Here is a 139,324-nt window from a genome sequence, read left to right as displayed (position 1 = left end):
GGGGCCCTGGAGTCACTCAAGGGATGGACTTGGCTGCTGGTCTCCCACCTGCCCCAAGGACCTGCTGTATATTGCAGCCTCCTAGTGCCTGCATGTGCCTCTGGGCTCTCTCTAACCTGGAGAAACTCTGAGCAGAGATCCCTGCAAATCAGACTCCTCTGCTGCAGCTGCCACCTCTCTCCGGAGAGAGACTGGCAGGGTCCTGCCAGGGAACAATTAACAAGACAAAGAACAGGTAAAGTTGCTGAGGCCCCAAAGCAAGAGGGAATCAACTCACCAGCTCTAGTTATACACGAGTGTCTGAAGCTTTGTGGCCAGCTCGTTCTGGTTGATTCCTTTGAGGACGCCCATGGCCACCTGAAGAGCCCCCGCCGTGGTGTAATAATTTACGATCAGGTCACACACAGCGAGGCGGTTTGCCTCCTCCAGCTTCCCCTTGGGGATTCTGTTACAGCCCTGGGGCACCTCCGGAAGGTTGTTTAGTTTTGCCTTGAATCGCTCGAAATCCTCTTTCCCCAGCTCATCCAGAACCTCCTGCAGGGCATCTTTCAAGGTCTTAGGCATCTTGGCTTGGCTGTTTGCTGAAAGTGGAACTGAGTTCTTCACTGAGTCTCTCTTTTTATCTCGTTCTCTTGCCCCTCCCCCTTGTCCTCTTTCCTGTATCTTTTCTCTTCACTCCTCCGTGTCCTTGCCCTCCCCACTCTGGAGTTTCCCCTCTGGTTCCCCCTCCTCCCCCCGCCCCATGTCCTCCCTGCCTCTCCTATGATCTCAGACTCCTGGGACACAGAGTTGAGTAGGGGAATGAGAGCTGTGGCCACAGATGTCAAGCAGTTTCCTAAAATCAGGGAACTGATTGGGACAGGTCAGGTCTGTGGGTGCATCAATGTACTTTAATAAGATTCAGCTTTAGCAAACTTTCAAATTATTGTAGGAAACCCTCTCATCTCCTTTCATTCCTTCTCTCTCTCCCCTACAAATCTCTGACACATACCTGCACACGACCCTCTCTTCCCCCCAAATCATACCCAGCATGTACATACGTGCGCACACACACCCATCTGACTTCCTCCCTGTTTCATTGATTTATTTCAATTTAGATGAGCACTAATGAAAGAGAGGCCCATGCAGCATCCTTGGCACCTCTGCCAGTTAATTAAAAATACACTAACATACCCAATTCCCTAATGCCAACTCTAATACAGAGTGACAATATAAACGGCCAAAATTAATCAACCACACACACAACCCCAGAGTCCCACACCCAACAAAGGAATACGTGCTTGCCTTCATTTGCGTTTAATCAGTAAACAGAGTAATCAAGCAGGAAGGGAAAACAAAGGCAGTTCATATGGGTGAAAAAAACAGCAGGGAACATCCTTCCAAATAAATTCTTTGTCTCCTGGCAATGTTTTCAAAACACAGACCAAAACTATAAAAAGGAGGGACAAACACTCCAAGACCCCCTCCGCCCATCCCATTCTCTGCATCTGAGAAGACAAAAGGAAACAGCTGTTGGACTTGGGGGTAGAGGTTCTACCCTGAAGAATTTGGTCAATAACCTTGCTAGAAGTTTATGGTGATAAATTTTGCTTTAATCTAATATAGTTTGTTGTTAGGCACTAGTAATCATTTTATCTTTATTTTTCTTGCAAACATTTCTGAATTCTATGCTTCATTACTTGCACTCACTTAAAATCCATCTCTTTGTAGTTAATAAACTTGTTTTAATGTTTTACCTAATCCAGTGTGTTTAAGTTAAGTGTCTTGCTAACTCTATTTAAAATAATAAGTTGGTTTGTTATTCCCCTAAAGGAATAATAGACTTAAAATATTTGTAGTGTCCAGGAGAGGGCGAGGCAGTAGGGGACATACATTTCTGGGGGGAAATCCAGGACTGGGGGTATGTTGGGGTCACCCTGCAGTGTAACCCAGGCTGGTGAGAGTCAGAATGTAGCTGGCAGGCTGCAGTTAAACACAGAAACTCATAATGTGGGTTAAGAACATAAGAATGGCCATACTGGGTCAGACCACAGGTCCATCCAGCCCAATATTCTGTCTTCCGACAGTGGCCAATGCCAGGTGACTCAGAGGGAATGAATAGAACAAGTAATCACAAACTGATCTATTCCCTGTTGCTCATTCCCAGTTTCTGACACACAGAGGCTAGGGACACCATCCCTGCCCATCCAGGCTAATAGCCATTGATGTACCTATCCTCCATGAATTTATCTAGTTCTTTTTTGAACCCTGTTATAGTCTTGGCCTTCACAACATCTTCTGGCAAGGAGTTCCACAGGTTGACTGTGCACTGTATGAAGAAATACATCCCTTTGTTTGTTTTAAACCTGCTGCCTATTAATTTCATTTAGTAGCCCTAGTTCTTATGTTATGAGAAGGAGTAAATAACACTTCCTTATTTACTTTCTCCACACCAGTCATGATTTTATAGACTTCTATCATATCCTCCCTTAGTCTTCTCTTTTCCAAAGTGAAAAGTCTAAGTCTTATTAATCTCTCCTCATACGGAAGCTGCTCCATACCCCTCAACATTTTTGTTGCCCTTTTCTAAACCTTTTCCAATTCCTATATATATATATTTTGATATGGGGCGACCACATCCGTACGCAATATTCAAGATGTGGGCATACCACGGATTTATATAGAGGCAATATGATATTTTCTGTCCTATTATCTATCCCTCTCTTAATGATTCCCAACATTCTGTTCACTTTTTTGACTGCCGCTGCACATTGAGTGGATGTTATCAGAGAATGACTCCAAGTATAGTTGGGATTATGCTTTCCAATGTGCATTACTTTTCATTTATCAACATTGAATTTCATCTGCCATTTTGTTGCCCAGTCACCTAGTTTTGAGAGATCCTTTTGTAGCTCTTGGCAGTCTGTTTTGGACTTAACTATCTTGAGTAATTTTGTATCACCTGAAATTTTGCCACCTCACTGTTTACTCCTTTTTCCAAATCATTTATGAATATGTTGAATAGGACTGGTCCCAGTACAGACCCCTGGGGGACACCACTATTTACCTCTCTCCATTCTGAAAATTGACCATTTATATCTACCCTTTGTTTCCTATCTTTTAACCAATTACAAATCCATGAGATGACCTTCCCTCTTATCCCAAGGCAGCTTACTTTGCTTAAGACCGTTTGGTGAAGGATCTTGTCAAAGGCTTTCTGAAAATCTGAGTACACTATATCCACTGGATCCCCTTTGTCCACATGCTTTTTGACTCCCTCAAATAATTCTAGTAGATTGGTGAGGCATGATTTCCCTTTACAGAAACCATGTTGACTCTTCACCAACAAATTATGTTCATCTATGTGTCTGACAATTTTGTTCTTTACTATACTTCCAAGCAGTTTGCCCAATACTGAAGACAGGCTTACTGGCCTGTAATTTCTGGGAGCACCTCTGGAGCCCGTTTTAAAAATTGGCATCACATTAGCTATCCTCCAGTCATTTGGTACAGAAGCTGATTTAAATGATAGGTTACAGACGACAGTTAGTAGTTCTGCAATTTCACATTTGAGATCCTTCAGAACTCTTGGGTAAACGCCATCTGGTCCTGGTGACTTTTTACTGTTTAGTTTAACAATTTGTTGGAAAACCTCCTCCAATGACACTTCAATCTGGGACAGTTGCTTAGATTTGTCACCTAAAAGGAATGGTTCAGGTTTGGGAATCTCCCTCACAACCTCAGCCGTGAAGACTGATGCAAATAATTCACTTAGTTGCTCCCAAATGTCTTTAATGTCCTTGAGTGTTCATTTAACATTTCGATCGTCCATTGGCCCCAGTGGTTGTTTAGCAGGCTTCCTGCTTCTGACGTACTTTTAAAAAAATTGCTATTACTTTTTGAATGCTGGAAGGCTGTTTGTGAGTGGCCCAGGTGGGAGCTACTTCAGCAAGGCATTGTAAGGCACCCAAGGTTGCTGGGCAGGATGACACAGCCCAACCCCCCCCCCCCCGCCCGCCCACTCCCACTAGTCTGGATTGTACCTTGCTATGTCACACCCATCACCTCCCTGTCCACTGAAATCACACAACAGTCTGGCCAGGCTCTTGCACATTCAGTGAACAACAGCCACAGAAATCTCTCTCTGGTCTCTGGGACTCACCAAAAGTCTGCGAACCTGTCTGATCAGGCACAGAACTAGTCCCAATAAGTCAGGCATTTGTAGCCTCCAGGCTGGGCAGCTGAGCCATCTAACGTTAACAGACACTCAGTCTTGCCCACACAGCCAGGCATGGAAGGAGCAGGCCCTTCGACAGAGGTTTCTTGAGGTGTGTGCAGAAGGGTCAGCTTCATATCAAACTTGCCGAGGGGCATTAAACATGAAAGAGAAAGCAGAGAGTTACCAGCACAAAGAACGTGAGTGAAATACAGATTAGAGAAAGAGAGAGATTTAGATAACCATATCGGGCTGGAGAGTGACCTGACATGTCCCATGGTTCACTACTTGTGATACCATGTGCTAATCTCTAGATACCTGTGAAAACAAAGAGAAAGAGCGATCACACTAGTTATTGTTTCATTTTCTGCTAGTTTATTGCCGTGCTATTGCTTTGACAGTCGCTGTGTGCTGGTTCAGCAATGACATTTCCCGTGTGAAACCCGTTTAGCTTTTATCCTGATCTGATAACTAGGTTCCTTGAACCCAGAAATTTAGCTATTTCAGTAAAACCATCTCTGATTAGCTCAGTGGGGTCAGGCATAAAGACCTCCCTTGGCACTAAGAATCTGCCATGGAGAACTCATCTAATCAAAGACTAGGTACAGATCCATCCTGAGGGCCCCCTAACACCCTGTGGGACTACAGACCACCTTGGAGATGTGGGAGAAGTTGCCCATCACAGCTGTCTCTCTCTCTCCTCATCTGACCTAGAGAAATCTGCCAGGCTAACACACTATGAGACCCCCCCTACATCATGTGTAACACGCTGTGTGTCCATGTACAAAAGTGCCCCCAATGGTTCACGGGCATTAAACGAACTCCTTGCATTAGACTTGTTTTGAAAAGCCAGTCACTGTGCAGTCCTGCAACATGGTGCAGTGCCAGGGCAGAGGGAGGTTCTAGTGTAATAACCCTAATATTGCAAACAGCCCTCCCACGACCATCGCAGCATACCCTGGGCATTGCTTAGGTAGCCTGTCTGGCTTATTCTCTGCACTCCACTGCACATGCCGCCAAGCTCATCTGTTGCTAGTTTCACAGCAAATGACCTCTTCTCGCACTGGGGTGATGGTCTTCATCTTATTGTATTGGCGGCATGTCTGAGAGGCACTTTCTGAATCAGACAGTGTGGCGATTTTAGTGCTGTGTCTACATCAGATTAATTCTGATTGACATTAGGAAGTTGGATCATGAAATTGCTGTATCATGGACAACCTCTGTATGTGCATCCACCATGAGCTGGCAAGGTTGTGCCATATCTTCCCCAGATCAGGGACAATGGGTAATACTTAATGGTAGCAATGGTGATTTGAATGGACCATAGCTAAGAACATGAGAGTGCCCATCCCGAGTCAGACCGTGTTCATCTTGCCCAGTATCCTGTCCTCTGACAGTGGCCCATACCAGAGCTTCAGGGGAGTGTACAGAACAGGACAATTATAGAGTGAGCCACCCCTGTCTTCCGCTCCTGGATTCCGGAAGTCAGGGTTGCATCCCTGACCATCTTGGCTAATAGACATTGATGGACCAATATGATGGGATGTCCTTCCCACATTTGCCCAGAAGGGGTTAAGGCAGGCAAGAAGGGGCAATTAACATATTAGATGGCAAGTGGATGGACCTATCCTCCATGAACTTATCCTGTTCTTTTGTGAACCACTTTTTGCCATCACAATATCCCATGGAAATGAATTCCACAGGTTAGTAGTGCATTATTTCCTCTTGTTTCTATTAAACCTGCTGCAGATTAATTTCATTGGGTGACCCCTGTTTTTTGTATTGAGTGAAAGGGTAAATAGCACTTATCTATTCACTTTTTCCACACCATTCATGCTTTTATTGACCTCTATCATCTCCCCCAGTTGCCTCTTTTCTAAGCAGAACAGCCCTAATGTTTTCAGTCTCTCCTCAGCGGGAAGTTTTTCCATACCTTTGATCATCGTTGTTGTCCTTCTCTAAACCTTTTCCAGTTCCATTATATCCTTTTTGAGATAGGGCAACCAGAACTGCACACAGCATTCGCGGTGTGGGCATACCCATGGATTTATATAGTGGCATTGTGATATAGTTTGTCTTATTTTCTGTCCCTTTCCTAATAATTCCTAACATACTGTTAGCCTTTTTGACCACTCCTGCATATTGAGCAGAAGTTTTCAGAGAACTATCCACAGTGACCCCAACATCTCTCTCTTGGATGATAACAGCTAATTTAGAACCCATCCTTGTATATGTGTAGTTGGGATTATTTTTTCCATTGTGCATTACTTTGTACATATCAACATTAAATTTCATCTCTGTGACTGGGTGGACTAGGCCCAGAGGCCACGTCTGGTCTCTGGCAGCGCCCAGCACTGAAGGAAGGTGGGACAAGGACAGGATTTAGGCTCCTAGTCACTTAGGTGCTTCTGAACATTTCACCCAGTGTCTCCAGTGCGTGGGTGGAGGAAAGACATAGGAGGGTCACCACCCGACAATGTAGGGTGGGACCGTCACCCTTTTTCACATACTATTTGCATACAGTGAACCAACTAAAAGCAGGGAAAGACACAGATTGGGAGTCAGGACTCCTGGGTTCTATACCCAGCTCTGCCCTCAGGCCCTGGGTACGTCTCTGTACGGCCGTTTGCCATCTTCGAATAGGGAAAAAATCCTTCCTACATCACCGGGGGGCTCATGTCATTGTGTGCGAGATGGTCGGAAAACATGGGGATAAGCCCCCAAAGTAATTCCTGTGCGTGTGGCAGGTTTCTGCTCTGGATTTAGTGCTGCTGTGGCAGGGAGCAGGGCTGTGCTGGGAATAGACAATTTCTGCTTCCTCAGTGACTCCTGCTGCTCTAATCTCAGCCCCGTGAGGCAGGGAAAAGCTCCCACACCCACTGCAGCGGGTCCCATGGGCTCCTTGATGTCTCCCCTCGGTAGCTTGCTGAAAAAAGAGCCAAGTCCACCACTAAGTCTCTGCTTTTGTCATGTTCTCCTGACCTTTATCCTCGATGGGCCGTAATGGGGCGGCTTCATCTCTGCTGGGGAACAGATGGTCGGGGACAATCCTGCCCCGGGTGGGGACGGGCGAGATGGGCCCTGCTGAGGTAGTCTTGCCCATCATTCTCCAAGCCTGTCTCTGACCATGTCACCCCTCGCTTTGCATCTCTCCATGCGCCCCCCCATTCTGTATCGCATCAAACATAAACTGCTTGTCTTTACTTTTAAGGCCCTTCCCGGCCTATCCCCACCTGACCTATCATTTCTTATTCACTCTCCCAATGTTGAGTTCTTCTGCCAACGATGCCAGCCTCCATCTCCCACTTCTTGAATCCTCAAACAAGCCCCCTTCATGCTTTCTCCCCTGCTGCCTCTCACTCCTGAGAGATACTCCCTGTAACCATCTGCAAAGCCACTTCAGTGTCTTCTTCAAATCCCGCCTTAAAACTCTCCAAAAAACCTAGAAATCCATGAGGCTGCTGGTGTGCTGACACCACTGCCCGTCATGCTGACCGGATGGCCTCATTGTTTCCTTGAGCTCCCACATCTGTCTCTTCTCTTGTATTTACACTGGGGGTCCTGGCTCATGACTGGATCTCCTAGGTGCTATGTAATACACCTAATAAATAATGTACAGCACCTGGCACAATGGGGTCCTCCTCCATGACTGGGAGTTATTATTGCCAGGTTTGGGATTCCTAAAATAGCAAGGACTGACAATGGACCACCGTTTGTTAGTAAGGACGCTGCAGTGTACTCTAACTCTTTATTTACTGGTTTCCAAAGTTTTGTTTGTCTTACTGTAACCCTGTATTCCCTGGTTTTCAGAGGCTGAAGCATAGGTGCGCTTGATGATCTGGAAGGACACAAGTCAGAACAGGCCAACCTTAACTCTGCAGTAGTGAAGTTTTATGGGCAGTGACTATATACCCCCATGTGTACATACAGGCACATCAAGGCAGATTTAAAAACTCAATCACACTTTATATGAAGGTGCCGTGTAGAAATAGCTTAATCAGTTATTAACAGATGTTCTAAGCACGTTAGACATGAGCAGTGTGTGTTATAGATGACAATAAGGCCATCAATGGACAGTACTGTAGATGGTTATAAGCTACCTATTGAGCTATTGGACTCTTTAATAATCTATCACAATTGGTTAGCTAAAACATCTGCTGATTACTTGTTAGCCCGCTGTAAGGTATTGATCAATGAATATTTGTATGACCAGAACTCTTTGCAGATTAAGAGGTTTTCAAAAGACTTGAACGTTCCCATGTTGGGAGCTACTTACTGAGAGACGCTCTTGGGTGGATGGAAGAGGAAAGAGGAAGAGGAGCTTTAGGGGGCTGCACAATATCCATTGCATGAACGTTACATTGGAGCATTCATCATAACCTGGCAGTTCTTCAGCCAAAGAACACATGAAACAAGAGTGAAAGCTGCACAGAGGCACTTGGGGCCGGGAGCGACCCAGACAGAACGTGTTTGTTCATTTCTTATCAACATAGATAAGCTTTTATGGGGAGCTATATAGAGCATTCAAGTGTGAGACAATGACACGCTATATTCATAAAATGAGCTGCTGTACAAACAAAATCTCAACAAAGCCCATGGGAGAGGGAAGGAAACAAAGGGAGACGGGGAAACCAGACAAGAATAGGCCCAGCAACTTTGGCTAAAACACAGCTCCTTGGGGAAGGTTTTCCTGAGAGCAGAGCTCTTTAGTGTTTAAGAGCTGATACACCTCTACCCCAATATAACGTGACCCGATATAACACGAATTCGGATATAACGCGGTAAAGCAATGCTCCGGCGGAGCGGGACTGCGCACTCCGGCGGATCAAAGCAAGTTCGATATAACGCAGTTTCACCTATAACACGGTAAGATTTTTTGGCTCCCGAGGACAGAGTTATATCGGGGTAGAGGTGTATTTCAGAGCTCTCTAAGCACACATACTCAGACTGGTTGAAAACTGATATGCCTTCTGAGGCTAGTGGAGTAGGCGGTGCATGTCTGGGCTCATCAGCTCAATGGTTACCACATATGCCACTCTCCCAATGAAGAGATGATGCTCTAAAATCCACTTGCGTGGGGAGATTGTCTTGTAAATTGGTATTCTGCAATGGCAGCTAAGATAAAGGTTGTGGAGCAAATTTGGAGGCGTTTGTTTAAGGGCTTCCAAACGTCCAGACTCCCCCACCCCTACCCAGTCACCACTGAGCTGATCATAATTTTCAAAGTCCCATACAATCTATGTGCATAATGATATGATCTTGAACATTGACATGCCATAATAGAGGCAGGGATAGAGTTACTGATACAAGTTTAGGGGCATTTGTTTAAGAGGTTTGTTCCTACTCACACTAAGGAGTTGGTTTTAAATGTTCAGATTGCCCTCAGATCAGTGTGCATAATGATACAGAAACAAGATGTGTGTGTGAGGGGGTTACATCTGATCTTAGACTGATGGAATTTAAATAAGTACATCCAGAAATTCTGGATTTAAATACTAATGTTCGTGTCTACAATTTCCTCGCTTACACTTATGGATTGGTTTGCCACTCTCAACTTAAAGAACACACATTGTCACATTCCTATCCAGGGCAGTCATCACAAGTACCTGTGGTTCATGGTGGCAGAGTGCCATTTCCAATGCCAGGTGCTCCCATTTGGTCTGTCTACAGCACCTAGAAAATTTCAAAGTGCTTTCTGTGGTAGCAGCATTGCTGAGAAAGCAAGATATTTTTGTTTGCCCATACTTGGCTGATTGGCGGCTGAAAGCTGCTATGCTCTGAGTCTCACTGAAGTTACAATCACCCTCTTCTCAGACTAGGGGCTACTTGTGAATAGCAAAAGATCAAATCCTTGCCCAGCTCAGAGGGTTCCCTTTATAGGTTCCATACTGCACCACGGGGCAGACAGAGCTTTTATTCAGGATGATAAGTTTCTAAAGTACAAGTGATTTCCCAAATTCAAGCCTGTCAACACCAGAAGATGATCCTCTTCTTCAGACTCAAGGGGTTGCTGGTAGCTACCACTTTCATAACCCCTTTTGCTCATCTCAGAATGCAGCCAATGCAGCATTGGATGTCACGGCAGTGTTCAAATTCACGAGTGGTCCCTGAAGGGTTGAGTAGTTCAAGATGTTGTTTCTCACCGGGGTCAACCTGAGGTAGACCTATTTGTGACAGAAATCAGCAAACAATGTCCCGTCTTCTTTTCAAGAGCAGGGAGGGACAGTCAGTCCTTTTTGGATGCCTTTCTTCTGCCTTGAGAAAAGGGCCTGCTGTATGCTTCCCCCGCCCCCTCCTTTCCATTGAGTCGAAGTGCTGAAGAAGATTCAGCAGGACAGGGCAAAAATTATTTTGATTGCTCCAGCTTGGCCGAGACACCAATGGTACCCAGACCTGCTTCAGCTGTCACATGGGTAGCACATGTGTCTTCCACCATCTCTGGATATTTTGTCATAGCACCAAGGGACGAGTCTCCATCCAGAGCTGCAATCTCTTCATCTGACAGCATGGACCTTGACTAGTCTCAAGCAGTCGTGTTCTTTCTTGGTACAGAACATACTGCTCAATACTAGAAAACTATCAATGAGAAAGAGTTACTAATTATAATGGACTACACGGGCTGCTTGGATGGAGGGAAAGTCTGATTCTCCAGTGGGAGCATCTATCCCCTGTATTCTGGAGTATTTAATGCACTTAAAGTCTGAACTCTTCTTTAAGGGTTCACCTGGCTGCTATTTCACCTTGCCATGCTTTGGTTGAGGGAAGATAATTATTTGTACATGATTCTGTCAAAAAATTTAGGAAGGGGTTATCTAATATATACCCTCCTTTAAGGGCTCGTTGATTTTGTTCCAGATGTTGTGTCTTGTTCCACTGTCTTGGGCAGCACCATCAGCCAGGATGGTGGAACAAGCCAGGACATCTGGAACAAAATCAATAAAGCCAGGAACACCTTCAGGAGCTTAAATACAGTCCAGAAATCATCAAAATACACCACCAAAACCAAACTCAAGATTCATCAGCGCTGTGTACTTTCAACATTACTTTATAGTGCAGAATGCTGGGGAATGACAACGTACGACATGTCCAAACTGTCTTTATTCCATACAACCTGCCTCAGAAAAATCCTCCGTATCTTTTGGCCCAGAACAATCTCAAACCAAGATCTATTGACACAGTGCAGTCAAGAGGATATGAGCATCATCATTGCTAGGAGGTGCTGGAGATGGATTGGCCATGTGCTTCGGAAGGAAACTGATTCCATCACCAGAGTGGCAATAAGATGGACACCTGAAGACAAGTGAAAATGAGGCCGCCCAAAAACAACATGGCGAAGAGCTGTGGAAGCCGAGCTGAAAAACCTGGGGCACAGCTGGGGAACCATTGAGTGCAGTACTATAAGTGGGACTATGCAGAGCCACCTCGAACAACTCTGGTTACAGGTAAGTAACCTTTGTTGTTAAGTGCTGTGGAGAGTTGTTGCTGCTGCAGTGTTGTTACTGTTCGTGGAGCATCTGTTACCCTGGGTTTTCAGAACCCAAAGCTGTGGTAACTTAACTGTTTCACCCCAGGCAATGTCAGGAATAAACCAATGGGAACACAGCAATTCTGTCTGATGAAAGATTAGTACAAATAAGTGTGCTTTTATTTAAAACTACAATTTATTAGATTTAAGCACACACAGACATAAGCAACAGGTTTAGAACATTTTAAAAAATTACCTAGAATCTGAGATGGTATTGAGTAATTTACAGCAGGTCTGCGATCGCCGGTTGCTTGTCCACTGGGAAGTAAGGTGTCAGGAAAAAATCTTTTAGGATAGTTTTAGAAAACTGCTCCAAAATACACTTTATAATTAAGATTTGTTTATAACTAACTTCTAATAAACACATAGATTATAGTGACCCCTATCGGGTCATTACTTTAAATTTTTTTAATAAACTACTTATTAAGAAAATATTGTTGACAATTTTAGTTATAATAAGCGTTTATATTAAAGGCGCTTAAATTGAGGGTTCTTATTTGTGGGGGGGGTTTGATTTAATTTTTTAACTTTTTAAAAATTTTAATTAGCAGAAACTGCCAGTGTATAGCTAGCACTTGACATTGCCTTCAGAAACCTGCTTGTTTAAAGTAACCCTTAATTATATGGTGTTTTATTTGATTAATTTATGGTGGCTAAAAGCACATAATATGGTTGCAATTAGCTTAATTAAATTCTGGGGTACACACCCCCTTCAAATTCCATCTACATAGGGACACTCCTCCTTAGGTGCCCCTTGCTCCCACGACCATAACACCTTTGGGGTTGGGCCTCTGGCCTCCTAGTCCCAGAGCACCTTGCCCATTCCTGGCCCTTCTGCCTTCTCCTACTTCTTTCTTGGAGGATTTTATACAAATGCTGCTGTTGACCAGCTACCCTCACCAAATAGTCTTGTAGGTACACTTGGGCTTCCCACAGTCTCGGCTGGTTCTCCAATATCTGTGCCCACATGGCAGGGACCCACGCCTGTTGCTTCTCAGCTCCCCTCTGTGGGAGTGACAACTCTGGCATCCACCCTGGTAGGGGACAACTTCCTTCCGTATAAAATGCTTGCACTGTAGGCATCTCCATTCCAGTTTTCCCGCAGGGGTCCCTTCCTTGCTACACCCCGTTTGCCAAAGCCTGGTCTCTCTCTGACCCCCTTTCATAGTCTATCTCTGACCGTTGTATCGGGGCGACTTATTGCCCACATTCTCCACCACATTGTGACAGTGTCCTCTACTCACCGCAGGTATGGCACCACCTTTTGGCTGTTCTGGGGAATAGTTCACCAGGTCAACACCCCTTCTTGCACTTGCATGCTTTCCCTCTGCTTCTGTCTCTTTGTCTGCAGCCCCTCTCTCGCCCCAGGTGCTACTGAGCCTCTTTGTGACTTAATGCTCTGGCCAGGTCACTAAGTAGGTTCCCCTTCCAGGGTAGGAAAGTCTCTTGTCACAGACAGGCTCAGGCAGTCTTCCTGTTCACTTTCCCTCTAGTACCACTTCCCCAGTGGCCGGTTGGGGAACCCAGGCCTGCACTCTACTCCAGATTCCAGCTCAGGGACCCTCTAGTCAGCAGTCAACCTCTGTTCCATCCCACTCCCTTGCTGCATTTCCTTGAGCCATTTTGTAATTTTCTGTCTCTCCTTCCTTCTCTGGGCCTGCCAGCCTCACCACTCCCTCCTTCCAGAAAGCAACCAGAGGCTACACGTCTCTGCAACCTCAAAACACTCCTGCATCCTCCCAGAGAGCGACTGCAGCCTTTCCCAGCAGCCCCCTTCTGCTGTCTGCTTCCTGGCTTTATGGGAGCCCTGCCTGTTCCTGCCCAGGTGACCTTCGTCTAATTAGAGCTTTTCTCTCAGCCTTAATTTCTCCCAGCTTGCTGCCTAACAGGTTAATTAGCTACTCTGGCCTGCCTTAACTCCTTCTTGGCAAATGTGGGGAGGATAGCCCATCATATAGGCCCATCAATGGCCATTAGCCAAGATGGTTGGGGAGGAAACAACATGCTCAGGGTGACCCTAAACCTTTGACTATCAGAATCCAGGAGTGGAAGACAGGGGTGGCTCAATCTATAATTGCCCTGTTCTGTACACTCCCCTGAAGCTCCACTGTTGGAGACAGGACATTGGTCAAGATGGACCATGGTCTGACCCAGGATGGCAGCTCTTATATTCTTACCTGTGGTCCATTCAAATCACCATTACTACTGTTAAAGATTCCACGTTGTCCCTGGTCTGGGGAAGATATGATACAACCTTCCCAGCTCATGGTGGATGCACACACAGAGTCTTTCCGTGGTGCAGTAATTTCAAGCTACAACTTCCTAATGGTGATCAGAATTAATCCGATGTAGACACAGCACTAAAATTGCCACACTGGCTGATTCAGACACTTCCTCTCAGACATGCTTCCAATACAATAAGATCGTCACCCCAATGCTAGAAGAAGAGGAAATTGGCTGTAAAAAATTGCACACAGATGAGCTTGGTGGCATGTACAGCTCTGTTTGCACCGCTAAATGGCTTGTGGCCATCTTGTCCCTATGCAGTGGAGTGCAGAGCGTAAGCCAGACAGGCAACCTAAGCAATGCCCAGCACGCGCTGTGATGGTCGTGGGAGGGCTGTTTGCAATGTTAGGGTTATTACACTAGAACCTCTCTCCTCACTGGCACTGCACCATGTTGCAGGACTGCACAGTGACTGGCTTGTCAAAACAAGTCTAATCCAAGGAATGGGTTTAATGCCTGTGAACCATTAGGGGCACTTTTGTACATGGACACACAGCATGTTACAAGTGCTGTAGGGGGACAACATAGCAGTTTAGCCTGGCAGATTTCTGTAGCTCAGATGAGGAGAGAGAGAGAACTGTGATGGGCAGCTTCTCCCACATCTCCAGGGTGGTCTGGAGTCCCACAGGGTGTTAGGGGGCCCACAGGATGGATCTGTACCTAGCCTTTGATTAGATGAGTTCTCCGTGGCAGATTCTTAGAGCCAAGTGAGGCCTTTAAGCCTGACCCCATTGGGCTAATCAGAGATAGTTTCACTGAAATAACTAAATTGCTGGGTTCAAGGAACCTGGTTATCAAATCAGGATAAAAGCTAAACGGGTCTCACACGGGAAATGTAGCTGCTGACCCAGCACACAACAATCAAGAAAGGAATAACAATGCAATAAACTAGCAGAAAATGAAAGCAATAACCAGTGTGACCGTTCTTTTTCTTTGTTATCTAGAGTATCTAGAGATTAGTGCATCGTGTCACAAGTGGTGATCTGGAGTTCAGCCTGATATGGTAATCTAAATCTCTCTCTTTCTCTAATCTGTATTTCACTCACGTTCTTTGTGCTGGTAATTCTTGGCTTTCTCTTTCATGTTTAGTGCGCCTGGGCAAGTTTGATATGAATCTGACCCTTCTGCACACACCTCCAAGGAACCTCTGTCTAAGGGCCTGCTCCTTCCATGCCTGGCTGTGTGGGCAAGACTGAGTCTCTTTTAATGCTGTATGGCTCAACTATCCAATCATTGTGGCCAGGTCTGTGCCTGGTTAGATGGGCGCATGGACTTTTGGTGAGTCCCAGAGACCAGAGAGAAATATCGGTGGCTGTTGCTCCCTGAATGCGCAAGAGCCTGGCCAGGCTGTTGAGTGACTTCAGTGAATAGTGAGGTGATGGGTGTGAGATAGTGAGGTACAATCCAGATTAGTGGGGGGAGGGGGCTTTGTCACCCTGCCCAACAACCTTGGGTGCCTTACACTGCCTCACTGAAGTAGCTCCCACCTGGGCCGCTCAGTCTTCCAGCATGCCAGCCACACCCTGAGTCTCTGTTTGTAACTGCAGCCTGCCAGCTACATTTTGACTCTCACCAGCCTGAGTTATACTGCAGGGTGACCCCAACACACCCCAGTCCCAGATTCCCCCCCCCCCCCCCCCGAAATGTACATCCTTGTACTGCCCAGCCCTCTCCTGGACAGGACAAATATTTTAAGTCCATTATTCCTTTAAGGGAATACCCACAAGGCAGGTATTCATACATGCTGCATTCAGTGCAATAAACTGGATAGCCCCCCTCTGCCGCTGGACTTCTACCTGCATTCTTTTTACACCTGAAGCTTTTGTTGTTGTTGTTTTGTGGGGGTTTTTGGGGTAGCAGAGTTTATTGGCCTAAGTTTAGAGAACGTTAATCAGATGCATTTGGCTCTCTAAACTCCCTTGCAAAGCTCTGTATTTACTTGCTCCTCTGGTTGCTTAAGAGCTGGTTTCTTAAACCCCTCTTCTCCCTGAGTAGCCCTGCCTCCTGGTTAAGGGTTAATGGGTGCTTGTAATGGTCAGACTCAGAGAGAGGCCTTGCTGTTTCTTCACAGCTGATAGCAATCATCCACCCTCTGGGCAGAAAGAACAGCAAGCAGCCATTAGTCCAGACAGCCTCCTGGCTTGGGCAGACAGCAATCAACAGTCTGGACTCTGACCCTCTGGGCGGGGCAAAGCAACAAGCAGTCTTTAGCCCAAAGCCTTTGGGCGGGGCAGTTTGGCCACCTCTGCTATAAACATCAGTCAAGCAGCAAGCACAGGACAAACTCACCCCCATTTATCGGCTCCTCCACCTGGAGAACTCCTTTGCAAAACCCCCGTTTGCTAGCCAATGCTATACAAGAAACCTAGGCTTGTGTACTGCCCAGCATCCAGTTGGTTCAGGATTCTCTTTTGTACAGTGTTAACTGTATGGCTCTTAACCAGCTGCCCCACCTCAGAAGTAGCTGCATTTCAATGCTGTCTAGCATTGCTGTGTGTTTGCTAAGCAGCTGCTTTGCCCCACCAATCTAGGGCAGGAGGAAGTGGGAGCCAGATGGGCCTAATGGGCTGATCTGTGGGAGAAGGACGGGGCAGGATACTGGGCTAGATGAGCCCACTGGTTGATGCTGTCTTTCTCGGTTAGACTGTCCCATAGTCCAAGGCTCCATAGCCATAGTGTGTGGTGGCCTCACACCAAGCTGGTGATGGTATTGGGGTAGCACGGTGCATCTGGAAAGAAGCAGTTGGGCATCTTCAGCCATATGGTTCCCACAGTGGGACCTTCTTAGGCTGGGCAGGGAGGGAGCAGGATACTGGGCTAGATTGTCCCATTGGTCTGGTTGGGCCCACTATTTGATACTTTTTCTGGGCCCCGCCACAGTTCCAGAGAGCTGTATGTCACCCTGTGGAGGAGGAGAACCAGGAGGTGGTCGGCAATATAAACAATAAATAATACTATTGGTAGTGGAAGAGAAGGAAGTGATGGAGAATCTTTTGTGGATCCAAACATCCTCTATTAGCTCTGACTAACATGCCTCACCCCCTTACCCAGCCCTGCTTGCTCAGGAGGGGGTCATTCCTCATATGCCCTTTGTTTTCCCTGTGGGAACTGCCATGTCTGAATAGACATGCAGAAGCTCCTTGGCCAGTCACAGAAACCCACACCAAGGATGTCGAGGAGGAGCTGGAGCTCAGCCTGGTGGAGCAAAATGACAGGAAGCCGATCTGGGAGGCTGTCGTCAGACCTGGTAAGAGTTTCTCTGCCGCTGAGGTGAAAATGGTCAATTAAACCTTGCAAAAGGGTGATTCTGGTATCCTGCACGACTGATCCAGATGGTGCTCGATCCGTGGGGAGGCTGCGTCCCTTTAGGAGTTGTCATGATGATGATGATGATGTCAGAGCCGACTCAGCCTGGCGAAGGGAGATGTTTGTGCATGCAGCCCCGAGCCAGCACCTGTCATGAGGCAGGAACCATGTGAGGGGTCTGGCAATTAGGTGGGAGAGGAGAGGAGCAGAGGAGCAAGATTGAAAATATCCTCCAAGACCATGGAACTCAAGATTATTGCCCTAAAGCTGTGGCCAACCACAACATCCCTGCTAGCCTTCTGCTTCGAACTGCACAATGCCCACAGGGATAGAGCTCACGTCCTCCTGCTACAAAAACCCAGGCCCTGAACCCCTGGAGGAAAGCCCTCCCTCAGTAGCTGTAAAGTGTATAGGGCCTATGATACACATTTGAGCAGCTCTGATTCCTACCAGCAGAGGGCATGAGAGCACAGACACAGTGTGTTATAAATAGGCTTGGCAGACTTCAATTTTTATTTTTTTATAATTTCAACAGATGTTGGTTTTCTTTTAAACGTTTTTTTAGATTTTTATTGACTTAAATTTTCAGTTGCATTAAATTATGGGGGAGGGCTCAGACAATTATTTAGTGACGATAGACATGGAGATTCAAAAAGTGAAAACTTTTTACACTGTTAAAACACAAATTGTCAATATCACATGTCAAAAGATACAAAGTAAATATCCTGACATCCCTGTTTTTCCTGTTCATTTGCTAGTCCGTTTGTGACAAGGCCCATTCAAAAGTCGGAATCAGTGGATTTGGACTCTAATAAGCTCCCAAGCAGCATTTTTCTTACTTTCCCTATCTGTAGGTTTCTATTATCATCAATGGAAACATGGTTTTGACGGTTTGTGTGTGTGCGATGAAATCCACTTTTAATGAATGAAAATCTATTCCTTCCAAGTCTAATTATAAGACTTGGAAGGATGGGAACAGGCACCATTGATAACTAAAGGCCACCTCAGTGTGGAGTGAATTCTTCCACTTCAGCAGCTTTGACACTTCCTTTTCTCTTAAAACTGGGGGCTCTGTCTGAGACGCCAGTTTTTAAATCCCATTCTTCTGTCACACAGGCCAGTTTCTCCTCTCAAAAGCAAAGAAATCATATGGAGACATCCCTATTAATGTCTTCTCTAGTCCACATGTTGTATAGCACTGCTGCCATGCCTCACCCCAGAGGTGGCTGCATTTTGACACTGGATGAGCAATCTCTCAATATCCAGACTGCAACGTGCTGTGGTGAAACTCATTAGGGAAGATTTTATATTAGCAAACAGGGTAACAAACCCCAGTTCATTCTCTCTCTTCTCCTCAGACGTGCATTTTGTTCACAGGCACTGAGAACAGCTGAGCCAGCGGGTGACTGCAGTGAGCAGCATTCTGAATCAATTATACGGCACCACTCTAGGTGACTAGCAATACTCAAACGTTAAATCTGGGAGTACCAATCCAGAGAAGATGCGGAAGCTGTGTGAACTCGTCCTGAGCTGGAACAGGGACTGCAGGGTGGCTCTACCAGGCGCTGGAGGACAGCTACAAACACCATGTGAAAGAGTTTTAGGGGAAGATAGATGCAGGCTCTCAGAGGGGCTGCATCCAGGCAGCTCAGAACTCCAGTTCTGATCCTTCCCTCCTCACCAGGCTGCACTAGAGCTCAGACAACCCCACCAATTCCTCACCAAGGCCTTGCCCCAACACCTCACTTACTCATGGAGCTCCTGCTTCCCCGATGGCCTCACATGCACTGGCCTTTGGGGGAAGAGGCAGGACCCAGGGGAGAGGCGGGGCAGGGGGCGGAGCCTCAGGGGAACAGGTGGGGCAGGGGGAGGTTCCAGCACTCCTGCTGTAGTGTCCGGTTTTCAGAAATTTGAAAGTACGCAACCCTACACCCAAGTACAGACAGCTCCATTCACCCCCACCGCTCCCACGCTGATCTCCGTGTGTCCACCAAAGCTCACACACCAGGCACGGTCAGCAGCTGCCATGACTCTCTGCAATATCTTGGCTGGGGAATCCGATCGTGGCAGCTGGCTGGGCCGAGCTGGGCTGCTAGATCCTCCCCACCCCAAATCACAGTTGATCCATGCCCCCAGAGCGAGAAGGCATGAGGGTCCCCAGGTGTCTGGAACAGCAGTGCAGGGTGCTCCCCCATAGGGGGATCCCATAGCCCCTGGTTCCCCGGGGGAAGGGAATAGGATGGGGAATGGAACCCAGGCATCCTGGATGACAATGCTGCACACCCAGACCCTGGGGTGCAGGGGAAGTCCGGGATGCAGAATGGGACCCAGGCATCCGGGAGGGCAGTGCAGGTCACTCGCCCTTATCAGAGAGACTGTGCTGTGGAATGAGAGCCATGTCTCCCCATGCCAACAGCTGCCTGAGCAAGTCGCCTGTCACCCTTCCCTCCCCCTCCTGCTCTGCAGACAAAAAACTGGTCGGTGTCCTGTGCTTCCCAGAACCGCAGCGCGTTATTGATCTATATATAGAGGCGGGGAGGGGCCGCGGAGCAGTCGCACTGAGGCTGAGCCCATCCCAGCAGTCAGCTGCTCCTCGGTGCCCATCCGATCTCTGCACCTCATCGCCCTCCAGCCGGACCCTGCTTCCCAATCCGTCTCCTCCGATCTCAGTAAGACGCTGCTTCTTTCTCTCCCGCCCGGAGCGGTGGCTGTGGGTATATTTCGTTGCCCCTTGGGCTGTATGCAGCCTATTGTGACCGGGGTGCCGGGGTCCAGGCTTAGAGGGTGGTTGGGAAAACATGAAGGGAGGCATCATCTTTCTGAACAGCAAAGAACGGGGTAGGCTGCGTGGGCAAGGTCAAAGGATCTGACGGGGACGTGGGCTCAGCTGCTGCCCTCTAGGACGGCACCAGGGGTTAGCTGGTGCAAGCTGGAGTTACTTAGCTCTGGGCAGGGATCAGAAATACTCAGAGTGAGGCCTCTGTCTGTGTCAGTCGGTCTGTGTCCGTCCGTCGTGAGTCTGTCTCCATTTCTCATGTCTTTTTTTCTCCTCTCTCCTGCGTGTCATTTTAACCCTCTAGTGCTGACATTGAGCCTGGATGGTAGCAGCGGGACAGCTTGTATGCGGGAAGAGCATGTGGCAGGGAAAGGGGGGGGCAGAGAAGGGAGCTGGCTGTGGGGGGGCTGGTTTGGGTTAAATAATCTCTCTAGACAGAGGCTAAAAATGTTCCTCGGTGTCTCTCTCTCTGTTCGTATCTGTTCTCTTCTGTTTGTGCGTCTGTCTCCCTCCATCCATCCCTCTCCCTTCCCCCCAGCCCAACTCTGTGTCTGACGCATAGAGAAGCCATCCAGGCCCCCTTTGCTGCATGTCAGGCCCCTCCGGAATGGGTCTCACCCATCTCTACCTATTGGGGATCAGTCTATTCCCTCCCTTCTGCTTTCACCCCCTCCCAGCGCCCCTCTAGCCCCTTATTCCCAGCTGCAATGTGGACAAGTGGGGCAGGACATGGGGAAAGCCAGGCTGGCTTAACCCCCTCATCCCACTCGGGAAATGGCCTTTATTGGTCCTCAGACGTGGTCCTGACATTGGCATGCAGCATAGTCTGGGGAGGGTTCAGCCCTGCAGACCGCTCCCCATCATGCAGGGGGGAGGGATAGCTCAGTGGTTTGAGCATTGGCCTGCTAAACCCAGGGTTGTGAGTTCAATCCTTGAGGGGGCCATTTAGGGATCTGGGGCAAAAATCTGTCTGGCGCTTGGTCCTGCTTTGAGCAGGGGGTTGGACTAGATAACCTCCTGAGGTCCCTTTCAACCCTGATATTCTATGCAAAAGCACAGCATAGCATGAAATTCATAGATTCCAGACGGGACCATTATGATCATCGAGTCTGAACCCCCCTGGATAACACAGGCCCATCTGTAACCCACACATGCTGCAGATTAAGCCAAATACCTCTTGTCCTACCTGCACTACAGTACAATGACTGCAACACAATGCACCTCCCGGCACCAAAACCCCATGCAACGCAATGCCAATCGAGGCATGTGGAATTCCCTGCGATGAATACTTTGTGCTTAACGAGACTACAGGGTATGCACAGCACACTGCCGCAGAGGGAACCGAACGCAAGACGTATTCGCTGTCAAACAGCACACAACGGCAAAGCCATAAATCCCGTGCAATTCACTGCAATGCCTGGGTGCCGTGGAATACACTGTAGCAAAATAGCATCGGGACAAAAAAGCAGGGCTGTGCAACCCAGTCAGACACAACTCCCAGGGAGAGGCCGTGAGCCACAGATGGAGACTCTGCCGGCCCCAGAGCTCGGCTCCCATTGCCATGTCCGTTCCAAGCCAGCTATTTATAGGTATTTGTCACCTTGCAGCCATGGGCCCAGCAGATACCACGCAGGGTTAACATTCCTCCAGTAGGTCAGGCTGCAGAGGCCAGACACATGAGGAGGCAGCACAGGGGGCAGGGAAATGACTAATTTATCCCAAGCAGGGGTGGGGAGGGCAGGGCAGGGAATGGGACTTGGCGCCGTTCCCCTCTAGGGGGCTTTGGCTCCAGGACTGGCTGGCTCAGGGGGTGGGAATGGGGGTACATGAGTCACCTTCTGTCCCCTCTCTGCTAGCGCGCCCCACCGCCCAGCCATGTCGAACTCCAAGCAGCGCCTGATGCAGGGCATGCACCAGGACCTGAGCTGCCCCAGCTGCCTGAAGCTGTTCAAGGCCCCCGTGACGGCTGAGTGTGGCCACACCTTCTGCCTGGAGTGCCTGTCCCAGGCCGCGGCCTGCCCCACCTGCCAGGCCCCCACCAAGGTGGAGCAGCTGCACATCAACCAGCAGATGGAGCACCTGGTGCAGTGCTTCCGACAGGTGCCCCACGACCACTGCGAGGAGCACATGGACCCCCTGAGCGTCTACTGCGAGCAGGACCAGCAGGTCATCTGCGGGGTGTGCGCCTCGCTGGGCAAGCACAAGGGCCACAACATCATCACGGCCACCGAGGCCCACCAGAGGATGAAGGTAACAGACCCATGGGCCCATCTAGCCCGGTATCCTGCCCCCTTGTTCCCCCCATGGATCAGACCCATGGGCCCATCTAACCCGGTATCCTGCCTCCTTGTTCCCCCCATGGATCAGACCCATGGGCCCATCTAACCCGGTATCCTGCCTCCTTGTTCCCCCCATGGATCAGACCCATGGGCCCATGTAACCCGGTATCCCGCCCCCTCCCTGCCACCCTGGATCAGACCATTCGATTCATCTTTTTCTCTTGCTCTCTCAGAAACAACTTCCCCAGCAGCAAATTCAACTGCAGGAGGCACAAGTGCGTAAGGAGAAAATGATCACTCTGCTGAACAGACAGATAGCAGAAGTGGAGGTGAGAGAGCAGGGGCTGTGTGTGTGTGTGTGTGTGTGTGTGTGTGTGTGTGTGCACGCGTTCAGGAGATTCGGATGTGTGCTGTGGGAGGGGATCTGTGATGCGATTGAAACAGTGGGTGAAGGCACTGTTAGTTCAAAGGGATCCCACTGGCCTACCTGCCAGCACCCAGAAGTTACACACTCTTCTCCTTTCAGTGAATGTCAGACAAGTGACTTCCAATAGTTAAGTCCTCACTAGAGACCCTACAATACAAAGCAGTCTGTGCAACCCCAGTGTCCATGAGAAATTCACAGCAACAAACGATGTGTAGATCTAGCAATGTCAGGAGACCCTACGATAACAAGCCACGTGTAGCCCTAGTAATGTCAGGAGACCCTACAGTAACAAAGCAATCTGTGCATCCTCCATATTCATGAAGACAAATGTGGGGAGGAGGTTGCTGGGGGGCTCCCACACCAGGGATTGGAGCAGATCAGGGAGGGGAGGTGCTATTGGGGGTAATTACAGGGGGCTCTGACCCCAGGGGGATCGGGGAAGTGGGGGGGGAGTGGCAAGGCAGTGACCATCCATCCCTCCCCGGCTGCAGGATACGGTGGTGCGATTCAAGCAGCAGGTGTCGGAGCAGCTGGGGGTGATGCGCGCCTTCCTGGAGGTGCTGGAGGCCTCGCTGGGCCGGGAGGCAGAGCGGGTGCAGCAGCAGGCCACGGCCGTGCTGCGGGATGAGCACAAGACCATGGGCCACTACCTAGACCAGCTCAAGCAGATGGAGGCCGTGCTGGGTGAGGTGCAGGAGGAGAGCCAGACCGAGTTCCTGAGGGTGAGGAGAGACCCCCTCCCCTACCTGCCTCTGTCTGTCTGGGACCCCACCCCCTGCCTCTGTCTGTGACTCCATCCCTGGTGTCTGTCAGTCTGTGACCCCCTGACCCCTGTCTCTGGCTGTCTCTGTGACCCCACCCCTGCCTTCTTCTGTCTGTCTGGGACCGCACATCCTGTGTCTGTGTGTCTGTGATCCCACCCCTCCCTCTATTTGTCTGTAACCCCGCCCCCTGTGTCTGTCTGTGACCCCTGTCTCTGGCTGTCTCTGTGACCCCACCCCTGCCTTCCTCTGTCTGTCTGTGACCCCACCTCCTGTGTCTCTGTCTCTGTGATCCCACCCCTCCCTCTATTTGTCTATGACCCTGCCCCCTGTGTCTGTCTGTCTGTGACCCCGCCCCCAGTGTCTGTCTGTGACCCCATCCCCTGTGTCTGTGTCTCTGGGCTGGTCTACACGGGGGGGGGGGGGGATCGATCTAAGATATGCAACTTCAGCTACGAGAATAGCGTAGCTGAAGTCGACGTATCTTAGATCGACTTACCTCGCGTCCTCGTGGTGCAGGATCGACGGCCGCGGCTCCCCCGTCAACTCTGCTTCCGCCTCTCACCCTGGTGGAGTTCCAGAGTCAACGGGGAGCGCGTTTGGGGATCAATTTATCGCGTCTAGACGAGACGCGGTAAATTGATCCCTGATAGATCGATTATTACCCGCCGATCCGGCGGGTAGTGAAGACGTACCCTCTGTGATCCCACCCCTCCCTCTATTTGTCTATGACCCCGCCCCCTGTGTCTGTCTGTCTGTGACCATCTGACTAAGGTGGAGGAAGGAAAAAGCCCCACAAGGGAGGTGGGTGACCGCTGGCACCTTAGTCTCACATCCCAGCTGGTGTTCAGGATTTAGCCAGCGGAGGTGACAATGTCATCTGGGTCCCTCTCTCTGGCCAGAACATCCCTCAGGATCAGGACAAGATGGTGATACAGTGGACCCCTGGGTCCCAGCAGATGACGTAGGTGGCAACCATGATGGGGAAACTTGGTCCTTCCTTCTAGGCCATCCATCCCCTGTTTTGACACCACCACCACCCCACCAGACAGGAGTGGTGGGTGGGACAGCTACTCCCTTCATTATTCTGGCCTCCATTTAGACCTAATTTCCAAGCCACCAATTTTGGTTCATTGATTTCCAGTTCCTTTCTCCTCTTGTTTACCAGGTGTGACCTGAACCACGCCCTTGGGGGCGTGGTCAGCAGAATTGAATGCAATCTGTCTTTTGTGTTTTCGAAACTATTTTCTATCCCCCTTTGCGCTGGACTGCTGTTACCTTGGAAAATTCAGGCTTGGTCCACGCTAGCAACTTATGCGGATGTAACTGTGTCCCTCAGCGGTGTGGAAAATCCACATCCTGAGCCACGCAGTTATACCGCGCAAACTCCCTGGTGTAGACAGCGCTCTGCTGACGGGAGAGCTTCTCCCACCGAGATAGCTACACCACTCGGGGGGGGGGGGGGGGAGGGGATTGCCTACGCCGGGATGCAGAATGGGTAGATAGCGTCGTCACTCAAGCACTACAGCGGCGGAGCCTTTTAAGTGTAGACAAGCCCTTAGAGTCCAGGGCTCTGCAACACACTCCTTGTGTCTGTCTGTGACCCTGTCCTCCCCCCAACATCCCTTTGTCTATCTGTCTGTCTGTGACCTCTCCCGTCTGTGTCTGTCTGCCACCCCCAACCCCAACATCCCTGTGTCTGTCTGTCTTTTGTGACCCCAAACATCCCTGTGTCTCTGTCCCCTTTACGTACGTACCAGGTCCCTGTGTCCATTCCCCTCCCCAACACACGCATGCTCCTCTGGGTGACCCCCACCCACACATGCACTTCCCCCACCCCGGCTCTCTGTGTCTGTCAGACCCACCCCCGACTCTGTCTTTTTAACGTCATGCTCTTGCCTCTGTGGTTCACGGGGGCTGGGTTAGAGGTGGGCTGGGTGGGCTGGGAATGGGGAGATGCTGTGGGCCAGGTGCTAATCTTCACCCTCGTCTTCCTCTCCACAGAAATACTGCCTGGTGGCCAGCAGGTGAGCACTCCCACTCCTGTGCCGCTCTCCTTCAGCTCCCCCACGACCCCGCCCCCCAGTCCGCCCCATAGGGCTGGAGACATCAGACCGGAAGGGCCCTACTGGGTCACCGAGTCCAGTCGCTGCTCTCACAGCCCCTCCTTCCCCCCTTGTCAGCTCAGCCCGGTCCAAAATGGATCAAGCTCCATCCTCAAACCAGCTCAGTTCCTGGCCCGCACTGCTGCTGCTGGGAGGCCAATCCAGACCCTCCCTTCTCTGATGGCCAGAAACCTCCTCCTGTCCAGCCTCCCTTGCTTCCTGCCCGGTTTGTCCCCACCTCCTCTGGTGCCAGCATCGCTTACAGCTCTGCTCCCTACCCCAATGTGTCAGTAGGGAGCGATCAGAGCCCCTCAGCCAGCGTTTCACCAGGCTAACCCAGCCAAGCACATCCAGTCTCCTCTCCTCCGATCGGCCCTGCAGGCCCCTGATTGCCCATGGCTGCACCTGGTCCACTCTGGCTTCATCTTGCTTGAACATGGGTGCCCGGAACTGGAAACTGCATTCTAGACACGCTTGCCCACAGCCGTCTCCTTGGGAGCCTCTGCCCCAGACCTTGCTCGCTCACCGGCTTCCTCTCACACGCGTGTGCTCTGGCTCGCTCTTCTTACACACCCCTCTGCCCTTGCACACGCATCCCTGACCATACTCAGGCCTTCTTGCACACTCACCCTTTTCACTGCCTTCGTTTTGCACACTAGCTCATCCCTTGCCCCCTACAGTGTCAGTATTCCTGGCACACTCCTTCCCGCCACACGTTCCCCAGTGCCTCTCTTACTGTGTGCTCCACCCAGGTCTGCTCACACCCCTCCCCTTGCACACGAACCTCACACACTCAGGTCTCGGGAAGACAACATTCCCTGCTGGATGAATGGATCCAAGAACTGAGTCACACAGTCTTGACCTCCCCATCGCCCCTTATCCTCTCCCTCTGACCTCCCTACACCCCCACCACCCTGGTTCCCCTCCCTGGGCACATGGCCCCCTGACTGGCTCTTCCTTCCCCACAGGCTGCAGAAGATCCTGGGAGAGTCCCCGCCAGTCGCCCGGATGGACATCCAGCTGCCAATCATCACAGATGACTTCAAATTCCAGGTGTGGAGGAAGATGTTCCGTGCACTGATGCCAGGTAGGGCATCTGCAGGAGATGGATCAGTAGGGATGCTCTGTCACTGCTGGCCCCACTGTCCCAGTGCAGCGCTAGGGGGCGCTGTGCTGCAGAGAGCAGGTTGGTGGCTCAGTAGGGGGCGCTCTCCCCTCGCAGTCAGTGCTGGCCCCAGGGCCCCAGCACAGTGCATGGGGGAGCTCTGCTGCATTTCAAATGAGATTCATACCAACGCTCTGGCCGTTCATGGTTTTTAAATATCCCTGGCATTTTTCCAAGAGTCAGTGAGTTAACCACAATGTCCTGGCAAAATCCCAGCTGTGGTGACTCCATTCTAGTCTCTAAATTCTACCTTCACTTTCAGTGCAGGAGTGCAGTACGACTGCTAAACAAACCCTGCACCCCACCCCATGAGCAGCCTCATCTCAGCACCAGGCAAGGGATCCACATATAAACAGCCCCTGCGCCCCTCCCCAGAGGTAGCTGCATCTCAGCACCAGGCGAGGGATCCCTGTATAAACAGCCCTCCCACCCCAGAAGTGGCTGCATCTCCGCATCGGGCGAGGGATCCCTGTATATATCCAAGGACATATTTTATTCTCATTTACCTTGCACAGCAATCACCGGTTGTGCCGGGTGCTAAACAGACCCTGAGTGAAGTGATCAGCTCAACAGACCCGTGGCAGAGCCGGGAATAGAACCCAGGAGTCCTGGGCCCAGTGCAGTACTCTATTCACTAGGCCCCAGTGTGCTGGGCACCCTCTGGCCCCACCCGAGATCCTGGCCTCCCTTGAAGGGGACGGTTGGGGTGCTGCGTGGGAACGAAGAATTAGGAAAAATGGGGATGGTGGGAGGTGACAAGGGGTGGAATTTTGGGCCAACTTTCCAGGATTCCACATGATGCCCCATTCCTTTCTCCCCCTCCCCTCCCACCAGCTCTGGAGAACCTGACCTTTGACCCGGACACGGCCCACCCCAACCTGGTGGTGTCGGAGGACGGCAAGCGGGTGGAGTGCGTAGAGCACAAGCAGCCGGTGAGCTCGGACGACCCGGGCCGCTTCGACAAGTCCAACTGCGTGGTGAGCCGCCAGAGCTTCTCCAGCGGCGAGCACTACTGGGAGGTGACGGTGGGCGACAAGCCGCGCTGGGCGCTGGGTGTTATCTCGGCCGAGGCGGGGCGAAAGGGTCGGCTCCAGGCCCTGCCCTCCAACGGCTTCTGGCTGGTGGGTTGCAAGGAAGGCAAGAACTACGAGGCCCATGTGGAGCACAAGGAGCCGCGGCTGCTGCGGGTGGAGACCAAGCCCAGCCGGATCGGGCTGTATCTCAGCTTCGAGGACGGGTTGCTGGGGTTCTACGACGCCAGCGATGAGGACAACCTGGTGCCACTCTTTGCCTTCCACTCGCGCGTCACCACCACCGTCTACCCCTTCTTCGACGTCTGCTGGCACGACAAGGGCAAGAACAGCCAGCCGCTGGTCATCTACACGCCAGAGCCGGAGGCCTCCTAATGGTGCCCCGCAGAGCCAGAGGTGCCGTAGCCACGCCCAACCTCGCCCCACGGAGCTGTGAGTGCTATAACCATGTTGCCAAAGGCGCTGTAGACTCGCTCAGCCATGCTCTATGCTGCCAGATGTGCCCCAGCCATGCCCAACCTTGACCCAAGATGCCAGAGCGGAAGGTGCCACAACCACGCCCAACCATACCCCATGTCACCAGAAGAGCCATGACCATGCCCAGCCGGCCCTACGTCACCAGCTGTGCCTTAACCTCACCCCACATCCTCACGGCCATACCCAACCATGCCACATCGCCAAGTGAGCCACAGGCACTCCCAACCACGTCACCTGGGCTGGCGGTGCTGAAACCACGCCAAGCCACACCCCACATCCGTGCCCTGCCATGCCTCGCTATGCCTGACATCACAAGACCAGGAGGTGCCTCAACCATGGCCAACAGGCTGGAAGTTCCATAACTATGTTGTCAGATGCTCTGTAACCACAGCTAACCACATCCTACATCGCCAGAAGCTCCGTAACGATGCCTTGTCATGCTACCATCAACAGAAGTGCCATTATCATGGCCCCCCATCACCAGAGGTTCATGCCCCCATTACCAAAGGCATCTCAATCATGCCCAGGCATGTGTCCATTACCAGAGACTCCCCGACCATGCCCACATAGCTGGAAGTACCACAGCCACACCCCATGCCATCACTGCTCCTCCACACATTCGGATCCCGTGTGGCCCAGCTCCAAGCTCCCTGGGACGGGCAGTGACCCGACGTGGTTCCAAGCCTCCGGGATCTGTACAGCCACTGCTGGGCTCTGAGCATGTTCGCATCCACCCAGATACGGTCTCCAATAAAACATGGTCATGTCCACTCTGCCTCCGGTGTGCACGTGTGTGTCTGGGCTTCTATCTGCCGTACGGCCCCCAATCAATCTGTGAGGGACCAGCTACAGCTTTATAGTGGCCCGAACGCCTTATTTACTGGGCACTGTGCCAGCATTAGTGGATTTATCTTTCTGGTACACACCCATGTGAGTGCATTACAGGCATCTTGTCATTATTGCTTGTTATGGTAGCAGTTGGAGGTTGCAACTAAGATCAGGTCCCCATTGTGCCTGGGACTGCGCAGACCCCGACCGAGATCAGGGCCCCGTTGTTCCTGGCACTGTGCAGACCCCGACCGAGATCAGGGCCCCGTTGTTCCTGGCGCTGCGCAGACCCCGACCGAGATCAGGGCTCTCAGTGGGTCAGATGTTGCACAGAGCCACAGTGAGAGTCAGTCCCTGCCCTGAAGAGTTTACGGACTGAACAAACAAAGGGTATGAGGGGAAACAGAGAATTATTATTAGGGATCATCACTCACAGCCGAGCAAGGAGAGGTGGGATACTGGCCTAGATGGGCCATGAGTCTGGTCCAGGGTAGCAGGGAGATGTGTAAGTGTGAATGGGGGGTGTGTGTGTGTCAATTTTGTGAATTTGCCAAAGTGCCAGTTAGATTTCATCTGAAAATCTAACAAACTAGATTTTCCTATTGGAGAAACATAGCCAGTTTGGGGCTGGAATTTAATTCAGCTGGAATTTAATTTACTGCATCCCGGGAGTGCTGGCTTTCTGATTTTAAAGTTGGGTCCTTCTCAGATCTAGTTTAACCTCGGTCAGAATGTCTCAAATGAGGACACTGGGTTATTCTTAACCAGCCAACCAGTATATTAATTCACCATGAATGACCCAGCTCTATAATCAACAGTTATCAGTTCTTCAGTATTTCTAACACACTTACCGCACGGAAGTAATTCTCCAAGGAGTAAAGTTACGTCTCACAGGCTGCACCTTGAGGAATCTGGTCTTTGCTGTTTCTCATGTTGGCTTTGAAAGGGACTTGTTTAAAGCAGCAAAAGCAGGCGCTTAAACATTTTCTGTGAGATTCTCTTAGTTCAATTGACTTGGGTGTTCCAAGGAGGAACATCCACGTAGCATTACTTAGAAGCCAAAATGCCGTTCCTCGAGGTCTCACTAGAGAAAGTTCAGCTGCACCAAGAGAACTAGCAATTACACTCACTACACAGATGGGAGGGATTAATCCACACACACACATTCCCGAGAGGCAGTAGCTACCTAGTGCTTTCTACACTAGGAGTCAGATCAATTTAACTACATGGCTCAGGGATATGGATTTTTCAAACCCCTCAGTGACGTAGCTGAGTCGACCTAACTTTTTAGTGTAGACCTCGCCTGAGCCATAAAAAGAAAGAACAATCTCTGAAATTAAATCTCACTGTTTCCCCTCACTGCTGGTCACCCTGGGATAGGAGGAGTGTGTCCACGTCACGGCAGCTTCTTTGTTGGAGTCAGCAACTTCTGATGTTTTTTAGACCCTGTTTCGGGGTTCGGTGGAGGTATTTTCTGCTTGGCTGTTGGCTCTCAGATTTTGGATTGCTTAGTGCCTTCAATATCCAGTAGATGGCACCAGTGTATAACAAATTTCTTTGCTCCTTTTCTTAGCAGAGGCTTTGTATGTTTCATCGAGGATTAGGAGTCCCTGTGGCACCTTAGGCCTGGTCTACACTGGGGGGGGGGGGGAAATGTAAGATACGCAACTTCAGCTACGGGAATACCGTAGCTGAAGTCGACATATCTTATTCCGACTTACCTCCCGTTCTCATGGCGTGGGATCGACGGCCGCGGCTCCCCCGTCGACTCCGCTACCACCACTCGCTCCGGTGGAGTTCCAGAGTCGACGCGGAGCGCGTTCGGGGATCAATATATCGCGACTTAACGAGACGCGATATATCGATCCCCGATAAATCGATCGCTACCCGCCGATACGGCGGGTAGTCTGGACGTACCCTTAGAGACCAACAAATTTATTTGGACATAAGCTTTCACGGGCTAAAACCCACTTCATCAGATGCATGGAGTGAAAAATACAGTAAGCAGGTATAAATACACAGCACATGAAAAGATGGGAGTTGCCGTACCAAGTGGGGGGTCAGTGCTAACGAAGCCAATTCAATTAGGGTAGATGAGGCCTATTCCCAACAGTTGACAAGACGATGTGATTATGCCCAAATAAATCTGTTAGTCTTGTTAGCACTACAAAAAGTAATTTTCCCTCTGTTGATATTCACCCCTTCTTGTCAACTGTAGGGAATAGGCCACATCCAACCTTACGTAAGTGACTAAGACTAGCTTCCAGATTTTATTTGCACACCCCATTTCCTGTTGCTGGAGGAATGGGATATTCCACTTTCTTCTGATCTGAAAATGGGGATTCGGGGGAGGGGATGTATCAGTCAGTGTGTATCTGTGTCGGTATTTGGGTGTGTCTGTGCATAACTGTGCATGCAAGTCTTTGTGTGTGTGTTTGTGTCACAGTGTCTGTGGCAAGTGTCTGCGTATGGTGTGTGTATCTGTCAGTGATTGTCAGTGTGTGTGCGTGTGTCAGGCTGCATGTGTGTCTCTGTGTGCGGTATGTCTGTGGTGTAACTGTGTATGTGTCCCTGTGTGTAGTGTTTGGGTGTAACTGAGTGTGGTGTGGTGTGTCTGTGTGTTCTTCTGTGTATGCAACTGTCTCTGGGGGGAGGGGTGTGTTTGTGTGTAACTGTGTCTCTGCATGGTGTGTGTGTGTGTGTGCATCGCTCTTGCCACTCTTCCTGCCATTTCCCCCCCTGACACCAACTCCACTTTCCTTCCCAGCCAGGGCACAGATGCCCTTTGCCCTCCCAATCTCCGTGCCCATGAGTGTTTGAATAACACAAGACAACAGGAGTGAATCTGAGGCTGAGCCCCCATAGCGGCAAACCCCCCGACCCCACAAAAGGGCCACAAAAATCGTGAGCCAGATCAAAACTGCTAATCTTCCAACTGAGCACAGCCCAGTGTCACAGAAGAGAAGAGGGTGGGACTTGTGAAAGTTTGTTTCGCTTTCCTTCTGGGCAGGGCCGGCTCTGGCTTTTTTGCCGCCACATGCTTGGTGGGCTGGTGCCTGGAGCCGGCCCTGCTTCTCAGAAACAAAGGAAAGGAAACTCCCTGCCCATTGTCTCAGGGCAAAAAGCCAGCATGGCAAAGACCCTGGAAAAGATGCCGAGAGACCATCTGTTCGACACCATTAGAGAGCTGGGCGAGTCGGACTTGAAGACATTTAAAGACAAGCTGAACAATTTCCAGCCCAAGCCAGGTTATAACCGTATCAAATGGGGAGAGCTGGAAAAAGCAGACGCTGTAGAAATCACTCGCCTGCTAGTCAGCTACTACGAGGAGGATTACGCGGTGGAAGTGGCTGGGAAGGTGCTGGAGGACATGGACAAGAAGAACCTGGCACGCAACCTGTTCCAGGCCACAGGGAAGGGTGAGTGAGGGGCTCTCAAGGGGAGATCATCCCCTCCCTAACGGGATCTCATCTCAGTGGGTCTCTTTGTACAGGAACTGCCTGCTTGTCGGCCTGCCAGGCAGAGAAATCAGCAATGCTGCTGGCTTCCTTTGTACAGTCCCCGAAGGGCAGAATTGTGCAGTCCCTTCTCAGGCAAGACTGCCACTGGGTATCACAGATCCAAAGGGGTTTAGACCAGAGGTGAAAGGGGGCCGGTACGGTGTACCGGTAAAAAGTGGCCGCCAGTACAGGCCCATAGACAGTGGATGTTAAAGCCGTCAAGGGATGTTAAAGCACTGCCCCAGCAGCAGGGCCGTAGCAACAAAGAACGTGGCCCCCTCCGAACACATGTCCGGGCGGGGCCCCTTACAATGCAGAAACTGGAATGCGGTATTTATTTTGCCACTTTTAGGGGCCCCCTTCCTTGCGGGGCCCCCTCCGGTCGGAGGGTACGGAGGGCGCTCGCTACGCCTCTGCACAGCAGCACTTTAAGTACCCTACCGGCAGGGCCGCCGACAGGGGCGGGGGCAAACAGGATAGTTTCCTTGGGCCCCGCAATTTAAAAGGGCCCAGGGCTCCTGGCCACCACCGCTGCTACCACCATAGGCGGCGAGTTCTATGGGCCCGTGGTGCCCGGCACCAGGAATATTCCTGGCCCGGGGCCTGGCTCCATCAATGTCTGAGGCTAAGTCTCTCCCTTGGCCCTGCCTTCCGCCCCAGGGCGCTCCCCTGCGCATGTCCCCTGGGTGATTTAAAACGGCCCGGGGCCCCCACCCACCACCAGCAGTGCAGCGGAGCTGAGTGACTTCCTGCCTGCTCGCTCCACGTGGCTGCTGGCCCCTCCCTGAGGCCTGTGGGCGGGGCGGGGGGGGTCTGTGTTCCACCCCAAGTGCCTCTGCGGCCAATAGGAAGCTGCGGGGGCAGTACCTGGGGGTAGCAGCACACGGAGGCCCCCCGGCCCGCCCTGCCTAGGAGCCCCAGGTAAGCACCGCACCTCCCCAGCCCCTCCCAGAGCCTGCACCCCCACCCCTTTCCCACACACCCCTCCTGACACCAAACTCCCTCCCAGAGCTTGCACCCCCTCCATCCGCACCTCCTCCTGACCCCAATCTCCCGCCGAGAGCCTGCACCCCTCAACCCTGCCTCCTGCACCCCCACCCCCTGCCCCAGCCCAGAGCCTGCACCCAAACTCTGTCCCAGAGCCTGGACCCCCACCCCCTTCCCATATACCCCCTCCTGCCCCCAAACGCTATCCCAGAGCCTGCACCCTAGACCCTCTCCCCCACCCAAACTCCCTCCCAGAGCCTGCACCCAATCCCCTGCCCCAGCCCAAGGCCTGCACCCCAGACCTCTCCCCCTCCCCCAAACTCCCTCCCAGAGCCTTAGGCAGGTGGGGGGGGGCAGAGTTTGGAGGGGCGGGTTCTGGGCACCACCAAAATTTCTACAAGCCTGCTGCCCCTGGCTACCATGGCAGCGACCGGGGCCCCGGGCCCTTTAAATACCCACCGGAGCCCCAGGCAGCACCAGCCAGGCAGCATTGAAGAGCTGGCTGGGGGAGGCTGACCCCCAGTCCCGCCCCTTCTGCCCAAGGCCCTGCCCCTTCCAAGAGCCCAGAGCCAGGCCCTCATACCAGTAATACCTTTAAGTTACTTTCACTCCTGGTTTAGACACCTAACTTCCTGTTCTAGGTCCAAAAAGGGAGTTAGGGTCTTCCACTGTATCACCAAGGCAACTCCGTCCAGACAGGGCCAGGCCAGTAGTTGATAGTTCGCTTGTACCAGCCCAACCCACATCTCTTCCTTCTCCTTTCCCAAACGGGATATGAACCCCTCCACACCCAGAGGGGATCACAGCTCCACACTGGGGAATTATGTATGGGAGAGAGACACCCATCAGAGATACATCAAGTTGTTGTTGGGGGGTGAGGGATGAGAGACACAGAGGGAAAGATCTATTCATATACAGATAGGAAAAGATAGGGGTGTTGGAAAGGGAGAGAAGGAGGAATGGGGATGGGGGATAAATAGATGGATGTGGAGTTGTCTCACACCCCGTGGGAGGAGTCCTGGATCCAAGATCTTACTTCATCAGTCCAACAGTGAACCAAACAGTCTCCTTTCTGGGGGAGGGGGGGGTTCTGTTCCTCTTCCCCGCCATTGATTCCTCATTGGAACATTCCCCAACTCAGTTATGGGTCACCCCAAACCTTCTCCTGCTGGCTCCTAAATCCCCGTCCCTGTGGGGGAGCGGCTAGCTCGGGTTGAGCCCCTGAGAGCTGAACCTCTCTCCTTCTCTCCTGCAACTACAGGTGGCGCCCAGCAGACGCCAGCACCGACCAGCAGCACCCGGACCAGAGTCACAGGTGGGTGGACATTTGTCCAGCTGTGTCGGGGATGGGACAGTAACACGGGTTTTGGGTGATGTTCAAGACCCCCGTCCACCCCAGTGCATTATGTAATTTATGGAGCGCCCTAAAATTACTCTGGGTTAACTGCACCCATGGGCTGGCTCCACGAGCTCCCTGCTGCCGTAGAAAGCTGAGATTGTGCTATGGGGAATTGGCCAAAGACTGAGGGGTTTCTCCTGGGGAAGGGAGGGATCCCGGCAGTGGGGGAGGCGGGAGGTGTGGGGAGGGCAGGCCGGGATGGGAGGATGGGGGAGGGATCCGGGCAGAGGGGGAGGGAGGTGGCATGGGGAGTGCAGGCTGGAGGTGGTGGGGGGATCCAACAGATAGCTGGGCAATGTGGAAAGTGTCAGGCGGGATCCCAGCAGGGGCAGAGGCTGCTCCGGTTCCTTTCTGAGTGAGCTCCCTGTTGTCTCCCAGCAGGTGTAGCCGCCCCCATGCCCAGGGAACACAGGCCAGGCTCGTCCAGGGCTGGAGACTCAGGTAGGGTGACCAGACGTCCGGGTTTTCCTGCACATTGCCTATGAGCCTTCTTCCTCTGTCTGGGCAGATTTTTCAGATAACAGGAAATGTCCAGGTGTTTTGCAGAGCAGACGCTGGAGCTCAGCAAGAGTCCCAATTGTTCAGCTTCCTGGTTGGTCCCACCCCTGCATCTGCAGCTGATTGGTGCAACCACAGCTGCCCGATCCTGCCCACCCAGGCCCCGGCTCCCAGCCCCGGGGAATGGGGTCCCGCAGGGAGTTGCTAACTGGTGGCTGTCGCTGCATTCTGGACTTGCGCCAGCTGTCCTGCCCCCATGACAGGGAGTGACACCCCCCACCCTCCAGTGAGTACCCCCGCCGTAGGTGCCCCCTCCAGTATCCCCAATTGTACCCCACTCCACCTTCCTCCCTCAGTTCCCCTTTTTGAAAACTTGAAATACGGTAACCCTTGACTCAGGTCAGCCCTGAGGCCAGACACAGCAGAGAGGGGAAACTGTGGCACACATCGGCTTCATAAAAAATATTACCAAAACTTCCCACTTCATCACAACCCATACTTAACAGCAAGATTTGGCTGAAGAGCAGAGAGGTCAATCGACTGGCATCCTGGTCTCTAGGGGTTAGCAATACAATAGGCTAGTGTGGCCTAGTGGATCATGCAGAGGATGAGGGCTCAGGCTCTATTCTCAGCTTTGCCGCTGTCCTGAGGGGTCACCTTGGGAAAATCACTTTTGCCCTCTGTGCCACAATCACCGCATCTTTAGATGGGGATGAAGACACCGACCTCCTTTTTAATCATTGTGATGTCTGCTGATGGGAAGCTCAAGGGATGGAGATCCAAAGGTAGATGGGGACCCCTAGGGTTAGTCACTTTGAGATCCTTGGGAAAGACACCAGAGAACTTCCAGATCAAGTAGCATAAAAGCCACCCCAAGCCCTGTTCCTTTATGCAGCTGTCTCTGACTCACTCCCCTGTCCCCAGGAGACGAGATAGACCTACGATAACATCAAGTTCTGCGCTGAAGCCTTCGCAGCCGACGTGACACAGTGAAAGAGACGACTAACACTGGAATGAAGACCGTGGCCTGCTGCTCTACCAGCTCCCGCTGGCCAAGGAAACCCAGAGCCTTTTCAGTCGTACCAACTGGCCAGGATATTGCATTCCATATTTTTGGTCAATAAAACAATTGCCTCTTTTTAATACAGAGAACTCGTCCATCAGCTGCGAGGGTGTTTTCCTTGATCTTTTCAGCTAGCAAGTTCAATGATGTGTCGGAGATTTGGTTGGGCTCCGGTGAAGCCCCAGCTGTGGTGCTCTCCTCTTACAGCACCTAGGATGGTGGGTCTGTCTCATAAGCTAAATGGCTGCAAGACTTGGATGAGTGACCCTAAGGAACATTTGGATCGTTAGAAGTACGGGGAGCTGAGCCTAATGCTGCACTAGAGGTTGGTGTAGGGGGAGGCTCTCCCACATAGTGCTCTACCGCGTGAGGTAAAGGAGCAACTTCATTAGCTAGCAGCAGTAGCAGGCTCGTATTCTCTCTTTGACGCAGCATCTAGAGAGAGACATAGCACAATCAGCCAGCAGGTTATTTTCTTAACCTTAATACAGTTTTTTGGGGGGAAGAATTTACTTTTTTTATAGTGCCCCCAAATGAGCCAGGCACTTTGCAGAAGATACAGCAGGGCCTGACTTCATCATCTTTACGCTGAGTAGTGCCACTGATGTCAATGGGAAAGACAGGTGCGTGAGGAATGTATTATTCTAGTTGAAAAAAGGAGAAGAAGAATGGTCAATAGGGTGCTAGGTGGAGACTTGGTAGACCTGTGTTCAATCCATTGCTCTGCCACAAACTGACCTTGGGCTAGTCACTTAGTCTCGCCATGCCTCAGTTTCCCCTTTGTACAATGAACCTCACAGGGGTGTCATGGCTACTGGGGTCCTAAAACTACCTAAATCAAAGAGAACAACTCCCCAGGTGGATTCTCCATGAACTGGAACCTTTCAGTCGAGCTTGGGAAGTCTTCTAGTCTGTTAAGGGCTGTTATAAAGATGAAGGTGATCAATTGTTCCCCATGTCCACTGAAGGTAAGACAAGGAGTAATGGGCATAATCTGCAGCAAAGGAGATTTAGGTTAGATAGTAGGAAAATCTAACTCTGCTCCAGCAGCTGCCGTGCAGGGAGGGGGCCTGGCGGCACCATGTGACCGAGCACAGGGCTGACTCTGAGTCAACAGGAAACCCACGCATGGGAGTGGGGCAGCCCTAGCTCTCCCACCCGAAGCCCCTGAAAGCTGGGTGGTTTCCAGCTGTGGCTTCCAAGGCCCCCTCCCCAAGCTCAGGGCTCCTGCACTTTAGCCACTCCATGGCCCTGGTTAACTCCTCCCTGGGTCCCTGTGAGAGACCCAAAGAAACCCTGACGCAGCACCTGGCCCCACAGGCCAGCGGTGACCCCTCAGCAGGCCCAGCCCTGCAAGCCTCAGGCAGGAGTGGAATTTGCCTGCCACATGCAGCCTTGTTGGCCTGGCTGGAGCTGCTGCCCCAAATATAGGAGTCAAACTACACCTATGCTAAGTACAATCAAATGTCATAAGCGTTTAATACCCTCAAAATTCCAGAGGGGTAACCATGTTAGTCTGTATGAGCAAAAACAACAAGGAGTCCTTGTGGCACCTTAGAGACTAACAAATGTATTTGGGCATAAGCTTTCGTGGGCCAGAACCCACTTCATCAGATGCATGGAGTGAAAAATACAGGAGCAGGTATAAATACATGAAAGGATGGGAGTTGCCTTACCAATTGTGAGGTCAGTCTAACGAGATAAACCAATTAACAGCAGGATACCAAGGGAGGAAAAATAACTTTTGAAGTGGTAATGAGAGTGGCCCATTACAGACAGTTGACAAGAAGGTGTGAGTAACAGTAGGGAGAAATTACTATACAATACTAATGTAATGCACAAGATAAGGAAGTAAAAATAAACGTCTTTGCAAAAACTGCAAAAGCAGGTCTACTTGTGCTAAAGAATTGGGAAAAAACAGAACAAAAGCATAGATTGTGTTATAAGTAACTTGGTGACTATTACATGGTAAAAACATACGTTAAAAACACATTAACCATTTGGACCACCAGACAGCGGAAACCGTCTCTGAACCATGGCATTGAGGGCCTGGCTATTGAGAAACGATAGACCATGTACAGTATGCATGATGTTGCTAAACTGTTTAATCAAACACAAGTAAAAATCAGTTACAGTAAACAGCCTAAAGACAAGGGGAAATTGTATTGGTAGAGAACTTACCTGTACCACTTATTATGGATGTTAAGTGCTAACCACCAGAACCGGTTCATTAGAAAATACTGAAAAAGGAAAACTGCCTGACCTTAGTAGAGATAAACAGCTAATTGAATGGTGTTGTCCCCAGTGCTCAGCAATACTGCAGTAGATCAACAATGTGTTAAATTATGTAGGCAAGTTCCTTTTAGCACAATGCATAATTTGGGATCAGTGACACGGATCCTAATCCAGTCACGTGTTGTTCAAAACAATCTTGTTCAGTGTCTGATTCCATGTACATTTCTTGTACAATATCACCACCAATACTGGATCCGGACACAGATATAGGTTGATATCTACAAAGAACGACTGGATCTATTGCAACGATTGGAGTTCCACACAGTAACACAAACCCGGAAGGAGCCTCACATGTCTTGTTGTTCCATTAAGGGATATTGCTACATGTGCTGATGGGATGGTTTTGACATTGCCACTCCAATGTGTGGTCACAGTGGCTCAGCTCAGTACAATGAGACAGAGAAGCTAACCGCTGCTGTCTCCTGCCCAGTAAAGCTTCCCAAATGGAGACAACCAGCTTTTAAGGGTAACTTATAAAATGGATGGACAGTACTGAGTAGTAACTAATTACAAAAAATGTATATCTGGAGGCCTCTTTTGTCATGTCACTACTCCACATTTTTGTTTTACTCTTCATGTATGTAGCACTGTGGAACCCACTGCAATAATGCCTCTCCCAGTTTTTCAAAAAGAATCTATCCTCCAGAGTGAGCTCCAATACCAGGATGTTGAAACCAGTTTTTAATGGGCATATTAACCCACTTGACTTACATTTAAGAACGCTACTAAAACAGAAAAGATACACAGATTGTTCAGATTGGCAATGGCAGGCACAAGGTAGAACTAACCCTTGAACGACCCTGTGATGTTCCACTCCATACTGTGACAGACCCAGACCAGTGGGGTACAGGAGTCTGGTAGAGGGCAAATATACTGGTCACTGGATGAGTAGTTTTCTGTTCCCTGAGTGACCAGAGAAGGGGCTGCACTAGAGTAATCAGGAACCTGCTAGAACCAGTTAAGGCAGGCAGGCTAATTAGGACACCTGAAGCAATTAAGAAGAAGCTGCTAGAATCAATTAAGGCAGGCTAATCAGGGCACCTGGGTTTTAAAAGGAGCTCACTTCAGTTTGTGGTGTGAGTGTGAGGAGCTGGGAGCAAGGAGCTGAGAGTGAGCTGCTGGAGGACTGAGGAGCACAAGCGTTATCAGACACCAGGAGGAAGGTCCTGTGGTGAGAATAAGGAAGGTGTTTGGAGGAGGCCATGGGGAAGTAGCCCAGGGAGTTGTAGCTGTCATGCAGCTGTTACAGGAGGCACTATAGACAGCTGCAATCCACAGGGCCCTGGGCTGGAACCCGGAGTAGAGGGCGGGCCTGGGTTCCCCCCAATCCTCCCAATTGACCTGGACTGTGGGTTCTTCCAGAGGGGAAGGTCTCTGGGCTGTTCCCCAACCCACATGGTGAATCTCTGAGGCAAGAAAATCTGCCAATAAGCGCAGGACCCTCCAAGATAGAGGAGGAACTTTGTCACAATATGCTTATGAACATGACATGACTGGAGAATGCTTTATGCTAAATGCCCTGTGTAACTTATCATTAGAAAGGTTATAATCTACTAAGTGTGTTCATCCTATTTGCATGTATTATTTCTATGTCTGGAGTTAGGAGAAGAAGGTATAAACTTGTATTACTGATGTAGACCTATTAAGTGGAAGCCATTAAGGGTGCTTCAGAAACAATGAACTGTGAAGGGCTCTGTTTACCTGCAAGCCTTCCTGTGTACATGTGGGCCAGCCCAAGGAGACTGGGGTCTTACAGAGACCTGTGACCATGTCACCTGATATTGGAATCCATCTTGAATTTGTCAAGTACTTGCATCTGAAGAAGTGAGGTACTTACCCAAGAAAGCTTATGCTCCCAATACTTCTGTTAGTCTTAAAGGTGCCACAGGACCCTCTGTTGCTTCATCTTGAATTTGTTACTTAACCAAACAAAGGTTTCCCGCCTTAGGGAAATTCTATGTAAGGCGGGGGAAGTAAACAAGGATTGTCTTCAACTGGCTTAAGAGACAGCTCCCCACCCCAAAGAGATACCTGAAAGCTCCTGGAAACAAAAGGACTGTAACCACAGGGGTGGGAGAGAACTACTGGACCCAGGTCAGAAAAGGCAACTGACCTGAGAAGGATTTTACAGAGATGCAAAGGGGCATCTGATGAAGGGGGCTTTTTGGCTACAAAAGCTTATGCCCAAATAAATCTGTTAGTCTTTAAGGTGCCACCGGACTCCTCGTTGTTTTTGTGGATATAGACTAACACGGCTACCCCTCTGATATTTGTTCTGTCTGTTATTACTTAAAACAACTTTAATCCTACTTTTTATACTTAATAAAATCAATTTGCCAAAGTGCCAGTTAGATTTCATCAGAAATAAGGATGGCAATGGGGTGCTAAGTCTGCTGTGAAATGTGATATTGGCAACGTTTCTTCATGACCCTCCCAGTACTAAACAGGAACGATTTAAAAAAAAAATAACTTTTCTGCTTATAACAAAATTTGATCAAACGTGTTTTAGTCTTAATTTAAAAGCAGTGAGAAAAGGTCAATTCATTTTAAACAATAGGGTTAAATTTAGCATTCGATATAACGTTCAATATAAGAAAATGTTTTTAATTTATATGGGAGGGTTGCACTGAGAGGTTTGCTGTGTGAAAGGGGTCACCAATCTAAAAAGTTTGAGAACCACTGTGGATATAGACCATACTTATATTTAATACCATTTGCTTTGTGTCGTCCTTCCTTAGGCAAAAGTATCATAGTTTACATAAGTGACTAAGACTAGCTTCAAGATTTTATTGGCACAACCCATTTCCTGTTGCTGGAGAAACGGGATATTCCACATTCCTCTGATCTGTAAATGGGGATTTGGGGGAGGGGGTGTATCTGTGTCGGTATTTGGGTGTGTCTGCGCATAAGTGTGCATGCAAGTCTTTGTGTGTGTGTGTGTGTGTGGCAAGTGTCTGTGTATGGTGTGAGTGATTGTCAGTGTGTGTGCGTGCATGTGTCAGGATGCATGTGTGTCTCTGTGCGCAGTATGTCTGCGGTGTAACTGTGTACGTGTCCCTGTGTGAAGTGTTTGTGTGTAACTGAGTGTAGTGTGGAGTGTCTGTGTGTTGTTCTGTGTATGAAACTGTCTCTGGGGGGAGGGGTGTGTGTGTGTGTTTGTATCGCTCTTGCCACTCTTCCTGCCTATTTCTCCCCCCTCACTCCAACTCCACTTTCCTTCCCAGCCAGGGCACAGATGCCCTTTCCCCTCCCAATCTCCATGCCCATGAGTGTTTAAATAACACAAGGCAACAGGAATGAATCTGAGGCTGAGCCCGCTGGTGCCCCTCTGTAGTGAGGCCTTATTGGAAAAACCTGGGAGGTGGGCGCAAGCCCACCCACTTCTAAAAGCTCCTCCCCCAGCCCAGCGGGAGGGACCACTGGACCCAGGAACCAAATTAATACGGGGGACAACTAATGAAAAACAGGGATCAGAGCGATGGTCACAGGTTCAAAACAAGGGTACCAGATGGGGACACCAAGCAGAGGACTCCGGACAGTGCCCACTGCTCCTCAAAGGTGTCTAGGGAGCCAGCGAATGATGCCCAGTGGAATTCTGCCTGGAGGCGTGAGACCAGGGAGGAACAGAAATAGGCCCCACAGTCGCAGAGCACCCCCTCGTCCAGCATCCTCCTCCAGTTGTTATAGATGGTGACTTTTGCCAGAGCCAGGAGGAGGTTGATGAGGAGGTCTTGCAACTTTGTGGGGCCACGGATCGGGTGTGTGAAAATGAACAGATGAGGGGGGAAAGTGCAGCCAGAACCTCAACAAGAGGTCCTGGAGGAGCCGGAACAGGGGCTGCAGCCTGGCGCACTCGAGGTAGGCGTGGGCCAAGTTCTCCCTCACGCCGCAGAATGGTCAGGCCTCAGGTATGGGGGTGAACTGCGCCAGATACACGCCTGTGCTCACGGCTCCATGAAGGAGCCGCCAACCGATGTCCCCGGTGGGCCGTGGAAACAAGGTGGAATAAAGGCTGGCCCACTGGGGCTCCTCACCCTCCACAGGCGGTAAATTGTCCCGCCACTTGGTGTCAGGGCGGGACGAGAAGGTGAGGAAATGCAACGTGTGAAGCACGAGCATGTACAGTTGCTCCCTGGGTGCGGTTCGGAAGCGTGCCGGCTGCAGGGTGCGCAGCCGGCTCAGAGTATGGGAGTGGGGAAGCCGGGGGGGCTCGCGGAACAGGGGCCCGATAAAAAGATCCAGAGGGCCCGGGGTGAGGAGGGAGCTCCCTCTCGCAGGGCCCGCCACAGGAAGCCGAGAGAAAGGGGCGACAAAGCAGCACCCACCTCCTGGAGTATGCGCAGGGGGGTCGGAAGGGTGGAGATCCCCATGCGCCAACCGAGCGCACAGGGATCCACCCAGTCCCCCCTGTCGTAGTCCAGGAGGTCTCCGACCCCGGCGGTTTCTGCCAGGACCAACCTCCGGCACACCGAGGGAGACTCTGCCACTTGCACACGTAGCATGGGCTCCGCGACGAGGTCCGCCCCCTCGGTGACCACAATGGACCTGGTCGCCAAAAAAAGCTTCCAGGTCCGGAGGAGGTCCCGGTAGAAGACCGGCAGCCTGGAGAGGTCTCGTGGAAGACCCCTCGGGTGAAGAAAAAAGAGCTTCCAGTTGTATCGGAGCCCTCGGAGGCGGCGGAGGAAGGCGTGTGCCAACCTGCTCCATGCTGGACTACCTGCACCATAAAGGAGTCTCTGCAGGGCCTGGAGGTGGAAGACATGGACCTGGTTTCGAAGGCAGACCAGGCCCTGTCTTCCCTCCTCCAGGTGAAGAGTCAGGATCCCTGCAGAGACCCAGTGCAGCCCCGGCCAGAAAAACTCCAGGGCTGTCCTCTGGAGCCTGGCCAGGATCCCCGGGGCCGGGCTCAGGGTGTTGAGCTGGTGCCAGAGCATGGACAGGACAAGCTGGTTCAGCACCAGCGCCGTCCCTCGCAGGGAGAGACACCGGAGCAGTCCTTCCATCTCCGCAGTCGCTCGCCCACCCTGGCCTCCATATCCTGCCAGTTCTCCGGCGGAGAAGGATGCGTGGCGGATAGATAAACGCTGAGATAGAGCAACGGACCGGATGGCTTGAAGCGCGGGTGGGAGGGAGCTCGCCTGCCACCCATCCCCGATCACCAGGCCAGAGCTCTTGACCCAGTTGACCTGGGCAGCGGAGGCCACCGAGTAAACAGCTTGGTAGGCCTCCACCCGCACCAAGTCGCCCGGGTCCTGGACCACAAGGAGCATGTCGGCAGCCTACGCTGACAGGACCAGCCGCAGCTCCGGCTCCCGAAGCACCAACCCCATCAACCTCCGGCGGAGGAGACAGAGGAAGGGCTCGATCGCCAGAGCGTACAGCTGGCCCGAGAGGGGGCACCCCTGCCATACTCCCCGCCCGAAGCTGACTGGCTCGGTCAGGGTCCAGTTGAGCCTGACCAGACACTCTGCCTGAGCATACAGCACTTGGAGAAAGCCCACAAACTGGGGCCCGAAGCCAAATGCCCGCAGAGTGCCCAGGAGATACTTGTGGTCCATCCTATCAAATGCCTTCTCCTGGTCCAGGGACAGGAGAGCGAATGACAGACCATCCCTACGCCCCAGCTCCAAGAGGTCCCGGACCAAGTACAAGTTATCAAAGATGGTCCGGCGTGGGATGGTGTAGGTCTGGTCGGGATGGACCACGTCTGCCAGCACGGACCCCAGCCGCAGCGAGATGGCCTTTGCTACGACCCTGTAGTCCGTGCTGAGGAACGAGATGGGATGCCAGTTCCATTGGTCGTGGAGGTCCCCCTTCTTGTGCAATAAGGCGAGCACAGTTCACCTGCACGAAGGGAGGGAGGACCCCGCTTTTCAAGGACTCGGCCCAGACAGTGATGGGGCCTGGTCTGCCTTCACAGTGACGAGGTCTGGGCCAAGGACATCCCAGAACACGCGGTAGAACTCTACGGTCAGCCCGTCCATGCCCGGGCATTTATTGGTGGGCATCAGACGGAGGGCTTCCCAGAACTCGGCCAGAGAGAGAGGCGGCTCCAGCCGGTCTCGGTCGCCCACGCTGACCATCAGGAGTTCAGTCCAGAGCACCCTGCAGGCTTTGGCATCGGTCAGATCCAGGGAGAAAAGCCCTGCGTAGAAGGCCCTGGCCCTTCCACGCATCTCCTCCAGATCCATGAGGGGGACGCCATCCTATGCCAGGAGGCAGGTGACATGCTTTTTGGCCCCCCTCTTTTTCTCCAGGGCATAGAAGTAGGAGCCACGATCCATCTCCTGAAGGAGACGGATGCGGGATCGAACAAAGGCACCCCAGGCCCGATGGTCCTCCAGGGCCCGGAGCTCCTCCCGCTTCTCCTGGTATGCTGTGCAGAAGGCTGGATCCTTGGGGCCGGAGGCCAGATACCTCTCTATCTCTAAGACCTCTGGCTCCAACTGCCCTATCACCACATCCCTCTGCCGGCTGGCGCCCCAAGTGTAGTCTCAGGAGAAGAGCTGTGCGCGTACCTTCCCCACATCCCCCCCACCGCCGTGCCGAGGGAAAGGTGCGTCGTTGCCCCCACCAGGCCAGCCAGAACTCCCAGAAGGATGCCACGAAGCCCACATCCTCCAGCAAGCTGTTATTAAAATGACAATAGCCCGGACCCTGTCCTCTCTGAACTGGGAGAGGCCGTCATGGTCACCAAGTGGTGATCCGAGAACAGGGCCGGCTGGATGCCGGAGGCGTGGGCCCATGCCAGATGGAAGCGTGATAAATAAAGTTGGTCCAACCGGGAGTGGCGTGACTGTTCATCCTCCACCCGGACACAGGTGAAGTTGGTATCGTCGTCTGGGTGGTGGCCATGCCAGATGTCCACCAGGGAGTGATGGTCCACGATCTCCCGGAGGACGCCCGCAGAGGTCTGGGAACTCTCGACTCCTGAGCGGTCCCAGTCTTTGAGGGTGGTGTTGAAGTCCCTGCCCAGAACCAGGAACTCGGGAGGATCCAGGGTGCCAAGGAAGTCTGACGCCTGCCAGTAAAAACGCACTTGTTCCGGGCCTGCGTTTGGGGCATAGATGTTGACTAGGTTTAATGTCAGTCCCTCCACACAGGCCTGGATGTGCAGCAGGCTGCCTGCCACGACCTCAGCGACCCCCAGCACCTTGGGCTGTAGTTCAGGGGAGAACAGGGTGGCCACCCCAGCCAAATGGGCGCTGATGTGGCTGAAATAAAGCCCATCCCCCCCACTCCAGCTGAAAGCTAACCTCGACGGCTGGACCCGTGTGGGTCTCCTGCTGGAAGATCAGAGTACCCCCGCTCCCGAAGGAAGAAGAGCACCTGGCTCCTGTGGAGACCCACCCTACAGCCCCGGGTGTTTAATGTAGCAAAGATGGTAACTGTCATAGGGAGGGCAGGGGTGGATCCTCCCGGGCAGGGTGATCAACAGCCTCCAGCAGGCCCCGCAACAACCCGGTCTCGACCCCAAAGGTCAATAGGGAGTTGCAGAAGTTGCGGGCCTACCGGTAGGCCGCGATGTCCCACCTCCCGGTCCCTCTCCCCTCCCCCAAAAGGGCCTTCAGGGCCAGAAGGATGTGATGGAAGTCCGCCCAGTGCTGGAGGGTGAGCTGCACCTTGCCCTTCGAGCCATGGGTGTCCGTTAGGAAGCGGCGCAGTTCATCCCTCAGCGCAGAGGGGGACGTGGCAGCGAACCCGAAGCTGTCCTCCAGTGGGGCCCCTGAGAGATCCTTGCGGCCTGTGGAAACGGGCAAACAAGGGGCCGAGCCCCGGTGCAACTGCACCGGGCAGCCCGTCCCCATCCCCGGCAAGGAAGAGGTCGGTGGAGGGAATAGTGCAGTCCCTACAGTATCGGGAAGGGGAGACATGAAAACCGCCTCCTGAGGGTTGTCCGTAGGTAGCGGGAATGAGACAACCTCGGGGGCAGCAGCAACATGGGAAGAGGAGGGGAGAGGGGCAGGCGATGCGTTGGGGGCAGGAGCGGGATTAGGAGCAGGAGCAGGGGCAGGGACTGAAGCGGGAGCGGGGACTGAGGCTGGGGCTCGGGCAGGAACGGGGTGGGAGCAGGATCAGTGGTAGAGATGGGGCGGGAGTGAGAACAAAGATGGGTTTTCGGTCCCCAGCAGCTCAGCGGCTCCTCTTGATCAGGGCCAAGGGGATGGGGGCAGGGGGGACCTTCGCTGACACCGGGCACAGAAGTTGTTATAAGCGCGTCACCCGCAGCCACGGTGTTAGGAATGGTGGAGTTGTCAGTGGGGCCCCCCTCCGGAGGGGATGCTAGCTGCTTTGTCCAGGTGGTGGAGGGTGCGCCCACAGGCTTAGGGCCCGGCCACTCAGCATCGGCTGTCACCCCAGGAGGCTCGGCGGCCTCAGATGGGGTGCCATCTGTGGCCGGGCAGACAGGTAGGGCCAGGGGCGCCCCAAGGACTAGAGCGGGGGCGACAGCTTGGGGTGAGGGGCAGGGAGGAGGAGGGGGCAGCAGGACTAAGCCTCCGCCAGGATTGAAGCCTGCTGGTGGGGGGGTCGTCCTCCTCCTGGGTGACCGGGGTCAGACCCAGGGCCTTGATCTCCTCAAATATGGACGTAAAATCAGTCCCCGCGGCCCCAGAGTCCTCCCCGCAAGTAACCGGGGCAACAATTGTCTCGGCGGCGGGGGGTACAGGTGGCAAAGGGACCGGGGGAACTCCTGCAGAGGCCTCCTCGGGGGGCACTTGACAAGGGGGGCAGTATTGCCTCCGTCCGCTGCCATGGCTTCCATGGCCAGCGCCTCCTGCTGGGATCCTTCCGGGGGCACGTCAGAAGATTTAGCAGCATCAGCCCCCCGCAGCATCTTTCGGGGGGGCCTCCTCGTCAGAAGGGAGAGATCGAGCCCGCGATTTGCGGGTGCCGCGCTTCCCCCGGAGGAGCACCCAGCCCTCCAAGGTGGAGGTGAAGGGCCAGGGGGCAAGGGCGATGGTTCCGGGCTTGGGGCGGCAAGGGTGGGACAGCGTGGGGAAGGGAAACCTCCCACTAGGGCGGGCCCTCTCCCTTGGCCAGCAAGGGTCTTGCCGCCCTCTCCTCCGCGGGCCCCACCGAACTGCAGGTGATGGAGGCGAGGCCGCCAGCTCGTCTGGGCACGACGGGGGGGGGGCTGTCCCTGTGGGCTGAGGGGGGGCTACAACAGTAGGAGGAGAGGCAGTGGCAGCAGTAGCCGGGCCACCAGGGTCACCGGCGATGACAGGGCCGGTGCCCTCCTGCACCTCGGGGGTCCCGGATGCCCCTCTGTGCTGGACCAGGGGACAGTCCCTCTGGACATGTTCCATCACCTGGCAGAGGAAGCACCTGGCCTCCCCTGTTGTATAGTGGACCAGGTAGTGGGCCCCCTGGTAAAGCACCAGGAAGGACCCCTCGAGCGCCGTCATGTGCCGCCGGTGGCAGTTGGATTTGGACCTGCTGGTGGAAGGAAAAACGTGACGGAAGGTGGGGTCCTTACAGCCCAGCGGGAGAGGGCTGATGACCGAAATGGGCTTCCTCAGGGTGGAGAGGGCAGGTAACGGCAGCGTGGGGGAGGAAGGGTGGGACGGAAGTCAACACCACCCATAGGCCCAGGTTCTCCTGGGCTTCTAGGGGGACAAATATCCTGCCCCCCCACTGCCAGGCCCTTTCCCACCACCTCCTGAGTGGCAGCCTCCGACGCCAGGAAGAACACGACTTTTCCATACATTTTGAAGGCTGCCACGACGGCTGTGGGACCCACCACCAACGCCCGCAAGTATGTTTCGACGTGGGACGAGGTGGGCACCAGGAGGCAGCAGACGCCTTGCCTCCTGATCAGCGAGGGGAAGGTGCCCCGGCCGCCAGGGATGGTAGCGGAGGCGGTGGTTGGGGCAGATGGCCCGGTGGCACCTGGAGGGGTGGTGGCCACCTGGGCGTACGCTCTGGGAGCCTGAGATGGAACACCCCCAGAGCTGGTGGAAGGAATGGCAGGGGAAGGACGGGCTGTGGCAGGTGTCGGGGCCGCGGCAAGGAGGGCAGCCCCACCCTCAGGAGGTTTTGCTTTCCGGGTTTTACCCTTCTTATTACCCTAGCCCTTTTTGCCGGTGCAAGGGGGGGGGGGGGGCAGGGTAGCAGCAGCCCAGGGAGGGAAAGCTCCAGCCAGCAGGGTAGCCAGAGCAGACTGACCAGTCCCTGTAGTGCGGCAAGGGGGCTCCCTCTGTGTGGGAAAGCGAGGGACCATTACACTCCCTTTGGAGGGCAGAGCCTAGGTCACCCCGCCCCCCTCACTGGAAGTACCGGGGCGTGGCCGGAAGTATAAAAGGTAGGCACTGCAGCACAGTTGGGGCAGATCCTGAGGAGAAGAAAGACGTTCTGCCTGTTCTGCAGCATCCCAGAGGGGAACCCACGTCTGGCAGTTCCCGATCCCTAGACACTGACGAGGACTGGCCAGGAGTGCCTGCCGCCCTGTACCCTAAGGAGCCAGAAAAGGCCTGGAGGCTACCGGTACAAACCCCAGGGAGGCAGGAAGTGGCCCCGGAGCAGCTGGCTGCAGAGCCAGGCGTGGCTCAGTCGGTGTGTTGCGGCTGGATCCCCGCCGACACAGGGGCAGCGAATCCTGTCCCTGCCAGGGCCCTGGGCTGGGATGCAGTGGAGTAGGGTGGCCCTGCGTCCCCCTGCCACCCCACCCTGGGGTGGCTGACTCCCTACATTGTGCAGGGAAGCTCTAGCTCTGAAGAAGGAGCCTCCCTTACCATCTCACCCATAGACAGTTGGTTTTCTGGCTGCCTAAGCCCCGCCCAGACCCAAGTCAGCACTGGAAGACTGTTTGTTTGCTGGCTGAAGCCAGCCCTGAGACAGTTTTGCATGCTGGCTGCCTGAGCCTCCTCAAGCCCAGGCCCGTCTCCCCTAGAGACTGTTTGCTTGCTGGTTGTCTCAGCTCCGCCCAGACCTCAGCCAGCCCAGATAGACTCTGTTTAAGGCAGGCCTGCACAACTCGTAAAGCGGCGAGGGCCATATTACTCCAAAGAAAACAGCTGAGGGCCGAAACCCCCTGGCCCCGCCGAACCCCCCCCAGGACTGCCAACCCCCCCCCCCCAGCACCCCCGAAACACAACACTCCCCCCAGCGCCGCCCACCCCTCAGAAACAGCCCCCCCAGTGCTGCCGAAACACCCCCCAGCGCCGCCCAGCCCCCCCAAAACAAGCCCCGCCCCCCAGCGCCGCCTGCCCCGTGGGGGAAAAACCCTCCTTCCCCAGCGCCGCGCTGCTGAAACAGCAGTATTGAACCTTGGTAATATGTTATAGCTGGCCCCTAAGGTAGTATAATTAAGGTAAAAGAAAAATGTCTTTTTGCTAGAAGTAGAATAAGATCTTCCCCCCCCCCCCCCCCGCCCTACACACACACTTTGTAATCAATTGCCCTGTTGAATGAATGAGGTGTGAATGAGGAAGGCGTGGAAGGCAGCACCTGCGGACAGCTGCAACCCTTGGAGAGGGGATGGGAGCCAGACCAGATCAGTAGAACAGGTCAGCCACCGACTCGCCACTCGCCTCCTCAGCCCCCCACCCCCAGCTCACGTCCTCAGCCCCCCCCCGCCACTGCCGCCAGCTCACCTGCCCCCCCCGGCAATGCCCGCCCGCTCACCTCCTCAGCCCCCCCCCCTGCTGCCGGCTCACCTGCCCCCCCGCCACTGCCTGCCCGCTCGCCTCCTCAGCCCCCTACCCCCTGCCGGCTCACCTACTCACCCCCCGCCACTGCCCGCCCGCTCGCCTCCTCAGCTGCCTCCTCCCCCGCCGCCGGCTCACCTGCCCCCCTGCCACTGCCCCGCTCACCTCCTCAGCCCTCCCCCCCCCCCACGGCTTGTCTACTCACCCCCCGCCACTGCCCGCCTGCTCGCCTCTTCAGCTGCCTCCTTCCCTGCCACCGGCTCACCTGCCCCCCTGCCACTGCCCGCTTGCCTCCTCAGCCCCCCGGCTCGCCTACTCACCCCCCACCACTGCCTGCCCGCTCGCCTCCTCAGCCCCCCTCCCTCACCCGCCGCTTGCCTACTCACACCCCGTGGGCCGCACAGTGAGCCCACGCGGGCTGCATGTTGTGCAGGCCTGGTTTAAGGGCTGACAGCTTGAAGCATCCAAAACCAGGCTAAAGCCTGACAGTACTATTGATCACTCAGCCCTATTGCGGGCTCTTAGCTGTCCTGCGGACTCTAGTCCTGGCCAGAAAAGACAAGCCCGAGTGGCCTCCCTCTGAATGGGAGAGCGAGGGACCATTACACCCCCATAGTGGCAAAACCCCTGACTCCATAAAAGGGCCACAAAAATTGGGAGACAGATCAAAACTTAATCTTCCAAAAGAGCACAGCCCAGTGTTGCAGAAGGGAAGAGGGCAGGACTCAGCTGGATGAAGTGTGAATGTGGCAAAAGTTTGTTTCACTTCCTTCTCAGGATACTTTGCTCCCTGCCCGTAGCCTCAGGGCAAAACGCCAACCTGGAAAAGACGCCGAGAGACCGTCTGATCGACACCATTAGTGAGCTGGGCGAATTGGACTTGAAGATGTTTAAAGACAAGCCGAACAATTTAAAGCCAAAGGAAGGTTATAACCACATAAAATGGAGCCATCTGGAAAAAGCAGAAGCTGTAGCGATCACTTGCCTGCATGTCAGCTACTACGAGAAGGATTACACAGTGGAAGTGGCCGGGAAGGTGCTGGAGGACATGGACAAGAAGAACCTGGCACGCAAGCTGTCAGAGGCTGCAGGGAAGGGTGAGTGAGGGGCTCTCATAGGGAGATTGACCCCTCCCTAAGGGGGATCTTGTCTCGATGGGTCTCCATGTACAGGACCTGACTGCTTGTCAGCCTGCCAAGCAGCAAATCAGCAATGCCCCTGGTTTCCTTTGCACATCCCCCAAGGGCAGAATTGTGCAGCTCTTTCTCAGGCAAGCCTGCCACTGGGTCTCAGGGATCCAAAGGGGTTTAGACCAGAGGTGAAATTGGGCCGGTACGGTGTATCGGTAAAAATTGACCACCAGTATGGGCTAACTAATGAAAAACGGGGATCGGAGTGATGGTCACAGGTTCAAAACAAGGGCTCCGGATGGGGACACCAAGCGGAGGATCCCAGACAGGGCCCGCTGCTCCTCAGAGGGATCTAGGGAGCCAGCGGACGTTGCCCAGTGGAACTCTGCCTGGAGGAATGAGACCAGGGAGGACTGGAAATAGGCCTCAAAGTCGCAGAGGCAGCATCCTCCTCCTGGTGTTAGAGATGGTGACCTTGGCCAGGAGGAGGTTGATTAGGAGGTCTCGCGACTTCGTGGGGCCATGGATAGGGTGTGCGAAAATGAACAGATGAGGGGGAAAAGTGGATCCAGAACCTCAACAAGAGGTTCTGTAGGAGCCGGAATAGGGGCTGCAACATGGCGCACTCGTAGTAGGCATGTGCCAGGTTCTCCCTTACACTGCAGAAAGGGCAGGCCTCGGGAATGGGGGTGAACCGCGCCAGGTACATATCCATGCTCACAGCTCCGTGAAGGAGCCGCCAACCGATGTCCCTGGTGGGCCGTGGCACCAAGATAGAATAGAGACTGGCCCACCATGGCTCCTCACCCTCTACAGCTGGAAGGTAGTCCCGCCATTTGGTGTCAGGGCAGGACACGAGGGTGAGGAAATGCAGTGTGTGGAGCACAAGCATGTACAGTTGGTCCATGGGGGTGGTCCAGAAGCGAACCGGCTGCAGGCTACGCAGCTGGCTAGGATTGTGAAAGGGCGGGTGCTGGGGGGGCTCGCGGAACAGGGGCCCTCTAAAATGGTCCAAAGGGCCCAGGGTGAGGGGTGGCCAGGGAGCACCCTCTCGCAGGGCCCACCGCAGGAAGACCAGAGAAGGGGGCTGTCAGGATTCTCTCCCTACTCTGAACTCTGGGCTACAGATCTGGGGACCCACATGAAAGACCCCCTAAGCTTATTTCTACCAGATTAGGTTAAAATCTTCCCCAAGGTACACATCCCTTCCTTGTCCTTGGACGGTATTACTGCCACCACAAAATGATTTAGAAAAAGATTCAGGAAAAGGACCACTCGGAGTTCCTATTTCCCCAAAATGTCCCTCCAAGCCCCTTCACCCCCTTACCTGGGAAGGCTTGAGAATAATATACCAACCAATAGGTTAACAAAGTGAGCACAGACCAGACCCTTTGGTTTTTAGGAAACTAAAAACCAATCAGGTTCTTAAAAAGAAGAATTTTATTATAAAGAAAAAAGTAAAGGAAGCAGATCTGTAAAATCAGGATGGAAGGTAATTTCACAGGGTAATAAAAATATTTAAAACACAGAGTATTCCCCTCTAGGCTCAACTTCAAAGTTACAAAAAAAGGAATAAACCTCCTTCTTAGCATAGGGAAAATCCACAAGCTAAAACAAAAGATAATCTAACACATTTCCTTGCCTTTACTTACAATTTCTGTAATGTTAGATGGATCATTTCAGTAGGAGCTGGATTACCTGCTTGGTCTCCCTCTTTGTCCTGAGAGGGAACAACAAAAAGAGCAGGAAACAAAACACCCCCACCCCCAAACCCAGATTTGAAAAGTATCTTTCCTTATTGGTCCTTTTGGTCAGGTGCCAACCAGGTTATTTGAGCTTCTTAACCCCTTACAGGTAAAGGAGGGATTTTATGCTACCCTTAGCTGCATGTTTATGACAGGGGTGACAAGGCAGCCCCCACCTCCTGGAGTACGCGCAGGGGGGTCGGAAGGGTGGAGAGCCCCATGCGGCGCCCGAGCGCCCGGGTATCCACCCAGTCCTCCCTGTCATAGTCCAGGAGGTCTCCGACCCTTGTGGTTTCTGCCAGGCCCAACCTCCGGTACACCGAGGGAAACTCCACCACCTGCATGCGTAGATTAGGGTTGTGTGGCAGGGGCTCTGCAAGGAGGCCCTCCCCCTCGGTGGCCACAAAAGAGCTTCCAGGTCTGGAGGAGGTCCTGGTAGAAGACCAGCAGCTCTGAGAGGTCTTGACTGCCTCGGCCCCATCGGCAGGAGGTTTTGCCTTCCGGGCGGGCCTTTGCCCTTGTTCCCCTGGCGCTTATTGCTGGTGGAAGGGGGGGACATGGCAGCGGCGGATCTGGACCAGTGACAGTCGAGAGGTCAGCCGCAGGGATGGGCAGGGGTGATGGCAACGGGGGGACCATGGGGTCAGCAGGGGCAGGGTCCTCCTCCATGTTAGCAAGGGGCAGGAGAAGGCATTGATATGGGGGTGGGGTGAGAGGCAGCCACTCCTCCCCACTAAGCCACACGCAGGGGAGGAGGGTCCAGTGGGAGGGGCGGGGGGATGGGGAAGAGGGAACGGCGCCAAGCATGCCTCCCCGCTAGGCTGCAGGCAGGGAAGGAGGGTGCCAGCGGTGGGGGATGCAGGGGCGAAATGGGAGGCACAGTTATGGGGTAGGGATACCGGCTCCTCCAGCTGCACTGGGAAGGGTAGGAACTACAATATCATCAGGAGAGCTGTGAACAGTGGAGGGGACAACTGAAAGGGGGCACAAGCGCTTGGGGGGGCACAAGCGCACAGGTAAGAAGGGCTGAGGTGGGTGGGCAAGGGAAGGTAGGGGAAAGGGGGGGGCAGGCAAATCACAGGAGGGAGCTGCAAGTGTAAGGACGGGGCGGGAAACCAAACCAAAACCCCAACATTTGGGGCGGTGCAGGTAGCAAACACGAAACGGCTGGGGCGGGGCAGGCAAATTAACAGAAAGGAAAACTCCCAGAGGGTCAAAGTGAAAATTTGGGGGGTGGGTGGGAACAAAGGGACAGCAAGAGGTGGGCGGGGCAGGCTGCAGGGGGGAGGGGCAAACTAAGGCAGGGAGGCTGGGGGTCACAGGAGGGAGAGGGCCCCACCAGTCAAACACAGCTGGGGGTGGGAGGGTAAGTCCAAGGTGGGGAGGCACATGTGCCCACGTGCACCTGTGTTGCTCAGTCCTTGCTGCTCACTGCTGCAAACAGTCCCAGGTGGTGAAAGCGGGGAAACAGACAGCCATGTCGAGGGGCAAAGAGCATGTCCAGTTGGTAATTGGGATGGTGGAGGGGGCAGCGGCGGTGGTGGTGGTGAGCAGATGGGCGAGGGGGAGGGCTCCACACTTCTCCCCCTTGCTCCCCACAAGAGCAATAGAAGTTACCACCACCCCAGGAGCAGAGATGTTCAAAGTCACTCAGTTTGTGAACAAACTCCCTCCACAATGTCCCTCAGCAGGAATCCTCCTCTTCCTCCTCCTTGACGGCAGCAGTGACTCCAACATAGCAGCAGCAAGCAGCAGTCAGCCAGGCAGGAGGGACCCATAGGTGGTGGTGGGGTCCTTGTTTCTCCCTCCAGAGGAGAGGGGGGGCAGGCCGGCAATGGCCCCCCACACCCAGCAGCAGCGGTCCAGGAAGGGAGCTCTAGCCAGCAGCAGTCCTCCAGTGAAGAAGGGAGCTTCAGCCCGCAGCACAGCCAGGGCAGACTAACCAGTCCCTGTAATGAGGTGAGTGGGCTCCCTCCGAGCCGGAGAGCGAGGGACCATTACACCCCCATAGTGGCAAAACCCCTGACTCCACAAAGGGGCCACAAAAATCGGGAGACAGATCAAAACTGTTAATCTTCCAAGTGAGCACAGCCCAGTGTCGCAGAAGGGAAGAGGGCAGGACTCAGCTGGATGAAGGGTGAAGGTGGCAAAAGTTTGTTTCACTTCCTTCTCGGGACACTTTGCTCTCTGCCCGTAGCCTCGGGGCAAAGAGCCAGCCTGGAAAAGACGCCGAGAGACCGTCTGATCGACACCATTAGTGAGCTGGGCGAATCGGACTTGAAGATGTTTAAAGACAAGCTGAACAATTTCAAGCCCAAGGAAGGTTATAACCCCATCAAATGGAGCCAGCTGGAAAAAGCAGAAGCTGTAGAAATCACTCGCCTGCTGGTCAGCTACTACGATGACGATTACGCGGTGGAAGTGGCCGGGAAGGTGCTGGACGCCATGGACAAGAAGAACCTGGCGTGCAAGCTGTCAGAGGCCGCAGGGAAGGGTAAGTGAGGGGCTCTCATAGGGAGATTGCCCCCTCCCTAAGGGGGATCTTGTCTTGATGGGTCTCCATGTACAGGACCTGACTGCTTGTCAGCCTGCCAAGCAGCAAATCAGCAATGCCCCTGGTTTCCTTTGCACATCCCCCAAGGGCAGAATTGTGCAGCCCCTTCTCAGGCAAGCCTGCCACTGGGTATCAGGGATCCAAAGGGGTTTAGACCAGAGGTGAAACTGGGCCGGTACGGTGTACCGGTAAGAAATGACCGCCAGTACGGGCCAACTAATGAAAAACAGGGATTGGAGTGATAGTCACAGGTTCAAAACAGGGGCACCGGATGGGGACACCGAGCGGAGGATCCCAGACAGGGCCCGCTGCTCCTCAGAGGCATAGGGAGCCAGCGGACGCTGCCCAGTGGAACTCTGCCTGGAGGCGTGAGACCAGGGAGGACTGGAAATAGGCCCCAGTCGCAGAGCACCCCCTCGTCCAGCATCCTCCTCCTGGTTTTAGAGATGGTGACCATGGCCAGGAGGAGGTTGACGAGGAGGTCTCGCGACTTCATGGGGCCACGGATCGGGTGTGCGAAAATGAACAGATGAGAGGGAAAAGTGCAGCAGAACCTCAACAAGAGGTCCTGGAGGAGCCGGAACAGGGGCTGCAACCTGGCGCACTGAAGGTTGTCGTGTGCCAGGTTCTCCCTCACGCCGCAGAAGGGGCAGGCCTCGGGAATGGGGGTGAACCGCGCCAGATACACGCCCATGCTTACGGCTCCGTGAAGGAGCCGTGGGACCAAGGAAGAATAGAGACTGGCCCACCGGGGCTCCTCACCCTCCACAGGTGGAAGGTAGTCCCGCCATTTGGTGTCGGGGCGGGACACGAGGGTGAGGAAATGCAGTGTGTGGAGCACCCCCACTGAATGTTAGTAAGGGGACAACAGTCCCCTTACATAAGATACCGGCTCCTCCGGCTGCACTGGGAAAGGTAGGAACTACAATATCATCAGGAGGGCTGTGAACAGTGTGGGGGGGGGGACAATTGAAGGGGGGCACAAGCGCTTAGGGGGTGCAACGGGCGCACAGGTAAGAGGGGATGAGCTGGGGGGGCAAGGGAAGGTAGGAGAAAGGGGGGGCAGGCAAATCACAGGAGGGAGCTGCAAGTGTAAGGATGGGGCGGGCAACCAAACCAAAACCCCAATGTTTAGGGCGGGGCAGGTGGTGGGGGGGGGGGAGCAGATGGGCGAGGGGGAGGGCTCCACGCTTCTCCCTCTCGCTCCCCACAAGAGCAATAGAAGTTACCACCACTCCAGGAGCAGAGATGTTCAAAGTCACTCAGTTTGTGAACAAACTCCCTCCACAATGTCCCTCAGCAGGAATCCTCCTCTTCCTCCTCCTTGACGGCAGCAGTGGCTCCAACGCAGCAGCAGCAAGCAGCAGTCAGCCAGCCAGGCAGGAGAGACCCATAGGTGGTGGTGGGGTCCTTGTTTCTCCCTCCAGAGGAGAGGGGGGGCAGGCCGGCAATGGCCCCCCACACCCAGCAGCAGCGGTCCAGGAAGGGAGCTCTAGCCAGCAGCAGTCCTCCAGTGAAGAAGGGAGCTTCAGCCCGCAGCACAGCCAGGGCAGACTAACCAGTCCCTGTAATGAGGTGAGTGGGCTCCCTCCGAGCCGGAGAGCGAGGGACCATTACACCCCCATAGTGGCAAAACCCCTGACTCCACAAAGGGGCCACAAAAATCAGGAGACAGATCAAAACTGTTAATCTTCCAAGTGAGCACAGCCCAGTGTCGCAGAAGGGAAGAGGGCGGGACTCAGCTGGATGAAGGGTGAAGGTGGCAAAAGTTTGTTTCACTTCCTTCTCGGGACACTTTGCTCTCTGCCCGTAGCCTCGGGGCAAAGAGCCAGCCTGGAAAAGACGCCGAGAGACCGTCTGATCGACACCATTAGTGAGCTGGGCGAATCGGACTTGAAGATGTTTAAAGACAAGCTGAACAATTTCAAGCCCAAGGAAGGTTATAACCCCATCAAATGGAGCCAGCTGGAAAAAGCAGAAGCTGTAGAAATCACTCGCCTGCTGGTCAGCTACTACGATGAGGATTACGCGGTGGAAGTGGCCGGGAAGGTGCTGGACGCCATGGACAAGAAGAACCTGGCGCGCAAGCTGTCAGAGGCCACAGGAAAGGGTAAGTGAGGGGCTCTCATAGGGAGATTGCCCCCTCCCTAAGGGGGATGGATCTTGTCTTGATGGGTCTCCATGTACAGGAACTGACTGCTTGTCAGCCTGCCAAGCAGAAAATCAGCAATGCCCCTGGTTTCTTTTGCACATCCCCCAAGGGCAGAATTGTGCAGCCCCTTCTCAGGCAAGACTGCCACTGGGTATCAGGGATCCAAAGGGGTTTAGACCAGAGGTGAAACTGGGCCGGTACGGCGTACCGGTAAAAAGTGCCCACCAGTATAGGCCCATACACAGCGGACATTAAAGCCCAAGGCCGCCGGGGGGGGGCAAAGGGGGCAGCAATATTAAAGCACTGCCGCGGCAGCGCTTTAAGGACCCTACTGGCAGGGCCGACCCCAATGGGGGGGGGGGGCATGGGCGGGCAAACAGGGAAGTTTCCGCAGGGCCTGGGAATTTAAAAGGGCCTAGGGCTCCTGGCCACCACCGCCTCTCCCACCATGGGTGGCAAGTACTATGGGCCCGTGGTGCCCGGCACCAGGAATATTCCTGGCCCAGGGCCCGGCTCCAGCAATATTTGAGGCCGGATCTCTCCCTTTGCCCCACCTTCTGCCCCCAGGTGCTCCCCCCCACCCATTCCCTGGGCCATTTAAAGCAGCCCAGGGCCTCCACCCACCACTGGCAGCACAGCGGAGCTGAGCGGCTTCCTGCCTGCTCGCTCCACGTGACTGCTGGCCCCTCCCTGAGGCCCCTGGCTGGGGTGGGTCTGTGTCCCGCCCCAAACACCCCTGCAGCCAATAAGACACTGCGGGGGCAGTGCCTGGGGGTAGTAGCACACGGACGCCCCCAGAGGCCCCCTGGCCCGCCCTGCCTCGGCGTCGCAGTTAAGTGCCGCACCCTCCCACCACCTCCCAGAGCATGCACCCCACCCCTTACCCCAGCCTACACCCGAACTCCGTCCCAGATCCTGCACCCCTCACTCCCTCCCCCACTCAAACTCCCTCCCAGAGCCCAACCTCTCACCCCTTCTGCACCCAAACTCCCTCCCAAAGCCTGCACCCCAATCCCCTGCCCCAGCCCAGGGCCTGCACCCCAGAACTCCTCCCCCCACCCAAACTCCCTTCCAGAGTCTTAGGCAGGTCCGGGGGGGTAGTTTGGGGGCGGATTCTGTGCACCACCAAAATGTCTACAAACCTGCCGCCCCGGCTACAACGGCAGCCGCTGAAGCCCCGGGCCCTTTAAATCCCTGCCAGAGCCCCAGGCAGCACAGGCCGGGCAGTGCTGAAGGGTTGGCTGGGGGAGGCTGACCCCCCAGTCCCACCCCTTCTGCCTGAGACCCCACCCCTTCCAGGGGCCCAGAGCCAGGCCCCCGTACCAGTAAGACTTTTAAGTTACTTTCACCCTTGGTTTAGACACCTAACTTCCTGTTCTAGGTCCACAAAGGAAGTTAGGGTCTTCCACTGTATCACACAGACAGGGCCGGGCCAGTAGTTGATAGTTCGCTTGTACCAGCCCAATCCCCATCTCTTCCTTCTCCTTTCCCAGTGGGGATCACGGCTCCACGCTGGGGAATTGTGTATGGGAGAGAGACACCCATCAGAGATACATCAAGTTGTTGTTGGGGGGATGAGAGACACAGAGGGAAAGATCTATTCATATACAGATAGGAAAAGATAGGGGTGTTGGAAAGGGAGAGAAGGAGGAATGGGGATGGGGGATAAATAGATGGATGTGGAGTTGTCTCACACCCAGTGGGAGGAGTCCTGGATCCAAGATCTTACTTCATCAGTCCAACAAGGAACCAAACATTCTCCTTTCTATGGGGGAGTTTTTTCTGTTCCTCTTCCCCGCCATTGATTCCTCATTGGAACATTCCCCAACTCAGCTATGGGTCACCCCAAACCTTCTCCTGCTGGTTCCTAAATCCCCGTCCCTGTGGGGGAGCGGCTAGCTCGGGGTGAGCCCCTGAGAGCTGAACCTCTCTCCTCCTTCTCTCCTGCAACTACAGGTGGCACCCAGCAGACCCCAGCACCGACCAGCAGCACCCGGACCAGAGTCACAGGTGGGTGGACATTTGTCCAGCTGTGTCGGGGATGGGACAGTAACACGGGTTTTGGGTGATGTTCAAGACCCCCGTCCACCCCAGTGCATTATGTAATTTATGGAGCGCCCTAAAATTACTCTGGGTTAACTGCACCCATGGGCTGGCTCCACGAGCTCCCTGCTGCCGTAGAAAGCTGAGATTGTGCTATGGGGAATTGGCCAAAGACTGAGGGGTTTCTCCTGGGGAAGGGAGGGATCCCGGCAGTGGGGGAGGCGGGAGGTGTGGGGAGGGCAGGCCGGGATGGGAGGATGGGGGAGGGATCCGGGCAGAGGGGGAGGGAGGTGGCATGGGGAGTGCAGGCTGGAGGTGGTGGGGGGATCCAACAGATAGCTGGGCAATGTGGAAAGTGTCAGGTGGGATCCCAGCAGGGGCAGAGGCTGCTCCGGTCCCTTTCTGAGTGAGCTCCCTGTTGTCCCCCAGCAGGTGTAGCCACCCCCATGCCCAGGGAACACAGGCCAGGCTCGTCCAGGGCTGGAGACTCAGGTAGGGTGACCAGACGTCCGGATTTTCCTGCACATTGCCTATGAGCCTCCTTCCTCCGTCCGGGCAGATTTTTCAGATAACAGGAAATGTCCAGGTGTTTTGCAGAGCAGACGCTGGAGCTCAGCAAGAGTCCCAATTGTTCAGCTTCCTGGTTGGTCCCACCCCTGCATCTGCAGCTGATTGGTGCAACCACAGCTGCGCGATCCTGCCCACCCAGGCCCCGGCTCCCAGCCCCGGGGAACGGGGTCCCGCAGGGAGGTGTTAACTGGTGGCTGTCGCTGCATTCTGGACTTGCGCCAGCTGTCCTGCCCCCATGACAGGGAGTGACACCCCCCACCCTCCAGTGAGTACCCCCGCCGTAGGTGCCCCCTCCAGTATCCCCAATTGTACCCCACTCCACCTTCCTCCCTCAGTTCCCCTTTTTGAAAACTTGAAATACGGTAACCCTTGACTCAGGTCAGCCCTGAGGCCAGACACAGGCCCCCCGACCACACTCAGCGCATTGGCCCTCCAGCTGCTGATGTCAGGGGAGCTGCTGCCACTCAGCGCAGCCTTCCACAGCCGGCGGGTGGCGGCTGTTTTAATGCTGCTTATTCAGCTCACTCATTGTAGGCTCACTCTTGTTGTCGGGCCACAGCTGGGTTAACTCTGGCCTCTGCTGTGTAGATGGCCGAATGGTTCCTACTAACCCCGTTAGCTTGTGCTCCAGCTCCCAGGGTTGTCGGGCTACCCAGCATGGTTACACTACTGTCCACATACCGACCGGAACTGAGTTGGAGCAAGTTCCAGCTTACATTGCGTTTCTCTTTACAACTGAAATCAGAATCCGGCCCTGACGCCATTGGCCTCAGCGGGGTCACTGCGGATTTACCCGGGGTCACTGAGATCAAAATCAATTTTCTGGGAGTGTCTCATAATAACAGTAATAACAACTTACATTTTATCTTATAATAATAGTTGTGCATGTAATAGATTGTGTATATGTCTATATAAATACCCAAACGAATGTGTCACCCCAACACAGCTAGACAGAGAGAGGGGTGTGTATGGGGATAGACAGGTGGATAGATAGTTGTGTAGGAGGATAGAGGGAGGGATGTGTATGGAGATGGATGGGTGGGTAGATGGGTGTTTTTGAAAATACTGGAGTGATTTAGGAATCCCATTGATTTTTCAACAGAATTTTTACTCAGAAGTCTTTTTCATGCTTTAAAAAAATGACATCCCATCACGGATCCACAGGATCGGTGCTATGGCCCCCACTTTGGAACAGTCTCTGGGAGGACCCATTCAGTGAGCCAGACCCCCTAGAGGTCTCACTCTTTCTCCAGGGTAAGCCACCATGTGCCTCTGTAGACTGGACCTCTGGTCGTTCAGCACCACGAGCTCCATTCAGTCAGTCCCACTGAGACGGACCCCTGCGGGAGACTTGTACAGTATTAGGGAGCAATGCACCCCACCCCAGCACCTGCAGTGACACTCAGCCAGCCTTGTCAGTGTTGGGTTTACTAATCAGCTGAGGTACAGCCTAGGAAGTCCTTGGTTAGCGCAGAGAAATGAAGGTCGAAGCATAGGCCATTCTGGATAGCCAGAGCCCAGCCAAGCTGTAGTGAACTCTCATTGTTCAAAAAGAACGAGGAGTACTTGTGGCACCTTAGAGACTAACAAATTTATTTGAGCATAAGCTTTCATGGGCTAAAGCCCACTTCCTCAGAGGAATGCAGTGGAAAACACAGTAGGAAGAGATATATACAGAGAACATTAAAAAATTGGGGTTGCCATACCAACTCTAACGAGACTAATCGATTAAGGTGGACTATTATCAGCAGGAATAAAAAACATTGGTAGTGATAATCAGGATGGCCTGTTTCAAACAGTTGACAAGAAGGTGTAAGTAACAGTAGGGGGAAAATTAGCATGGGGAAATAGTTTTTAGTTTGTGTAATGACCCATCCACTCCCAGTCTTTATTCAAGCCTAATTTAATGGTGTCCAGTTTGCAAATTAATTCCAGTTCTGCAGTTTCTCATTGGAGTCTGTTTTTGAAGTTGTTTTTTTGTTGAATAATTGCAACTTTTAGGTCTGTAATTGAGTGTCCAGGGAGGTTGAAGTGTTTTCCGACTGGTTTTTGAATGTTATAATTCTTGACGTCTGATTTGTGTCCATTTATTCTTTTGCATAGAGACTGTCCGGTTTGGCCAATGGAAGATCACCAATGGACTTCCTGGTGATCTTCCAGAAAACACCATCCTGGCCACTATGGATGTAGAAGCCCTCTACACCAACATTCCACAGAAAGATGGACTACAAGCCGTCAGGAACAGTATCCCCGATAATGTCATGGCAAACCTGGTGGCTGAACTTTGTGACTTTGTCCTCAACCACAACTATTTCACATTTGGGGACAATGTATACCTTCAAGTCAGCGACACTGCTATGGGTACCCGCATGGCTCCACAGTATGCCATCATTTTTATGGCTGACTTAGAACAATGCTTCCTCAGCTCTCGTCCCCTAACGCCCCTACTCTACTTGCGCTACATTGATAACATATTCATCATCTGGACCCATGGAAAAGAAGCCCTTGAGGAATTCCACCATGATTTCAACAATTTCCATCCCACCATCAACCTCAGCCTGGACCAGTCCACACAAGAGATCCACTTCCTGGATACTACAGTGCTAATAAGCAATGGTCACATAAACACCACCCTATACCAGAAACCTACTGACCACTATACTTACCTACATGCTTCCAGCTTTCATCCAAACCAAACCACACGATCCGAGATTGACCTACGATAACATCAAGTTCTACGCTGAAGCCTTCGCAGCTGACGGGACCCAGTGAAAGAGATGGCTAACACTAACTACCCCTAGCTCTCAATGGCCAAGGAAACCTGAAGCTTTTTCAGAGTCATACCAGCTGGCCAGGATATTGCATTCTGTATTTTCGGTCAATAAAACAATTGCCTGTTTTTCATACAGAGAACTCGTCCATCAGCTGTGTGGGTGTTTTCCTTGATCTTTTCAGCCGGCAGGTTCAATGGTGTGTCGGAGATTTGGTTGGGCTCCGGTGAAAGTCCCAGCTGCGGTGCTCTCCTCTTACAGCACCTAGGACGGTGGGTCTGTCTCATAAGCTAAATAGCTGGAAGACTTGGATAAGTGACCCTAAGGAACATTTGGATCCTGGCAGAAGTATGGGGAGCTCAACCTAATGCTCACTAGGGGGTGCTGTGGGGAAGGCTCAGTAGGAGATGCTCTCCCACACAGTCAGTGCTGGTCAGTGGCGTAGCCAGGTCCTAAGTGCAGGGGGAGCAAACCTAAAAAAGGTGCCCCCCCCTTGGCTCCTCCTCTGGCCACGCCCCCTTGGCTCCTCCTCCGGCCGTGCCGCGCCCCCCCCCCTTGGCTCCTCCAGCTGCGCTGCGCCCCCCCGCCCCTTGGTTCCTCCAGCCAAGCTGCGGCCATGCTGCGCCCCCCCCTCGGAGGGGCTCAGTCGGGGGGAGGGGGTCGGGGTCGGGCTGGCGGTGAGGGCTAGCTGGGGCTGGCGGCTCCCCCTGGTGGAGCTGCAGGCACAGCCTTTGGGGAGGCCGGAGGGCGCCTCATGGCAGAGGTGGGGGGACAGCCGCACGGCTCCGGCCGCGTTCCGGGAACCGAGGCCGCCGCCCAGGGGCCCGAGCCGGACTGGAGCCGCTGAGGCCGGGGGTGCTCGGCTGGTGCTGCTCGGCCAGGGCCAGGACCGAGCCGGCGCACTCGGCCGGAACCGGGGCCAGTGCCCCGGGGCCCGAGCCGGGCCGGAGCCACTGGGGCTGAAGCAGCCGGGGCCGGGGGTGCTCGGCCGGCGCCGCTCAGCCAGGGCTGGGAGCGGGCCGGTGCACTCGGCCGGAGCCGCTGGGGCCGGGGCCGGCGCCGAGCCGGGCTGGAGCCGCCAGGGCCGGGACTGGGCCAGCGCACTCGGCTCGAGCCGCCGGGGCCGGTGCCCCGGGGCCCGAGCCAAGCTGGGCCGGAGCCGCTGGGGCCGGTGGCCTGTGCCCTGGGGCCCGAGCCGAGCTGGAGCAGCTGGGGCCGGCCGGGGCCGGAGCCGCTTGGCCGGGGCCGGAGGGAGCCGCTCAGCCAGGGCCGGACTGGGCCGCGCCGCGCCTCCCCGGAGCCCTCCTCCTCGCGTCCATCCCCCCCCCGCCCCAGCTTACCTGCTGCTGCTGGCCTGCCCCTGCTTGTTTTCAGACTTCCCGCGAACATCTGATTCGCGGGAAGCAGGGGAGGGGGAGGAGCAGGGGGGCGGAGCGTTCAGGGGATGGGAGGAGGGGGAAGTGAGCTAGGGGAGGGGTGGACAGCTGCGGGACCCTTTTAGGCACGGCCGGCCCTGCTCAGGCGCCGCTTTTGAAAAATGTGATGAAGGGAAGCGGCTGCTTCCCCTGCACCCCACTAGCTACGCTACTGGTGCTGGCCCCTCGGGCATGCTGTGCTGTGGGAGGCTCAGTAGGGATTACTCTTTCTTCCCCTCTCAGTCAGTGCTGACCTGGGGGTGCTGTGCTGCAGGGAGGGTGGCTCAGTAGTGGTTTTCCTTTTAACAACTGCTAACATGGCTCATCCATCAGCTTTTGAACTCAAGGCCTTTGCATCCACAGCACAGTGCTCTACCGCGTGAGGTAAAGGAGCGACTTCATTAGGTAGCAGCAGTAGCGGGTTGGTATTCTCTCTTTGACCCAGCATCTAGAGAGAGACGTAGCACAATCAGCCAGCAGGATATTTTCTGAACCTTAATACAGTTTTTTGGAGGGAGAATTTACTTTTTTTATAGTGCCCCCAAATGAGCCAGGCACTTTGCAAAAGATATAGCAGGGCCTGAGTTCATCACCTTTACGCTGAGTAGTGCCACTGATGTCACTGGGAAGACTGGTGTGTGAGGAATGTATTATTCTAGTTGAAAAAAGGGGAAGAAGGATGGTATAGTCATTAGGGTGCTAGGTGGAGACATGGTGGACCTGCGTTCAATCCATTGCTCTGTCACAAACTGACCTTGGGCTAGTCACTTAAACTCTCCATGCCTCAGTTTCCCCTTTGTACAATGAACCTCACAGAGGTGTTATGGCTACTGGGGTCCTAAAACTACCAAAATCAAAGAGAACAACTCCCCAGGTGGATTCTCCATGAACTGGAACCTTTCAGTCGAGCTTGGGAAGTCTCTTTCTAAAAGAATTGCTCCGGCTTAGTCACAGGTTAGCGGGCTCAAGGCAGGAGTTATGTGTGACATTTTCAAGCCTGTGTTACACAGGAGATCAGATGAGATGGTCCCTCCCAGCCTTGGACTCAACTAAAGACTAATGGCAGGATGGAGCCCAGAATGACTGAAAGACGAACAGGATTACCTTAAATAATTTAAACAGAAGAGCTTAAATACCTACCCTGATTTTTCTTCGCAATGCACTGAAGCTTTATTTCACTAAGAGGATACCTCTCGGTCAATGGATAGACAGACAGATATTCCTTTTAGCAAATAGGCCTAATTTATAGGAGTCAAAGCAGTGTTTTAACCTGATTTCACAACCGCAGCTGCTTTCTTGAGAAAAGGAGACTGAGGGGGGACCTGATAACGGTCTTCTAGTCTGTTAAGGGCTGTTATAAAGATGAAGGTGATCAATTGTTCCTCATGTCCACTGAAGGTAAGACAAGGAGTAATGGGCATAATCTGCAGCAAAGGAGATTTAGGTTAGATAGTAGGAAAATCTAACTCTGCTCCAGCAGCTGCCGTGCAGGGAGGGGGCCTGGCGGCACCATGTGACCGAGCACAGGGCTGACTCTGAGTCAACAGGAAACCCACGCATGGGAGTGGGGCAGCCCTAGCCCTCCCACCCGAAGCCCCTGAAAGCTGGGTGGTTTCCAGCTGTGGCTTCCAAGGCCCCCTCCCCAAGCTCAGGGCTCCTGCACTTTAGCCACTCCATGGTCCTGGTTAACTCCTCCCTGGGTCCCTGTGAGAGACCCAAAGAAACCCTGATGCAGCGCCTGGCCCCACAGGCCAGCGGTGACCCCACAGCAGGCCCAGCCCTGCAAGCCTCAGGCAGGAGTGGAATTTGCCTGCCATCATAGGCGTGCGCAGCACATTTAATTAGGGTGTGCACCCAGGGAGCCCCGCCGTAGCCCCGCCCCCACCCTGCCCCCATCCAGTCCCTCCTACTTCCCGCCCCCTGACTGCCCCCCTCAGAACCTCCAATCCCCTCACTCCTTGTCCCTTGACCACCCCTCCTGGGACCCCTGCCCATAACTGCCCCCCAGGACCCCACCCCCTATCTAAGCCTCCCTGCTCCTTGTCCCCTGACTGCCCCCCTAGGACCCTACCTGTCCCCTGACTGCCCCTGACCCTTATACACACCCCTGCCCCCAGCAGACCCCCAGAACTCCCGACCCATACAACCCCCCCATTCCCTCTCCAACCCCACCCCTCTCCACACCCCTGCCTCCTGACAGCCCCCTCCAGAACTCCTGACTCATCCAACCCCCCCAGCTCCTTGTCCCCTGACCACCCCCTCCAGAGACCACCCCCACCCTAACTGCCCCCCCAGGACCTTCGTTGCTCCCTGTCCCCTGACTGCCCTGACCCCTATCCACCCCCCCGTCCCCTGACAGACCCCCGGACTCCCATGCCCCATCTAACCCCCCCCTGCTCCCTAACTGCCCCCTCCAGAGACCCCCCGCCCCTATCCAAACCACCCTGCTCCCTGTCCCCTGACTGCCCCCACCCCTTATCCAACCTGTCCGGCCTCGGACCCCTTACCATGAGGCTTCTAGCAGCATGTTCTGCTCCGCGCAGAGCCAGACACGCTGCCCTGCGGGAGCGGCCAGCCCCTCCCCTCAGAATGCTGCGCGCGCGGTGGCATGGCTCCAGATGAGTGGGGAGCGTGTCTGCCTCCCCGCGGAGCCAAACACTGCCCCCCGGGAGCATGCAGCCCCCGCCCCCAGAGCGCTGCGCGCACGGCGGCTTGGCTCCAGGGGAGGGGGGAAGGCGGGAGAGGGGCCGGCGGCTTGCTGCGCTCCGGCCCGGGAGCGCGGACCCCACGGCTTGCCACGCTGGGACAGTGGGGTCATTTTCCCACCTCTGCAATAGGGTGTGCCTGGGCACACCTGGCACACCCCGTGCGCACACCTATGCCTGCCATATGCAGCCTTGTTGGCCTGGCTGGAGCTGCTGTCCCAAATACAGAAGTCAAACTACACCTATGGCAAGTGCAATCAAATGTCATAAGAGTTTAATACCCTCCAAGTGTTTACATCAGCCTGCAAGTCACAGGGTGCACGCGCCACAGCTGGCGCCTCCTTCTGGTTGCTCTGGTGTCTCTCCTGTTGTCCTCTCACTCTGCAGACCCTTCTTGCTCCAGGAATCGTACCCTCCTCTTTGTGACTTCACCCTATGCTGGTGCTGGGACGTGGTTCGGACCTGGGTCTGGGTTTGCAGCAGGCCAGCGGGTCTGGCTCAAACCAGGCAGGGCACTGAAGTCCTAAGCTGCCAGGGCAGGAAAGCAGGGGCAGAAGTAGTCTTGGCACATCAGTTGGCAGTTCCTAAGGGGGTTTCTGTGATCCAACCTGTCACTGTACCCTGTCTTGCTGAGCCAGACACGCCCGTCTGCTCCAACACAGACCCAGGGTCTGAACCACGCGCCCAAAAGCTGCAGACTTAACTGAAAGTAACTTGCAGAAGTGTACTTGTCTTTAACAACAAGGAGTCCAATGGCACCTTAAAGACTAACAGATTTATTTGGGCATAAGCTTTCATGGGTAAAACACCCGCTTCATCAGATGTGAAGTTTTATACAGTATAAGTTCATATTGGTCTCATGCAGAGCCCATGCGGCCCAGCTCCAGGCTCCTTGGGATGGGCAGTGATGTGACATGGTTCCAAGACTCCTGGATCTGTACAGCCATGGCCAGGATCTGAGTCAGGGCCGGCTCCAGGCCCCAGCGCAGGAAGCAGGTGCTTGGGGCGGCCAATGGAAAGGGGTGGCACGTCCGGGTCTTTGGCGGCGGGTCCCTCAGTTCCTCAGTTAAGCATATTCTCACCAGCAACCACACACCGCACCATAGTAACTCTAACTCATGCAACAAACCTCGATGCCAACTCTGCCCACATATCTACACCAGCGACACCACCACAGGACCTAACCAGATCAGCCACAACATCACCGGTTCATTCACCTGCAAGTCCACCAATGTAATATACGCCATCATGTGCCAGCAATGCCCCTCTGCTATGTACGTCGACCAAACTGGACAGTCCCTACGTAAAAGGATAAATGGACCCTAGTCAGATATTCGGAATGGCAATATACAAAAACCTGTAGGAGAACACTTCAACCTCCCTGCACACACCCTGAGCAACGTAGCTGGGTTGACTTTTTTTAATGTAGACTTGACCTGAGCCACAAAAAGAAAGACAGTCTCTGAAATGAAATCTCACCACTTTCTCTCACTGCTGGTCACCCTGGGATAGGGGGAGTCTGTCCACGTCACAGCGGCTTCTTTGGTGGAGGCAGCAAACTCTGATGTTTTAGACCCTGTTTCGGGGTTCGGTTCAGGAAGGAATTCCTTTTCTACTGGAAGAAGAAGTGGGCTGTAGCCCATGAAAGCTTATGCTCAAATAAATTTGTTAGTCTCTAAGGTGCCACAAGTACTCCTGGTTCTTTTTGCGGATACAGACTAACACGGCTGCTACTCTGAAACTTTTCTACTGGACGCTTGGCTGTTGGATCTCAGATTTTGGATCGTTCAGTTCCTTCAATATCCAGTAGATGTCACCAGAGTATAACAAATTCCTTTGCTCCTTTTCTTAGCAGAGGCTTTGTAGATTTCATCAAGGTTTGTATTTCTGTGTTAACTCAGGCTATGAAATGGAATCCCCCTTTAAGCAATTTCTTTTAATATTTAAAAGCTATGTGCAGGTTAGGTGCTTATACCAGTAGTAAAAGGGGTACAACATGAATCAAACACTGACCTAGCCCTTTGACCCATAAGCCCCAACACCTGGGGCATTACCTCTGGGGGCAACATTGACACATGACTAGAAGCAGAGGGTGGCAATTGGACTGAGTTTCAGACTCTTAGGACTGCCCCAAGAGCAGATTTGACCAAACAGGGTAAGTTCCGGGTCAGGGTGACCTGCTGGAAGAGGGTCATGTGACCTCTCTAACAGCTCCCCCCACCGCCTTCTACCAATCAGCGAGGGTTTCACCCCGTTAGGCCGTCTCAGAAGGGAAACTTGTACCAATCAGAATAGGTATATCATGAAGGTCTAGGCCAGAACCCCACAATCTCTGGAGCTCACTGGTTGGCCAGTTGGCCAACAGCACAGCCCTGGAAGTCCCATCCAGTATGGAAGAGGCCGTCTTGTTTTGAGAATGTGTTTTTCAGAAATCATGGAAAACACGAGGGGAAACATGGACTCCTTCGCCACCCCTGTGAGGACTTTGGGATTTGTTTGAGCTCCAAGGGCATTTTATCACTTGCGGTGAAAGCATCACATCAGCAATAGTTCTTAGGAGGGAGCGGCCAAGGGGAGCCCTTTGGTCCAGCCGTTGATGGATACACCATAACTGGACCCCGAGATCCAAGTGCTTGTGAGGCAGACTGACAGGCATGACAGCCTCCCATCATCTACCCCCATGGAGGAAGGGGACCACAGCTCATTGCAGTGACTGACAGACTAGGTGAACAAAGATGTTGTGAAGGTAAATTAACGATAAGTAGTGATGGTTGGGGATGGCGTGTAATGGGGTAGGAACCAACCCAGGGTTGCATAACTCTAAACAGGGAGACTTATAGCTGCTTCTTTTCTGAAAATCTCTCAAGAGCTCAACAATGCCTTTCTAGAGGTCCTGGAGGCCTTGGACAGTGTTGCTTCAGAAAGCAAAAGTGAATCAGACCCAACTTGGTTTTACTCAACACCAAGACAACTTGTTCAAGAGGAAACCATCTGTGACGAAGATGACGGCCATATGGATTTAAGGAAGATCCTTGGCATAGATCCAAGTGAGCCAGTGCCATGTCTTGAGCAGAAAAGAGACATGCGGTCGATTGTACGTCTCAAACATCCATGTTTTACGCAGACCATGGGAACTCTTTTGTTTTATTTTAAACGGGTTTATTTTATTTTCCAAGGATTCTACTACACTCATTTCAGCTTTTTTTGCTGTAAATAGGTCTCTTTTCTCAAAGACACAAGAGCTGGGTTCTCACAAACTATTTTTATTTAAAACACATACAAATGCTTGAAAACAAACCGAGATGCCCCATCAAAATTTTCATCTTATTTAAGGGCCATTGTAAACATATAATGCGGTGACTGTTGTTCCTAAACAAAATATATATTTGTATTATCACCACTTTAAGGAAATTGGACTCTGGGGATTGTAGTATCATGCAGGCAGGTTTGTTGGCTTGATACTAAAAAGCTGGGACTGAGACAACATTAGAGGACTTGATTGTTCAGCAGTTGAAGAGCTGCATTAAATGGCAGACCAATCAGAACACGGAGACTGGCAAAAAGAAAGTCCTTTATAATTGAACAGTCAGACACACAGGCAGGGTGGGGAGGCTTGTGGGGACTATAGCCAACCCCAATTTTGCTGTGGCAACCCTGCCCAGCACAAAGGTCAAACATTACATAGAAGTAAAGGCGGCATGGTATGGCATTGCCACCCTTACTTCTGCAGTTCTGCACTGCTGCTGGCAGCGGCGCTGCCTTCAGAGCTGGGCGCCCGGCCAGCAGCCATTGCTGTCTTCAGAGCTGGGGAGCCAGGCAGCACCTGACACCAGCAGCAGCGCAGACATAAGGGTGGCAATGGGACGCTAGTAAGTCTGCTGTATGTTTGTTAATATAACTTAGAATCATAGAATCATAGAATATCAGGGTTGGAAGGGACCTCAGGAGGTCATCTAGTCCAACCCCCTGCTCAAAGCAGGTCCAATCTCTAAATCATCCCAGCCAGGGCTTTGTCAAGCCTGACCTTAAAAACCTCTAAGGAAGGAGATTCCACCACCTCCCTAGGTAACCCATTCCAGTGCTTCACCACCCTCCTACTGAAATAGTGTTTCCTAATATCCAGCCTAGACTTCCCCCACGGCAACTTGAGACCATTGCTCCTTGTTCTGTCAGCCTTGTTCTGTCAACTTTTCACAGCCTCCCAGCTAGCTAGCAAGTCTGCTATGAAATCTGCACCAATACATCTGCTATGAAAAGTGATATTGACAAACAAACAAATATCACTTGTCACAGAAGATTTAGTGCCCCATTGCCACCCTTCCTTCTGTGCTGCTGCTCATGGAGGTGCTGCTTTCAGAGCCCCCCAGGTCGGAAAGTGCAGAGGGAAGGGTTGCAATGGGACATTAAGTCTGCTGTGAAAAATGATATTGACATGTTTCTTCGTGCCCCATCCCCGGTATTAAACAGTAACTATTTTAAAAAATAACTTTTCAGCTTATAACAATAATTTGATAAAAATGTATTTTACTATTAATTTAAAAGTGGCGAGAAAAGGTCCATTCATTATAAACAATAGGGTTATACATTTAGCATTAAAATAGTGTTAAATATAAAAAATGTCTTTTTAATTTATAAGTGGGGGGTCACACTCAGAGGTTTGCTGTGTGAAAGGCTTTGCCAATACAAAAAGTTTGAGAACCACAGCTCTAAATGTAGTGGACATAGTCCATATGTTATATTTAATACCATTCGCTTCACATCTTCCAGGCCTGAGTGGGGCAGTGTATCTGACCCATCAAGCAGAGAGAAATGTACAGCTTCTAATCTGGAGCGAAAGTTCTTTAGTTTGGATTTCTTTTGGGGATCAGAACGTTTGCCCTTTTGCACCTTCAGTTTTGTGGGTCTCATGGCAAGCTCTTCCCAACTGGTTTGAATTTACCGGGCACAATGAGTCACTCTGTGTAGGCAAACATTGTGTTGCCCTTCTGTGTCAGTTTTTGGAGGGTTTTTGTTAGCTAGATAGAGGAAAACGGAGAAATTCCTTCCTTACGTAAACAATGAGACTTTTGTCTAAGACTAGCTTGAAGATTTTATTCCCCATTTCCTGTTGCTGGAGGAATGGGATATTCCACTTTCCTCTGATCTGTAAATGTGTGTGTGTGGGGAGGGGGGTGTATTAGTCAGTGCGTATCTGTGTGTATGTTTGTGCATGTCTGTGTGTATTGTGTCAGTGTGTGTGTGGTATGTCTGTGGTGTTACTGTATGTATATCTCTGTGTGGTGTCTGTGTCACTCTATATGTGTGTGTGTGTATAACTGTCTCTGGGGGGAGGGAGGGTGTACCTGTGTGTAACTGTTTGTGTGTCCTTGTGTAACTCTGTGTGTGTCTCTGTGTGGTGTGTGTAACTGTATCTGTGGGTGGTGGGGTGTGTGTGTCTGTGTGTGTGTGTGCACGCGCGTGCATTGTTCTTGCCCTCCCTCCTGTCTACTTCCTCCCCCTCCCCCCCAACCCCATCTCCTTTCACCTTCCCAACCAGGGCACAGGTGCCCTTTGCCCTCCCAATCTCCATGCCCATGAGTGTTTGAATAACACAGGGCAACAGGAGTGAATCTGACCCCCTGCTGCCCCCATACTGGCAAAACCCCTGACCCCACAAAAGGGCCACAAGAATCGGGAGCCAGAGTAGGAGCAAAACTGTTAATCTTCCAACTGAGCCCAGCCCAGTGACTCAAAAGGGAAGAGGGCAGGACTCAGCTGGATGAACGGTAAATGTGGTGAAAGTTTATTTCACTTTCCTTCTTGGGACACCTTCCTCTTCCCCATTCTGTCTCGGAGCCAAAAGCCAGCATGGCAAAGACGCAGAGAGACCATCTGTACGACACCATTAGTGAGCTGGGCAAGTCGGACTTGAAGACATTTAAAGACAAGCTGAACAATTTCCAGCCCAAGCCAGGTTATAACCGTATCAAATGGAGCCAGCTGGAAAAAGCAGAAGCTGTAGATATCACTCGCCTGCTGGTCAGCTACTACGAGGAGGATTACGCAGTGGAAGTGGCTGGGAAGGTGCTGGAGGACATGGACAAGAAGAACCTGGCACGCAACCTGTTCCAGGCCACAGGGAAGGGTGAGTGAGGGGCTCTCAAGGGGAGATCATCCCCTCCCAAAGGGGGATCTTGTCTCGATGGGTCTCCTTGTACAGGAACTGCCTGCTTATCAGCCTGCCAGGCAGAGAAACAGCAATGCTGCTGGCTTCCTTAGCACAGTCCCCGAAGGGCAGAATTGTGCAGCCCCTTCTCCGGCAAGGCTGCCACTGGGTATCACAGACCCAAAGGGGTTTAGACACCTAACTTCCTGTCCTAGGCCCACAAAGGGAGCTAGGGTCTTCCACTGTATCACCGAGGCAATTCCCTTCGGATGGTTCGCTTGTACCAGCCCAACCCCCATCTCTTCCTTCTCCTTTCCCAAGCGGGAAATGAAACCCGCCACACTCAGCGGGGATCACTGCACTAAGAGGGGGGAAACAGAGGCACATTTAAACAAATATATTACAGAAATTTGCCACATGCTGCACACTGGACAATTCTGTATCAGAGAGAGACCTGCACCAGAGAGAGACATAAAGTTGTTGGGGGTGGAGGTGGTGGTGGGGGACACACAGAAGGACAGATCTATTCATATAGAGATAGAAAAAGAGGCCGAGGGGTTTCCTCTGGAGAGTGGAGGAATCCCAGCGGCAGGGGGAGAAGGTGGCCTGTGGAGCACAGGCTGGGATAGAGGGATGGGGGAATCCTGTGGGGAGCTGGGCGGTGTGGGGAGCTCAGGCTGGGGGGGGAGAGGGGGGAAGTGTCAGGCAGGAACCCAGCAGGGGCGGGAGAGGTGTGGGGGCTGCTCTTGCCCGTTTCTGAATGAGCTCCCTGTTTTCTCCCAACAGGTGTAGCTGAACACAAGCCAGGCTTGTCCAGTGACAAAGACTGAGGTCAGTCCTGGGGCCAGACACGCACTCCTACCATGGTCAGCGCATTGGCCCTGCTCCACTCAGCCCAGCCTTCCACAGCCGGCAGGTGGAGGCTGTTTTGAAGGTGCTTACTCATCATGGGCTTACTCAGCTTGTCGGGCCACAGCTGGGTTAACTCTGGCCTTTGCTGTGTAGACGGCCGAATGGTTCCTACTAACCCCGTTAGCTTGTGCTCCAGCTCCCAGGGTTGTCGGGCTACCCAGCATGGTTACACTACTGTCCACATACCGACTGGAACCGGGTTGGAGCTGGCTCCAGTTACATTGGATTTATCTTTATAACTGTGATCAGAATCTGGCCCTGACGCCATTAGCCTCAGTGGGGTCACTGTGGATTTACATCGGGGTCACTGAGATCAGAATCTATTTTCTGGGAGTGTCTCATAATAACAGGAATAACTTAGATTTTATTTTATTATAATCATAGTAGTGGTGCATGTAATATATTGTGTAAATGTTTATAAAAATACCCAAAGCATGTGTCACTCCAACACAGCTAGCTAGTCAGAGAGGTGAGTATGGGCCTAGATGGGTGGACGGATAGTCATGTGTGAGGGTAGAGGGAGGGATGTGTATGTATGGAGGTGGATGGGTGCGTGGATGGATGGATGGGGTCTTTTGAAAATATCAAAGTGATTTAGGAATCCTATTGACTTTCAACAGATTTGTTACATCGCTTACAGGCTTTACAAGATAACACCAATGTCACGAAGGCACAGAATGATGTGATGGCCCCCGCTTTGGAAACGCCTCAGTGAGCCAGACCCCCTCGGGGTCTCTCTCACTCTTCCTCCAGGGTAAGTCACGCAGCTTCACCTCCTCCTTCGGCTGGACCTCTGGGCTTTCAGCACCCCTGTCAGCTCCGAGTCCCACCCCTGAGGGACGTCTACAATCTTAGGGAGCAAGGCACCTCCACCAGCAGCTGCAGGCAGAGACACCCCGGGCCCTGGCTTTGGGGGTGTCCTGCGCTTCAGGGGGACATGGGGCCTGGGCGGTGTGGGGGCCGGCGGCAGCGCGACCTGCCCTGCTCCTCTCTGCCCTGCTTCCAGGCATGTGGGGCCTGGGTGGCACAGAGGTCGGCGGCAGCACCACCAGCCCCACTCCATTCTTGCTGGCCGGCTCCCGGCATCCCTCGGGAGAGGAGGGAGCGGGGGCTTGAGGGAAGGGCAGAATGGGGGCGAGGGCAGAGCATGGGTGGGGTGGGGGCTTGGGGGAAGGGGCAAAATGAGGGTGGTGTGAAGCAGGAAGAGGTGGGGCCTGGGGTGGGGGGGGGGGTTGTCCCAGATCCCGCACCCCCCTATGGACGGCCCTGTCTGCAGGGACACTCAGCCAGTGTTGGCAGACAGCAGGGTTTATTAGTCAGCAGGAGCACAGCCTAGGAAGTCCTTGGTTAGCACAGAGAAATGAAGGTCAAAGCATAGGCCATTCCGGGTAGCCAGAACCCAGCCAACCTGTAGTGAACCCTCATTGTTCAAGCTCTGTCTGTCCCTGACTCTGATCTCCTTTGTCAGACTCCCAGGTGTGCCCCCGACTGCTTCCCGCAGCCCACACTTTACTTCCACAGTCCTCTGTTACCGAGCTGGTAAAATGGGCTCTCCCCGCTGCTAAGGGGCCGGGAAGTCCATATCTCTCTGGGTCATTGGTTGCTAGGTGTCCATGTCTGGGCAATTGAATCTGCCATTGTCTTCTCAAGAGCTCTATCGATATAGGACCTAAGGCCCCAGACAGTGAGGCACCATTCACACCTGTGTGCTAGCTTGCCCCAAGAGCAAACAGACATTTCTCCCCCCAACTAGGTAACAATGCAGCATGTAGGGGAAACTGAGGCACACATAGGGATCATTAAAAAAATTATGAAATTACCCCAAATTCCCACTTTGTCACAACCCGTACTTATTAGCACGATTTGGCTGGAGAGCAGATATAAATAGACCAGCATCTTTGTCTCTAGGGATTAGCAATACAATAGGATAGTGCTGCCTAGTGGCTAGCACAGAGGACAAGGGCTCGGGAGACCTGGACTGTAGTCCCAGCTCTGCCATTGGCCTGAAGGATCACCTTGGGAAATCACTTCTGCCCGCTGTGCCACAATCACCCCATCTTTAAAATGGGTAGAGACACAGACCTCTATTAAAGCACTGTGATGTCTGCTGATGGCAAGCGCTATCGAACAGCGAGGTGTTCTTGCTAGATCAAGGGATGGAGACCATAAGCTAGATGGGGACTCCTAGAGAGAGATAAAAAATGAGCCACTTTGAGATCCTTGCAGTGAAAGACACCAGAGAACTGCCCCAGCAAGTAGCAAAAAGCAACCCCGAGCCCCATTCCTTTATGCAGCTGTCTCTCTCTCGCTTTCCTGTCCCCAGGAGTCGCACCAAATGCTGAGCTAAACCTTTCCCAGCTGATGTCCCACAGCGAAAGAGATGCCTAACGCTGGCACGAAGACCATGCCCTGCTGCTCTACCTGCTATGGACGGCCAAGGAAACCCGGAGCCTTTTCAGAGTCGTATCAAGTGGCCGTGATATTGCATTCCATATTTTTGGTCAATAAAAGGGGGCAATTGTTTTAATACTGAGAACTCGGCCATCAGCGTTTCCCTTGATTTTTTTTTTTGATTTTTTTGTTAAGGCTTCTCCCTGCCCCCAGCTGCAGGGACCACCCAGGGGAGGAAAGGGAGATTGAGCTCTGATTGGTTGCTCTGCCCCTGGAGGAGGCAGGGCACTGAGGCAGACGGCCAATCAGAAGGCAGTGCTTGGCAGGGTCAGGGGAGTGAGAGCAAGCTCCCGGCTGACTGTCGGCATGCTGAGGCCCTGAGATAAGGGTGGGGATGGGGCTGGGGCTGCAGGGAAGTGGCTCAGGGAAGTAGACTGAGAGGTCGGAGAGGAGGCAGCACGTGGCTGCCATCTACAGGGTCCCTGGGCCGGGACACCGAATGATGGGTGGGCCCGGGTCCCTCCCACTCCCACTCGCCACTGAGGAAGTAGCTGGACCGTCGGAGTATGGTACTGTCCCCCGGAAGGGGGGAGCACAGAGTGTGGAGCACTGCTGGAGGGCTGTGTCCTGAAGAGGACGCCGCGGTCCTTGGACGCGGCTCCAGGAGCAGAAGGGCTGGCGGGCGAGACACCACCGAGAGCCGGCATACCAACCTGTGGAGCTGATCCGCAAGATGACCAGCAGGAGGTGCTAGCGTGGTGAGTCCCACCCCATCACAGGGCCCTGTAAGTACCGAGAACAACTTCCCAGGCGGATCCTCCATAAACTGGAACCTTTCAGTCAAGCTTGAGATGTCTCAGAATGACTAAGAGACATCCAAGATTATCTTAAATAATTAAACAGAAGAGCTTAAATAACCAGACTGATTTTTCTTCACAATGCACCGAAGCTTTATTTCACTAAGCGGATACCTCTATATCGGGGTTCTCAAACTTCATTGCATCGCGACCCCCTTCTGACAACAAAAATTACTGTGTGACCCCAGGGGGTGGGGGGTGGCGAAGCCTGAGCCCCCTTCAGGTGGGGGTGGGGTGGGGCAGAGCTTAAACCTAAGCCTGAGCCTGCCACGTTGGGCAGGGGGCCAGGGCTGAAGCCCTTGGGTTTTGGCCCTGGGTGGTGGAGCTCAGGCTTCAGCTCCAAGCCCCAGCAAGTTAACGCCAGCACTGCTGACCCCATGAAAACAGGGTTGCGACCCACTTTGGGGTCCCAACCCACCGTTTTAGAACCTCTGCTCTATATCAATGGATAGATAGGTATTCCTTTTAGCAAACACACCCAATTAGTGTTTTAACATGTCTGGACCACAGAGGTCAATGATTTCACACCCCAGCAGCTTTCTTGAGAAAGGAAGATGAGGTTGTGGGACTGATAAGCCTTCAAGTATGTTCAGGGCTGTTATAAAAGGACAGTGATCAATTGTTCGCCATGTCCACTGAAGGTAGGACAAGAAGCAATGGGCTTAATCTGCAGCAAGGGAGATTTAGGTTAGCTAGTAGGAAAAACTTTATAAGGATAGTTAAACTCTGGAACAGGCACCCAGGGGAGGTTGTGGAATCCCCGTCATTGGAGGTCTTTAAGAACAGGTTGGACAAACACCTATCAGGGATGCTCTACATTTACTTGGTCCTGCCTCAGCGCAAGGGGCTGAGCTGCATGACCTCTCAAGATCGTGTCCAGCCCTACATTTCTGTGATTCTATGAAAATCTAAATCTCACAATCCACTCTACTTCCAACCCAGAGCTGAGGTGTGACTGCTGTCGGCCTTGCTGGAACCCTAGGCATAACTAACAGTGTGAACCAAAGGCTGGGAACCAGAGTAGGCCTGGCCTTGGCAAAATAACACCACATTAGGTATTTGCTAACCAAGTAAGCACATGCCTGACCAGAGAGGATGGTAGGAGAACTCAAGTAACTATGTAAACACACTCAAGAGATGGCCCAGGAACACACCGACCCCTCATAAGATAAGGATGGGATGATAGGACGATGGATGAGGATGTTTTGTTTGAACTAGCAGGTACAAGGAGAAGGGTGGTGTGATTAATCTCTGAGCAAAAGTATTGCCAAGCTTAAAATGAACAAAGGTATTGTCAATGTTAGGCCTCAAACTTCCGCTTTGAAAGGGTAAAAAGGGCACGCTTTGCAGAAGTATAAACTAAGACTTGTGGTAAAAACACGCTGCAACCAGATAACCCATTCTAACTCCTATAAAGCGAGATAAGTTGTGCCCCTGGGCACAGCTTGTCTAACCCACATTTAAAACAATTGGACACAAGGAGATAAGTAAGCATAAATTATACGGTTAAAGCTACAATGCTAACCACATTAAAGATTTGGCTGGCCTCTTTAGACACGACCGACAGATCAGATAAAAAGTATGAAGGCATTGGACTGTGTGTGTGTTTTGGTCATAATGGAAACCTGACGCACACCCCCGAACTGCATGGACGGGCACTTTGCAACCATCTGTACCTGGCCAGTTCGAAAAACGGCCGACTGAAGGGTAACGTATTTTCAGACGAATGCCAGGTAAGGTTATGGAGTAAAGAAGTCTGGTTGCTCGAGCAGAATTGATCTCAAGTTGTACCAGTACTATAGTGTTAAGATAGTAGTAAATAGCTAATGAATAATAACTTTACATGTACTTGTGCTTGTCTTCAGTATAACTTACCATTTATATTAATCCTTATTCAGTGCTGGTCTTTATTTTTGCTTTTCTTATTTTGACTGTGTTGCCTTTATAGTTGAAAGTCATTAAAAACCTTTTTTGAGGAATAATCAGTAGTTTTAATTTTTTTTTTATATGGGCACTACTCAACCTCATTACATCTGTGTTGAGTGGTGGGAAGTAGCTATCACCCAGGGCCCAATTAGGGGCCTGACGCATGCCTCCCTCTTCCTTTATCTCCGCAGGTGGTAACTAGCGACATCAGGAGCATAATCTGTAACTTGTTTGTATCAATGTAAAAAGGGGGAAGTCATAGGAGGGGCATCTTTGTCCAGCCAAGGGGGAAGCATCCTGGAGCGCTGGCTGAGCTGGTATCATTGTGTTAGGGATACATGTGTTAGTGTTCCTGTAAGCACGGATCCAGGGCACTAGGATCGTGCTTCGTCGACAATAAACCTGGCTGAGGTGCCTTCATCACCGAACGGAGCCTCTGGTCTTTCCTTATGAGTAACATCGAGGACCCCACTCCATGCTCAGAGCCAAGGTCAGCTCCAGGCACCAGCTTAGCAAGCAGGTGCTTGGGGTGGCCACTGCGGAGTGGGGCGGCACGTCCAGCTATTTGGCAGCAATTCGGCGGAGGGTCGATCGCGATCGAGGCTTTTTTTTTTTTTTTTGGCTGCTTGGGGCGGCTTAAACCCTGGAGCCGGCCCTGCTCAGGGCTAATAATATAATCTTACATACAGGGAACATTTTTCCTTGATGTCCTTTCTCAGTTTGCGAAACTTCTTGCTGCTGTCTGAACTTCAAAATGACTTCACAGAGTTAATTACTCTCTCTTGGCTCGTCTCCCTTCCTTTCTCCTGGCTTCTGCCCTCTGTTTTAATAGTTATAGCTATTACATGCCAAGCAACAGAAATGTTCACTTTGCTTCTAATCCTAGCCACTAACTAATATAGGAACATGCATTTTCCTTATTTCTACAGAGTAGTATTCTTAAGATAAAACTAATATAAAGTCATGAAAACAGACTTCAGTTTAACAACAAAGTGGGCCAATAACTGAATAGGGATATTTATCAATGCTTAATAAAAGTTTTAGATAAAAAGATAATAACTTGCCTAGTTTAGTGTTTAATTCCTTTGTTCACTTGTTTTCCAAAATGCATTGCCTTAATGACTTTAAGCTCTGAATACTCATCTTGTATAGTTATAAATGCAATTCTGGCACTATTCCTCTTTAACTGTGAGTTTATCCTGTATGTCGTCCTATGTTGTTGTGTCAAGTAACTAATTTTTGTTTTTATTTTGTTGCAACAAAAGCCAATTTTATACTCCTAATTCTATTAAAAATACATTTTATACAAGTGGCACCACACTATTTTATGGTTGGGTTATAACCATAATACCAATTAATTTTTTTTGCAAAGTTCAAAAAGGCCTCAGTTATAAATATATGTACATATATTTCTGTCTCAGTAAATAATGCAGTTGCAAACAAAAAGTTTTATCGTTATTAATTAAAGGGGTAAAACATAGGAGTAAAACCTCAACATTAATGCAAAAGTATTAACAAAATATAATTTTCATTTTGGGGTTTTTATAAACTTGTTTGCACCTTTATTAAATATTAAAATATAGTTATAGAAATGTTATCGCAAACATGTCTAAAAATATATATTATATCTGGTTGTGTTGCAAAATGTTAAAGGTAACCAAGCAATTTCAACAGGTTTCTACCTTTGACTCCCAAGCACCATAAGAGTTTAATACCCTCAAAGTGTTTACATCAACCTGAATGTCATGGGGGTGCACTCGCCGTAGGTGGCACCTCCTCCTGGTCACTCTGGGGATTAGCTCTGCCTCGGCTTTGCACCCTCTCTCCCGTAGTCCTCTCACCCTGCAGAACCCTCTCGCTCCAGGAAACCCAGCTTCCTCTTTGTGACGCGGCCTGCCAGCCAAGCCACTACATGGTTCCCCCTTCCAGAGGGTGTAACAAAATCTTTCCACACAAATAGTCTCAGGCCGTCCACTGTCCCTTGCCTGGTGTGTGCCACATCCCCATGGCTGGTAGGGGAACCCAGGCCCACCCTCTACTCCAGGCTCCAGCTCAGGGTCCCGCTAATCAGCAGCTAAGGTCTGCACTCCTATTCCTTGCTGCTTTTCCCCTGAGCCATCTACTACCTTCCCGGCTTCCCTCTGTGGGTTTGCCAGTCTCCCAACTCCCTCCTCCCAGGGAGTGACTGTGGACTACCCTCTATAGTCCCAACACACACCCCGTCTCCCAGGGAGTGACTGCAGCCTGCTTCCCCACAGCCTTTTTGGTTGCCAGCTTCCTGACTAGTACAGACCCCTGCAGCTGAGCCTCTTTCCAACCAATTCCCTGCTTCCTGGCTCCTCCTCCAGGTGCCGCCTATCGGTTCATTGGACGTAATTTACCCTCTCAGGGCCAGTGTGCGCAGTACATCCCATCACACTGCATTTCAACTACATTTTGCTTCAATTTTTACGTGATTTCCTTTTGTGCTATGTTTAAAAACAGCATTGGCCATTAAAGTTTGTGCTTGCAAATATTTAACAAAAAGTTGACTTGCTACCACAAACAAATTAACTCTAAAAAGCTTGCATAAAAATTCTGGTACTATCTCTTTTGCTCAGACAGAGTGTTCAGTGTGTGAGAGCATTACTGCACAGAAGATTGTGAGCATCTATTTTAGCAGTCAAGCATTATGTATAATTATAAAAATAATCAGACACTGGACAAGATCAGGTTTTCTAAACCTTTTCTCATTTTGGTTTCTCTCTTCTGGATTCGCTTCAATTTGTCCATGTCCTTCTTAAAGTGCAACATCCAGAACTGGACACGGTACCCCAGCTGAGGCCTCCCCAGTGCCGAGTAGAGCAGCACAATGACCTCCCGTGTCTTACATACAACGCTCCTGTTAATACACCCCAGAATGGCAACTGCCTTTCCCACAATAGCATCCCATGGTTGATTCATATTCACTTTGTGATCCACTATAACCCCCAGCTGTATCTCCGTCTTCTGGCTTTCTGACCCCAGCCCACACAGCCAGCAACCCATCTCCTAATTGTAGTCAGGGGACTCCTCCAGCAAACGCAGCTGACCTCTGACCCCGTGCCTTGGGCAGTAGTCTCCATTGTTTGCCACTCGCTCCACTCCACAAAGAAGTTTAATGGCTCCTTCCGTTGCTTGGGAGTGCCTGGCACGCCCACTAGGTCTGGGATGGTCTTTGGACCCAAGACTCACCTGAGGGCAGACACCAGCGCCTTTTGACATGGCAAAGGAAAGAACCCCACCTCTCCTTTGGGGCTTGGGGGGCATTTATGCCCTTTCCTCTACTAGTCATTACATTAACAGCATCTGTCTTATGTCCCTCTTCTTACCGGGCCTGTTCCCATTCCTGCAGGGAAGGACATATGGGTTTACATGTAACCCAGGCCAATCGGATGAGTCTCTTTCCTCCTTTAGCAGTCTGCTGCTGTAAAGACGCTCAGGCTGCAGGGGCCCACGCTTTTAGCTACAGAGGCCTTGAGTGGAACCCTCACCACCAGCTCACACAGGAGCATCGTTACAGACAGCGTACATTTACTTAGGGGCTTCCCCCTCTGAGGTACAGGTCACAGCCCCCCTGGGGGGAGAGGGAAAGGCAAATATTAATACTTAGCTCTTTTGACAGACAGCAATTGTTTTCCACAGGGCAATGACCTCAGGACAGCTTGCCTCACCAGTGACGCGAACACACAGTGCAGCTTGTCGGCATGTGAAGAGGATTCAAATTTTATAGACTCCAGTTCCCTAGGGCCAGGAGACCCAGCCACCCCCTGCTCTAACCGACTAGATCCCACTCCCCTCCCAGAGCTGGGAACAGAACCCAGGAGTCCTGGCTCCCAGCCCCACCTGCTCTAATTCGCTAGACCCCAGTCCCTTCCCAGAGGTGGGTATAGAACCTAGGAGTCCTGACTCCCAGTCCCTTCTCCCTGCTCTAACCCACTAGACCCCATTCTTGTCCCAGAGGTGGGGATAGAACCCAGGAGTGCTGGCTCCCAGCCCCCACATACTTTAATCTGAACAGAGGACAGGGTCTTTACTTGAATGAAATCCCAGCCATTTTTCACCTCCCGTATCTTCAAGGCCTGTAGGGGGCTCTCAGATACCAGGTTTGCCACTGGCGAAGGGGTATGTGAAAAAGTGGGAATATTTGTAATGATTTTATGACGCCTATGTGTGCCTCAGTTTCCCCTATCCTCTGCATTGTTACCTAGTGGGTGAAAAGTGACTGTTTGCTCTTGGGATAGGCTCAGACCCAGGTGTGAATGGTGCCTCACTGGCTGGGGCCTTAGGTTCCACATGAATGCGGCTCATGAGAAGACAATGGCAGATCCAATCCCTGGGACATTGAAACCTGGCTACCAAAGACCCAGAGAGATATGGACTTCCCCACCTCTCAGCAGGGGTCTGAGCCGCATCTCCCCAGCTCGGGAACAGAGGATGTGAGGGGTGAGGTGGAAGTTAAGTGTGGGCTGCGGGAAGAAGTCGGGGGCACATCTTGGGAGTCTAACAAAGGAGATCAGATGCAGGGACAGACAGAATTTGAACAATGGGGGTCAATACAGCTTGGCTGAGCTCTGCCTACCCAGAGTTGCCTATGCTTTAACTTTCACTTCTCTCTTCTAACCACGGACTTCCTATGCCATGTTCCAGCTGACTAATAAACCCAGACAGCAAGTGTGAAAAATCGGGACAGGGGGTGGGGGGTAATAGGAGCCTATATAAGAAAAAGACCCAAAAATCGGGACTGTCCCTATAAAATTGGGACATCTGGTCACCCTACTGAACAGAGCTGATGGTGTGAAGCAGGAGAGCTGAAGGCCCAGAGCACCAGCCTAAGGAGGCGGTGAAGCCACATGGCTTAGCTTGGAGGAAGAGTGAGACCACTGGGTGTCTGGCTCACTGAAGGGATCCTCCCAGAGACTGTTCTAAAGCAGGGACCATAGCACCGATCCTGCGGATCTGTGACGGGGAAAACCAGTTTGAATGGGGACAGCTGGCTCTTTCCAGCCAGGCGGAGATCTGCTTTATCAGTGGTGTGATTTTATCCATCTCAGTCTTCAGTGCCTCCCCTTGATGCTTCCCCAAAAGGCAAATCCACCCAGAGAGCTCAGCTCTAACGCTAAGCCTGGCTCCTTCCCTACTGCCTTCCAGCTCCATGGAGCACAAAGCAGTGTACACACCGAGGCCCCTCGCCCAGCACTGAGATGTGACCGCCTCTGGGGTGCACAGGGATTCACTCCACACTGCAAAGCCCTGCCCGAGTTACTGCATCCTCTCTGGTGCTGCCTTCCTCCATGCATGTGACTCGGACTTTTGGGGGGCATGTCTCATGGTGCTTTGTGCTGCACTAAGCTGAGACACTCTAGGATTCTTTCCCAGTGCATCATGGGAGAACTTGTCTGTGCTTCCGCGCACACGAGGGAGTTGTGGGAAGGCACTGGAGGACTATCAGCACTCGGTGGGTGTAGCCTGTGTCCTTACTGCAAAGTGGGCCAGTGACCAGCCTCAGTGAAAGCTTCACCAGGGCTTCAAGCCATACTCCCAGCTGGGCCATCCAGCCTGGGTTGGAAGCACCACTGAACTCGGGTGAGAGGGAGTGTGTGCGGATGGAAGGAGTGTTGGGCCACAACCCGGGTTACAACCTAGGTTAGTCCTGTGCTAATATTGATTCCAAGGCCAGAAGGGACCATTGTGATCATCTGGTCTGACCTCCTGCATAACAGAGGCCAGAGATCGTTTCTGAATTAATTCCTGTTTGGACCCGAGCCGACCTTTTAGAATGACATATCCAGTCTCGATTTAAAAATTGCTAGTGATGGCGAATCCACCATGGTCCTTGATAAGTTGGTCCAATGATTAATTCCTGTGGTGATAACTGGGCCTGTAAATGTACCCTAATTGTGAGCTCACCTGTAAAAAGCAAGTGACAGTTTATAAAAGGTCAGAATAACCCATAACGACAAATGCGGAGGGGAAAAGGTACAAAAGAGAGGTGGAAAGGCTGAGTTAGTCCAAACACAGAAAGGCCTGTTGATATAACTCAAGAACTGTGTTATGATCATGTCTGGTAAGAAAGAGGCATGAGGGACCGGAAATCAATGGACCAAATTGGTATCTCAGAAATTAGGCCTAATTGGTGGGCAAAACAATGAGAAGATGGGCTGCTCCATCCATCAGTCTCCTTCTGGGGTCCTTAAGGAGAAAAGAGTTTTGGAAAAGCTGCCTACCATGACACTGGCTGATGTCAAGACAAGAGAAGGCAAAGGAGGAGCTTCGCCGTGATAGATGCCACCCCCACCGTCTCCTCGTACCCTGGACCTTCGTCGTCCTGATCCTGAAAGATGTCCTGACCAGGCCAGGCCACAGAGAGGGACCCAGATGACATTGCCATCTCTACCGATTAAATCCCAAATAGCACCTGGAATGTGTGGATGCCTTGGTGCTGGATCAGCGCGGTGGCTCTGGCCGAAGCTCTTCCTGTACTCAGTGCATCGGTAAGGGCGCTCGTCCGTGTGGGTGCACTGGTGGATGGCCAGGTGGGAGCGCCAGCTAAAGCTCTTCCCACAGGAGGGGCACGTGTAGGGTTTTTCGCCTGGCTTGTTTTTCCAGGAGCCTGGCCCCTGCTGAGCATGTCTCTCCCCCGGGGGGTCTCCCTGCTCAGAGCTCTGGGATGTCTCATGCAGCTCTGCTCCCACTGGCCCTTCCTGCTGCCGATTCTCCTCCTCCATCCCAGCACCTGCTGTGAGAGAGAGAGAGAATCCAGCCAGGGCTCGTTTCCTGTGCCGGGGAGAGAGGGGGTGTTTAAATCTCAAAATACTGGGCTAATGAGGTGTTCGGAGACCACAGTGAGGAAAGTCTTAGAGAGGGAGAGAGAGAGAGAGGTGTGTGCATATGCAGGGCCGGCGCTTCCACTAGGCGACCCTAGGCGGTCACCTAGGGCGGCAGGATTTGGGGGGCGGCATTTTGCCGTCCTCGGCGGAAATTTGGCAGCGGGGGGTCCTTCCGCTCCGAGTCTTTGGCGGAAATTCGGCGGCGGGTCCTTCACTCGCTCCGGGATCCGCCGCCGAAGTGCCCCGAAGACGCAGAGCGGAAGGACCCCCGCCGCCAAATGCTCAGAGGAGGAGCGCTGCCGCCTAGGGTGGCAAAAACCCTGGAGCCGTTCCTGTGCATATGGGAGGGAGAGAGCGAGAGAGCGAGAGAAAAAGAATACCCAGCTCTTATATATCACTTTCCATCTGTAGATAGGTGGGTGTGTAAAGGGATAGATAGAAAGATAGATCCTAGCATTCAGATTTATCTGTATTAGACAGATTGGATACATTAGCTCAGGGGTAATCAAACTGGGGGTCGGGACCCCTCAGGGGGTCACGAGGTTATTACATGGGGGGTTGCGAGTTGTAAGCCTCCACCCCAAACCCCGCTTTGCATCCAGCATTTATAATGGTGTTGAATATATAAAAAAGTGTTTTTAATTTATAAGGGGGGGTCGCACTCAGAGGTTTGCTATGTGAAAGGGGTCACCAGTAAAAAAAGTTTGAGAACTACTGCATTAGCTGGATCAGCAAATGAGGATCTAGAGATGAAGATAGATAGATAGATTAGATGTGTACAGGGATGGATGGATGTGTACAGGGATGGATAGACAGATTCTAGAACCCAGATCTAGCTAGCTAGCTATCCATCCATCCCCATACGCACTCATCAATCTATCTCATAGATGATTCAGGAACACTTCACTAAGTTTTATTATAACCTTTAATGACTTCCCTGGTTGAAATGGAGCCCTAGTAAAAATTTTCACAGTGGAAAAAAAAAAGACCTCGCTCCTCTTTTTTTAAAAAATGCATATTTTAGTAGTAATCATGTCAATACAAAACACTGATTCATGCTAGCAAAAACAGACACAAAAAGAAAGTAAAAACTCAGGCACATGCAATAGCCATGTCCGTCAATGAGAAGTCCTTAGAAAGCATTCTGGGTATGTGCTATCAGAAGTCGGACTGAGTGGAAAATGGTTTTTCTGTCCAGCCAAAATGTTCAAGATTTTGCAAAACTTTCCTGTCCTGAATAGGGACAAAAAATTGAAATCTCAAAGATGTTTGCAAATCGACAAACTGAAAAATAAATGTGTTCAGGTTTCAAAATCATTTTGAAACGTTTTGTTTCAACTTGGACCTTATTTTTCCTTTTTTATTTTAGGTTTTTTAGTATACATTAAATTCCGTGAAGTCATTTGGAACCAAAAAAACCCAAAGCTTTTTGCTTAAAAAATGTCAAAGGGGGACTTTTTCAAGACGTTCTAGGCTCTCTCCTAGTGGGGAAGTTTATTAAAACCCACCCTTGCCTGCAAATAGTTTCGGTTTTGAGGATTTGGTGGTTTTTGGGGGGGGGGAAATGTCAAAACAATTCCCAATCAACTGTAATGGGAAGCTCACTTCTGTCCATTGATTTCACCTTCAGACCTTCCATTCGCAGTGCAGCCTAAAGATGAAATTAAGGGATAGAAGAACATCTGCTGTGGGTGTCATCCACCATGACTAAACAGTGCAGGTCTTTATCACCCCCTAGTGGCTGGGTGAAGTAAAAGGTTTATGAACCTGTGAGCTAAAATGTTTTTGCTCAGGTAGTGAGCTGAGAGGTGAAAACATTATCTACTATCTCAGGCTGTGAGCTCCAAAGGTGCTAGAGTGAGTGACCCATGATCCATGAGTGTTGTTACAGTGGATTTACCCCAGCTAAGACCGTGGTCCTGAAAAATAAATGTCTGACAGAACTTTGTTAAGGCTGCAGACACATCCCTCCAGCCTCTGTTGATAAAAGTGTCACTGCACAATAATTTCAAGGACAGATGAGCAAAGGCCATCAGACCCAACAGCGTAGAACTGGGAGATCCAGGAGTGACACCTGCTATGAGGACAGGGACCTGCTGGGGATGAGACTGAATGAGATGAGACAGACCTGGGGGGCTCCCGGTGGCTTGGCTGGGACCCCAGCTTTCCCCTTCACTCCGAGCCAGTGCTGCTTATTCTTCACCTGGGTGGGCACCTCTGGGGATCTCCCTTTCCTGGGAGCCCTGGAGATCCGGGACCCTCGGCTCTTTCCCTGGCTCCATCCGGGAGATCACGGGCCAGTCAGGGAATCCTGCTGGTGGGGAAGGAAACAGGCGAGGGAGAGGGCGCTTGGTGAAATCTCCCCTGAGGGCTTGGTACAGAGACCGTGCCCTGATTTTAACCCCAGGCTGTTCTCTGTAGTGGAGGGATGTTGGATCCAAGCAGGGGGGAAAGTTCACGGGGTCCCCTGGAGGCAGTGAGATTTCTGGGGAGAGAGAGGCAGTGCCCCTGGCAGGGAACAAAGGGACTAAAAGCCAGGAATCCTGATCCCCAGCCTCTGCTCTAACCCTTTACACCTCCAGCCCCTCCCCACCCAGAGCTGACTCCCAGCCTCTGCTGTAACCCACTACAGCCCCCAACACAGGGATAGAACCCAGGAGTCCTGATTCCCTGCTCCCCCCCGCCCGGAGGCTGCTAAGGGGGGCAGGGCATTGGGCTAATGACTCACCGGGATGATGGGATCCTATCTGCGGCTCCAACGCGGGAGCCTCTAGGCTGGGTGTCCCCGGGAAATCCTTCCTCTGGGCACCCGGGTTCCTCCCGAGGCTCCAGCCCGGCTAGCCCAGCAGCGCAGCCCCCCCAGCTCCCTGCCCCCACGCCGCGGCTGGCTCCGGGTGCGGGGGGGCCCGGGGCACGGAGCTGGGCGGCGCAGGGAGGCTGGAACCGGAGCCAGTCTGCGCCAGGAACCAGCAGCGGCTGGGATGTTTTCCCAGGGATGGTGTTTATAACGGTGCTGATTGCCCGGACTCCTGGGTCCTCAGGGGAGAGGCCAGAAGGGAGGGAGCGCTGTGCTCATCTAGTCTGCCCTGCTGTGGGACACAGGGTCCTAGGGCTGCCCTCAAAGGACAGAGGCGGGCTGGGCCCCCAGTGTGTCACCGCTGGGGAGCAGATGCAGAGGAAGGGAGCGGAGAGGAAGAGCGAGATCCGCAGAGAGAGTGAGGAGGGGAGAAGGACCCCCCCCACACACATACACACCCCCAGCAGGAGAACCAGACAGCCGAGGGGATGGCAACCCCGGTAGGAAACAGTCCCTGAGCTCTGCCCTTGGGCACTACTGTAACAAACCCGGTTAATAATAAGTATGGAGTGGGGCAGTGGGGTTAGAAATGTTCCCTAACCCCACTGGGCAATCAGAACCGCTCTGGGCCCCCGGGCAGGGGGGCTGGCTAGCTCAGGGCAATGGGGAATGGGGCACAAGGCCTTTCCCCTCTAGGGGGCGCCAGCTCCAATCCAGCCCCAGGGCAGGGGGACCGGCTGGCTCAGGGCAGCGGGGACGGGATAGATCAGGTTGGGGACTATCTGTGGTCACTGCAGTGGCATTTGGGGAGTTACACAAGAGAGCATGTGAACAGCATTGTTTTCACTGTCTGTCCTGTAATCACTCACCAGGCGCCGGTGGGGTTCGAGGAGGTGGCCGTGTATTTCTCCCGGGAGGAGTGGGGGCTCCTGGACGAAGGGCAGAGGCAGCTCTACAGGGACGTCATGCAGGAGAATTACCAGACTCTGATCTCGCTGGGTGAGGCGCTGGTGCCCCTGCTCCCTGGGGATGGGGGGGAGAGGGGGCTTATGCACCCAGGGCGGCTTCAGCTCATGATTCTTCCTGAGCCCTATAGATTTCTGGGGGTGTGGCCCCTGCCAGACCCCCACCTCTTACCACTGAGAAGATGTATTTTATTTATATGGCTCTAGCACCTTATATATTAGGTATATTATGGTAATCCCTAGGAACCCCAGTCAAGGGCCAGGATCGCATTGTGCTGGGCACTGTACATTATTTATTAGGTGTATTACGGTAATGCCTAAGAAACCCAGTCATGGGCAGGGCCCCCACTGTGCTTGGCGCTGCACAGACCCAGAACAGAGACAATCCCTGCCCCATGGAGCATAATGCAGAGCCCTGACTCCCTCACAGGGGGCACAGCCCACCTGCCCACAGGGGTCCCTGTGAACTTTCCCCCTCCACTCTGATCCCGTGTGTCCCCCCACAGAGAGCAGGGCTGGGATTAAAATCAGGGCGCGTTCTCTGCACCAAGCCCTTAGGGGAGATTTCACCGAGCCCCATCTCGCCTGTTTCCTTCCCCCGAGCAGGATTCCCCGTCCCCGACCCGGCCGCGATCTCCTGGATGGAGCCAGGGGAAGAGCCGAGGGTCCCGGATCTCCAGGGCTCTGAGGAAAGCGAGACCACCCGCACAGGTGAGGAATGAGGGACACAGGCTGGGAGTGAAGGGAAAAGCTGGGATCCCAGCCAAGGCAGCGGGAGCCCCCTAGGTCTGTCTCCACTCGCTCTGTATCGTTCCCAGCAGGTCCCTGTCCTCACAGCAGGTGTCTCTCCTGGATCCCACCCCTGGCAGGAGCCCTCCCCTTCCCCAGGCTTTCTCTGAGGGCTCAGCTGGGATTTTGGGGCAGCCCTGAGGAAGGGTTTGGGGGGGGGATTTGCTTCCTGCCCATCAGGTTTTCTGCTCAGTGACAAACCCCTTTACTGACCCCTCTCTCCCCGGCGCAGGGAACAAGTCCCGGCTGGATTCTCTTCAGGAATCACTCTCTGAAATTTTCTCAATGTGTTCCCTGAAGGACATCAGACTCCATGATCGTGTTATGGTCCCCTTCTGGCCTAAAATCAGTGGGGCCAGATCCCCGGAGGGTGTAAATCAATGTCGCTCTGCTGGAGTCAGTGGGGCCAGATCCCCGGAGGGTGTAAATCAGCATTGCTCCACAGGAGTCGGTAATGGGGCTCTGCCTGTTTACACCTTCCTCTCTGAATCTCTCTTCCTTTCCCAGCAGGCGAGAGGCGCTGGAGGCGGAGCCAGGAGAATCCCATCCAGGGAAGCCTCAAGAGGCTGGACCCCCAGCAGACCTTCCCGGGGATAGCCCGGAAGTGGGCCATGCAGAACCCTAGCCAGGGCAGGGCTTGGGGGAGCCAGCAGGGGGCCCTTGGTGCTAGAGGGCAGGAGGTGCCCCCGCCTGGCAGATCTGCTACATCTGGCCGCCAGGAGCGAGGCTTCGGCCGGCTCCTGGGCATCCTCTTCGAGCCCTCGGCCGTGGCAAGGCCGCTTCGGCCCAGGGAGCGCGGGAGGGCCCCTGGGCGCAGCAAGGGCTCCGGGAGGCCCTACGGCTGCACCGAGTGCGACAAGAGCTTCCGGCAGAAGCCGCACTTGGTGACTCACCTGCGCACCCACACGGGCGAGCGGCCCTACCTGTGCGCTGCCTGCGGCCGGGCCTTCGGCCAGAGCTCCAACCTGATCGAGCACCAGCGCACCCACGCCGGCGAGACCCGCTTCCGCTGCCCCGACTGCGGGAAGTGCTTCGGTCTCAGCTCCAACCTGGTGCAGCACCAGCGCCTCCCCGCAGGGGAGCGGCCCTACCGCTGCGCCCAGTGCGGGAGGAGCTCCTGCCACAAGCACCAGCTGACCCGGCACTACCAGGGACACGCCGAGGAGGAGGCCGTTGCAGTGCTGAGCCTGGGACCCACCCCGGTGGTAGAGATCAGGGATGCACCGTGAGCCGGGGATGGGACACTGCCATTCCTGCGTTAGATATTGCCTCAGCTTTCTGCTGCAATGCGATGCTGCAGCTTCTGTAGCACCAGGATTGGGCCCTCTGCTGCAGTGGGATCCTGTGAAGGGTTCTGCAAAGCTCCAGGGAACGTCACTGGCTGGCGTGACAGGGAGCTGAAAGGGCCGAGAATCGGGAGGGAGCGTTTATTGCTGCAGTCAGCAAAATGTGTTGTGATTGGTTAAGGATAATGGGATGGGGCTGCCACCACTTCTTGGCCACTAAAAGACTGGCAGACATGCTTAAAAAGAAACCCTACAGCTCAAAGGAAAGGGAATAAGGGGGATGGTAAAAATAAAAGCCTTACTTAAGACTTTACTTTTCACAGCCTTCACTGTTTTTCCTTCTTTTTGTGTATCTTTAATACAAGGATAAAGAGATTTGGTTGTTGTTGCCATGGGATGAAGTCAGCAGTAATTTGACATGAAACCCCAGACCGCTTTCAACTCTTTAGTGTTGAATGATGGTTTTAATCTTACCCCTTTTTGGACCTGGGACCCCCCTTTTCAGCACAAAAAGGGCCCTGAACAAAATTCGGATCACTAGACACTACTGGAATAAAGTGTACGGAAGGGTTCATAGACTGTAAGGGACCATTAGATCATCTCCTCTGATCTCCTGTATAACACAGGCCATACGACTTTCCTGAATTAATCCCTGTTTGAACTAGAGAAGATCTTTTAGAAAAGCATCCAATCTTGATTTAAAAATTGCCAGGGATGAGGAATCCACCACAGCCTTTGGTAAATTGTTCCACTGGTTAATTCCCCTCACCGTTAAAAAATTGCAAGGCACTGATGCCTTGGTCAAACTGATTATTTTAATCACTAATAATCCCAGGAAATCCAGAGTTAAGAGTCCTGGAGAAATATTGGCACATCCCGATCTTGTGCATATTCATTGGAACAGGGCATCTCATCCCAGAGAAGGGAGAAAATGCTCCCTCTCTATGCACCTACAGAAACCTCCCTCTCTATGAATTTCCTGTCTTTGGGATCTGATCACCAATGAGTGTCTGTTCTGATGATGTAATCCTTCGGGGTGGAGTGTCTCTGGATAAAAATGCCTTTGCCTTTCTTGGACAGTTTCAACCGAGCTCAGTGGAATTATTTCTGTTAAATAAACACAGTCGTTGATATCATTAAATATTAGCAGGCAAATGTATAGCGCAATCGAAGGGCTGGGAGCTGAGAGGAGGTGAATTCCAACAGGAAATAAAGCTCTGATTTTTAACAGTCCAGGTGATTAACCATAGTTTATCCAGGAATGTGACGGATTCTTTTATCACTCGAAATCAAGATTGGACATTTCTCTTCAAAAGATCTAGCTCAACCAGCAGTTATGAGATGGATGCAGGAGCTACTAGGAGAAATTTTCTGACCTGTGTTAACAGGTCAGATTAAGATGATCCTAATGGCCCTTTCTTGCCTTAAAATGTATTAATCTATTATTACTCCACACGCACTAAACACACCTTACAGGGCTGAACTGGCCTAAATTAGAAGAGAATCTCCGTGACCTTTTGGCACATTTGGGCAAAGTGAGTCTAAACCACAATGGATCAGATCCACCACTCACCCCCATGGGGGCATTTTACATTTCCTTTGCAATAGGAATAAGACACAACCCAACGTGCAGAGCAGGAGGGATTCATGCCGGCCGCATGCTTTCCTTTTTGCATTTCCAGCAGGTGAGGCAATGAATCGGGTCTAGTACGTTTCATTTTTGTTTCTAATCCATTTCACTTCCAGGCTCTAACATAATGGGGCGATCTCTGGGTTGCAAACAATGCAAGTTTCACAAAACTTCCCCTGCTTACTTATCAGCAGGATTTGATCCTATACCCTTAAAGTCCACAGCATGGGCCTCTGCTGCTTGAGATAAGGGAGTATTAGCATGCAGCTGTAGAAGGCTGTTATCTTCCATGTGGACCAGCCACAAGACGCAAAGAAAACTATAAAAGGTGCATTTTCTGATTTAAAAGAAAACTGGCATTAAACAAAAATTCCCTGCCCCTGTTCCTATAACCCCAGACATTATTAAACCAGGTCATTTTTTTACGAGAGAACCCAGGGGTCCTGGCTCCCAGCCCCCCCTGCTCTAACCCCCAGACCCCACTTCCCTCCCAGAGCTGGGGAGAGAACCCAGGAGTCCTGGCTCCCAGCTCCCCACTGCTCTAACCCCCCAGACCCCACTCCCCTCCCAGAGCTGGGCAGAGAACCCAGGAGTCCTGGCTCCCAGCCCCCCCTGCTCTAACCCCCAGACCCCACTTCCCTCCCAGAGCTGGGGAGAGAACCCAGGAGTCCTGGCTCCCAGCTCCCCACTGCTCTAACCCCCCAGACCCCACTCCCCTCCCAGAGCTGGGCAGAGAACCCAGGAGTCCTGGCTCTTCCCCCGGCAGCAGGCAGAGGGAGGCAGCCCAGGAGCGGGAACGATGAGGCAGGGAAGATTTCCAGGGGACTGGGTTGCCCGGCGCACTGCATCCTGTCCCCACTGAGCAGCTGCTGGCAGCGGGGTGAGCGGATCCTCATCCCCGACCCCAGCGGACGGAGCTTCTGCCCCTCCGGGTTCTGCGGGGGAGGGGGTGTTAGCTTCCCGGGGGCTGCTGGCGGTCCCGCAGGCGGAGCCCCGCACCCCTGCCGAAGGGAAAGGGGGTAGAGAGCGGCTCAGCTGCAGGGATGAAGCTTTTAAATAGCCCCGAGCACCGCCAAAGGGCAGGGTCAGGGCTGGGGCTGAGTCCTTCCGAGGGTGGGATGGGGGGCGGCAAACCCCACGGGCGGAAAGCAGCCACGCAGCTGTGCAAAGGGGCTGGGAGCCAGGACTCCTGGGTTCTCTCCCCGGCTCTGGGAGGGGAGTGGGGGCTGGGGGGTTAGAGCTGGGAGCCAGGACTCCTGGGTTCTCTCCCCAGCTCTGGGAGGGGAGTGGGGGTTGGGGGGTTACAGCAGGGGGAGGGCTGGGATCCAGGATTCCTGGGTTCTCTCCCCAGCTCTGGGAGGGGAATGGGGTCCGTGGGGGTTACAGCAGGGGGGGTAGGAGCCAGGACTCCTGGGTTCTCTCCCAGCTCTGGGAGGGGAGTGGGGGCTGGGGTGTTAGAGCTGGGGGGGCTGGGAGCCAGGACTCCTGGGTTCTCTCCCCAGCTCTGGGAGGGGAGTGGGGGTTGGGGGGTTACAGCAGGGGGAGGGCTGGGATCCAGGATTCCTGGGTTCTCTCCCAGCTCTGGGAGGGGAGTGGGGTCTGGAGGGTTACAGCAGGGAGGGCTGGAGACAGGACTCCTGGGTTCTCTCCCAGCTCTGGGAGGGGAGTGGGGTCTGGGGGGTTACAGCAGGGGGAGGGCTGGGAGACAGGATTCCTCCATCATTCTGGCACTGATAACTGATTCTATATGGAAGGGCCCTTGTGAAATTTCCCCTCAGCTTGGATCTGCCCCCGCCCGTGTGCACAGAACAAGGCCAGGTTCAAAACCAGGCAGCAGCCTCTGTACCGAGCCCTCTGGGGAGATGTAACAAACTCATCTGTTTCCTTCCCTGCCAGCCGGATTCCCCGTCCCTGCCGTGATCGCCGAGATGCAGGGAGAGGAAGAGCCGTGTGTCCCGGATCTCCGGGGTGCTGAGGAACAGGAGAGCCTGAAAGGTGCCCGCAAAGGTGAGCAATGAGTGACACTGGTTCTGAGAGTGGCCAGGAGCGAAGGGAACAGCTGGGATCCCAGCAAAGCTGCCGGGAGCCCCCCAGTTCTGTCTCGTCTGGCTCAGTATCGTCCCCAGCAGGTCCCTGTCCTCACGGCAGGCGTCACTCCCAGCTCCCACCCCTCCCCCAGCCTTTCTCTGAAGGCTCTGCTGGGCCATTGGGGCAGAACCAGCCTGTCCTCTTCCTACTGGGGAAGTGTTTGAGGGAATTGACTTCCTGCCCCTCAGGTTTTCTGCTCAGTGACCAACCCCTTTGCCGCCCCGGGGGGGGGAGTTCGTCAACTGAGCAGACCAACTTTCTGACCAAACAAACCCGAACATCCTTGCCCCACCCCTTCTCTGAGGCCCCACCCCACTCACTTCATCCCCCTTCCCTCGGTCGCTCACTCTCCCCCACCCTCACTCTCTGGCTCATTTTCACCGGGCTGGGGAGGGTCCCTTTTTGACTGGGTGTTTGGTTGAAAACTGGGCCCCTGGCAACCCCAGGGAACGAGCCCTGGCTGGAGTCTCTCTCTCCCAGCAGGTGGCAGGATGGATGAGCAGTGTTCCCAGCAGCATGGGCCTGTGGGAGCAGATCCAGATGGGGCATCACCTGATGAGGATGCTTCCATGGGAGAAGATCCACATGGGATGCTGCCTGGTGGGAATGAGTCCATAGAAGAGGACCCAGATGGGGCATTGTCCGATGAGACTTTATCCCAGGTTCCAGCCCTGCGGCAAACCTCTGAGCACTCTCCTGGCTCACAAACCCCTTCAGCCCTGGAATCTCAGTGGGAAAAGCCCCCATTGGCACCCACCCAGCCCAGCCCAACCCCCAAGAAACCCCCTTACCGCGAGGCACACCCCACCATCTGCAGCGAGTGTGGGAAGAGCTTCACCCGGAGCTCCCTGCTGGCCCAGCACCAGCGGGTGCACACGGGGGAGCGCCCCTACCAGTGCACTGAATGCGGGAAAAGCTTCAGCCGCAGCTCCACCCTCATCCAGCACTGGAGGACCCACACGGGGGAGCGGCCCAATACGTGCACCGAGTGCGGGAAGGGATTCAGCCAGCGCTCCGACCTGGTGAAGCACCTGCGCACCCACACCGGGGAGCGCCCCTACCAGTGCCCCGACTGCGGTCAGAGCTTCAGCCGCAGCTCGGACCTCATCAAGCACCAGCGCATCCACACCGGGGAGCGGCCCTACATCTGCCCCGACTGCGGGAAGGGCTTCAGCCGCAGCTCCGACCTCTTCCAGCACCAGCGCACCCAGCGTGGCGAGAAACCTTACAAGTGCACCGAGTGCGGGAAGAAGTTCAGCCGCAGCTCCAACCTCATCCGCCACCAGCGCACCCACACGGGCGAGAGGCCCTACGTCTGCCCCGACTGCGGGCGCGGCTTCTCCCAGAACTCCCACTACACGGACCACCAGCGGAGCCACCGCCATGAGAAACCCTACCACTGCACCCAGTGCGGCAAGGACTTTGGGCGCAGCTCCACCCTGGTCAAGCACTGGCGCACACACACCAGGGAGATCCTGTGAGCCTGGGGCAGACTTTCAACTCTCCAGTCGTGGACCCAGTTTGGCCTCCTGGGGAACTTGACTCAGTGTTGCCCCCAGGATCAGCTTGGGTTGGTGGTGCCACTAGTCACCGCTGGTCCCTTGGAGGATTTGATACGGTGTATTATCCAGGGTCAGCCTGATTAACAGTGTTACCAGTAGAGTCAATGCTCTTCTCCTGGAGGATTTGAAACAATGTCTCCAGTAGAGTCCATCTGTGTTTCCAGTGGGGTCACACACACCCCTTAACCTGGCACATTTGATACAATGTTTCCACCAGGGTCATTTCTCCTTTCCGTAAATAATTTGATTCAATGTTTCCAAGAGAGTCAATTCTTCCCTGGAGGGTAGGCCAGGGTCGTTTGATGCAATGTCTCCACTGAGATCCATTCTCTTTCCTTGGGTGCATTGATACATTGTCTCCAATAGAGTCACTCTTCCTCTTTTCAGAGAGCTTGGTACAATGTTTCCACCATTGTCAATTCTTCTGTCCTGGTTGATTTGATACAACTGTATCCAAGAGGGCCAGTTCTTCGCAGGTGGTATCTCTAGACCAAGGTCAGTGTGATACAATGTCTCCACTCAGGTCCATCCTAATGACTTTGGGTGAATTGATACATTGCCTCCAGTAGAGTCAACTCTCTTCTCCCAGGGCAATTTGATTCCAGGGTGACCAATACTCCCCTTGAGGACTGGATACAATAGTCAGATCCTCAGATGGTGTGAATTGGCATAGATCCATGGCAGTGAATGGAGTTCTAGTGATATATATCAGGTGAAGATTTGCCCCAATGTTTCCATCATTAGTTCTTCTTTCTAGGGGGATTGAAGCCAGGAACCTGATCCTGTTCTCACTTACATGGCCATTTTGCATCAGTATAGTTCCACTGACATCAGTGGGGTTGCTTCAGATTTACACCAAGGTCAGTGAGATCAGAATCCAGTTGTAACTCATCTTCCATGGATGTCAGGGGGGGTCATTCCAGATTCATAGAATCTCAGGGTTGGAAGGGACCTCAGGAGGTCATCTAGTACAACCCCCTGCTCAAAGCAGGACCAATCCCCAGACAGATTTTTACCCCAGTTCCGTAAGGGCCCCCACAAGGATTGAACTCACAACCCTGGGTTTAGCAGGCCAATGCTCAAACCACTGAGCTATCCCTCCTATCTCGGCCAGTGAGATCAGAATCTGCCTTGACTTCATTAATATCAGTGGGTTCCCTCTAGACTTATACTGAGGTCTCTGAGATCAGAATCCAGCCCTAACTCCCTTAACTTCAGTGGAGGAGGTGGGGATGGTCGCTCCAGCTTTACACCATCATTAACTAGAGAGGAATCCAGCATCAATTCTGGTTTCCTGGAAGACTTGAGGCTATTTCTGGACAGGTTTGTAAAAGTCCATAGATGACTGGGTATTTTTACCTTGGAGAATAAGTAAGTGGGTTAGGAAATTAGACAATGAGGATTGAAAAGAGGAGGAAATACAGAAGCAGCAACAGCTAGATTATGGTGGAAGGAGGTATTCTGTTTATTTCCCTTGGAACACGTGGGGGGGGGGGAGGGAAAGGGGAAGGAACCAGAAGCCAAAGCAACCCCTAAAGGGATCTATGCTTTGGTGGACAGTTGGTGGAATATAAAGAGCTGGGCCCTACCAAATTCACGGCCATGAAAAACGCATCATGGACCATGAAATCTGGTCTCCCCCATGAAATCTGGTCTATTATTTACTTTTACCCTATACTGTAAAAGTACCTTATTCTATAGGGTAAAAGTACACAGCATTTCTCAAACTGGGGGTCCTGACCCAAAAGGGGGCACAAGGCTATTGTGGGGGATCATGGTATTGTCACCCTTACTTCTGTGCTGCTGCTGGCGGCAGCGCTGCCTTCAGAGCTGGGCACCCGGCACGCAGCCCACTGCTCTCTGAAGGCAGCGCAGAAGTAAGGGTGGCAATACTGTGACCCCCTACAATAGCCTTGCACCCCCCTTTTGGGTCGAGACCCCCAGTTTGAGAAACGCTGAGTCTTAAGGGCTTTGTGTGTTTATCTTTTGCCATTTTCAAATACATATTCATGTTTTGTTACAGCACCATGAAATTTAAAATTTAAATATCTGAAACGGTGACAGTCAAGATTTAAAAAACGCTATGGCCATGAAATTTGCAGGAATGGACCATGAATTTGGTAGGGCCCTACTAAAGAGAGGTCTAAATGCTTCTTGGAGTAGGGGGAAATGCAGTGCCTCAAGTCAGTTAATTTCCCCCTTCGCCCCTTGCTCTGCAGGAATCATTAATGCACAGTCCCCTTCAGACCCAGCTTTAGAAGGGAGGTCCAAGAAATCCCATTTCAAAAGCTGATCTCACTTTCCTTATGGGCTCTGACTGGGTGACTCAATCCTCCTGGAGTGTCTGTGTTGTCTAGGGCCATCTGCGTCTTGCCTGAAATGTTGGGGCCCTTTGTCTGAGTTATCTTCGGGGAACTGAATTTGGGAACCTCTGGATCGGAACAATATGAGCCTCTATTGCTTGCGCTGTACATTAGAGGAAATAGACTCATAAATCTTTGCTCTGTTCTAACCACTAGAGGGTGGTATAAACCCACATTGTGGATTCCACCTGCATTTTGTGTCTTGGAGTTTCAAATGCTTGTGGTAGAATAACCCACAAACCACACATCTCTGTCTGTGTCCCAAAAAGGGCCGGCTCCAGGCACCAGCGCAGCAAGCAGGTGGTTGGGGTGGCCAAGGGGAAGGGGCGGCACGTCCAGCTCTTCGGTGGCTCTTCGGCGGCGGGTCCCTCGGTCCCTCTCGGAGGGAAGGACCTGCTGCTGAAGTGCCGCCGAAGAAGAAAGCAGCGCGGTGGAGCTGCCGCCGAAGTGCCGCCGATCGCTTTCGCAGCTCCCCCCCCCCCCCCCCCCCGCCGCTTGGGGTGGCAAAAACCCTGAAGCTGGCTCTCCAGCATAATTGCCTTGCATGTGTCTAAGAATGAGGGAGGCAGTTGTTTGTTTTGCTCTGTTTTTTTGTTTGTGCATGTTTCCCATTGGTCAAATTAATGAGTAGAACTTTAAATGCTTGTTTAAAAACATGATGCTTAATCAGCCATTGGAACTCCCTGACACATGATATAATGGAGGCTGAGACTTCGGTAGGATTGAGGAAAAGGATTTATATGGAACATGCGCATATCTACTAGACCAGTGGTTTTCAACCTGTGGTCAGTCCGCAAACTATGTCTAAGGGGTCCGTGAAAGCTTGTTGTTACCATAAAACAGTGGTTTTCAGTCTGTGGTCTGCAGACCACGTCTAAGATTTCCAAAGGGGTCCATATCTCCATTTAACATTTTTTTTAGGGGTCTGCTAATGAGAAAAGGTTGAAAACCACTGTATGAGGCAAAGATGTCTAAGGCCAGGTCTACTCTAGCGGGGGGGGGGGGGGGGTCGAGCTAAGATACGCAACTTCAGCTATGCGAATAGTGTAACTGAAGTCGGCGTATCTTAGGTCGACTTACCTGGCCATGAGGACGGCGGCGAGTTGACTGCTGCCGCTCCCCCGTCGACTCCGCTTCCGCCTCTCGCGAGCTGGAGTTCTGGAGTTGACGGGGAGCACAATCGGGAATCGATTTTATCATGTCTACACTAGACGCGATAAATCTACCCTGGATAGATCGATCACTACCCACCGATCCGGCGGGTAGTGAAGACCTGCCCTAAGAGATCTAAGCCGTCATGCCTCTGGGCATAAACCAGACACTAATGTAGCAGAGGGAGGAAGAAACTTTCACTGTGGGTAATTTATTTTATAATGGCCCATGACGAGGTGCACCTTCTTTGGAAGCAGCTGACAATGGCCGCTGCTGGAGACAGGATGCTGGGCAAGATAGTCCCATTGGTCTGCTCCAGAGTGACAGGGAGCGGGTGAAATATCAGGCTATCTGGGTCTGATCTGGGGCAGCAAGGAGGCAGGATACTGGGTCAGATGGGTCCATTGTCCGAGCAGAGGCAGTAATGCCCTGGAATACTGTTTCTGGTCATAAACCTGGTTCATTGTTTGGCCAATATCTTCTCCTCTGCACTGTTCCCAGAAAGGACAATTGCTAATTCACCCAACCCGATCCCAATTGAGGGACAATCTGCTAGCCCCATATTCAGCTCGTCTGTAGAGGCAGCAAACTGTATTTCTGCTTCTGTCAGTGTCTGTCATTATTCTAGTCTGTAGCTAAAACATCAATAAATATATTGAAACAGGAGGGGGCCTGGCTGGCTCAAGGAGATGGGGAATGGGACATGTGGCCTTTCTAGGGGTGCCAGCTCTGGTCTGGACCCAATGTGAGGGGACTGACTGGCACATAGGGTGGGGAATGAGATATGGCCCCTTTCCCCTCTAGGGAATGCTGGCTCCAATCCAGCCCCAGGGCAGAGGGAATGGTGGTTGGTGGCGGAGGGTGAAGAATGGGGACTGAGGCCTTTCCACTCAGGGGTGCCCATTCTGATCCTGCTCCATGGCAGAGGGACTGGCTGGCTCAAGGGGTGGGGAATGGAATATGGGGCCTTTCCTTTCTAGGGAACACCAGCTCCAAGCCAAGCTTGCTGTGACTGACTCAGGGAGGGCAAGGAATGGGATATGGGGCCATTCATTTATAAGACACCAGTTCTAGACTGGCTGGCTCAGATGGGCCAGGGAATTAGAGTATACCCCTTTGCACTAACAAGGAGTATGAGCTTGTCCTGTGTTAAAAATAAGGGGCGTGCTGAGTGGAATATTGTGTGATAAAATAAGGTCATTTTTGCACCTTTCCCAGAAGAAACAGCTGTCTTGCGAGAAGATTCTTTGTGGCTCTGAATAGCGTCGTGTTTTGCAGGACAGTGGAGAAGAGAAAAGAGCCAGTTTCAAGAAGACAAATGCGAGACGGGCCCTGGAGAAAGACAGGGAAAGATTCCTAGAAGACAGGAACAGAAAGAGAAACTGCAGGAGAACAAAATTTGAGTGAGAGTTTGAAGTTAAAAATAATAGGGGTAAATCCCTGCAGCGGAGGTAGCTACAAACAAATATTCAGAATGAAAGCCTAGACTGGAAGTTGAAGGTTCTTAGAAGCAGAAGCTGAGGACTGACAACTCAGTACATTAGTGAGCGGCAAAATTATCCCGTAAGTCTAAGAAAGAAAAGAGTCTCCCTACCTTAAGTGAACTATTAAGGACACCTGAAACAGAACTGGTAGGGAATTGTCCAATGAATTTTTATATTTGTCAAAAATTACCAATTTGTCAAAACTAAAAAATTTAATTAGTTTTTGTCAATGCTGACAAAATTTTCAACAAATTTATATCAGAACAATTTTTTAAATGGCTCTTTTATTTCATTTTTTACTTTACTGTTTCACTTCATTCTGACATCAGTTTCCTGTTTCTTTTCAACTTTAGCATGTCATTTTTTCCAACCTGGCGTATTCCTACCCTCCGTTTTCTGCAATGAAGCAGTGGAATTAGAAATCAAAATGACCACTAGTGGCCTTCATCTTCCAAGATGACAGAGGTCAAAACATTTTAGGTTTGACATTTTTGACTCAAAACATTTCATTTGCACATTTTTTCCAATCAAAATGTGTCAGATCATTAAAACTGACCCTTTTGATGTTGTGGACACAAAATTAGCTTGGTATTTGGTCTAGTGTAACATTTGAAAAATTTAGCTTTTTGTCTCAAGTCAGCATAAAACAAAACTCCAAAAATCACAACATTTTCCACAAAGTGGAAATTCCATTTTCCAGCCAGCACTAATTTGAGGGTGAATCCAGAGATCATCCAGTTTCACCCCAAAATGATTAAAGTTTGGGAAAGTTACAAGTCACTGAAAACAGGGTTTTTTAATAGGGATTGTCAGGAAACCTTAACAATTGTTGCTGTCTTTTAAAACAGAGCGTGGATAGGTGGATTTGGGTAAAGGGACTTTGCAGCACAATGGGGGCCTGACTTTGATTCTGGAAAGAAAAATGTGAAGTTTTGGTAAAAACTGTTAATGTTTTCTGGGTTTTGTGACTTATTTTTATCAAGGTTGTTTCCAGAAACATTTACATTTTTTTTATTTACCAAAAGCCAGTTCGCTGTTGAGGTTTTTGGTGTGTGAAAAAGTGTCAGTAATCATAGAACCACTCAGTTAGAAGGGACCGCAAGGGTCATCTAGTCCAACCCCCTGCCAAGATGCAGGATTTGTTGTGTCTAAACCATCCAAGACAGATGGCTGTCCAGCCTCCTTTTGAAAACCTCCAGTGAAGCAGCTTCCACAACCTCCCTTGGCAGGTCTGTTCCATTGTCCTACTGTTCTTACAGATAGGAACATTTTCCTGAAATGTAATCTAAATCTGTTATGCTGTACTATAGTTTGAACCCATTGCCTCTTGACCTGCCCTCTGGCAAGAGAGAACAACTTTTCTCCATCTTTTTTATGGCAGCCTTTCCAGTATTTGAAGACCATCACCGTGTCTCCCCTTAATCTCCTCTTTTCCAAACTAAACATATCCAGTTCCTTCAGCATTTGCGCCTATGGCTCGCATTCCACCTCTTTGATCACCTTTGTCTCTTGCCTCTGGATCCTTTCCAGTTTCTCTGCATCCATTCGGTACAGCGGTGACCAAAATTGGAGACAGTCCAACTGAGGCCTAACCAGCACCAAATAGAGCAGTACTATCACCTTCCGTGACGTACATGCTATACATCTGTTAATGCCACTGGTCCAGGGGGCTTTGCATTTTAATTTAATTTTAAATGAAGCTTCTTAAACATTTTAAAAAACTTATTTACTTTACATACAACAATAGTTTAGTTCTATATTATAGACGTATAGAAAGAGACCTTCTAAAAACGTTAACATGTATTACCGGCACGCGAAACCTTAAATCCGAGTGAATAAATGAAGACTCGGCACACCACTTCTGAAAGGTTGCCGACCCCTGCTCCAAAGTGTTGGCAAGCCCTCTTGCTTTGTGTCATCTGCAGTCTAGATCAGTAAGCTCTCTCTTCCTACATCCAAGTCATTAATAAAGATGTTAAACAACACAGGGTCCAGAACAGATCCCTGCGGCACCCCCCTTGACACCTCCCTCCAATCCGACATCGTTCCATTTGAAGAAGTTGGTTAAAAATAACATTTTAAAATTAGACTTGTTCTAAAACCTGCAAAACAAAAAGAGTGGCTGGGCTAGTGCTTAGGGTACTAGCTTGGCATATAGATGATATAAATTCAGTTGCCTGCTCTGCTACATATTTCCTGTGTGACCTTAGGTATGTTGCTTAGTTTCTCTGTATCTCAGTTCCCATCTGTGAAATGGGTACGGATGTGTGAGGGTAAATACATTAAGGATTATGAGTTGCATCTACAGCACAGGGGTAACGGGGGCTGCAGATGCAACTTGGAGTGCTGAAGAATTGTTTCCCCACTTTCTAAGCAATCAGCCACTTATCAAGCACATACCTTAGCGCCTTCCACTTTTCTCTAGCCTGCCTGCCCTTGGCAGAGCTCTTTGAGGGCTGTGTGCAGCTTCCTTTTGTGTGAATGGGGTGGCCTTTTACATTCTTTTAGCACAAAGAGCTGGAGGCGGGGTGGGGGTGGAATAACTTGAAAGGCAGAAAGAACAGGAGTACTTGTGGCACCTTATTAGAGACTAACAAATGTATTATCAAGATAGCCCAGTACAGACAGTGTGATGAGAAGTTTGAAAATACTTACATGTATTATTCTCAGTTGGATAAGAAGTGTGAGAATACTTACATGTATTATTCTCACACTTCTTATCAAACTGTCTGTACTGGGCTATCTTGATTATCACTTCAAAAGTTTTTTTTCTCCTCTCTTACTTAATTGGCCTCTCAGACTTGGTAAGACAACTCCCACCTGTTCATGCTCTCTGTATGTGTGTATATATATCTCCTCAATATATGTTCCATTCTATGCATCCGAAGAAGTGGGTTGTAGCCCACGAAAGCTTATGCTCAAATAAATTTGTTAGTCTCTAAGGTGCCACAAGGACTCCTGTTCTTTTTGCGGCTACAGACTAACACGGCTGCTACTCTGAGACCTGTCATTGTAAGGCAGAAGTGCCAAGACCGGTCAAGTAAAGCAGCAGCCATCCAGCACCCAGGGTTTGAAAACAGCCTCAGGCAGGCACGTGCTCAAGAGCAGAGGAAAGGGAAGTTCAGATTGAAAAAGATCAGGCTCAGATGTTTGTCGGAAATGCAGGAGATGCTGAGACAGATAAACGCCCATGGAGAGAGAAGTTCAGACTGTTGCAAAAGGGTTATAAACTCTGTTCATACAGAGGCTACTCTGCCATGCCCCATCCAACAGGCAGCTGCATCTCAGCACCAGGCAAGGGATCCTCGTATAAACTGCCCCTGCACCCCACTCAGAGAGAGCTGCACCTCAGTGCCGAGCCAGGGCTCCTTGTGCGTTATTGCTGCATGGCTGATACCTAGCTACGGTATCCCACCCAGAAGCAGTTGCATTTCAGCACTAGGTGAGCAATTCCTGGGTGCTGTGGCTGTGCAGATAGCTTGTAACCCTACCCAGATGTGGATTCCCAGACAAAAAACTCTGTTAATGCAGAGTTATGGTTGCCCCGTGGTATCTCCTGCCCTTTCAGAGCATCGAGTTCAGCTAAGCTCAAACTTAACAAAAACCAAGAAATGAAGAGTTAAGGCACATGCCCTTGTAACCTTAACTCTGCCCCCTGGAGCTGGTAATAGCCAGTGGGAATTATCTGCATTCACTTCAGCTGCATTCACTGTGCTTGGTGCAGCTGTCTTGATTAGAGGGCACAGTTTGGCAGCGCGGTGATTGTGAGAGGAGGCAATCTGGGGGGCCCTGCCCCTCTGAGATTGTGTGCGAGCCCCTCTCCCTGACCTCCGGATGTATGACCAAAGGAAAGAGGTGCACATGTCCCTAGGGAGATCCAGGTGCCTCCTCAAGTGAGACCAGGTGCCCCTCCCCAATTCACTTTTATAAGGGGACTGTTGGCCCCTTACTGAAACTTAGTGGGTTTTTTTTTTTTTTTTTTGATTGGCCATCTCCCAGTACCAAAACAAAGGGGAAGGATCGATGGGAAATCAGGACCCTGAGACTGACAGTCCCCAGGCACAATGGGAAGAGACCAACGCTTCAGGTTAGCCTGATTGATAGGGCAGGCCAATGCGGAGTCAGGAGGCCAGGGCGGGGGTCCCATCATCCATGTGAGCTGGAGCAGCCTGGGTGAGAGTGGAGGTGAGAGCAGGAGCCCGAGCTGAGCTGGGGAGCGGAGCCACTCCAACGGGAGTAGAGGAGCAGCCCAAGGAGGTGCGCTGCAGGCAGAGCAGTAGCAGCAGTACTGAGGCAGAGTGGAGAAGGAGCTGGAGCTGAGGCAGAATGGAGCTGGAGCTGGAGCTGGAGCTGGAGCTGGAGCAGTCCGTCACCGGGTGCGGGGAGCAGTTGGGGAGAGCGAGGGGGACCCTGGGCAGCAGGCCCAGCACACGGAAATGCCCCCAGCCAAGAAGCTTTGCAGACCAGACTTGGAGCGGGATTGTAACCCAAACAGGGAGCTGACACTGGGGAGAAGGGCCCTGCCACCTAGAGCCTGAGGGCGTGTGGCCGCTGCCAGAGCAAGTGTCCAGCCCACAGTGTCTCTGCAGCACAGCCAGGCCCTGGGCAGGAGCCCTGGGAGATGTGAGGAACAGACTGTGAACTTCCCCTACCTTCCAGAGATGGCTGTTTGTGATGTCCCCGTGCCCCGGAGCGGGGTGACGTGTTTTCCTTTAACCTTTCTCATTTTTTCCTTTTATTTTTCAATGAGTTGCTGTTTAATAAATCGTATTTGCTTTGAACTGTATGCAATGATCAGTGGGTCAGGGAAGCGTCTGGTGTGAAGAGAGCACCCCGGAGTGGGGACACCCTAGCCACTGCCCTAAGTGATGGGACAAGACTGGGGGTCGAGCCTCCAGGAATCCTGGGCCCAGCCTTGTCGGGGTTACGAGGACTCTGCCACACAGGAGAGTGGAAGGGGAGCCCTCAAGGGCAGGGAGGCCTCTGGGTAAAGGAAGTGGGAGCGAAGACTCAGATCATTTTGTTAGCCCATTTCACCGGGATAGTGCAGAAACCAGGAAAGTTCCCCACAATAGTGGGACCATTCCCCCGCTTACACTTTATCATGGGACGAGGATCAGGCCATGATGTGAAATGTTTGGCGTGTGCAGTTGCATACAAGGCTGGTGAGAGAAATCTCAGCCATGACAAGTTATAGCTGGCTGGCAGATCCCTTGGCTTTCTGCCTGCACACGCTCTAGGTAACCTGTTTGACGCACAGGTGTTAAGTATGTGCCTCGCTAGAGAGCCAAACATTTTCAAATGCTGTTTGCAATGTGGGTCTCCCCAAAGGGGAATTAGGTGCCAGGCACTTGCTGGGCTAAACGCTGAGCGACTGAGACTGTTTGGAGCATGGTCAGGGCAAAGGTTTGATCCTTAGATCTGTTAAAAAAAAGTGTCTAGACTTTCTAAGCAGTTTTATTGGGACGGGGATCGGTATCTCAGGACCCCCTTGATCACAAGACTAACTTCACCCTGCACATCCAATTTCAAGGTACAGTGACAACTGCCACGCCCCACCCCAGAAGCAGCTGCATCTCAGGGTAGGGTGAAGGAAACCAGTATAAACAGCTCCCCCCCCCCATCCTAATGGTGGCTGCATCTCAGCACTCGGTGAGGGATCCCTGTGTAATCAACTCCCATGCTCCACCTCAGAGGCAGCCACATTTTAGCGCTAGCTGAGGGCTCCCTGTATGAACAGCCCCCTGTGCTCCACCCCAGATGTAGTTGCATGTCAGCACTGGACAAGAGGTCCCTGTACAAAGGCACAGCCTGGAAAGGGCTTTGTTCTTATGCAGGTTTACAGGCATGAAGAGATGAAAGATGGTCTCACTGCATATTTTCAAAGAGGAACTCCATCGGTAGTTTCACCTATTCCCCTTCTCTGTGCTGGATCAGAGAAGTGGTGTGCGTGGGGCCACAGCTGGGTCCCAGATTACAATTGAGGAAGATATAAGTCAGGCTGATTCACTGATTTCTCATCTGTCTGTATTTCCCAGCCTATTTCTGTATGTCTCACTCTCCGCCCTTGTTAATAATAGACATTTTGCCTTAACATTTCCCCCTATTGCTGCCATTGGTGCTGAAATGCAGCTGCTTCTGGAGTGGGGCAAGGGGACTGTTGATACAGGGATCCTTTGTCTGGCACTGAGATGCAACCACTGTTTGGGGTGTTTGGGGTGCTCAATCTGAGCCTGATTTTCAGAGGGCGAGCACTGAGCGCTTTCGGGGGAATCACTTTCTGTGTAAGGGGGTCTCCCCCAATTTGACTCCCATAAAAACGGAGACACCCCTAATCACTCGCTGCTTTTGACAGTGGTGGCCACTGAATCTTCAGAGCAACTGGCTAGAATCCCTGCTCTCTGCTTAGCCAGGTCATCCACCCACCCCTCACCCTCTCCTTAAGTCAGTTATTTGCTTCTTTGATTCACGCGGGGAAACCTTTTCTAAAACCAAAGGAAACCCAGTTTGCTTTAGAGAAGTGACTGCTGTTAAAATGCCCTTTTAAAGTAATATTTTTATCCTTTTTTTTTTGAGGGGAGGGCATGTCTATTGTAATTTTGGGGATCTTTATAAACACAGAGAGGGGAAGTAAAGGGATTGGCAAGTTTTCATCTTAGCAGGAAAGAGAGAGATCTTTTCTCCACAACTTCACAGGACATTATAACCCAGAGGTCTTTCTCCCACAGCTTCATGAGTTGTCATAACCCAAAGATCTCTCTCCTGCAGCTTTGTGAGTTGTCATAATGCAGAGATGTCTCTCCAACCGTTTCAATCGTTACGAGGAGCTGAGAGAGACTTAATGCAGGAAATCTACTTGTGGCAGGATCGGGGCCTTCTCATTATGTAGGTTTTAAGGGAGGGGTGTTTGAAACAGGCCTGTGTTTTCTTCTTTTTTTTCTTCATTAATTTTTAATCCAATTCTGACAGTTCTCCGCTGATCAAAAACCTCAACAGAAAACTGTCTGGGGGTAAATAAACAATCGAAATAAGCATCGAGAACCAGAAGAAATTGACAACTTTTATTTAAAAAAAATACAAAAAACCCACGTTTTTTTACCAGAATCAAAATCAAGGCCCCATTGTGATGGGAATCTCCCTGTCCGGGGTACAAGGGCTATCTATACAGGGATCCCTCACCTGGCATTGAGATACAGTCGTCTCAATTTGGTGGTTTTTTGGTGGCAGTGATGATGTAACAATCTGTAGTACCTATTTAGGTCACTAATCCATCGAGCTCTCAACTGAAGATTAGGACTTCCCACTCCACATGCTGGAATCCAGGTTGGCCAAGATGTGGCCACTGACCAAGACTATGCCGATCATGTTGCCTTTCTCATGGAGAAGCCGGAGAATTTCAGCCCTGTCTTTCAGGGCTTCCAAGATGCTCCCAGTTGAACATCTTGTGGTAGAAGACCAAAGTCCAAAACCTCAGAGCTGGGCCACCAGAACCCCCCAGAGCAGGTCAGGTCAAGCACTGTGGAGAGTGCGGATGAGTTTATCTGCCTAGGCTGCATGCAGAGATCAGATGCCCTCTGATAATTAGGAAGCCATGAAGGCCATGTCTTGTCTATTGATGCAAAAACTTCTCTACACTGAGACCAAGTTCAGGGTCTATCAAACCTTGTGTCCTACTTGCATTAATGTATGGGTCAGAAACCTGAACCCTCTTATGGGCAGACTTGTAGTGTCTAGAGAAATTCCATACGTGCTGTCAGCGTCAAATCCTGGCCATAAAGTGGTTTGACTTTGGGTGAAAATATCACAATCTCACAAAGATCTGGCCTTTCTTCCTTCGTTCCAAGCAGCGTCGCATGCTCTTCAGCAATTTCACCAGGATGGATGGAAACCTCAGCATATCATGTTCTCAACTCTCCATCGACGTGCAGAGGGGTGCACATCCCGACCCCACCTGGTGAATTCTCAGGATTAAACCAAATGTGGGAACTTCACTCTACAATACCTGGGACAAGACCATCAACCATGGTCACTCTGGCTGGTGGGAACAGTCCTTAGTAGACTATGCATGTTTGATGATGATGATTGATTACCTATACAACTGTTACTAAAGGGTAAAAAGAAAGAGGCAGGTCCAAGGGTGTGTGTGTGTGTGTGTGTGTTGGTTTCTGGATAGTTGTGGGTGGGGGAGGATCTCAGTGCAGTTGTGTATAATTGTGTGTGTTTGTGTATGTGGTTCTCTCAGTGCAGTTCTGTCTGTGTAGTGCAGCTTTGTGCATGATTGTCTCATTGGGGAAACGTGGCGTTTCCACTGTGGATTTGTGTGAGGTTGTATCAGCTTAGAAGTGTGTAAAGTTGTCTGTGTGCTGGGATATATGTATATACATATCAATATCCATTGTGATTCATATCTCCATGTAATATGTTATAGGTCAGTGAGGCCTGGTATGAATGACACGTGCTTGACATGAATACGTGCTTTGCAAGTTGGCAACCAAAGCAAGGACATAAGGCCAAGGACTAGTAGAACTATTTGTATAAAAACAAGCTTGTTATGTTCCAAGAAAAATACAGAGAATCAGCAGAAAAGGAAACAACACCAGCTGGACTGATATAAAATTGTATACGAATTGGAGGCAATGGCACGCCTTGGATCATGGCAGCCCGCCCAGGATTTTCTCTTTGGACTTGTGTGGGTAGAAGGCCTAGTAAACAAAGGCAAAGAACCAATGATGCATCAGAATGGATTATAAATGGTTGCCTATGATTTCTGCAAATCAGAGTCATTGATTGATCCAGAGTCCCATGTGGATATAGATGTGGTTTTCGCTGGCTCCCCGCATCTTATGAACTTATGATCAGAAAGAATCTCAACTGGCCTTTGGGACCATTCTAACCTTTGGACTCTGGCATAGTATGTTTGGGGTGTGAATATGGAGTGAGTAAGGTTTGTTTTGTAATCAATAATGAGCATTTAGAGTATTATATACCAACACGGTGTCCAGTATCTGCCTGCTCCCCATCCCATAGGGAGACCTCTATTGTGGGGTCCAACGTGTGGTGAAGAATGCGGAGGGGGGAGAGATATTAAGGAGTGATGGATTTTGAGACGGGGTCTTACAGTGTTGGGGGAGTCCTTATTTAAGACTAATAAGGGTGACTCCTTATTTGTGAAATTTGTGAAAAATTTGTGCCAAAAAAACACGTGGGGAGATACCATGTGGTGTTAGTGTTAGAATGTTAAAACACTGTTTAAGAAGAGAAGTAAAGGGGTGGAAGAGGCACCCCAGTGGACTAAAGTTAAAACCCCTTCTCTTAGAGAAGGAGATTATTGCATTTGGGACGTGCCCTTGGATGGAAAGTGCAGTGGAACCAGATGTAATATTTGATACCTTAGAAAACATGTTTGAGAAATATGTGCAGCTGTACAAGCCTAATGCCAGTAAAAAGCAAGCTGCCGTAGTGTGGCTATTGTGGCAAGCTGTAAAAAAGGCAACTGCATGTAAGGGGGAAATCTGTGCAGAGTTACAAACATTACAGGAGAATTTTAAAATTTTCCAGGAAAATTTGGAGCAGGAAGTGAGGCAGGCACAGATAATGCAAACTCAGAACAAATGGGGAAACAAAATAGGGAATTGGAGAAAAGAATGATGGATTGGGAAAAGATTAAAGCAGACAAAGATAAATTAGACCATCAAGTGATAGGAATGAAACAGTTAATTCAAGATTTGACTAAGGAAAAGGAAGAGGAGATCACAAGTGTTTCTCACAGTCTGTGCCAGAAAACTATAGCAGCATTGAAAAAACAAGTGAAAATACAGGAACTGCAGGTTGCGGCTGTGCATCAAAAAGAGAGAGATTTGGATTTGGATTCCAATGATATTTGCTATGGAGAGGATCTGCGAGGGGGTCCAGAGAGAAGGGAATTTGCTCAACCTCGAGAGGGGCTTTATACTAAGTTGAGGGAAGAAATAAGAAACTTCCTGGGAGAGCCTAAGCCAGGAAAGTCTGTAGCAGTGATCGAACAGAGATCAACCATTAAGGATACAGCGGGGGAGATAGAGTCAAAGGAGACACAAATAATTCCTGCGAGTTCATCAGACTTACAGTTGATGGTAAAGTCATTAGGCCCAGTGGATATAAAAAAATTAGCTACATGGCTAGTACAGTGGGCAGAGTTAGGAGGAACAGAGAATTTAAATATGAGTGAATCTTACAGGTTAATCAGGGCAGCTACCACTGGAGAGATTAGACAGGCAGCAGATCGAGTGAAAAATGCTTTGGACAGGTAGCCAGAAACCCACCAACTGATACCATAATTTATTATGCTGTTAGGAAAAGAGAGAGGTCAAAGACTCATGAAGGTATTATCCAGTGCAGATTACATGAAGCCTGGAGATTCACCCAGGATTACCTGTTAAAGAGAATAACATTGGGATTATTGGCTGGAGAAATACAACTGGTGACTAATTCCAGGGCAGAGGTCGCCAGACATCTCACAGCTGATTCTTTGATGGCAGTTGATTTGAATCAGAGGGAATTTTGGAATGACGTGTTTGAAGGACTGGATAGAAATTTATTAGGGATGTCTACTAATTTGGTGAAGCAAGCAGCCCAGGATGAGGGGTTAACTGTTATGAATGCACTGGAGCATTGAATAGTTTGCCAACGAATGATGCCAGGAAAGCCGGGTAGAAGGATTGAAACCCAGAGTACCTTTTGATGACGCAATAACATATTCAGATGAGAGTGCTTATAGATCAGGATACCATGAGAGAGGAAGAGGCTGTGGTAGAGGACAAAACACCCCACCCCAAAGAGGTAGAGGGTGGAATAATCAAAATGAGCCCCAGAAGGGAGTAGATGTGACTCGGAATATCGCCTGGAGGTATTTGAGATTGAGGGGAGTCGATATGGATAAGTGGAATGGGAGACACACTGATGAATTGATCAAAGCAATGCAAAGGATGGAAGAGGAAATGTCTAAGGAGCAGAAAAGAGTTGCAGCTGTGCAAGCTGAGGGTTCAGGGAAACCCGCTCTATAGGGAGGCCCTGATGACAAGTAGCTCCCACAGGAAATGGGTCCCCAGGAGTGGGAGATGGTAACTAGATTAAGATGGGATTCAAATGGGAGGCCAAGGACAACTGTCACTGTGGGCGATAATGGGCCCAAAGATCCCTATTGGATAGTGGGACTGGTGTAAATAGTGTAAATAGAAGTTGTGATTTGACTCAATATGTGTCAGAGATTATTACAGCAGCCTCCTTTATTGGGGAAGGAGTGACAGGAAAAAATGTATCATTCAGTAGAAATAGCTACACCGAGAGAGAGTGGGGGATGTTTGCTGTAAAGAACAAATGCTTCAGATAGATCAGGCGGCTAAGCCAGTAATATTGGGGACTCCTTTTTTGAAGAGGAATTGGTTGGTTTTGGATTTAACTAGTGCAGTTCTGTGGCGTGTGCCTGGCTGGACAGAAAGCGTCCTGACAGCAGGGTACATTCCAAGAATATGTGCTGCAGAAGCAGTGGAGGAGATTATATTGGATCAACAGGATGTGGGTAAAGGAGTTCCCCAGTGTATGGATTAAGAATAAAGCAAAATGTGGTAAAATTGAAGCATGTGTTAAAATCGTGGGGGACAAAGTGCCACCAGACAGACAATATAAATCTCCTGTGCAAGCAGAGGCAGGAACTGAGAAAATAATTGAATCATTAGAACAACAGGGAGTGTTTAAAAAGGGGAATTCCTCATACAATAGCCCAATTTGGCCTGTATTAAAAGCCTCAGGAGACTGGAGATTGACAGTGGATTTTAGACAAATTAATAAAGCTGCCCCCCCATGGCACCAATAGTAGCAAATCTACCTTAAGTGATGGCAAGAATACAGGGGGCCCCTAAATGGTTCCCTGTCATAGATTTGGCAAACTGTTTTTTTGCCATCTCATTGCATCCCGATTCCTGGGCCCGCTTTGCGTTTACTTTTAAGGGACAACAGTACTTGTTTAAACGAATTCCCCAGGGCCTACATTGCGGTCCGGCTATTGCGCCCCAACATGTGGTGCAAATACTGGATCAATTATCCAAAGAGGATCGGGAGAATGTCACCTCATATGTAGACGACATATTAGGTTGGGGGGACACTGGAGAGGAGCTGGCTGAGTGGATTAAAAAGTGTTAAAACTCATCCAGGAAACAGGTTTCAAGGCTAATAAAGAGAAAGCCCAACTAGTGCAGAGGAGAGTGAATTATTTGGGGGTGACCCTCGGGGAACAAGGAATTCAGGTAGATCAACAAAAGGTGAAATCATTAATGAATTTACCAAGGCCAGAGGATTCTCATGCGTTGAGGGTGATGTTAGGAGGGTTTAACTATTTAAGGAAACACATGGACTTTTGACGCTATCACTGTCCCTTGTGGTGTTTACTAGAAAAGAAAGTAGAGTGGGAGCGGGGGCCTGAACAAGAAAAAGCTTTCTGTCATTTAAAACAAGCCTGGCTGCAAGTATTGAAATTTCCAGATAAACAAGCCATTTGTGATTAAGTTGGCAGCAACCCAAGAAATTCTAGCCTCAGTACTAACACAGGAGATTGACAGGAAGTTAATACCAGCCAGGCTCCCAGTAGAGAGTCAGGAGCCGGGCAGCACCCGGGCTTCCTGCGGGGAGCCGGATGGGCACAGCCCAGCTCGGAGTGAGGAGTGGGGAGCCCAGGCAGCAGCCCAGATGGGATCAGGGAGCTGGTAGCCCAGGGGCTAGAGCCCTCCACCCACCCCAGGCCACCACCCCAGCTTCTGAGCGGCTTTCTTGTCAATGTCATGGCTCTAGCACAGAAAGAAAGGCCACCAGCTGATGTAAGTAGCCCTCAGTGTCTACACGGACACTGCGTCGCCCTAACTACACCGACATTAACCCTTCGCCTCTCGCCGAGGTGGAGTTGTGATGTCAGCGTAGTACGGCACTTCCATCGGCAGGACAAGGCGGCAGTGTGGATACTGACATAATTACGTGGATGTAAGCTGCCTTACGTTGATCTAACTCTCTACTGCAGATAGGGTGACCAGATGTCCCGATTTTATAGGGACAGTCCTGATATCCAGGGCTTTTTCTTATATAGGTGCCTATTACCCCCCACCCCTTGTCCTGATTTTTCACACTGGCTATCTGGTCACCCTAACTGCAGACCAGGCCCCTGTGTAGCCGGGGGTCTGTCTTTCTCTCCCTGTGTAGGTTTTCATGTCTCTCTGTTTCAGTGTAGGGGTGGGTGTGTGTCTCTCAGCGTCGCTTTGTGTTTCCCTGTCTGAGTGTAGTTGTGTGTTTGCGAATTTAGTTGTGTGCCTCTGCATGTCTCAGTGTAGCTGGGGGCTTGTGTCTGTCTCGCCGTGGCTTTGTGTGTCTTTTTGTCTGAATGGAGTTGGGTGTGTGTGGCTGGCTCAGTGTAGCTGTATGTGTTTCTGTCCGAGTGTATCTGTGTGGGACTGTCTCAGTGTCATTGTGCTTGTCTTTCTGCCTGAGTGTAGGCATGTGTGTGTGTGTCAGTGTATCTCTGTCTGTTTGTCTCTGGTCTGTGTAGTTTTGTGGTTCTGCCTCTCTCAGCGTAGCGGTGTGTCTGCCTCAATGCCGCTTTATACAGTAGAACCCCAGAGTTCCAAACACCTTGGCAACACAGGTTGGTTGTAACTCTGAACAAAACGTTATGGTTGTTCTTTCAAACATTTACAACTGAACACTGACTTAATACAGCTTTGAACCTTTACTATGCAGAAGAAAAATGCTGCTTTTAACCATCTTAAATTAAATGAAACAAGCAAAGAAACAGTTTCCTTACCTTGTCAAATCTTTTTTTAAACTCTCCCTTTATTTTTGAGTAGTTTACGTTTAACACTGTACTGTAGTGTTTTTGTTGTTGTTGTTTTTTTGGTCTCTGCTGCCTGATTGCACTTCCGGTGCCAAATTAGATGTATCGATAACTTGTCAGTTTGTATCTCTGGTGTTGGTAATGCCGAGGTTCTACCGTATGTCCACCTATGTCAGTGCAGCTGTTGATGTGTCTGTCTGTCCATCTGTCTAATTCAGTTTAGTTTTCTTCCCTTCTTTCTTTGACTTCTCCCTGCATCTCCCCTGAGTCCAGTCCAGTCCCCTCCCCAGGGCTGGTCTCACCCTCCCTTCACATGACACTGATTGCACTTCTCTTTACTCTGGCACTCTGCTGCTTACGCTGCAGGCGGCGCCTTCAAATCTCACACCTCCTGGCACAGGCTTCCTGCACCCTACGCTGCCCTCCTTCACCCAGCCCAGGATGGACCCCCTGCCTCTGCTCATCTACCTGTGCACAGGTAAGTACTGGCCAGCAGTAGTCCCCCATGCAAGATGCCCAGTGTGTATATCTCCAGCAGGGGGATGGGAGCAGCTGGACTGTCAGGACACCTTGGTCCTGACCCGGGCTCTGAGAGAGGAGTGGGGTCTGGTGGGTAAGAGCAGGGAGGGGCTGGGAGTCAGGACTCCTGGGTTCTTTCGTTAGGACTGAGCGGAGGGTGCAGTGCAGAGCAGGTGTTCCTCCCCCACCGAGCCTGAACCCTTCTGGCAGCAGGTTTGGGTGGGTAGCTTTGCCCAGGACCCCCAGCAGTGGGGTCAGAGCACTTCCCGAGAGACCCCGTCTGCCCAACTGCTCCAGTGCAGGCTGTGCAGAGATGCTGATCTCACCCAGAAATTTCCAGGAGTGGCTGGAGGGGATATCCAGGGGGACCCATCAAGGATCTGTAGGGGGTCTGGCTTGGGGGATTTGGGTGGGGAAAAGGGTAACAGGGTTAGTTGGGGGTGGATTGGCACTGACTTAGCTTAACAGACCTCTCACACTGAACTCCTGTCTCCCAGCCCCACCTGCTCCAACCCACCAGAGCCCACTCCCCTCCCAGGGCTGGGGCGAGAACCCAGGAGTCCTGATTCCCAACCCCACTGGCTCAAACCCACCAGACCCCACACTCCCTTTAGAAAGGAGTGTCTCTCTCCAAGTTTCCCAATTTGAGTTCTCTAATACAGACAATGGTCCTGGCTCTCCCATCCCCCACCCCTCTAGACTTTTGGTCAGAGACGCATTTGTCCAAGTCACTTCCCCCCCACACACACCCTGTCCCGACACACCCCACGCAACTCCCTTGGGCCACCCACTTCCTCAGAGCGGTGGTGGCATCACAGCTGTGCTTTCTAGGGTGGAGGAAAGTAATTGTAACTTACCCCCTGCACTTGCCTGGGGATAGAACCCAGGAGTCCTGATTCCCAGCCCCACCCCCGCTCTAACCAGCGGACCTCTCTCCCCTCCCAGAGCTGGGGGTAGAATCCAAGAGCCCAGCACCACCTCCCCTGGTTCCCCTTCCCCAGCCTCTGCAGCGCCTGACTGGTGCCCCTCCCAAGTGGGTTGCACCAGAGGAGGAGTTGTTTCCCAATTGCTTTGCAGAGCCTTGTAGGCGTGGGGGTGCCAGTCTGGTACCAGCAGAGTCAGCACTAGGCAGAAGACGGAACAATTGCTTAGAGCTCCGAGCAGCTCAAGGGGGCCTAGGGTGACCAGATGTCCCGATTTTATAGGGACAGTCCCAATTTTTGGGTCTTGTTTTTATATAGGATCCTATTACCACCCACCCCCTGTCCCGATTTTTCACACTTGCTGTCTGGTCATCCTCAGGGGGCCCCCTATTTTGTTTTTTAGCATGTGTTTGTATGTGGGGGGAAATATGCCTGCTGAGGGCCCCGCCTGGAGACAGAGCAGCTTGGGACACTCCCTGTGAGCACACACACACACCACACCACACACACTTCCTTCCTCTGGAAAGTCTTGCCAACCCACCCCCCGGACTCCTGGGTTCTACCTCCAGCGATAGGAAAGCAGTGGGGGCTAGTGAAGGAGAGTGGGAGGGGGGTGGGGTGGGCGTCAGGACTCCTGGGTTCTTCCCCTGGCTCTGGGAGGGGAAGGGGTTTTGTGGGTTGTCAAGGTTACTTACCAGAAGGCCTCACACTTTGGCCGAGCTCATTGAACTTTCTGGGGGCTCCTCACATTCTCCCAGCCCCCTCTCTTGTGGGAGCCCCCTGAAGCCCTCCACCCCCTGCCAGGGGCTCTGTATGCCCATTATTCCCTTTCTCCCCTGTGTTCACCAATCCCCCATAATCTCTTTCCCGCTCCCCTTCCCCCATAGAAGAGGACCCCAATCTCCCCCACCTGCCAAGGGTTCTGGGGGCTCCATTTCCCCATCTCCACCCCCATGCCAGGATCAAGTGTGCATCCCCATTGCCCCCTTCTCTCCTCCCCCCCCCCCCCATGCCGCCTTCTCTCACACCATTCTCGGTTGATCGGTTGTTCAGGGTGTCACATGCGATGCCGGGATGAGGGATGGCGGAAGGTGTTCTAGACCGAGCTGGCCTAAGCTGCAGGCTCTGCTAACCAGATGCCAGGGGGTCTGTGTGTCCCCCATTTCCCTCCTTCCAGTTTTCTGGTTTTCCCCAAACCCACAGGGCTCTGCCCCCTTGTGACCTGAAACATTCCCTGAAATTTTGGACGTGATCAGATGTGACGTTCAAAGCGCATTATGCCACAGACAGACACACAGATACCCGGACTCCAATTCTACATATTCCTGTAGGGCTCAGCCAGGGACCAGCACCCCACTGTGCTAGGAGCTGTACAAACACAGAGCAAAGAGATGTTAGAGCAGGGTGCAGGGGAGGGGCTGGGAGTCAGGACTCCTGGGTTCCATCCACTAATCTGGGAGGTGAGTGGGCTTTGGTGGGTTGGAGCAGAGGAGGCTGGGAGCCAGTCCCACAGCCTGGAGGGGCTGGTGCCTGAGCCCCCACCACTGGCCCCACTTTGCATAGGGGAAGCTCTAATGGATGGGTGTTTAACCCCTGCAGTGCTGGCACCAAGCCGTGGATTCAGCGTGGACGTGGAGGTACCCATCACCTTCAAGGAGGCAGCAGTGGGGTTTGGGCAGAGCGTGGTGCAGTTCGGGAGTGCCGGAGCCGGGGGGTAAGGGCCGAACATGGGCTCAAGGCCCTACATGACTTCTGCCCACCCCTGAGGGGCCTGTCTGGCTGGGCTGCCCTGCCTGGGCCCCCCCCCAGGGATGATGGGGCGCCCCTGAGCCCCTCTCTTCTCTCTCCCACACAGGCTGCTCGTCGGGGCCCCACTACAGACGGGAGAAGTGAATGAAACCGGCAAAGTCTACAAGTGCGACCCCGGCTCCAGACGCTGCCAGGAGATCCCCATTCAGAGTAGGGCCACCCTCTGCTATGGGGTCCAGTGGGGCAGGCTGTGGGGGGAGGGGACTTGGAGCCAGGACTCCTGGGTTCTATTCCAGTTTCTGGGAGTGGAGTGGGGTCTAGTGGTTTAGAGAGGTGTTGTGGGGGGAGGCTCGAAATCAGAATTTGTTCTGTGTCGAGCTCCGGGAAGGAAGTGGGGTCTAGTGGGTTAGAACAATGGGGGCTGGGAATCAGGACTCCTGGGTTCCATTTCCATTCAATTGCAGGGGTATGTGCAATGACTTCCTCTCCTCCGCCACCTATCTGGGAAGGAGATTGAGTCAGAAGAGCCATGTGGGGGCGGGGGGTGGGGAATGACTCAGAGAAATGATGGGCTAAACATATCCAGCCACAAGATTTCTCAACCTGCTGCTGGTGTGTCTCTCCTCTCAGGGCCCCCGGATGCAGTGAACATGTCCCTCGGATTGTCACTGGCTGCCCGAGACTCCAATCTCCTGGTGGGTACCACATCCAGAGGGGTTGGGGGGTTCTGGAGTGGCTTGTTTATACCAGGGTATCACCCAGAATTAAGTTCAGTCATTTGCCCAGAATTCCAGACTGGTCCTCCCCGCAACAATGTTTGTGAGATAGATTGTCAGCGTGGTGATGTCATAGAGTGGGTGATAACCTGGTGACATCACAGCCGCCTGAGCACCTGGGGAGCTACCATCACAAAGGAAGATGTGACCGCAGGATGTGAACGCCTGTGCGCTGTCACAGGGAGGTTGATAACTGGGCGACATTTGGAGGGAGGATGGATTGATATTGCAGGAATGGGTGAGGTCACCACAGCTAGAGCAACTGTGTGGTGATGTCATGGTGGGGATGGTAAGCGGGGGAGGTCACGCTGACTGGAACTGTGCATTTTCAAAATATTATTTATTGGGTGTATTATGGTAGTGCCCAAGAGCCCCAGTCATGGACTAGGACCCCTTTGTCCTAGGTGCTGTACAAACACAGAACAACAACACGATCCAAGGGGGGCTTACAAACTAAGTTTAAGACGTGACAAAAGCTAGATACAAGCAGACAGATGGGAGGAGAACAAGGAAACAATGAGACAATATTGGTTGCTGTGATCGGCAGTGGTCTCAGCGCACCAGCAGCCTCATTGTTGTTAAGTTTCGTTGTAGGCCTCACGGCAAAGGAGAGCTTGAAGGAGGGTTGTGCAGGAGACAAGGCGGTAGTTTTGTGGCTGTTTCCAGGGAGCTCATCCCAAGTGTGAGGGGTGGCGCTAGAGACAGCACAAAGGGGCTGGTTGGAAAACATAACAATTGGGCGGTGGAGGCCGGCATGAGGGGACGATCAGAGACATGCCTTGACATCTCAACGCAGACTGAGAGATGATAGGTCGGGGGTGGGAGAGGCTGATAAGGGCCTAGAAAGGGAAGACCAGAAGCTCGTGTTTGATGTGATACAGAAGAGGGAGCCAGGGGAGGGCTGCAAACAGAGGGGTAACGTGGTCACAGCAGCATTCTGATGGAGATGAATGGGATGTTGTTGCCATGGCATGGGGTGAATGGCCTAGGACGTTGTGTAAGGTGGTGGTAGCCAGGTGCCACTAGAATGACTTGCGATGGTGTTGTGAGGGCGACAGTAAGCAAGTGACATCACCACAACTACCATGACTGTGACGATGTTCTGGAGGAATGGGGGTGACCAGACAGTGCAATGAAATAGCAGGGAGGGTGGTAGACTGGTGACATCACTGTGGTAACAATAACTGCACAATGACATCACAGGGAGGATAATGACAATGCACAGACATAACAGAGAGAGTGGCAACCTGCTGGGTGATGTTGACATGGCAACAGTGACTGGACGCTGCCATAGCAGGGAGTGTGGGAACCAGGTGATGTCCCCATGTCGCTCCCCTGTCTCCTCTCTGGGAGTCCAAGTGCTGGGTCCTGGGGTCCTGTCTGCCCCAAGGGGGTCCCCTGCCCTGGCAGGGCCTTTCTCTGCATATCCATGTGGGGGAGCAGGCCCTGGGCTCTCTGCTTCACCCCAGGGTTCTCATCGCCTACTGACCCCGTCCCTCTCTCGTGCCCCAGGTGTGCGGCCCCACAGTGCACCGGGCCTGTGGGGAGAACATGTACGTCAATGGCTACTGCTTCCTCCTGGACCAGAGCCTCCGGCAGCTCCGGCGCATCCCGGACACCCTGGCAGGTGAGGGGCAGCCCCATGGGCAGGAACCTGCACTCAGGGGTCACGGGGAAGTGGAGGGGAGATGGGTCTAGCTGGGTCAATGGGTCTGATATGGGTTGGAATACCAGGCTAGGTGGGCTCATTGGTTTGATTCAGGATGTCAGTAGGAGCTGGAGGTCAGGACTCCTGGGTTCTGTCACAGCTCAGCGAGGCAGGGGGGTATATTTTTTTCATCCCAGTGCATGTCATGCTCTTCACTCAGGACCCCTCAATGGCAGGGATGGGATGATATTGCAACAGAGGGGCCGATTGGTCTGATCCGGGGTTGCAGGGAGGGGGCAGGATACCAGGTTAGATGGACCCAATGGTCTGGTCTAGCTCTTTCTACTGGGTTTTCTCCATATTTGTGGAGTTGAGTCAGGAGTCGGACGTATTTCTTTCCTGTCCCTGTCAGAGTGCCCCAAACGTGCCACAGACATAGCGCTCCTCATCGACGGCTCGGGCAGTATCGCATCTATGGACTTTGAAAAGATGAAGACGTTTCTCTCTGAGATCATGAAGCGTTTCCGCAGCGCTGACGCGCAGGTAACGGGCAGAGGCTGAACCCTGACTACTTACCCTGCCCCTCGCAGTCAGTGCTGACCCCAATGCCCCAGTGCGGCGCTAGGGGGTGCTGTGCTGCAGGGAGCAGCACTAGATTTTGCATCCAAAACCAGGAAAAAATTCCTGCAGAACCAATTACATCCTGACCGCCTGCCCCAGACCTTAACTGAGTCTGATTCCTGCTTTTCTTACCCTCCACCCCTGGGGTTGTTTTTCTCTCTTCTCCCCTGTCTCCTGCAGTTCACTCTCATGCAGTACTCGTACAGATTTAGAGAACACTTCAACTTCTTACAGTACAGAAAGAGTCGCGACCCCGATCGCCTCCTCAGGTCGGTCTGGCAGCTCCAGGGGGCGACGTACACAGCCACTGCAATCCAGAAAGTGGTGTAGGTATTGCCCTCCTCCCCATGCTGATTCCACAGGGAATGGGCTGCAAGGACATACAAGCTAAGGGATAGGGACTCAGGACTCCTGGGTTCTATCCCCAGCTGTGGGAAGGGACTGGGGACTAGTAGGTTGAAGCGGGGGGAGAGGGGACTTGGAGACGGGACTCAAGAGTTCTATTGCCAGCTCTGACCCTCTGTTGCTCTGTGACTTTAAGCAAGTCACGGTCCCCTCCCTGTGCCTCAGTTTCCCCATCAGTAAAGTGGGGATCCTGACACTGACCTCCTTTGTAAAGGACTTTGAGATCTGCAATGCCAAAGCAGTGGACGAGCGCTAGGTGTTGTTACGTATCAATAACCCTCCCATGCATTCCCCACCCACCCCTTTTCCAGGCGGGAGCTGTTCACCTCTTGGAACGGAGCTCGGGATGATGCCACCAAGATTCTCATTGTGATCACAGATGGGGAGAAAACTGGAGACCCACTTTCTTATCCAGAGGTCATACCTGAGGCTGAGAGAGCTGGAATCATCCGCTACGCCATCGGGGTGAGCTGCGACTGTGCGGAGAACTAATATCAATCTGAGCCCATGTCCAGGTTCCCATGAGATAAGGGAGAAGAACTGACCCCCTGGGTTGTAACTGGGTGAACATGTGACATTATAGGAGAGCTGGAGCTCCTCTGTGGTTCAGGTTGAGCAGAGCTTTCAAGTTACAGGTCAGGTTTTCTGTCTGCCCTAAGGTCCACATGCTGACTCAGATTGTTTTTGAAATGTGTTATGCCTCATGGGGACTCAGGTTAGGATTAGTGGTCCAAATTTAGGGTCACTTGAACAAGGGGTTCCTGAGATACAGCCCCCCAGTTAAACAGCAAAATCACCAGTTCTCTTTTGCACACACCTGAATCCCAAAAGTGGCTCTGAACTTCCCCAAACTGATCTCAGTCACTTGATGTTTATCTCTGCTAGTGCACGGCACCCACTGCCCCTCTGGGGAAGACATATTCGACAGATTGTTAATCTTAGGACTGGTCTACACTGGGGGGGGATCGATCTGAGATATCTTAGATTGATTTAAAATTACTTACTTTGCATCCTCGCGGCGCGGGATCAACGGCCGCCGCTCCCCTGTCGACTCTGCTTCCGCCGCTTGCGGAGCTGGAGGTCCGGAGTCGATGGCAGAGTGATCGGGGATCAATTTATCGCGTCTACACTAGACGCGATAAATCGATCCCCGATAGATCGATTACTACCCGCCGATCGAGCGGGTAGGGTAGACGTGGCCTCAGACACTGGATGTCACATGTCAAACTGCTGAGCCAAAGAGATTGAAATAAGCATCAAGATCTAGGGCTCTTTTGAAGCAAGAGGGTATTTATGTGGCTCAAGGTGACAGCGGGTTGCCATTCACCCTGAATTGGTCCCGTGCCCTGAGGGTTTGATCCCTGCTACTGGCTAATGTTCCTGTCATTCTGCAGTGTCTCCTTTTGGATTTTTTTGCCCTGAGATCAAAATTTCCAGGTGAAGAGCCACATTTGAAAGGGCTCTAAAAGCCACATGAATGCTCTGAATTTGCGTAAGAGGTATGGTCAAGGGAATCAGCATTGATTAAACAGACGGCTGATGAAAGACAGTAAAGAAAAATGTAATTGTGTCTCCTGAACGATGGAACTGAGCGTGAACAATGGAAGCTGGGTTATTCCATTAACTTCCTTAGTGCAGAGTTAAGTTTTCCCAGTGCTGCTTCCTGCCCTTCCTGAACGTGGAGAGCGGCTGCACTTAGGCCTCTGAAATCCATGAAATACACAGTTAAGGCAAACACCTTCACAACCTTAACTCTGCCCTTTTTGAACAATGCCCCAGCACACCAGGAACATGCACAGGCCCTTACAGATGCTACAGAGCGCTGGGCGCAGAGCACATGAGCACTAGGGGGCCAGGCCCCTCACCTTCCCTTTGCCAAGGCAAAACTCGGGTTTAGAGTCATAGATTCCCAGGCCAGGAGGGACTTTTGCGATGATCTAGTCTGAGCTCCCGTGTAGCACGGGCCAGAGAACTGCCCCAAATAATCCCTGTTGGAACCAGAGCCGATCTTTCAGAAAACCAGCCAGTCTTGAGATAAAAATTGCCAGAGATGGAGAATCCACCGCGGCCCGTGGTGAGCTGCTCCAATGGTTAATTCCCATCATGGTTAAACCTGGCACCTTCTTTCCAGTCTGAATGGGTGTAAATTCCACTTCCAGCCACTGGATCTTGTTCGACCTTTGTCTGTGGCTTCTGTGGGGCCCAGCGACCAGGAGGTGCCTGACTCCACCGCTGAACCGACTGCACACAACCCACCCAGACCAGCGCGGTGGTCCCAGCCCTTCACTCCTTGCCCTGAGGTGTCCCCCAGAGACATTGCAGCACTCACCCCTCACTACACCCTGGAGATTGAGTCATGCAGGGCCCCAGAGTGCTGACAATCCCCATGGCAAGAAAACCCCTGTGCCCCGCTGCTGATACAACCGACACAACTCGGTGCTGAAATGAGGCAGGCTCCATAACTCCAGGCACGAGGGCCCCTCTCCTCACGTCACAGTGACACTTGTGCCAACCTGCTCCAGCGGCTCCCCAACCCCCACTCACCAGAGCAGCACATGGCGCTGGCTGAGCCGTGCCTCTCTAGGGTCCAGCAGGGCTCGGGATGGGTGGATGTTGGTCCAGGGCTCTCGGCTGTGACTGACGCTCATGCCCTGGTGTCCCCTGTACCTCCCTCTACTCCGTGAAGGTCGGCGATGCCTTCTCCAGCGCTGCTGCCCAACAGGAGCTCCAGGAGATCGCCTCTCAGCCCAGCAACGAGCACGTCTTCCGGGTGGACAATTTTGACGCCCTCCAGGGCATCCAGAGCCAGCTGCAGGAGAAGATCTTCGCCATCGAAGGTACCAGAGCCGGGGGAGGAGCCACACTGGCCCCAGGGCTCTAGAAATGGGTTTTCAAGGCAGAGATGGGACTGGGAGCAGCTGGGAATCCAGAGCTCAAATAGGCCCCAAATATTCTCTCTTTCCCCATCCAACATCTATCTACTGATCTATCTCCATATATCCCCCGAATGCCTTTCTCATCCGGGGGCCACCGGGCAGGGGACTGGCTGGCTCAAGGGGTTGAAGAATAGGATACAGGGACTTCTCTCTAGGGGGCGCTGGATCCAATCCAGTCTCAAGGTGGGGAGAAGGGCTGGCTCAGGGAATGGGACACGGGGCCTTTACTGTCTATGAGGGTCTCTCCTATATCTGTCTGTTTGTCTCTTCTCCCAGGCACCCAGTCCCAGAGCGGCAGCTCCTTCCAGCTGGAGATGTCTCAGGAAGGATTCAGCTCCCTGCTGTCTCCTGTGAGTGATGCCTGGCCCCAGGGCGTGACCCACGCTGCCATGCGCTGGGGCCCTGACAGCGCTTTCAAGCTAAGAAGGAGCTGGTTGGCTTAGCGTTTGCAGGGGAGACAACTCTAGCCCAGAGTGCTGTGGGAGCAGTGTGGGGGCACCCTCCCCTCCCACTCAGGGTGGGCACTAGGGGGCTCTATGTGCAGCGGGGGCCAGTAGGGGCCCAGTAGGGGGTGCTCACTCCCATGGCCATCAGCACTGACCCCAGTGTCCCAGCACGATGCTAGGGGGCGCTGTGCTGCAGACTCTGGCCTTGTCTAGTAAATACATTCTGCACTGTCTGTTTCCTGTAATCAGTTCCCTTTGCCCTGCATGTCGATTTAGGACGGGCCTGTGCTGGGAGCGGTGGGAGCCTATGACTGGTCCGGTGGGATATACCTGTACGGGAGCAGCGGGAAGCCGAGCTTCATCAATGTATCCAGAACCTCCACTGACATGAATGATGCTTACCTCGGTAAGAACAAACCCACCGAGCTTCCCTCACCTATTTAAACAGCCCCCCCCCCATCCCACCCCAGAGGTGGCTGCATCTCAGTTCTGGGAAAGTTCTGTGCAGCACTGTTGTATGGCTGTTTCCCATCTCACCTCCCCACGTCCCTCTCTTCCTTTGAGGTTATTCGTCTCAGGTCATCACAGCCAATGGGCAGAGCAGCTACGTGGTCGGGGCCCCTCGCTACCAACACGCCGGCAAAGTCGTCCTGTTCAGCCGAGATACCAAGGGCGGGGAATGGACACCTAGATCGGAGGTGTTGGGAGAACAGGTATGGGGAGCGTTACTGGTAATATGGAGTGTGGGTGTGAGAGCGAGAAGGCTGGAGGAAGCCTGTAAGATTTTGACATTGTGTAATATTTGTGTTTGGATCAGGGGCGGGCAAACTTTTTGGCCTGAGGGCCGCATCGGGTTTTGGAAATTGTATGGAGGGCCGGTTAGGGGAGGGGGCCGTGGCCTGGCCCCCACCCCCTATCCGCCCCCCGGGGACTCCTGACCCATCCAACCCCCCCTGTTCCCTGACAGCCCCCCCAGGACCCCTGCCCCATCCACCTCCCCCCACTCCCTGTCCCCTGTGTGAAATGGGCAACTGGCTGCTTAGAGTAAGACAGCCATGCACATGGCCTGCCCTTGAGGCAGCAACATAAGGAAATTCTACTGCAAAAAATTTAGGCACCGAGTCAGGTTAGGCACCTATAGGGGTTAGCAGCAGCCATGTAGAGGTTTTGTGGATCATAATGGCACCTAAGTCTGGGGGTTAGGCACATAAGTCCTTTTGTGGATCTGGGCCAGAGAGACTCAGGCAAGGAAAAAACGTTGCTAGTGATATTAACAGTGTCTGGAAAGGATCACACTACACTAACAAAGTGAATTTCTCTAAGCTCCAACTGCCTATACATTCCAGCTGAAAAGAATTTATAACTGTGGCTCAGTCAGTGAATAAACTTTTCTCGTGCTAGCACAACCTCTAAAAAGAACTGCACCACAACTAGCATTCAGCATCTCTCCAAGATCTAACTGCCTATATATTCAGGAACACTTCCAGCGATAGCGCCACGTGCTGTGCAGCGGGAGGGTGAGTCTAAGGATGGATAGAGTATTGGGACTGAATCCTTATCCCCATAGGGTGAGAAGGGTCCCAGTGGGAGAAGAAGGAGGAAGTGACTAAATTGAATGGGTTACTTATCTGCCTCTCCAGATTGGCTCGTATTTTGGGGGTACACTGTGCGCTGTGGACCTCGACAGAGATGGGAACACGGACCTGGTTCTAATTGGAGCCCCCATGTACTATACACCTCTGAATGGAGGACGGGTCTATAACTGCCTGATTAACTGGCCGGTAAGAAAGAGGATGGAGCCAGAGGGAAGATGGATGGCCTGGGGGGTGGTTCTTTGCCTGGACTGCCATGGGGTTGTGATGCTGGGACAATTAGCATGGTAGTAGCAGGTGTGGTGCTCCAGGGAGTACGGTGAGGGGATCAATAGGGGACGCTCTTCCCTGCCAGTCAGTGCTGGCCCCAATGCCCCAGAGTGGCACCAAGGGGCGCTGTGCTGCAGAGAGAGGGAAAGGGGGTCAGTAGGGGGCACTCTCTGCTGACAGTCAGTGCTGATCCTTTTCCCATGTGTCTCTTTGGATGGGGCCTGCAGAGGATGACACTGATCTGCACCGAGACACTGCAAGGACAGACGGGGCAGGCGTTCGGGCGCTTCGGGGCCAGCATGTCCGAAATCGGGGACATCAGCGGGGACGGACAGACGGACGTGGTCATCGGGGCCCCCATGGAGAACAGCAATCGTGGGGCCTTGTACATCTTCCATGGGGGAAAGGGAGGCCTCAGTCCCCAGTACAGACAGGTGAGCCCAGCTCCTGCGCGGAGGGGTCACCACAGATCCTGAAAGAGACATCATGGGGCCCCACGGTCCCCTAGTGCCTATTAGCCTGTAGCAGCTACTTTCCCATCCCTCACCCTCTGCTGCCCCCTAGTGCCTATTATACAGTACAGCTGCCCCTTTCCCATCCCTCACTGCTCTCTCTGCCCCACAGCGCATCGAGGGGTCGCTGTTTCCCAGCAGGCTGCACTACTTCGGCCAGGCCATCAGTGGCGGGACAGACCTGACGAGGGACGGACTGCCAGACATCGCGGTGGGGGCACAAGGGCAGATCCTGCTGCTGAGGTGAGTTACTCTCTGTCATTACACTGCTCCACATGGCAATCACAGACAGCGACAGTACATGGGGGTTTGGGAGCATGTGTGTGTCACTGCTGCCCCCTGCTGGAGAATGGCACAATGACAGCTCTGCTGCTCCCTTCTCTGCCCCCCAGCATCTCCTCCAGCAGAGCTGTGTGTCCATAACCAATCTCCCTGGGGTGCTGTGAGCACATCCAGGCTGGGTGGGAGGCTCTGGGGGGGAAGGGGGCCTGGCCCCATTGCAGGGAGCAGCTGGGTGATGGTTCTGTTCCTCCCATGGCAGGTCCCGGCCAGTGCTCAGAGTCGGGGTCTCCATCAGCTTCCAGCCCCCCACGATCCCCACCTCGGCCTTCGACTGCCAGGGGCAGGAGCAGCTCAACACGAAGGCCAGCACGGCAAATGTCTGCTTCACCGTCACTAAGAGCACCATGGACAGCCTAGGTCAGACCAAACCCACCCCCCGCTCCCCTACCCCCCGAGCCAGTCAGTCCCTTGCCCTGGGGTTGGATTGGAACCAGCGCCCTCTGGGGGGAAAGGCCCCATGTCTCATTCCCCACCCCCTTGATCCAGTCAGTCCCCTGCCCTGGGGTTGGATTGGAACCAGCGCCCTCTGGGGGGAAAGGACCCATGTCTCATTCCCCACCCCCTTGAGCCAGCCAGTGCCCCATTCTGGAACTGGATTGGAGCCAGTGGCCCCGTAGAGGGGGAAAAAACATAATCCATTTCCACCTCCTGAGCCAGCCAGTCCCTCTGCCCTATGGCTGGATTGGAGGTGGTGCCCCGTAGAGGGGAAAGCCTCGCATTCCATTCCCACCTCCTGAGCCAGCCAGTCCCAGCCCTGGGGCCAGATTAGAGCTGGTGCCCCCCTAGAGGGGAAAGGCCCCATGTTCCGTATCCCATTAACGATCCTGCTCTCACGCCTCTGACCCTCATTTCTCCTCTGTGGTAGGCAATGGGATCTCCAGCACCATCCATTACAGCCTGGCCCTGGACCCCGGGCGGACGAAGATCCGAGGCGCCTTTGACTCCACCGGCCCCGTCCTGAGCAGGGAGCTGCGGCTCGGCATTGAGAAGAAATGTGAGACGTATCAGATAAAGTTACCTGTGAGTGCTGGGGTCCTAACTCCTTCCCCTCCTGCTGTGTCTGCCCCTCCAACCCTGCCCCTTGCTCCCAAATCAGCCAGATAACAAACTCTCTATAGATCCCACCTTTGCTCATGGGTTCCTACGTGTCTCTCTGTCTCCCCAGCTCTGCCCTGAAGACACACTGACCCCCATCACCCTGCGCCTCAACTACACCCTGACGGGGGAGCCCATCGCTGCTGCCGGCCGTCTCAGACCCATCCTGAGTGAGGACTCCGCGCTGGTGTCTGCAGGCTTGGTAAGGCCTCCGGGGCCAGGCAATGGTGACTGTCTGCAGAGGTTTTAGTGTGTGTGCTTTTGGTTACAGTGCCTGCGCAAACTGTATCAATGCTTGGTGTTAATGAGTGAGGTTGTGGTGTGGGTGAGTGTTTGAGGTTTTAGAGGTTGAGTTGTTGATAACATTGTTGATTCAGACAGTGGTGATCTTGGTGAGGTTGTCGGCTGAGGTTGTAGTGATTGTGTTGGTAACATTGGTTTAAACTAGACTGTAGTGGTTGTGATGGCAGTGTGAGGTGAGGTTATAGTGGTTTTGTTGTTGTTGACATTGCTGGTTCAGACTATACTGATCTTGGTGACTGTGTGAGGCAGGGTTGTAGTGGCTATCTTGTTGATGCTGATGTTGGTACAGAATGTATTTGTGGTGGTGGCAGGAGCGGCGCCAGGGTTTTTGGTGCCCTAGGCGGGGGTCCTTCTGCGCTCCTGGTCGTCGTCGGCAATTCTGTGGCGGGGGGGTCCTTCCGCGCTCCCGGTCTTCGGGGCACTTCGGCGGCGGGTCCCGGAGCGAGTGAAGGACCCGCCACAGAATTGCCGCCAAAGACCCTGAGCGCGGAAGGACCCCCCGCTGCCGAATTGCCGCCAAGGGCGGCAAAATGCCGCCCCCCCAAATCCTGTCATCCTAGGCGACCGCCTAGGTCGCTTAAATGGAAGCTCCGGCCCTAGGTGGTGGGGAGATTGTAGTGATGTTGGTGAGTGTTGATTGAGGATGTTGTGGCTGTGTTGTAAGTTACACTGTTAGGACTGTACTGGTAGGTGGTTGCGGTTTAGACTGTAATGTTGGCGGAAGTGTAGTCTTAAGTAGAGTGGGTGAGTTATTGTGACAATGTTGGTTCAGATTGTGTTGATACTAATTGTGGTTGTGGTTGAGACTATAGAGGTGTTGCTGACAGCATCAGTTGTGATTGCAATGTCTGCATTGTTTGGTATCAGTGTTGTTTCAGGCTACTTTTTTAGTGGTGGTTGATGAGATTGTAACAGTGTTGCTTACAGTGTTGGCTAAGATGGTAGTGGTTATGATGCTGGTAACAGTGTTGGTTAACACTTTATTGGCTGTTGTGGTGATGACAGAGTTGGTCGTGTGGTTCAGTGTTGGCAGAGGTTGGTGCAGCTACATTGCTGGTGACACTGTCAAATCAGTATTGGGGCTTGTGGTGGTTGAGGCTGAGAATGCAGTGGTGCCAAGGACAGTGTTGGGGGTGGTTATTGCGGGTGTGTTCATGGTGACGGTGTTAGTTCAGACTGTACTGGTAGTGGTGGTGACAATTAAGGTTGTAGGGTGAGTGACAATGTTGACTGAGTTTTGCTCCAATTCCCTCTCACCCATCCTGCTCCCTGATTTCTTCCTCCCCCCCCCCCTTCCTGGATCTCTCCCTAGCTCCCGTTTGAGAAGGACTGCGGCAGTGACAAAGTCTGCACTGATGAACTACAAATTTCCTTCAATTTCTCAGGGTAAGTCACCCCCTCTGCCTCCTCCCCCACACTCTATGGTGGGGCCCGTTTACTCCATGAGGCCTCATATCATGCCATATTTTCATATGGCTTCTCAGTGCGCACCATTATAGGAAGCTCACAGAGCTGTCAGGGCACTGCTCTGAGGAAGCTCACCCCTTTCTCTCCCCCTTAGCTTGAGCACCCTGGTGGTGGGGGTCACCCCCGAACTCAACACCACCATCTCCATCCAGAACCACGGGGAGAATTCCTACAGCACCACAGTGCAGTTCTTCTACCCGGCCGCGCTGTCCTACCGCCGGGTCCTGCTGCTCCAGGTACCACCCAGTCCCCCCAGGAACTGCAGACATGGGGGGCAGGACACAGGGGATGGATGTGAGAGATCAGCTGGTGCAGAAAGCAGGCAGGGGCTCAGTAGGGGGTGCTGTGCTACAGGGAGCAGGCCAGGGGCTTGTCAGAGGGGCGCTGTGCTGCAGAGGGACAGGCAGGGGGCTCATCAGGGGGCGCTGTGCTGCAGGGGGCAGGCAGGGGGCTCAGCAGGGGGTGCTGTGCTGCAGGGGGCAGGCGGGGGCTCGGCAGGGGGCTCTGTGCTGCAGGGAGCAGGGGAGTGGCTCAGTAGGGGGTGCTGTGGGCTGCATCTCTCACTGGCTGGTCCCCTGTGCTCAGTCCAACAGGAGGGCCATGGCCATTAGGTGCAGCTCGGCCGTGGGCTCCAAGGAGCAGACTCAGAGGAACAGCACCTGCCACATCAACCACCCCATCTTCTGGAGCGGGGCCGAGGTAGGGACGGGCCCTGGCCTGTGAACTCCCCAGATGTGAGCCCAGCTGGGGGCAGAGAGGGGCAGTTCCCTGGGGTCAGCCCAGCCCGTGACAAGAGATGTGCTGGGGAAAGCGCCCGGAGAGCCCGGCGAGTCAGTGCAAACAGAGCCCTGAGGTCACTCCGGGGCTGGGGTCAGGCCCTGCCGGGGCTGGAAACCAAGGGCCAGACTTGTGGGATTGGAAATCAGGCCTCACTGGGGGAGAAAATAACGAGGGGAGGGGCTGTTCCCTCCCCCCTTTGGGGTCCTTAAAAGAAGCGACTCGGGGGCGGGGGGCGCGACCGTGGCTCAGTAAAAGACAAGGAAAGGGGAAGGCGCCAGCGTCATTGTCATGGCTGCCGCTGCACCCGTCCCCTCGGACCCAGCGTGACACCACTGGGCCTTCGTCATCCTGATCCTGAGAGATGTCCTGACCTGACCGTGCCAGGGCCAGGGAGAGGGACCCACCTGCCCCTGCCCCCAGTGAGATCCAGACACCACCTGGGACGGGAGACTTTGTCTCCCCACCCCTGTCCCATGGGCTCCTTCCCTTCCCCGCCGTATTTCTTCTCTTCCCACTCCCCTCGGTCTAAGGAGCATCTGGCTGAGCCGGCCAAGCCTGTGTGTTGTGCCCGCTGCTGTGAGCCTGCACCCAAGACGGCGGCTAAATCCAGCGCCCGCACCAGCCCGAGGCTGGTACCGCTTGCCAGCTCTCGGCGCGGCTGATCCGGGGTCTCTCCAGCGGGGAGGCTGCCAGCGAGAGGCAGCAGCCGCAGCAGAAGCTGCATTTTCTCTCTGTGCTGCTCTTTGCTCTCCCCACTTGTGCCTTTGCCTGGTTGTCCCCTGGAAACCGGGGCTGGACTTTAACCACAGCGCCCAGGCCGGCTCCAGCCCCTCCACTAACCTCCTCTCCTCCCCCAGCGGCCAGTTATTGCGTCCAGAGCCGGTCAGACAATGGGGGGAGGATAAAACGCTCTCTCCAGCGACAGGCACAGGGGGGAGGGGGGAGGATAAAAGCCTCATTGAACACGTTACATTGCAAAGGCCTTAGCTGATTTCTTCTGTGTCTGTAATAAAAGGATGGTGAATGGGGTGTTGCCATGGCACGAAGCCGGCTGAGGTCTCTGGATACCAAACCCCAAACTGGACTAATGCTGTTTAATGTTGGGCAGGGACAGGGTCATGTTAACACCTTTGCTTCTCTGGGCCCATTTATTCCATCTAAGTTCATACAACAGTCCCCCTGATCCCCTGTGCCTGCCCCGCCCCCGCAGTCTCTGGCAGTTCCCCAGGCCCTGACTTTCACCCCCTGTGTTTTCCAGGCCGTCTTCATCGCCACCTTCGACGTCTCCTCTGAGGCCGACCTGGGGGACAAGCTGCAGATCACGGCCAAGGCCAGCAGGTGAAGGGGGCTGTGCAGGGCCAGGGGGTGGGGTGGGGGCAGTGGGAGGGGGCAGTGCACGGAGCAGGACAGGGCAGAGGCCTATGGTGCAGTCTCCCTGCACAGTTATCTGCCTGTGTCTCCTCACATCTCTCTCCTTTGCCCTCCCCTCCCCGCAGTGACAATGGTGGCCCCACCACCGAGCGCATGATTCACCGGGCGGAGCTGCCAGTCAAGTACGGCATCTTCATCATCCTCACCAGGTAGGTCAGTGCGGAGACAGATGGGAGAGCGCCCCCTGCTGGGCCCCCTGTTCCCTGCAGCACAGCATCTCCTAGTGCCGCACAGGGTCATAGGTGCCAGCACTGATTACAAGGGGAGAGCGCCCCCTACTGAGCCCTTCCCTGTAGCACAACGCCCCCTTCTGGACATGACACCCCACCACCACTCTCCAGCCCCATCTATCACACTCCCGCCTCTCTTGTTCCTTCCATCCTTTTCCTCGCCCAGCCTCGAGGAGTCGACCAAGTACGTCAACTTCTCCTCCAAGGAGGAAGGGACAAGTGTGCCAGTGACACATCGGTACGAGGTGAGGCTGGCGGCACAGAGTGTGAGGGGGGAGATGGGGGAAGAGGGAGGGAGTGGAACTGGTTGAATGGGATCAAGTGGATTAAAGCACGGAAGGGTGGGGGTGGGGGTGGGCAAGGAGCCAGGATTCCTGGGTTCTATCCCCAGCTCTGGCAGGGGAGTGGGGTCTGAGGGTCAGAGCGGAATCTGGTGATCAGAGCTCCTGGGTTCTCTTCCTGCAGTGCCCTATGGTGAGTCTGTTTCTTTCAGGTCAAGAACCTGCGGCAGCGAAGCGTCCCCATCTCAGTCACGTTCCAGTTCCCCGTGGAGCTGAGCGGGGTCCGGGTGTGGGACGCCTCTGAGGTCGTCCCCTCCAAGGTACCTGCCTCTCCCTGCCCTTGTGTGTGTATGTGTGAGATGGGCCCAGTGACACCTGCTCTGCCCTACAGCGCCCCCTGCTGGGACAGGCTGTTTACAGGGGAAACACACCATGTTCCCACCCCCTAAACCAGACAGTCCCCTGTCCTAGGGCCGGATTGTAGCTGATGCCCCCTAGAGGGGAAAGGCCCCGTGTCCCCTTCCCTCCCCCGTTAACACCGTGTCTCTCTCCCTCCCCAGCCCCAGCTGGCTCAGTGCACCAGTGAGGCTGAAACGCCCGGTTCAAAGGACTTTGTGAAGCAGATGAGTGAGCGCCCCCTGCTGGTGAGTACAGGCTGGTGCTGGTCCCAGCAGCCCCTTCCCCTCTGCACTATCACAGACAGTGAGTGGGGGGCTGGGCTGGAGGAAGGACCCCTGCTATAGACAGACCCAGACCCTCATGGCCATGCTGAGCCCCGCATGCCCCCTGCCTCACCCGGCAATATCCTTCCGCCCCCAGGACTGCTCTGTGGCCACCTGTAAGAAGATCCGGTGCAGAATCGCCTCCCTGGAAATGCAGCAGCCGCTGGAGTTCATGATCAAAGGGAACGTCAGCTTCCAGTGGGTCTCCAAGGTATGAGAGCTGCCTCTGCCTCCCAGCACCAGATGAGGGATATCCCTGCCCCCTGAGTGAACAACTCCTGTTCCCCTCCCCAGATGTGGCTGCATCTCAGTGCTGGGCAAGGGATTGCCCCTGTGCGAACAGCCTGTAAATTGCTCTGGGTCCCCCTGGGACGATACTCTGGGCTGGTTTGTATCATTTCCAGTCAGGGACGGTGAATGTCTCTGTTCCAGACTCAGCAGCAGAAAGTGAGTCTGGTGAGCGAGGCCCGGATTGAATACGAGGAGAAGAAATACACCCAGAAGGAGGGATTCGTCCAGCGCCAGGTACCAGAGTGACTGCGCCTGGGATAGAGAGAGCATCAGCTAGTGGTTAGAGCTGGGAGCCAGGACACCTGGGTCCTGTCCCTGCTCTGCAGGGAGAGTGGGGTCCAGTGGGTTAGAAGAGGGGGGGGTGGATGGTGTCAGGACTCTTGTGTTCTCTCCCTGGCTCTGGTGGGAAGTGAGATCGAGTGGATACAATGGGGGTGGCTGGGTGCTAGGACTCCTGGATCTCCATCTCACAGCTCCTCTCCCCCAGGTGCAGACGGTGGTGGAGCGCTCCGAGGTCTATAACTACCTGCCCATCATCGTGGGCAGCAGTGTGGGGGGCCTGGTCCTGCTGGCTCTCATCACCGCAGCCCTCTACAAGGTGAGGGGGGCAGGGCTTGGACCCCTCCCCCACTGCCCATCACCCTGGGGGCGGGGCCTGTGGCTCTCCCAGCTGGTGGGAGAGGGGAGAGGGAATTTACTTTGGGGGGCTCCCACACCCCATCCCCATCCCCCGCACCAGCTGTTCCTGTCTGGCTGGTTCTCACCATCTCTCTCCTCTGTCTCCTTCCAGTTCGGCTTCTTCAAGCGCCAGTACAAGCAGAGGTTGGAGGGTGATGGGGCCGAGCCAGCCCAGAGCGATGCCTCCCCTCCCCCCGACGCCCCCAAACAATAGCCCCGCCTACATCCCCTCCCCATGGGCTGCTCCAGATCCACACACCAACGCGACAAGCTGGACTTGGAACATCCCTTCAGAGCATCCATGGGGGGCTGAGAGCCAGGACTCCTGGGTGCTTTCCAGCAGTGGGAGGAGAGTGGGGTCTAGTGGGTTAGAACAGGGGGGCCGGAGCCAGGACTCCTGGGTTCTCTCCCAGCAGTGGGAGGAGAGTGGGGTCTAGTGCATTAGAGCAGGAGGGGCTGAGTCTCTCTCCACCTCAATTTCCCCACTTGTAATGGGATAATTATCCTGCCATTTTCTATTTATACTGGGAGCTGTTTGGCGCATGGCTTGACTCTCACTGTGAAGATGGCGCTCCCAGAGTAAAGGGGCGCCTTGATCTCAGGGTCCCTGTCTAAGTCAGGGCCTCGAGGTGCTACTGGGTAACGTCTAATAAAGCCAAGCTCTCGGAGTCATTCGCCTGCCTTGCCTGAGCTCTCAGGTCGTTTCAAACCGTCCCCAAATACAGCGGGTGCGTTTGTGGGCGGGAAAGGGGGATGTGGTGTGGTTCCAGGCCACGCGAGGGGATGAAATCACTTGCACAACTTATTGTCACTGGGTGCTCTGCTTGCCGCTCGACGGTGCCTCCTCGTGGCCACGCTGGGGATTACCTCTGCCCGGCTGATGCCCCTTCCAATGGTTGCGTCCTGTTACTCTCTGGCACTCTCAGCCCGCAGCCCCTCTCTCGCTGGCTGCTACCTCTTCATGACTTGCCCCTCCACCCAGCTCACTAAGCGGGTTCCTCTGCCGGGGTAGGATACTTTCCAAATCTCTCCAGAGAAACCACACTCACCTGTCGTCACACCCGCTGCCCTGACCCCGTCCCTCCTGCCGTGACCCAGATAGCCTGCTAGCTGGCTGCCCCTGGCAGTACCCCCCAGCAGGGGAACCCAGACCTGCCCTCTTCTCTCGGTTCCACCCCAGGGCCCTTTACCAAGCAGTCAAGGTCTTCATCTTCCCTAACCTCACTGCTCTCACCCCAGGACCACTTCCTACCTTGCTTCCCCTCATCCTAGTCACACTCCTCTCTCCTAGGTCTCATGGATTCCTGCCCCTCCTTTCCTCTCCCTTCCCTGCCACGCCTCACCCTGCAGCCCTCTCTCTGCTACCAGTCTCTTGGCTTGATGTAAACCCTGCCTGGTCCCTCACAAATGAGCTTGCATCCAATTAGCAGCCTCCTCAAAGCCTAAATCTGTCCCCTGTTTGCCACTTAATTGGGTCTGCCTGGCCTAATTCAACCCGCTCAGGGCCGGTGTGGGAAGTAAGTCCCTTCACCCTGAGTGAAAAGGACAAAATAAATGGACTCCCCAGCAGATTTACCCTGTGGAACTCCATGTCACATGAGGTGAGGAGGCCAAGCGCTGTGGTTAGAGAGAATGAGAGTTTGGTATGGACACTGAGCTGTGTGAGGTCAGTTCATAGGAGCTGCAAGACCTAGCACAAAGTGATGGTAGCTAGCGATCAGTCTGGTCGGCTTATCGAAAGGAAGATAGACAGGTGACTTGGTTCTGGTGTTAGGAGAAAATCCCACGTTCTAAAGAGCTCTGGCCCTGGGCTCACCCCCCACGTTGCCTCTGACACCACTCCAGCCCCCAGCTGCACAGCTCCAGGCTCCAGCCACGGGCCCACCCCCCTCCATTGCCCCAACCCCCGCTGCTTCCTTCAGCCCTCCATCCAGCCCCCCCATCCTCCCTGCCCCCCCCCCCCCCCCACCTCCCCATCTAGGGCTTAATTTGTCTCCCAGCTTGCCGGGGCTGAGTAAGTCTGCTGTGAAAAGTGATATTAACAAATATACAGCTATCAGTTTTCACAGTAGCAGACTTACTAGCTAGCAAGTCAAAAAAATATCAACCGAAAAAGCAAAACATGCAAAGAACATTATTTGTGTTTCTATTCTGTTTAGGTCCAGTAAAGAATGGAGACAACTGTACATTATTTTTTTATTGAATCTCCAAAAAACATAAATAAATTACAGTGATTTGGACATGGGTATGTGCATATTTGTTTTTTTTCCCTAATATTAATCAAGTATTTTAGGAAAAACTGTCAGAGCGGCCACCAGCAAGAGTTGGTGGCCGCACTCTGAGGCCACCAACAAATTTGTTGTGAGAACCACTGTCAGGGTTCCCTCCCCACTCTGAACTCTAGGATACAGATGTGGGGACCCGCATGGAAGACCCCCTAAGCTTATTTCTACCAGCTTAGGTTAAAAACTTCCCCAAGGCACAAATTCCTTCCTTGCCCTTGGTATCACTGCCACCACCAAGTGATTTAAACAACATTCAGAGAGGGCCACTTGGAGCCCTACGTCCCCCAAAATATCCCCCCAAGCCCCTACACCCACTTTCCTGGGGAGGCTTGAGAATAA

The 139,324-nt window shown here is 52.7% G+C and overlaps 6 protein-coding genes across 14 annotated transcripts; all 6 read left to right on the top strand.

Annotated features, from left to right (window-relative positions):
- Positions 1-19,699: 19,699 nt before the first annotated feature.
- On the top strand, positions 19,700-28,231 carry TRIM72 (tripartite motif containing 72). Its single transcript, XM_065402775.1, has 7 exons — positions 19,700-20,022; positions 21,945-22,338; positions 22,601-22,696; positions 23,286-23,516; positions 25,560-25,582; positions 26,629-26,747; positions 27,660-28,231. Exons 1-7 carry the CDS (start codon positions 19,700-19,702, stop codon positions 28,229-28,231), a joined length of 1,758 nt encoding a protein of 585 aa, XP_065258847.1.
- A 3,950-nt stretch (positions 28,232-32,181) lies between these two features.
- On the top strand, positions 32,182-36,709 carry LOC135877372 (pyrin-like). 5 transcript variants are annotated; one of them, XM_065402802.1, is made up of 4 exons: positions 32,182-32,580; positions 34,910-34,963; positions 35,429-35,488; positions 36,470-36,709. In XM_065402802.1, exons 1-4 carry the CDS (start codon positions 32,199-32,201, stop codon positions 36,490-36,492), a joined length of 519 nt encoding a protein of 172 aa, XP_065258874.1. In that variant the 5' UTR covers positions 32,182-32,198; the 3' UTR covers positions 36,493-36,709. The 5 variants fall into 5 exon arrangements, with proteins under 5 accessions (XP_065258874.1, XP_065258872.1, XP_065258873.1 ...); XM_065402800.1 differs by having other exon boundaries at positions 36,441-36,709; XM_065402801.1 differs by having other exon boundaries at positions 35,426-35,488.
- A 36,745-nt stretch (positions 36,710-73,454) lies between these two features.
- LOC135877373 (pyrin-like) lies at positions 73,455-77,229 on the top strand. 5 transcript variants are annotated; one of them, XM_065402809.1, is made up of 4 exons: positions 73,455-73,760; positions 74,568-74,612; positions 75,334-75,447; positions 77,017-77,229. In XM_065402809.1, exons 1-2 carry the CDS (start codon positions 73,484-73,486, stop codon positions 74,609-74,611), a joined length of 321 nt encoding a protein of 106 aa, XP_065258881.1. In that variant the 5' UTR covers positions 73,455-73,483; the 3' UTR covers position 74,612; positions 75,334-75,447; positions 77,017-77,229. The 5 variants fall into 5 exon arrangements, with proteins under 5 accessions (XP_065258881.1, XP_065258880.1, XP_065258879.1 ...); XM_065402808.1 differs by having other exon boundaries at positions 75,314-75,447; XM_065402807.1 differs by having other exon boundaries at positions 74,568-74,715.
- A 1,902-nt stretch (positions 77,230-79,131) lies between these two features.
- LOC135877962 (zinc finger protein 75A-like) lies at positions 79,132-92,495 on the top strand. Its single transcript, XM_065403484.1, has 6 exons — positions 79,132-79,162; positions 79,496-79,674; positions 80,059-80,061; positions 90,385-90,511; positions 91,084-91,188; positions 91,774-92,495. Exons 1-6 carry the CDS (start codon positions 79,132-79,134, stop codon positions 92,493-92,495), a joined length of 1,167 nt encoding a protein of 388 aa, XP_065259556.1.
- Positions 92,496-96,110: 3,615 nt separating this feature from the next.
- LOC135877961 (zinc finger protein 629-like) lies at positions 96,111-97,751 on the top strand. Its single transcript, XM_065403483.1, has 2 exons — positions 96,111-96,189; positions 96,754-97,751. The coding sequence occupies exons 1-2, from the start codon at positions 96,111-96,113 to the stop codon at positions 97,749-97,751; spliced, it is 1,077 nt and encodes a 358-aa protein (XP_065259555.1).
- Positions 97,752-117,118: 19,367 nt separating this feature from the next.
- On the top strand, positions 117,119-136,914 carry LOC135877340 (integrin alpha-X-like). Its single transcript, XM_065402768.1, has 30 exons — positions 117,119-117,161; positions 119,725-119,839; positions 119,981-120,084; positions 120,505-120,569; positions 122,163-122,277; positions 122,711-122,841; positions 123,100-123,245; positions 123,636-123,789; positions 126,011-126,161; positions 126,537-126,610; positions 126,983-127,112; positions 127,271-127,419; positions 128,347-128,487; positions 128,796-129,002; positions 129,193-129,323; positions 129,622-129,779; positions 130,288-130,442; positions 130,588-130,719; positions 132,133-132,206; positions 132,382-132,523; positions 132,873-132,986; positions 134,326-134,405; positions 134,564-134,647; positions 134,895-134,973; positions 135,222-135,329; positions 135,570-135,653; positions 135,829-135,942; positions 136,164-136,256; positions 136,510-136,620; positions 136,813-136,914. Exons 1-30 carry the CDS (start codon positions 117,125-117,127, stop codon positions 136,912-136,914), a joined length of 3,480 nt encoding a protein of 1,159 aa, XP_065258840.1. The 5' UTR covers positions 117,119-117,124.
- The last annotated feature ends 2,410 nt before the right edge of the window (positions 136,915-139,324 follow it).

This window comes from Emys orbicularis, chromosome 4, assembly GCF_028017835.1.
Source record: "Emys orbicularis isolate rEmyOrb1 chromosome 4, rEmyOrb1.hap1, whole genome shotgun sequence".
NCBI lineage: Eukaryota > Metazoa > Chordata > Testudines > Emydidae > Emys > Emys orbicularis.
The sequence above is the reverse complement of the archived record's forward strand: the minus strand, read 5'-3'. Positions and strand labels throughout refer to the sequence as shown.

Excerpts from the sequence above, each read along its gene's own strand:
- TRIM72 (XM_065402775.1), top strand. The coding sequence starts at position 19,700 with ATGAGAGCCATGTCTCCCCATGCCAACAGCTGCCTGAGCAAGTCGCCT. Across the intron at positions 23,517-25,559 it reads GCCAGACCGAGTTCCTGAGG|AAATACTGCCTGGTGGCCAG; the intron begins GTGAGGAGAGAC and ends TCCTCTCCACAG. Across the intron at positions 26,748-27,659 it reads GTTCCGTGCACTGATGCCAG|CTCTGGAGAACCTGACCTTT; the intron begins GTAGGGCATCTG and ends CCCTCCCACCAG.
- LOC135877372 (XM_065402799.1), top strand. The coding sequence starts at position 32,199 with ATGCTTGGTGGGCTGGTGCCTGGAGCCGGCCCTGCTTCTCAGAAACAA. Across the intron at positions 32,581-34,909 it reads GTTCCAGGCCACAGGGAAGG|GTGGCGCCCAGCAGACGCCA; the intron begins GTGAGTGAGGGG and ends CTGCAACTACAG. Across the intron at positions 35,489-36,440 it reads GTCCAGGGCTGGAGACTCAG|CTGTCTCTGACTCACTCCCC; the intron begins GTAGGGTGACCA and ends TCCTTTATGCAG.
- LOC135877373 (XM_065402805.1), top strand. The coding sequence starts at position 73,484 with ATGGCAAAGACGCAGAGAGACCATCTGTACGACACCATTAGTGAGCTG. Across the intron at positions 73,761-75,313 it reads GTTCCAGGCCACAGGGAAGG|ATTTGTTACATCGCTTACAG; the intron begins GTGAGTGAGGGG and ends GACTTTCAACAG.
- LOC135877962 (XM_065403484.1), top strand. The coding sequence starts at position 79,132 with ATGGATGAGGATGTTTTGTTTGAACTAGCAG. Across the intron at positions 79,163-79,495 it reads TGTTTTGTTTGAACTAGCAG|ACACGACCGACAGATCAGAT; the intron begins GTACAAGGAGAA and ends TGGCCTCTTTAG. Across the intron at positions 91,189-91,773 it reads AAGCGAGACCACCCGCACAG|CAGGCGAGAGGCGCTGGAGG; the intron begins GTGAGGAATGAG and ends TTCCTTTCCCAG.
- LOC135877961 (XM_065403483.1), top strand. The coding sequence starts at position 96,111 with ATGCAGGGAGAGGAAGAGCCGTGTGTCCCGGATCTCCGGGGTGCTGAG. Across the intron at positions 96,190-96,753 it reads CCTGAAAGGTGCCCGCAAAG|GTGGCAGGATGGATGAGCAG; the intron begins GTGAGCAATGAG and ends CTCTCCCAGCAG.
- LOC135877340 (XM_065402768.1), top strand. The coding sequence starts at position 117,125 with ATGGACCCCCTGCCTCTGCTCATCTACCTGTGCACAG. Across the intron at positions 122,278-122,710 it reads CATCCCGGACACCCTGGCAG|AGTGCCCCAAACGTGCCACA; the intron begins GTGAGGGGCAGC and ends TGTCCCTGTCAG. Across the intron at positions 126,162-126,536 it reads GAAGATCTTCGCCATCGAAG|GCACCCAGTCCCAGAGCGGC; the intron begins GTACCAGAGCCG and ends CTCTTCTCCCAG.